Source organism: Dioscorea cayenensis, chromosome 19, assembly GCF_009730915.1.
Source record: "Dioscorea cayenensis subsp. rotundata cultivar TDr96_F1 chromosome 19, TDr96_F1_v2_PseudoChromosome.rev07_lg8_w22 25.fasta, whole genome shotgun sequence".
NCBI classification, from domain to species: Eukaryota; Viridiplantae; Streptophyta; class Magnoliopsida; order Dioscoreales; family Dioscoreaceae; genus Dioscorea; species Dioscorea cayenensis.
In genome coordinates this window covers 25,122,641-25,244,083 of record NC_052489.1, presented here as the reverse complement: position 1 = coordinate 25,244,083, position 121,443 = coordinate 25,122,641, and the positions used below count along the sequence as shown (strand labels likewise).

Here is a 121,443-nt window from a genome sequence, read left to right as displayed (position 1 = left end):
CGAGCCTCTTAAATTATAATTCATTTTCTCTGAATCATTTGTGGAAGTTTTGTTTGAGAAATACCTCTCATTTTTTTTTTAGAGATATGAAAATTAGTACAATTCTATACCAATTTATCTTTTATTATAGTAAAATAAATAGTCATCCCATACATAAAGGAAATGAGTGTCACGTGGAAATCTCATTTTTTTTTAATGAGAAGGGTTTAATTAAATATGGTTAAATATATTTTTTATATTATTTTAAAAAAATAACCAACTTTTCCACTACAAAATACCCTCAAAGTGAACACCCCTTTACCGTGAAATTAATGGACCTTAAGTGTATTTTTAATTTTAATATATGGTTTTTATTTTTGTTTTTTCATGATGAATTCTACACTTGTTTCTTTTTCTTCTCTGAATTTTTAAAATGTTTAGTATGATGTTGATTTTATGATGTAAAATTTATGTTTTTTTTTTCATAATTCAATATATATGTATATATACATATATAGGGCCCGTTTGGTGGACAAGATAGGATATGGACGGACATAATATGAGGATTGGATAGGAGTAGGAAAGGATATGGGCATGTTTGATGCGTGCCAGATAAACCATTAGATAACATTTTGTTATCCTATTTTATGTTTGAAGTGGACCGGATAACGACATGATATGAATGGTATGGAAATAGACAAAATTACCTCTTATAATATAGTTATATATATATATATTTTTTAAAATAGACTTTTCTGAATTTTTCTTTAATGATTTACTTATCAGTATATTTTAAATTTTTAAAAAATAAATAACTTATAAATAATGTCCACAAATATATAGATTACAATATCACCAACTTGCAAAAATTATAGTTAATACCTATTTCATTGGAGAAAATCATACATAAAGTTATCAATATGATATAAAGCTTGAGTAACGAACTCATTAATGGAAAATAAATAAATCACATAAAAATTAATTTGAAAAAAATATATCAAAGAAACTAAAAAAAATATGATTAAAAAATATATATTTAGATGAAAAATTATCTACTCAAGCACGAAGATTTACGGAGAAACCTATTAACGTAAAATTTTACTTGAAATAGTGAAATTAGTGTTCTATTTAATTGTTGACAAGCTTCTTATCCCAAGCATCGTGTTTGTTAAAAAATAATACAATGAAACCCGTAGATAAGGGAGACAAACAAAATAATAGGGCAAAAAAGTAAATTTATTTATTTTTTATCATATCATACTTGTTTCTATCCTAACTCTCCCATAAGATTCATTATCATGTCTCCGGCATGATAAAGTAGTCAAATAAGACAAGACTATCATATCCTATTGGCAACAACATCAGGTAGGGATGGCAACGGGTCTGGTCGGGTGTGGGTTTTACCATACTCGTACCAGTACGCGCCACTCGGCTAGTATACCCGAACCCGAACCCGACGGGTTTTAAAAACCCCAACACATACCCGCACCCGACGGCCGACGGGTAATCGGGTACCCGCGGCCGCGGGTATACCCGCCCCCGCCGCCATATTAAAAAATTAATAAAATTATATTTTTTTATAAAAAATAACTTAAAAGTAATTATAATTTTTTTATAAAATAAAATAAAATTATTATAAAATTACAATACTAAACAAAGAGGAAAAATAAAAACCCTAAATTGTTAAGTTGTAGAACATATTGGTATATATATAAAATGAACATTGAAGCAAAATTTAAGAATCAAAACCACATGCAAATCAAATATGAAAGAACAATAGATAAAATCAATATTTTTAACTACATGCTTTTCAAATTTTTTTTTTTAAATATGAATAGGTCTTCATCAAAGTTTAGGAAAAAGCAAGAATACATAAAACAGGAGAATAATAGAAGTAAAACTGTTTGATAATACCAACTATTTCATTTCAAGCAATATTTGGAGGATTAATTTCTTGAATAATCACTGAACTTTACTTTATTTTCAAAATGATCATTCAAGTTCAATTTGAATCAAAACGGTCATTGATTTTCAATTTGTTTTCACCGGTGGGTCATTTGGTTGTCTCTCGCCCTTCTTTTTTGATGTGGCAGCCAGAGAAATTGACTCAGCAGTCAACATCCTTCGATTGTTCCACGTTGACGCTCTACGCTGGCCATGATGCCACATCAGCACCGAACATCACCATTTTAGAGGAGCACAGACATTGCCCTAATAGTTGGTGACCATCGTCTTGTCCGCCCACTTATCTGAAGATTACCTGGACTTCCTTTCCTCTCTCAGAGTTGAGGAAAGAGACGACTGAGTTTTGCAACCTCCAACGCGATCAAGCAGACGAGTTTACTTTTAGTGGTGATGTCAGTGAACTATTTTCTGTAAACCCTAATAGTTGGTGACCATCGTCTTGTCCGCCCACGCATCAGGAGATCAAGCAGACGAAGCACCACAGTACTATTTTCTTCACAATCCATTATTCCGTTAAGGAAAGTTATTAAAAAGCTGTCCAAACTCCAAAGGATGAGATGAGAAAAAGACAAGAGTGTGAAGGGCTTGATCATTGTCACAAAAACGTGAGGAATTAAAGTACATCAATAATACTTCTAATGTAGTCTGAATGGTTGGGAGGAGTAGGAGGAAATAAAATTATATATATTGACCATTTTTCCCATTTTAATTATAAAAATAATAATTAAAATGAAGTAAATCGAAAAAGGTAAGGAAGCAAGTGTGGGGCCGTGGGCTAGTCCATTAATAACTACATGTGGTTGTGATTAAAAAGTCTTAAATTCGAGCCTCTTAAATTATAATTCATTTTTTTCTGAATCCTTTATGGGAATTTTGTGTAAAAAATACTTCTCATTTTTTCTTCTAGGGGATATGAAAATTAGTACACTTCTATACCAGTTTATCCTTTGTTACAGTAAAATAAACAGTCATCCCATACATAAAGGAAATGAGTGTCAGGTGGAAATGTCTTTTTTTTTTTAATGAGAAGGGTTTAATTAAATATGGTTAAATATATTTTTTATATTGTTTTCAAAAAATAACCAACTTTTCCACTACAAAATACCCTCAAAGTGAACACCCCTTTACCGTGAAATTAATGGACCTTAAGTGTATTTTTAATTTTAATATATGGTTTTTATTTTTGTTTTTTCATGATGAATTCTACACTTGTTTCTTTTTCTTCTCTGAATTTTTAAAATGTTTAGTATGATGTTGATTTTATGATGTAAAATTTATGTTTTTTTTCATAATTCAATATACATGTATTTATACATATATAGGGCCCGCTTGGTGGATAAGATAGGATATGGACGGACATAATATGAGGATTGGATATGAGTAGGAAAGGATATGGGCATGTTTGATGCGCACCAGATAAACCATTAGATATCATTTTGTTATCCTATTTTATGTTTGAAGTAGACCGGATAATGACATGATATGAATGGTATGGAAATAGACAAAATTATCTCTTATAATATAGTTATATGAGTGATGCTATTTTTACCGAATAAATTTACCGAATAGGTTTCCCGAATGACGTGGATGCCCAACTTGTCATCCACATCCTCTTCCACGTCATTATTTTTTTTATATAAACTTCAAATTTGAACCTTACAAATTCTTAAATACTTGAAATTAAAAAAAATTTTATAAAACTATATCTAAAATCATAAACCCAAATACTACAAAATCTATGCCCTAAAAATCTAAAAATTTAAACCCTAAATAATAAATACTAAACCCTAAACTCTAAGCCCTAAACCCTAAACCCTAAATCCTATACCCTATACCCTAAACATGAAATCACAAACCCCCTGCGGGGGTTTGCCATTTCCAGTTTAGGGTTTAGGGAGGGGCTTTCGGTTTATTATTTACATGTTTATCTTTTACGATTAAATGTTTAAATTTAGGATTTAGATAATAAAGTGAAATTAAATTTTTCTTTAAAAAAAAATATAGAAAGAATGACGTGGATGCTGACATGGATGCCAACTTGACATCCACGTCATTCGGGAAACCTATTCGGGAAATCTATTCGGTAAAAATATCATTACTCTAGTTATATGTATATTTTTTTTAAAATAGACTTTTCTGAATTTTTCTCAGCAAAATTTAAGAATCAAAACCACACGCAAATCAAATATGAAAGAACAACAGATAAAATCAATATTTTTAACTACATGTTTTTCAAATTTTTTTTAAAAAATATGAATAGGTCTTCATCAAAGTTTAGGAAAAAGCAAGAATACATAAAACAGGAGAATAATAGAAGTAAAACTGTTTGATAATACCAACTGTTTCATTTCAAGCAATATTTGGAGGATTAATTTCTTGAATAATCACTGAACTTTAATTTATTTTCAAAATGATCATTCAAGTTCAATTTGAATCAAAACGGTCATTGATTTTCAATTTGTTTTCACCGGTGGGTCATTTGGTTGTCTCTCGCCCTTCTTTTCTGATGTGGCAGCTAGATAAATTGACTCAGCAGTCAACATCCTTCGATTGTTCCACGTTGACGCTCCACGCTGGCCATGATGCCACATCAGCACCGAACATCACCATCTTCGAGGAGCACAGACATTTCCCTAATAGTTGGTGACCATCGTCTTGTCCGCCCACTTATCTGAAGATTGCCTGGACTTTCTTTCCTCTCTCAGAGTTGAGGAAAGAGATGACTGAGTTTTGTAACCTCTAACGCGATCAAGCAGACGAGTTTACTTTTAGTGGTGATGTCAGTGAACTATTTTCTGTAAACCCTAATAGTTGGTGACCATCGTCTTGTCCGCCCACGCATCAGGAGACGAAGCACCACAATACTGTAAGAATTATTTTCTGTAAACCCTAACACTAGGGTTATGGATTTTGTTATAGCTTACATTGTAATGATGATTTTGGACTTGGTGGGCTCTATAAGACAATTGTTTTGTTTTTATATCTAAGGAGTGTTGGTCTTGTTTAGTGTGTCGTACTGCTTGGTGATAATTTTTGTGATTAAATCCCTAAATGTCTTGAACAACATGTCATACTGAGGAATTGTCCCCTTTAATGTGGTCCCCAACTTAAAAAAATACATAATGTGATGAATTCCTTTGATAAGTTGAACTTCACTGACTAAAGGTGTACATAAAGTAATAAAGCATCTAAAGTCTTATACATAATGGGTTTAGCTTTGTCAGGTTTGAGGATTTTGGAGAAATTTGTGCCAAAAAAATGCAGATGATGATGAACTTATTATATTATGAAGTTCCAATCCAGTAAAATTATTTTGCTCAGCTGTATGAATGTCATGGAATTTTTTTTTTTAAGTGATGCTGGGTCTTTTGTTGCAATCCAATTAAATGATTCTCCTTTATTTGAAATTAGTATAGCCCTGGATGCACTTGTTTTGTTATTTTGGCTATATGGTACCTCATTTAAAATTTGATTGTTGAAGGTATAATGCCATTTTGGTGTTTTATAACTTTTATTCATGTGTTAAATGAAATTTGGTTTATGTTGTATTCTTTATGATGTTTATAGATGGTGTTATTCTTAAAAGATAGCTTGGTGAATTGGCTTTTGTTTTGCATGGGTTATTTTTGTTTTTTTCAAATTGTCACTGTGATAATGAAATTGTTTCAAGTTGTCATTGCAATTTGGTTATCCATCTTTAGATTTAATGTGGTTTTTTGGAGCAATGGTAGATGTCATTAATTATTGTTTTTATCCTTTGACTGAGTTTATTACTGAGTTACTATATTTTTTTATTATCCATCTTTTGTTCTACTGTGCTACTGAATATATACTTTAAATTCATGTTCTGTTGTCATATTTTTTTTAATCATCTAATTTGTACTCTACTTAGCTTGTGTTGCCATTAATCATCTAATTTAGGTTCATGTTCCGTTTTCATATTTTTTGTAATCATCTTCCCACTTCCTGCATAGCAAATTATTTATTTCACAAAGTCTTGTACTTCCATTTCAGTGCCAGATGCCGAATTATTTAGTATAAGAATGAATTATACCATTGATGGGATAGAAGGACTGGCAGGTTATGTGGATTTTTGTAGCACTGACCAGATGTCCAGGATTGAGTTGCTTAGTATGGCTAAGGAGTTCAATTTAAATGGTGACCTCTGCAGTATATGGTGGCTGGATTCTTTCACTGAGTTCAAAGCTATGAGGGAGATAAAAAATGACATGGATGCACTTATGATGGCCCAGAGTGTGAACTCAACTAGGGAGGTGCTTTTGTGTGTTAAAATTAGTGGTGGTGCCAATGCTGCCATTTTTGATGAGCATGTAGATGGAGACAATGACTTAGAGGCCAGGTTCCAGAACAAGGTAAAAGATAATAAGCATAGACATGATGAAGAGGGTAGTGAAATACATGACTCTGAGTGGAGTTTTACTGATGACTCAAATGGCCAAGGTGGAGACATTGGGGAAACACAGAGGAAAATTGTTCTGAAGAATTACATTCATGCTCATCTACTGATGAAGATGAATTAGAATCCAAAAAGCCAAGCTACTCTGAATTCAATGAGGAATGTGACATGAAGGATCCCCACTTTAAAATTGGGATGAAGTTCAGGAGCTTCAAGCAGTTCAAAGAAGCAGTGAAGAATTATGGGATTAAGCATAGGTTTGTAATGAACTTCAGGCCAAACGATAAGGACAGATGCAGGGCATTCTGTAAGCAAGGTTGCCCATTATATTTGTGGGCATCGCCAATGTTGAAAGACAAGGCCACAATGCAAATAAAATCAAGCTATTTAAACCATGAATGCACAAGGGACCATAGCAACAAACATGTCAGTGCTGATTGGATTGCGAAGGCATATTTGGAACAATTCAGAGCAGACCCATCTTGGAAGATAGCAGGTATCATCCAAGCAGTAAAAACAAATCAAGAAGTTCAAATTAGTAGGTTAACAACATATAGGGCCAAATGCATTGCCTTAAGGTAAGACTTATGGTTGTAAGTAAAGTTTATAACTATTATTCTGATGGACTACATTATTAATTGAACCATTTCTTGTTCTATTTTGTGATATGCACTAGGCTTATAGATGGAGATGATGAGAATCAGATGACATGATTATATAACTATAGGTTGGAGCTATTGAGAAGCCACGCAGGTTCAACAGTAAAATTCAAATGTGATGCAGGGGTATTTCAAGCAATGTATGTTTGGTTGGCACCCCTCAAAGAAGGTTTTTTAGCAGGTTGTAGGAATGTCATTAGTGTGGATGGATGTTTTTTAAAGGGACTTTATGGAGGGCAACTACTGATAGCAGTAGGAGTGGATGCAAATGACTCCATGTACCCAATTGCATGGGCCACTGTGAGTAGAGAAACCAAGGAAACCTGGAAATGGTTCTTGGAGTTACTGGCAGAGGACCTGCAAATGACAAACAACTATCACTGGGCCTTCATGAGTGATAGGAAGAAGGTCAATTATGTTTCATTGATTTTCTTAATTCAATATGATTAGATTAGATACAGGACTGTGATCTTAATTCATCATGTCATTATATTAGCTATAGATTTTCTTAATTCAATATGATTAGATTAGATACAGGACTGTGATCTTAATTCATCATGTCATTATATTAGCTATAGATTTTCTTAATTCAATATGATTAGATTAGCTATAGGACTGTGATATTAATGCATCATGATTAGATTATTTTGTTTCAACTATTTGACACATGAAGTGATTATTGTGAATTAATTTCTTGAAGAATCACGAAAACTTTACTGTATTTTCATATTCTTCACAACATTTGTCCTGTACATGTATAATGTGCATTATATTGAAATTTGATGACCAATCTGAAATATAGTAAAGTTTAGTGATCATTAAACTTGTTAATTCAGTTAAATTTGTATGATTACTTATGTTTATTTATCAACATTCCTGATTGAAAAAAAAAAAGATACTGAACATTTATGGTGGTCTCTTTAGCTTGTTGATTACACTGTCTAATACTTTAATTGTCTTTATTTTGATGGGATTCTTGTTGTGTCTGTGGGTGTTGACCAAAATTAGGGATTAATACCTGCAATAGAAGAACTTTTCCCTCATAGTGAACACAGGTTCTGTGTTAGGCACATCCATACTAATTTTAGGAAAACATATCGAGGTAAAACCCTTAAAGACCTGCTTTGGAGACGTGCCACATCAACAAATCTAGCTTCATTTGAGAGAGCCATGGACAACTTGAAAGATTTATCTGAAGGTGCCTTTCAATACATGAAAAACATCTCCCCCAAACACTGGAGCAGGTCTAATTTTCAAACAAGATTCAAGTGTGATATACTGCTGAATAATATGTGTGAATGTTTCAATGGGCATATTTTGGAGGCTAGGATTAAGGGAATTGTGACGATGAATGAAATGATAAGAACCCAACTCATGATAAGAATATAGAGAAGAAGAGATGCAATGAAAAAAATTACAACCACACACTGCCCTAGGATAATTAAGAAATTGGAAAAGTTAAAAGAATTAAGTTTCCTTTACACAACAACATGGTCAGGGGGGTGCCCAGTATCAAGTTCTAGGACCTGATGGGCAATATATTGTTGATAAAGATGCTGGCACATGCTCGTGTAGAAGATGGCAACTAATTGGCATCCCTTGTAGCCATGGAATTTCAGTTATATATTACAACAGTGAAAGACCTAAAACCTATATTCATAGTTGTTATAAGGTCAGCACATACATGGACACCTACAAACACACTTTGAACCCAACTCATGACAGGGATTCTTGGCCAAAATGTACTCAAGGATCTATGATTCCTCTAGAACCAGTTAACAGGAAAAAAAGGCAGGAAGACTGTACTGAGGAGAAGAGAATTAGGTGAAGAAAGAAGAGGGTACACAAATGGGAGAGTTAGCAAGCAAGGGGGCACAATCAAATGCAGCATTTGTGGAGCTAGAGGGCATAATAAAAGATTCCATGGAAAGCCACAAGTAAATGTTATTGTCCACTTGTCTGAATTTTATTTTCATGCATTTGTTGTATGGTATTGATTCAAAATTGACACTTTGTAAATTCCAGGTGAGTAGTGAAGCTGGTGTGTCACAAAATGCAGGACAAACTGAAGAAAGGCACACTGATCCATTGGACAATATTGATTCACAAGTCCTAGATGAACATTTCACTATGGTATGTTACTTAACTTATTTTATTTTAGTTTTTATTCAGTTATTTTAAATGATTAACATAATAAAGAATGTTTAATGGAGGTGACTTGTGATTTACAGGTTGCTAGTTTGATTAGAGGTGATCAACATCACTTAACTACAAACCAGGCCCTATCCTCTCAAGAACCCATGTCACAGGTGAGGGAATATTAATTTTGATCTGTATAATATCAATACAATGCAATTCAGTGAGTCTTATTTTATTTAGTGATACACTGTAGGTGTTAAATGCAGCCAACCAGGGACAATCCATCAGGGGCTTTAGTGCAGGGAGTAGGCTACCAAGACAGAAAATGCATACTAGAAGAGGCAAGCCCAATACTTTACAGATGACACAGACCATGGATATAGCTGATGCTAGAAAGAAAAGTAAAGCTTGGGTCCTGTGAAGAAATGTTTGTGTACTTGTTTTTTCTTAGTAACAAACTTGCAATTCTTCTGTGTGTGGAGAATTAATTTTTTACAATCCTAACTTATTTTGTAAGTGGGGTTATTTTGTATGTAGCCACTTTTTTGTATGATAACACATCAGTGTGCTACATATATACTGAGTATTTTTAATGCAAACTTGAAATTCTCCACTGTGTGTGCAACAAAACTTGTCTGCCTTTATCAGTTATTACCTTACTTCAGATAAGTTCTCAATTAATATGTTATGGGGATGTATATCTGTAGAACTACATATATGTGACTTCCTGCAAATGGATTAAGAACATCTTCATTTGTGTAAATTAAAATTTACAGGTTGCTAGTTTGATTAAACTGCAGGTTATGTGCATATTTCTGCAGGTTATGTGAATATTAAAGTTGCAGGTACTGTGCTGATTTCTCCAGGTTCCAAATCTCCAGCTTTTGTGCAGATTAAAAGCTCCAGTTATGTGCTGATTTCTCCAGGTTATGTGCATATTAAAGCTGCAGGTTATGTGCTGATTTCTCCAGGTTCCAAATCTCCAGGTTTTGTGCAGATTAAAATCTCCATTTATGTGCAGATTTCTCCAGGTTATGTGTATATTAAAGCTGTAGGTTATGTGCTGATTTCTCCAGTTTCCAAATCTCCAGGTTTTGTGCATATTAAAATCTCCAGTTATGTGCAGATTTCTCCAGGTTAAAAATGACATTCAAGAATTTCTTCCACTCTATCATAATGCATTCCATTATTGTAATTACAAACTCTAAAACAATCAATTTGAAAATAAGGAGGGGAGGAGTATGGAGGGTTTGAAAAAATTTTAGATTTGGTTCAATGGAGGGGTGTGGAGGGATAATTTATTTTTTTTGTTTGGTTAGAAGAAAGGGTGAGAAGGAGTGAGGAGAGATCTAATGTGTATTTTACTAATTTGCCCTTTTATATAAAATTGATGATAATACTTTTTTATACATATCTAAAAGATTATTTTGTACAAACTTTGTTAATATTAAGATTAAGATTAATATTAGTAATAATATTATTTGTATAACTCAATTTTTTTATATTTGTTTATCATTCTTATATTATTATTATTATTTTAAAAAATATTATTATTAATCTTCAATTTACACATTAAAAAATAAGACAAATAATAATAATAATAATAATAATTATTATTACTATTATGAAATTAGATTTAAAAAGGATATTATCATAATTTCTCACATTGATAAAGAGTACTTTGGTTTTTTCATAAAAATTTAAACATTAAAATTTGTTTTAATAATCCCATCCCTCCAAAAGACCCGGATTTGGAGGGGTGAGATATGAGGGGTTTGGAGGGGTGAAACACTCCTACAAACTCCTCCTCCTCCTCCTCACTCCCCCAACCAAACAACCTTCACCCCTCCTAACTCCCCCTCACCCCTCCAAAAACCTCCAACCAAACAAGGAAGTGTTTCATGATAATCAAAATATTTCTAGATCATGGTTTATAATAAGGAGAATGTACATTCCATTCAGTATCATATCATAACTTAGATTACAATGTACATTGAATTCAATTCTGATAACTTAGTTTACAATCAACGCATTCGATAGCAAGTGGAAAAACTAAAAAAAAAAAAACAAACAAACAAACAAGGTGTCTGAAATCATGCACTTTACCCCTAATACCTCCATATTACATCCCCTCTCCCACTTTCTCACTCAAACTACAGTCTCTCCCTTAAGGCCTTTTATTCATATGCAGTCGACCATTGAATCAAGTGCGCGATGGAATTAGGTCTTCCAACAATGATTTCCCACACTTCATTCCCGCATTAACCACCGGTGAGACATGTAAATGCCTTCCTCCATGTGTGATTTGGCCTGTTGTAGATACGGGTGCACCGAGATCTTTTTCTCCATGGCATCCATTACAGTCCTATGCCATTGTTGCCACTTACTTGGAAGAAGACGAAGACTGGCCAACCTAGAATCCTTCCACTGATTTGGCAGATTTTAAATGACTTAGATGGCCACATCAGCTCTTGGTGTGTGGCTAGACTGCTGAGTCAATTTCTCCGGCTGCCACGTCAGAAAAGAAGGGCGAGAGACAACCAAATGACCCACCAGTAAAAATAAATTGAAAATCAATAACAATTTTGATTCAAATTGAACTTGAATGATCATTTTGAAAATAAAGTAAAGTTCAGTGATTATTCAAGAAATTAATCAAATAGTTGGATTTAAAAATAAAATAAAATTAAAATCAAGTAAAAAAAATAAAAATGATATATAGGAAAATTGACATCCTTTAAAAGGACTTTGGGCCAATTGGTATCGGGTCACTTGCGTGAGGCGTTCGTTTCAGAGAGGACCCGGGATCGAACCTCATGTCCTACGCAAGGTGAGGGCACGTGGGTCAGTGTTGAGCCTTACTCCCACACGTGCACGTCCCTGGGGTTCTGGTACTTATCGCATTTTTTTTTAAAAAAAATTGATTTATAGGAAAATTGGCCTCCTTTAAAAGGACTTTCAACTAGCTACTCTTGTTTAAATTTTATTAAACAAAATTCAGTTTCATAAAAAAACTAAAAAAGGAAATTAAAAAATAATTCTAAATTATTATAAACAATTCGATTCCTATTAAGAAGATATTTTAATATATCTTTATTTTAATAATTAAAAGGAATATACATGGATAAAGAACTATCTCCATTCTCTCCTCCTGTCCTGAATCTTGAAATATGAACCTTATGCTAGTGATCACTTCTTGTATGCATGCTAATATGATTAAGGATCTATCTAATACTTTCCAAAATTACCTTTGCTTATTTACCCTTGGTCTTGAGGTCTTCTGTCTTAGTCTTTTAATATTCTCCTCATCTTGGACCAATGCTTAGTTTATTGGCTCTGTTTTTATGGGATTGATTAAACTAAGTAAAAGAGTGCATTGGAGTTGGTATGATTGTTCAACAACGTGAAGACATGCTACATTTAATATTGATCAACCCTGTTTCATGTATTGTTTTCAATTTTTTTTTTAGTAACTATCTTATGATGGTAATTTTTTTTTTATCTTATCAAATAAGAAGTTAAGTGATCAATTTCTTCTCATTGATAAGCTGAGTTATTTGTCCATTTTATATAAAAAGTGCGTTTTGAATTAATTTGTACAAATTAACAACTCAATATAAAAAATCGCAACGTATATTATATATATATAATATGATTTATGTCGTTTCTGAACTTGAATAGTGGTATTTTATTTATTTTTCTAATCAAAAGTTAAGGTTTGAATACTGTAATTATCCACAATTATAATGTATATATGTACATATATATAAATATATATATATATATATAAAGATTCTCCGAAATTGCCTTCTTTCATGTCAAAGTTCACATTCAACTTTACTTAGACATGCTAGTACAACTTTGTTTGGATCCAAGTTGTGTGGTGAAGCATGCAAGTGAAATACTTTGCATAAATTTTTTTTTTTTTTAAAACTCACTGGAATTAGAAATTATCATTCCAATCACCAATACAATAGGAGAATTGATGTACTATTTTTTTTACTTCCAACTAAAAAGTTGAGAGTTTGATCTCCTAGATTATCCACATTTATTTATTTATTTTTAAAATTATCATTCCAACTCATCCACCACTCTATTCTCAGTTTAGCTCAAAATTATGGCAGGGTAATATATCTTGTGTACATAAATTTCAAGAGTAAAAAACCAAAAAACATTTAATATGGTGTTGAATCATTTATAAATAGGCATTAGACTATTAGGTACCAAAATGAAAAACTAAAAAAATTGTTGACTACAAACAACATTTTTGCCAACCAATTACTTGGCCTATCGCAGATCGGATCCCTCACGTAGAGTGTTCGCCTGAAGTGTCAAGCATGGCTCCCCAAGTTCGATCCCCATCTCGCCCAGGTGAGGCAGCTGTTCGGTGCATGGCCAGGCTCCCCGCTCGAGTGTCGAACGTGGCTCCCTGAGTTCGATCCTCATCTCGTGCAAGGTGAGAGTACGGTTCGGTGGTGAGCGCGACTCCCCCACGTATTTATCCCTGGATTTCTGCGCTTGTCGTCTTTTTTTTTTTAAAAAAAATAACATTTTTGTACAAGTCAATCATATAATGTTATAAACATGTAGACTCAACTGTTAAAATTACATGATTCATAAAAAAAAATTCCTATAACGGTATTTTCAGATAAGTGAAAAAAATAAAATATATAAATATATAATTTTATTTTATTTATTATATATATTATAATCATAGTTAGTTTTAACCCTGATATTTTCTTAGATTTTTAGTAATAAAAAAAATTATTGTAATTCAAACAAAGAGCTAAAAGCAAAATCAAAGTTGTCTGCAGATCAAAATGCATAACTTGTCGTTTGATTTGATTGCCAAACTTCACCTCACAACTTTTGTTTTTCAGACAAGCCCCCACCAAAAGAATCAGAACACACTATCAATAAATTTTTTCTTTTAAATATATATGTATATATTATACACCAACTCATACTCATGACTCATGAGAACCAAGAATCTCGAGATCAACATTAAAAGAAATCACAAATCTTAAAGTAATTTTGACGGTTGTGATTATCAAAACAAACCCAGTCAGAAATAAAGTGAAAAATGAGAAATTAGAAAAGGTCCACAACACATATAAACGGCACAAACCAAACGACGAACCCCAAAACTCCAAAAATCAAACATTTTTATTAAGAAAAAAAAGAAGAAAAAAAGAAAGAAAAAAAATAAATAAATGAGAATTTGGTTTTCGAGGTCCCTCCTCTTTGGCACTTCCACCACTTAACGATGTGGAGTTTTGTTCATGTAGATGCGACGGAGATGTTTGCTGTGGTCCTCTTTGGTCGTAGATCTATGCGGCAGAGGCTGTCAGGTAATTAGATTTTGATTTATTTTGATTCTTTTTTTTCTGTTTTTTTTTTCCGGATGATGTATGAATGATCTGATTTTTATGCTTTGATTCTTGATTTTCTGATTTTGTTCTTTGATTCTTTTTTGTAGTTGTTGTTTTTCTTTCTTTTTTTTTTCCTGTTTGGGTTTGCTTTTATTCCTCCGAAAAAAGAGCTCCTTTTTTTGCTTGGATTGAGGTCTTGAGATTTGAAGTTTGGATGGGCTTTCAGGGGTTGTTCACATGGCCTTTGTTTTTGTTGGGAGTGTTGGAACTTGGAATTGATGAAAACTTTCATCCCTTTTCCGTATTTCGCGTGTTGGAATTGATGGGGGCGCTTTCAGTTTGAGCATGCTTCTGAAAGGGATCGAGTATGTTTTTATTTCTATGCTTTTTCTCAGTGTTATGCCCATTTTGTCTTTTCTTGCAGGTAGATAGCCTGGATTTGTGCTTTCATTTGATTAGAAATTGATCAGGGAAAAAAAGAAGATATCTTTCATTTTAGGGTTTTCAAGAATCATTGCATGTTGCGTTAAATTGGTTGGATTTGAGGTGGGTGAAGTTTGGTGAATGGGGATTCAGACAATGGCGTCTGATGGTGGAGGCGGTAGTGGGGCACAGCAATCTCAGATTCAGAACATGGTCAGGCAAGGATCTCAGCAATCTCAAATTCAGAACTTGGCCAGGCAAGGCTCTCTGTACAACCTCACTCTCAATGAGGTTCAGAGTCACTTGGGTGAACCTTTAAGTAGTATGAATCTTGATGAGCTCCTCAAGAGCGTGTTTCCAGGTGAGATTAACCCAGTGTTGCCCATGGAGATAGAGGGAACTGGAGGCAATTATGCTTCTGGTTCTGGTCTACAGAGTCAGGGGAGCATTACCATGTCACGGGCTTTGAGCAAAAAGACTGTGGATGAAGTGTGGAAGGAAATCCAGGACGGAAGGAGCAAGAATAATGAGGAACATGGGGTAGCAGGTCAGGAGAGACAGCCAACGTTTGGCGAGATCACCCTTGAGGATTTTCTGGAGAAGGCTGGGATAATTGCAGAAGGATCTACAAAGAAAAGAAATGATCCTGTTGGCAACGTCGATCCTATGTCAGGGGTACATGATTTCACGCAGGGTGCTCATTGGTTACCGCAGTATCATCAGATGCCTGCTGTGCCGCAGCCACAGACTCATCAGAATTTGATGGGTGCTTATGCCATGTATGCTGATGCACAAATGAATCTTGCTTCGCCAACAATAGGAGCTCTGTCTGATTCACAAACGCCAGGGCGGAAGCGGGGAGCTCAGGATGAGTTGACAGATAAGATTGTGGAGAGAAGGCAGAAGAGGATGATCAAGAACAGGGAATCTGCTGCTCGTTCACGAGCTAGGAAACAGGTGTTGTTCTCAGCTGCACCCTTCACCTAATAACTACACATATATTCCTTTATTCAGTATGTTGTGATGTGGTTGTTGCTTCAGTTTCTAGGCTTCATTTACTTTTACATTTTTTCAATCTGTTAAATGGCTATTATTTTTCATATTTATTTCAGGCTTACACAAATGAGCTAGAGAATAAGGTTTCCCGCTTGGAAGAGGAAAATGAGAGGCTTAAGAAACAGAAGGTAGATTTTTCTTTATTTATTATACCTCATATGCTCTACCTTTTAAATGCTTGATTATTTATTTATTTGTTTTTTTTTGCATTTTAGATCAATTTAGTTGCCTATCCTGCTGCTCGCCATTATACTATTTGAAGCCATCAATAGCCCATGAGAACTTAGGTTTGACTTCAAAGCATGTTCGGAGTAACTTTATGTTGTATACTTGTATTTGGAGCCATACTTGTTTATTTTTGCTGCTTTTTTTTAACAGTATTTATTCTTTTTACAGTTAAACGTAAATAACATTTTTTTTTTTATGACTGAGTTTGTAAAATTGATTTCCCATCTTTTTTTTTTCACTTGTTGCTTAGTGCGATTTTCCGTTATACACCAGACCAACATCCTTTTCTTTTTCATCCTGAACTAAGCTAATTTGAACAAAACCCTTGATTATGGGCTAGTTTCAAACATGTCCTCCTGTTATCACTTGCATATCCTCGAAAACCTTTGTGAACTCACTTGCATGTAAGTACCTGTGATTTGAAACTTGTATCAGCAGGAAGTAATGGATCTTGATGTGATAAGTTTGCACCTTTATATTGATTATGTTAGCTTATTATAACTATCAAATCACATATGCTTTATTCTCCAAACACCATGAATTGAGGAGTTACATGGTAATTATTAGATGGTACTTGTGGATGCTGAAAGTTTTCTACATTAATAAAGAAATACCCTTTTTTCTTTGGATTGATTGAGCTTCTTCCATCATATCATGGCTCTTCTATTGGAGTAAATGTGCTTGTTTTTGGCATGTCTTACTCTTCACCATGTAGCAGATAGAAACAAAGATGTTTTTGCTAATCAAGATATAACTTGTGTAAGTGCTTGTTTGTACATAAAGGATGAGACATGACAAATTGGTGGAAAAGGGTAGATTTTTCTATGGATCTCCTTTAGAAAAGAGAAACCAAGAAAGAAAACAACAGAATTAGAATGAGATTCTGCTATTTCTTTTAAAACTTAAGCAGACCATCATATTATGTTCCTTTATTTTCAGAAGAACCATAAAGTAACCCTATAAGCATAACAAGTTAGATAACAAATTCCTGGGCATAGTGGAAGTAAAATTTTCAACTATAATTAAACTGACCCCAGATGTAAATGGAGTTGGAAAGCCATCAATATGGTGGGATTTGGGTTGGTAATACCCAAAAGCAATAGGTTTCTCAAGAAATTAGTTTCTCGAGTTAAGACCCACCTGTTCTGCATTGCATGAAACCCCTATGTAGCAATGACAAATCCTCATGTTATGTTCATGTCAATTATTAAGCAACCATCTTCTTTTGATGTGAATCAAGATTTCACATATTTGCATGATTTGACTGCCTGATTCAGAAAGAACTGCTTTGATGATATCTCTGATATAAGGAGAAACTCTAGCTTGTTTTTCAAAGTTGCGATTTTTAGTTTCAGCCCTTTATTGATGATGCTTCCAAGGTGGATGCCCAATGCTTATAATATTTTACATCATTTATTCTATTTGGTTTGTAGAAAAAAACTTTTATGCCTTTTTGTCTCCTTGGCTTCTAGGGTTCTTAATATGTTGCATTATGAGGACTGGTTAAGGATGCGTTCTGTCTGTAATCACCCTCTTCTTTCCTCCTCCACTGCCTTTGTATACATCTCATATCATCCCGCCAGCTATCTATCATTTATCACAATGCTTGTCGAATATTTTTTCTATCCAATGCTCTTTGAGCATGTTTTGCCATTTTTCTTCTGATCTTGTTCCTGTTCCACGCAAGAGGATTTCTTAATATTATCCACATGGAAATGAAATTTTAATTGGTTTTCTGATTTAAAATTTTGCTCTAACATGTTATGACTGTGGCCTCATCAGATCATTGAAGCACCTCAGTACTGCTTTTAAATATATGTTTTCGCTGTAATCTTCAACAATGTGCTTATTTTGATGCCTATCACTCCACGAATCACAGATTATGTCGAAGTTGCTGTGTATTCTTAGGCAAATTTTCATGATATTCCTAAGTTCCCTCAATTTATTATTTTTTCTTTGAAGTTTTGCAACCATCCCATTTTTTTTAGATTCTTATTCCTTGGTTTGAGTTTCATCATGCCATTTATTGATGGATTTATGAGAGAATTAAGAAGTAAATAGGATGCGATCCTACTCACATTTTGACGATTGCAATTTTTTTTCTTTTAATAAGAAAAACAATAATTGACAAAGAGTAAGAGGATGAATGCAAATTGATTGATTTATAGCACTTGCAATTTGAGAACTTATGTGATTTGAACAATTGATGTGATTGGATCCATTAAAGGTGTGCTTGTTAAGTGGGAGTTGGGGAAGGCGCTGATGTGGCTCTGGGAAATGGATGGAAATACAAAATTTTTTTACGAAAATCTTGATTGCAATTATTTTTAAAAGCTTTAATTTCCTCACCTCACATCTGATAACTTTGCCGCAACCCATGCCCAAGTCATTTGTTAAAGTGGGAGGGTTTGGTATTTGGAAGTAAGTTCTACACTATTTTTGCCTAACCTGGAAATGCAGGAAATTTCAATCACTTCCCACTTTCCCTTTTCAGTTACTCCTAGGCAAACATGGCCTATGTGAAAACCATGATAATTGATCAAGTTAAACTCCCTCCCCTGATTTGTTGTGTTGATCGTTTTTCTCCTTTTAAAACTAACATGGCCAACTCCTGATCTTGCTTCGGGTTGAGTTTTAGCGTATTTTGTGAAGTCTCAATTTATTATGAAAGCCCTTTGAATGTTCATTTATGTAGACCATGTTGGTCTGCCCATGTCTCAATTATGCACACTATTTGCATACTCTCTGCTTTGTTTCTGTTCTTGTAGGTCGTATTAAGTACAATGCTGCTTAAGCTTTTTTCCTGAGAGCTTTCCATCTTTTCGGTTTCTACAAGTGTATCAAGTAAACTAATTTGGAAAATCTGCTTAGTGATCTTTAATGAAAAGAATAGATCATGTTAGCTTTCTCTCACCCAAGCCACCCTCGTGTATGTCACTATGCACATAGGCATGCATTAAACAAATACTAATCTATATTGCTGAATAAACCTGTGTTCTATAACTGATGCTTTCTGTTTAAAAATAGTTCACGGATCATGATGCTCTTTTTGTTTTCGGTTTATGCAGCTTTGTTCAGCAAAACCTTTATAACTGTTTTTGAAGTTGGTTGTAGGATATCATTTTGTCCGGTTCCCATAACTAGGCCAAAATTGGCCATTATAAATCTTTGAAATTTTATTTTTCTGTTTCAGAATGTCTATACTGAAACGAATCTTCTATTTTCATTACTTGCCTTGCAGGAATTGAACAAGTTATTATCTGTACCGCCACCAGAACCAAGGTATCAGCTTAGACGAACAAGTTCAGCCTCTTTCTGACCATGTTGATATTTAAGTTTTGTAGATTTGTGTGGAGGTTCACCTTTGAATTCTGCATCGATATATTTGGTCACCTGGGTTTCTGTTTCTTCTCGGGGGTTCCCTATAAAAGAAGCCAAGAAAAGAAAAAGAGGTTCAGAAGAAACCCCAAGATTCACCGACGAGGTATTTTCCAGTGTAAATCCACCTATGCTGAACTTCTGGAGCAGAATAAACATTGTCAAGGATAACATTAAGGACACCATTTCTGACTGTGCTCTATGATTGCTTTGCTCATGAATAGAGTGTCATTTTTCCTGTAGTTTATGGATGAGGATGATGACACCATTTCTGACTGTGCTCTATGATTGCTTTGCTCATGAATAGAGTGTCATTTTTCCTGTAGTTTATGGATGATGATGATGATGATGATGATGTTCGGAAGCTGAGAGTTTGCATGTAGTCCTTATAAAATATGTTACCTGTAACCAGCTGCTCTTGTTTGCTCTTGTAATTCTGATCATGAAGGTTTCTACAGTGAATCAGTTTGTTTTGCCCTGATTTAGCTCATGTTGTTCACAAGATCGACATTACCGACTATGTCGTTCGTCTTTCGTTACATGGATGTAATATTACACTGCAATATTGGCAGGATCTTTGAAGGTATCATAACATTGTGGCAAATCATATGAAGAAAATAAACAGTGTAATGTTGCTCTTTGTAATCTAATAATTTACATTTTAGAGTTTTTTCATTAATCATTTTTTTATTCTTTGATTTGTAAGTAAAGTAAATTTGGTAGAGTATTTATTTCCATATATAAATAAATAGTTAGTTTTGTGATGCATGTAATTGATAAAAAAGTTTAATCATTTGCATACCTAGAAAAAATAGGCTATTAAAAGATTTAATTTTTTCTGTACGTCCCTCAAGAAGAGTTTTTTTCTTCATATATATATATATATATGGCTACACATTCTTTGATAAAATAAAGAAGAAAATAATGTGCACCTCACCCTCATTTGTACATTTTTGTTCCTTTCATCTTTAAAGTGAATAAAAGGGAATATGAGCAAAAATTCTTGGGCATGAATTGCGTAATTTTTCATGATCTAAATGCCACTTGTGTCTATTGTCAATTTTGTAAAAAAAAAAAATGTCACTTGTGTAACATCTAATAGTTAAAAGCCATTTTTATTATTTTATATAATTTTATTATAAAAGATAAACAAATAAAATTACAAATAGTTTATTCTTTTAGTGTGAGTAGCTCATGGGTTCATAGGAATTGACTTTTTTGGGGATTAAAAGAACGAAGGCTTCTTTTAACGGGATATATATTATGAAAATACATCATAACATAAAAACACTCAACACTTTTTTTCTCACTTTTAAAAAATTATGCATAACTCTCGGCAGAGCAAATAAAAGTAAGGTTCATGCACACATGGGTGCTAAGAACATCTATACACTATCACTGTTTATATTTTCAGAAATGTGCCCTCATTTATAATTCTAACTCACATCACTTGTAAAAAATTTTAATAAAGACATGGTTACCAATAGACTATTTTTTTTTTTTTGAATAATAGACGACAATCGCCCTTTTTTTATGAATATAAACAGTACCAAACAGCACTGGAACCCGGATGTACAGTATATGTACAGTATGAGAATAGTATAGGAATCCCGGGTGAACAGTGTATGAACAGTATGGAGAACATTACTGTTGGGGAGAGATTTGAACTCATGACCTCCCCCTTACACTTTGGTGTCATACCATTGAGCCATTCAATGGTTACCAATAGACTATTTTATTGTTGGTAACCAATATTTATTAATAAAAATCTAAACATATTAGAAACACCTAGAAAAGAAAGAAAAAAAAAAAAAGGGGGGAAGGAAATACATGGGATCACCTTATCCACCATGTATCTCTAACATCAGAAGGAGAAGTCTCAAAGGGATTCAAAACAATAGTTTCTCCAAAACAACATCCAAAAAGGTCATCCCTACACAAGGGACAAGTCCTACCTTTGCTCTTTAACCATCTGTCCATGCATGACTTGTGGAAAATATGGTCACATCTTAGAGCATAAGCTTGTTCTTTTTTGCTGATACTGCTGAGGCAAATCACACATTCTAATCCTTCTCCTTCTTTGAACCTTGTTGGAATAGTTGTTTCTCCTCCAAAGAAAATGGTCATGATTTTTTGGTAAATAGACTTGATGAGGATGAAGAAGATAGAGAAATAATTGAGCATGAAGTTTGATGAACAGACTTTAGAAATGTCCATGGAGTTTGTGTTGTGTTTTTTTAGGGAGTTGATGTTTGAGATGTTTATAGGAGTTGTGGTACATGTCTCAAAGTTTATGTTTGCAGGTGCATTCATGTGTTAAATGCTTGTGCAAACAAAACAGGAACCTCTTTCTTTGAAAGAGGTTTGTGTCATGAGTTTCCTTGTTCTTAATTGAGACAAGAATTTTGTTGTTTTTAGGTTCAATTTTTTCTTTTTTAAGATTAAAAAAAAAAGAAAAAAAAGAAAGAGTTGTGGCTACCGCTGGCTTTGGGCCCTCTCACTCAAACTCTTCCCTTGAGGATCACCATTGACTTTAGATCAATAAAATAATTATGCATATGACCCAAAACATAAAAATATCTGAAATTGGATTTATATTGAATTAATCAAGTTGCATATATTTAAAATAAAAAAAACTGTAGAATTTACAAGTCATTGAAGTAGCTTATATAATTAATTAATCAGCTAAAATTTACAAAGTCTAAAGGAAAATAATAGTCATAGTTATAGAATGAAAAGAAGATTGGTTAATAGATAAGAGTTCCAAATAACATTAAAAAAAAGTTTGATCATTTAATTATTTGTCTTCTTTTGCCAATATATTTTATAGAAAAATTTATGTAGAACGTACAGAGTACTATTTTAACTATTGTTTGTTTTATTAGGCACATAACATCCAGGAAGAGGTTGGAATGAGATTCTGCCCTTTTTGAACTTGTGGTTGTGGAACACACTCTAAAACTTGGGTTGGAAATTTCCTTTTTGGCATGGCGTGTTTGATTTATTTTGTATTTCTTTAGTGTTAAAATCCATAGACGCTCTTATGTTTGGACAAGAAAATTTGTTTTCTTTTTTCAACCCTTGTTGCAGGGAATGTTGAATTTTTGAGCAAAATTTTAACTTTCTTTTGGTTTTTTGGTTCGAGTTGAAATCTTTTTTATGTGAGTTTATTGAACTTCAATTTTAATTATAATAATTAAAATAAAATATATTTATTAAAATTTAAAAAAAAATAAAAGGAGTTTAATTAGAAATTTATGTAATTTCTTAATAAATATAATATTATATTCTATTTACTATCTTGGGTTTGGACTTTGGGGAGTTTGCAAATAGCATTAGTTCAAGCAACGGCTAGTTTTTGTAGTGGTAAAAGCTTGATTACCATATGTCTATTTGACAAAAGTGACAAAATAAAAAAAGTTATCAAAGGGACAAACAAATATGATGATATATTAATTATGATAAGCTAATAATTCTTTTAAAAATTTATCATGCAGGAGGAATAAATTAACACACAGAATAATGATAGTCTATTATGTATGCCTGAGATGATATATCACAGGCTATTATATCATAATAGTAAATATCTTAACTCTAGAAGAATCAATACTGTGAGTTATTTCTATATTATTCAAAAAGTTATTAATCAAACGTTTTAAGATAAAATTATATAAAATAAATTGATAATATTTAGTTAAATATAATTAAAATTATAGTGGATTTTTAATTATATAGTGTATTTGTAAATCATTGATTTGAAAGTGCAGAGAGTTAAAAAAAAATGAAAAAAAAAAAAAATCATTTGAGTAAAATGAACCAAGAATGGACCCCCGAGCATACGGACGACCCTTGCTTAGGTTATGTTCTCATATACACGTGATCCACTTTCTGGTTTTGGAATTTGGCGGCATATCTGGAATCCTGGATTTGAAAATTTTTATATTTTTATTTTTTATAACATGTTTTTTAAAACCACTTATTGTGTAATAATTAATAAATATCTCACATATACATTAATAATACATATATACATATATATGTGTGTGTGGTCCGTTTGAATACTTTTTTATTAAAAAATACTGATCTCACTAAATAAGTACTTTTGAATTTAGATTACGTGTTTGAATTCGTCTCCAAAAAAAATAAAAAATAAAGTCTTACCACTTGTGTGAAAAGTTAGTAAATTGTTGTTGATGAAGAAAAAAACGCATTTATTTTAATGAAAAAAACTTATGCTAAATTATTTTCATCAAAAACATCCCAAAAACAATCATATAATTTATTTTATTAATGAGATAGAGAAAATACATCACAATAAAGGGCTAGAAAAAACACCACAAGTTATAATTTATGTTATTAAATTTATAAGTTTGGGGCTTTAATGATCTTATTATTATTTTAACAATATAAATAAATTATTATCATATCTTAGCCATGCATTGGGAGGAACATACATTCAAGAGTAATGCTATATAGAGCGAAAAAACCACACAAACCAGTCACACGACTAATGTGGATGGTGATGTGGAAAATATATATTTTTTTATTTAATTATTTTTTTTTGGTAAAGTAAACATGTGAGTCTGTCTCTCTCTCGTGTGGCTCTCTCTCTCTCTCTCGTGCCGCTTCCCTCCCCCACTCCCGGCCCCCGCTCCCGGCCTTTACTTCCCTCCCCCGCTCCCGGCCCCCGTTCCGGCCGTCACTTCTCGTATCACGTATCTCAATGAAAGCTTCTCGTACACCACCGATCTCGTGCCCTAGCTTCTCGTGCACCACCGTGCATCACCGATCCAGCCGCCACTCTCTCTCTTGTCCACCATCGACATATGCCCTAGTTTCTCTTGCAAGCCAAACAAGAGAGAGACAACGGCCGGTCACGGGGGAGAGAAGTGACGACCACACGAGAGAGAAACAAAGCGGCGGCCACACGAGAGAGAGAGCCTCACACGAGAGAAACACAAACTAGGGCCGACTTGTGCCCTAGTTTTACTTTATCAAATTTTTTTTAATTAAATAAAAAAAAATTTCTATGTCACCAACCACATCAGTCATGTGGCTGATTCGTGTGGTTTCTTCATTCTATATAGCATTACTTTACATTGCTAAACAATTGCCCAGGGGACAAAAATGAAATGTAACTCGAACTCTATTTTTATTTCTTATTACTAGTTCTTGGATACACTTTATAATTGAATCTTTGGAGGGTGAGAACTCAAGGCATATATAGAGCAATTCAATAATATTTATTAAGAAGGAAAAATAATACTAACGGTGTATCTAGTGAAATTGATGGAGATTATGCCACAACTCATTAATGTTTATATATATAAATATATAAGGCTTGTCAACTAGGACCGTTTATAAATTCTCATCATGACCGTTGAATTTGAATGTAACGCTTTTGATAATTACGGCTATGGTGACCGACAATTTTCATTCATTATCACTGTATTTAAAAACTATAACACAATAAAAATAGAATGTATAATATTTTGATTTGAATAATTTAATCATAATTAATACAATAGCTCAATTAATCCTAACTGTTAAATCTGATTTTAATCAGCACTAAAACTCCAACAAAGAACTAACATACCCATCCGTTGGCTGTCCGTGCAACGGAACCATTTCTACCATTCATTCAACTGTTTATGTCTCAATTTGTTCAATTTGTTCCTACATCTCTCATTCTCTGTCTCTCCCCCTTTTATTAATTTGATGTCCCCAGATTATATATTCTCTCTCTTCATATATATTTATATAACTTTTGCAGTTCGTGAATTTTTAAAGCGATTCATTTACAATATAATAATAATTTATTTATTTAAAATAGTTTTATCCATAAACTTTGATGGCCCTTTACTTGTTCACCTAACAAACAAAGTGGTCTCATCTCATGAGTTTTTTAATATATATATATATATATATATATGCCTTCAATCTTGATATAATTCAAAAGAATTATTGAAAGAAGGTTTGATTTTTCAAATAACTTGTACTAAAAAAAAAAAGAAATCATTTCATAAACAATTCGGAAAACAACAAAATTTAAGATGATTTTATAGAATAAAAAAACTCAAAAAAAAACCAAATTTTCTCTATTAAAAAATTACACAATAACATGCCCCAAATCCATTGATCCCATTTCATTTACAAAGCCTAAAAAAAAAACCCCTTGTTTTATTTTTTTAAATATAAAACAGAGATCCTTGCCCACTCTCCCCTCCGAAATTTGCCTCATTTCCATTGCTCTCATTTTCAAGCTCAAAGAAAGAAAACAAGAAGAAAGTTACTTACTTGGATTCAGAGCCATCAATTCTTCTCTCCAGCTCCCCATCAGTATTGTCTACAACCGCACACAAGCTCTCCTTCAGCTCCTCCCGCTTCTCGCCCACTTTCTGCGAGCCTGTGAGCCTAGCAAGCATCACAAACGATGCCCCGCCGAGCACATTGTTCAAGCACCTCAAGCCCACCACCGAAACCTTGAAACCCGCCGGCGGCAACACTTTCGCCATTAAGAACTCAATCCCGTTGAGAGTCTGGTACCTGAGGTTGCTACTCAGCCCCATGTGCAACGCCCAAGTAAACGCATTCAGCACTGTTGGAGGGGGCTTGTTCGGAGTCTCGAACTCAGGATCCATTCTCTTACGAAAAGCGATCAAGCCGTTGGAGATGGCGGTGCCGGCGAGACCGGCGATGAAGCCTACGGCCGCAAAGGTGAGGCCTTTGTACACGAAGGTGCCGAAGCGGGAGGGGAAAGAGAAGGAGCCAGACTCGAACATGTGAGAAGGAGGGCAAGACGAGAAAAGGCCGGGGAGGGTAGTGGTGGAGAGGGAGGTTGGGGCGAGGAGGTACATGAGAACGAAGTTGAGAATCGAACCAACAACAACGGTGGAGAACACGAAGTCAAGCTCATTGAGGCCGAAGTTGGGGCGAGTAGCCATGTCGCCGAGGACGCAAGCACTCACGCCGACAAGCTCTTCCATCAGGACCTTGAAGGGAAACTGAGGGTCCGCGGAAACCCTAGATCGCCATCCTTCGAGAAGAATCCCGATAAGGCCGGAGGAATTCGATGGTTCTGGTTTGTCAGGAAGGTGACCGTCGCCATTGCCATTTCCACCGCCGCGTCCTCCGTCCCGAGGGCCGATGGGTGGGTTATCGGAGCCGGCGAAGGAAGTGAAGAGGGAAAGGGAGGTGGGGGAGGATGGGCGGGAGCAGAAGGGAAGGGAAGTGGAGGGGAGATGGGAGAGGAAGCGAGGGGTAATGGACGGGTTGGAGAGTGGGGAGAAGCGGAGATGGGCAGCCATGGCGTAAGGTGCGAGCTCGAGGTCGAGGGAATGGGATTCGTTATTAGGGTTTTGATACAAGACGAGGAGAAGTCGTGCCAGGCTGTCTTTGGGCCGCCTTAGAATTTCGGTGTCAATCCTGATGCAGGGCTCGGGCCCAAACTCAACTGGACTTTTTTGTTTCAGTGGCCCAGTCCAAAAGGAAAGGACTATGGGCTTAGCCAACATGGGCCACACCATGGAAATCATGGTAAACAGCACAAAGGATATTGAGGTTTTAATTTAAGTGACTTTAATAGTGAATTATTTATTTATTTATTTATTTAATTTTTACATTAAACTGTTTTTTTTTTTCCAAAAATATTGCTATTAAATAAAATTTTGCTTTTCACTTACAATATATAAAGTCACTTCTTAAATTTATCAAATGGATTATAATCTAATTGGAAAAATATATTTTGGAAAAATGTACTATTTTTATTTAACTGATAATTGAACTTACTTGAAAAGCTCGATTATTATTTTTTTCATGTGCCACTTATAATGGATGATCTATTATTTTCTAGACACCACTATCACTATCTGCTTGTTTGTTTTTAGTTTTAATTATTAAGTCTTATGTTCACTATTGTCATTTTAGTTTCGATGTTCTTTTTGGTCTTATAATCTTCTTTTTGATTGTAATTGCCTTTTCTAATTAGACATCACACCACACAATAATTATTGTTGTTGAATTGAATATTTTAAAACTTAATTAAATAAATTTTATATAATAATAATGAAATGAGTAACTTTTAGATATTCTTTTGCAAATATTTTAGATTTAAAAGTCGAGATTTTTTTAATTACCCAACAAAATCAAGGAATTATTGAGATGCGACACAGTGAAGTTGTTGAGACTACCTAACATTAAAGAAGAAAATAAAGAAATACCATTTATTGTGCTCAGGTTAGTTCTATTAAGCATATCCTCACTCACAACTCAAGCATCATTATGAGCCTCATTGCATCTTCCACTCAAACTAGTTATGGTCCTTTCTTACAAGCAAGCCATGAACCAATAAAATTAACAAACATTTCAAGGCTAATTCTATTTATAACTTCATTTTAAATCTTGATTATTACTATATATATATATATACATATATATATGTAGAAGATGTATACGGATTGACGGTTTCTAAAGAATAGCTATTCAAGAGAAATAACATTTTTTAGTGTGTGCCAATTTGATGTTTCACATCCTATCAAAGTTTATTCACATTTTTAGAATACATATAAATTCTATTCTATACATGACTTTTAGCATATTTTCTAGTCACTTACATGGATTTGCTATATATGTACAATATAGCAGCATATAAAATTGTGTTATTGGATCAAGACATGTAGTTTATGTTAGATACATGTATATATGTGTATGTATATCCTGAGTATAGACTATGTACACTATATGTATTTGTACACTTCATCATCTATTTATACATGAGCTTGTCCATTGAGATCAATGGTTCAAGCATTTCTCTCTTCCTCTCACTCTCTAACATGGCATCAGATTAGCCTAGGTTGCAGTGGTGTCGAACCCCGCCACTCCTTCTCCGGCGATCCTTCTCCGGCGACCGCCGCCGTTCGTTCCGGCCGTGCTCTTCTCCGACCACGCTTGCCCCTGCCGCACTCGCGACCGCGCCCCTGCCGCGCTTGCGCCCACGCGCGTGCTCACCGCCTGCCGCGCTTGCGCGCTGCGCCGCGACCGCAGCTGCGCCCGCGCTTGCCGCGCTCGCCTCCAGCTCGCCCCCTGCCACGCTCCGCCCGCGCTCGCCCCCAGCCTCGCCGGACCTCTGCGCGCTTGCGGATCTGGGCCCTGACCCGGGATCCTCATTTTCGACCTTGCTTTATGTTTTTTTAATTGGTTGCTTTTTGGTTTTATTCTCTTGTTTAAGAATTGTTTTTGTAATTTAATTTCAGCATCCAAAAAAAAAAGTATGGACCTGTACGGACTTAGTGGAGTTCTTCCTGATGTCCGTCACCGCAATATCTCCCACTCTGATGTGGTGCTTGATGGCACCAATTATATTCCATGGTGGCTTACTCTCAAGCCCATTCTTGATGGCATTCGTGTTCTTTCCCATGTTGACGGTACTTCTCATCGCTCCGGTGATTCCGAGCGATCGTCGATCATCGCCATTCTCAAAGCTTATGAGCAACAGCTTGAGAAGTGGATTGTAGATGATTCTACGACACGGATGATTATTTGTCAGACTGTTACCATTGATATTCGCACCCATATTGCGGATCTACCCACTGCTCGAGCGATGTGGAGCTACTTGGAGCGCCGTTACTGCGGTTCCAGTTAGGCACAGATCTATACCTTATATCAGGCCCTTGATACTCTGCATCAAGGGAGGATACTGATTGATCATTACTATAGTCGATTACGTGAGTTATGGCGCGGTTGATGCCCTTACACCCTCTCACCGCCCTACCCATGCTGCTTTCGGCTCCTCAGCTTGCTCACGATGAGGCATGTACCCGATCGTCGTCGCCATGAGGAGTCACGACGTATGTACGCGTTCATTATGCGTCTACGTCCTGAGTTTGAGTCGACCCGGGCCCAGCTCTTACATGCTCCTACCACACACTCCTTAGATGAGGCATTCACTATTGTTCGTGCTGAGGAGACTCGTCTTCGAGCTTCCTTCCCGAGGCGGTGCACTTGCTGCTACTCGTACTCCTGCTCCCTTCACCCAGCTACCCGTCCTCTTCTACTACATTGCTTCTCGGTCTTCTCAGCGGCCGAAGAAGACTGTGACTTGCCACTATTGTGGCATTGTGGGACACATTGAGCGTGACTGCCGGAAGAAGCAGCGAGGCCTTTCCCGCATGACTTCATCACCGACTCTGCCGCTCCTTCCCACACCCCCTTCTCAGATGCACTCTGCATCGACTTCCACTGTCTCTCTCTCCTACCGATTAGCAGCAGCTATTGGTGATGCTTCGTCAGTTTCAACAGTCACATCTGAGCGACATCTCTACTGGTCAGGCACGTTCAGCTCAGGTTACTCCACCCACTCCAGGTAGTTCCTGTCCTCTTTGGCTTCTTGACTCTGGTGCTAGCTTTCACATGACACATGATGCCACTCATTTTCACCATTCTCATCCTCCTTATCTTCATACTCGTGTTCGCATTGCTGATGGCACACTTTTACCTGTCTCTTCCACTGGTCATCTCTCCACTAGTGCTTTCTCTGTCCCCTCTGTCTCTCATGTCCCTCACCTATCCATGAACCTTATGTCCGTTAGTCAACTCACTGATTATGACTGTCAGGTTATTTTTGACCGGACCTCTTGTCATGTGCAGGATCACAGTGGAGCGGTGATTGGAGCTGGCCGCCGCCGCCATAGTGTAGTATATGCGCTGGATTCCCTTCGTCTTCCCTCTTCAGACAGGTCTATTTCTCACTGTTATGCTACTACTATATCTCATCATCTGTGGCATCATCGTCTTGGTCATTTGTGTCAGTCTCGTATGTCTTCTCTTGTCAGTCAGGGCGTCCTAGGAGGTGTCTCTCCTCCTTCTGATATTGTCTGTTTTGGCTGTAAACTTGGTAAACAGTTACAGCGTCCCTATCCGTTGAGTCAGTCTCAAACTAGTGCCCCTTTTGAACTCATTCACTCTGATGTTTGGGGCCCTGCTCCTTTTGTATCTAAAGGTGGCAATCGATATTATGTTATTTTTATTGATGATCACACACGTTTTACCTGGGTTTATCTTATGCATCATCGTAGTCAGCTTTTATTTATATATCGCTCTTTTACTGCTATGGTGCACACTCAGTTTTCTGCCTCTATCAAGACCTTTAGGTCTGATTCTGGCGGAGAATACACCTCTCATGCTTTTCGTACCTATTTATCTTCTGAGGGCACCTTGCCTCAACTATCCTGTCCTGGGGCTCATCCTCAGAATGGGGTCGCTGAGCGCAAGCATCGTCACATTTTAGAGACGGCCCGAGCTCTTCTGCTTGGCGCCTCTCTTCCTCCTCACTTCTGGGCTGATGCTGTTCACACTGCCGTCTACCTTATTAATCTGTAACCATCATCTCATCTTTAGGGTTGTAGTCCTGGTGAGTTCCTACATGGAACTCCCCCTCACTATGATCACCTTCGTGCTTTTGGTTGTCGTTGTTTTGTCTTACTCTCACCTCGGGAGCGGACAAAACTCACCACCCAGTCGGTTCTTTGTGTTTTTCTGGGGTACAGTCTTGAACACAAAGGTTATCGTTGTTATGACCCAGTCACTCGTCGTTTTCGCATCTCTCGAGATGTCATGTTTGATGAGACCACTCCTTTTTATGCTTCCCCCCTTCTACTACATCTACTTCTCCCGCTGTCCCTCTTTCCTTCCTTTTTCCTTTTTCATCCACTAAGGATACTCCCCCAGCGTCCACTACTTCTCTACCACGTCCTTCCTCTCCAGAGCTTCTCTCTCATTTATCTCCTATTCCTTCTCCCTCCTTATCTGTCGATTCTTCCTCACTTCCTTCCGCACATCCTCCTCTTCGTTACACTTATCATCGTCGGGAACCTGCAGCATCTTCACCTCGGCCGGTCCTCTCTGACACCCCCTCTACCGCTGATCCTGATCCTAAGGTACCCTCTCACACTTACATTCTACGTGATCGATCCACTTTACATCCTCCTGACCGTTATGCTACTGCTAGCACTAGTGTCTCGCATGTCCTTGAGCCAGGTACCTACAGAGAGGCGGTGCAGTCACCTGCGTGGCGTACTGCCATGGCTGAGGAACTTGATGCATTGTCTCAGACTCATACTTGGGATTTAGTTCCCCTCCCTTCTCATGCTACTCCGATTACATGCCGCTGGATTTACAGGGTGAAGACTCGTTCTGATGGGTCTCTCGAGCGCTATAAGGCGCGCTTGGTTGCTCGTGGTTTCCAGCGGGGAGCATGGTCGTGACTATGAGGGAGACCTTTGCCCAGTAGCCCACATACATCTCATGCACGTACATTGATTGCCGTTGCGATCGCTCGAGAGTGGACCCTACATCGACTGATGTGAAGAATGCGTTTCTTCACGGTGACTTAAAGGAGGAAGTTTATATGACTCCTCCTCCTGGTCTTCGGGTGCCTCGAGGGTCGCATTTGTCGACTTCAGTCGTGCTCTTTATGGTCTTAAGCAGGCTCCACGGGCCCTGGTTTGAGCTGATCAAGATCTTAGTTATTGAGGCGGCTGGTTTCACTTCGAGCATCCATGATTCGGCAGTCTTTGTTTATTCTTCACATCGCGGCCGCATTATTCTTCTCCTCTATGTGGATGACATGATTCTTCATCGGAGATGATCCCCGCTCACATTGCCTTTGTGAGGCGAAACTGCGTGAGACATTCTTGATAACCGATTTGGGTCCGCTTCGTTACTTCTTGGGTATTGAGATCACTTCTCAGTCTGATGGCTACCGTCTTACTCAGCAGCGATATACTCTTGACCTTCTTGCTCGCTCTGGCTTGATTGATACTCGCATTGCTGCTACACCCATGGAGCTTCACTTGCAGCTTCGAGCTTCTGATGGGACTCCTTTACCTGATCCCTCTCGATATCGACATCTTGTTGGCAGCTTGGTTTACTTGGCTGTCACTCATCCTGACATTTCTCATGCAGTCCATATTTTGAGTCAGTTTGTTGCAGCTCCTACTTCTGTTCATTATGCACATCTTCTCCGAGTACTGCGCTATCTTCGTGTATCTGCATCTCGTGGTCTGCTCTATTCACGCTCATTCCACTCTTCACTCATGAGGCCTATTCCGATGCTACTTGGGCTAGTTCCCCGATGATCGTTTCTACATCATCGATTCTTGTATCTTTCTTGGATCTTCGCTCATTGTTTGGAAGACTAAGAAAGCAAATGATACTGATGAGCCAAGTCCAGATCTTGAGGTCGAGGTTCGTGCTTTAGCTTCTCTGTTCAGGGAGGTACTTTGGCTTCGCTCGATCCTACAAGACTTTGGGATACTGCAGACCTCCCCTATTCCTCTTCACTGTGATAGCACTGGGGCCCTTCAGATCGCTGCTGACCCGGTCAAGCATGAGCTGACCAAACACATTGAGTGGATGCCCATTTCACTCGATGTCATGTTCGTTCTCGAGACGGTGTCTCTTCATTACCTTCCCACGAGAGGTTCGAGTTGTCGACTTTTTTTCACCAAAGCGCTGAGACTCGCGATCGACATCTTTTCATGTTATCCAAACTCCAGACGTATGATCCGTCTTGAGTTTGAGTAGGGGTGTTAGATACATGTATATATGTGTATGTATATCCTAAGTATAGACTATGTACACTATATGTACTTGTACACTTCATCATCTATTTATACATGAGCTTGTCCATTGAGATCAATGGTTCAAGCATTTCTCTCTTCCTCTCACTCTCTAACAGTTTACTTCATATAAGTGCCTTTTTTTTCCTCCAAGTATTATTTATTTATTCATGTTTGAGGTCAAGTTGTAATTGCATCTTCACCCCAAACTATTTATGGTCCTTTCTTATAAGCAAGCCATATATAGGCAATATAATTAACAAACATTTCAAGGCTAATTCTATTTTCAACTTCATTGTTAATCTTGATTATCCATATATATATATATATATATAGCAGTTGTATATGGATCAGAGGTTTCTAAAGAATAGGTATTCAAGTGAAATAATATTTTCTAACGTGTGCCAGTATGATGTTTTCCATCTTATCAAAATTTATTCACATTTTCTAAAATACATATAAATTCTATTTTGTATATGTCTTTTAGTATATTGTCCAATTTTTTACATGGATTTCTTATGCACAATATATCATCATGTGAAATTGTGTCATTGGATCAAGACATGAATTTTACTTCATATATGCGTGCCTTTTTTGTCCTCCAAGTATTATTATTATTTTTTATTTATTCATGCTTGTGGTGAAGTTGTAAAGAAAGTGAAATATACCCATATATTTATTCTACTAATGATTTTGAATAGTTTTGGTTTCCTTTGTTTGGGACAAGATTATTAAAGTTGCATGTTTGGGTAGGATATTATTTATTACACAAATCAAGTCCCATAAAGGGAGAAGAAGAAAAGAGGTTGATTTTGTTAAAAATGATATGTGAACTCATCTAAGATTCTAAGGGATAAAAATGCATGTTTGTATATATATATATACACACACGGGACCATTCATCTATGAACTCGATCCAATGGCTGATAATAAACATCCATAAATAAAAAAAAAATCTATGGACGTCCATTATCAGCCGTTGGATCTCGATCCAATGACAAATATTGATGAACAGTATTTACTATAGCAATAAGTACAATAATCACTGTTTGGAACAATACATTGCACAGTAATACTATTTATCAATGTCAACTGTTGAATCGATATCCAACGGCTGATAAATGGACGCCTATAGATTTCTTATTTATGGGTATCCAAATATGATGTTTTGCCTATATATATATGATAAATATGAATAAGCTATAAAGTTAGAAAAGAGTCAAATGCTCAATCTTTCACTTAGGAGAAAATGTCCTACTATTTTTTTTAATATAAATATCAAAGTGATCCCTCTCTTTTTGGTCCTCATATTTGCATATTTCCATTTTTTAGCTAACGGATTCTCCCTGTTGGTCCTCGTATTTATATATTTCAGTCCTTTTTGGACCCTCCAACTTATGGACGTTCATCAACTAGAGGGACCAAAAAGGTAAATCCTTCAGCTAAAGGATGAAAATGTACAAATATAAATACTTAAAGGGTGGATTTTATATCTCGGTGTCATTATGTTAATAAAAAATAGCTTGGTGGTATGTTAACGAATTGGTCCACTACGGAAACAAGACTTCATAAGTTCAGGGACTTAGAGCAGAACAAAACATGGGGAAACTGAACCGTCTCCCCAAAAGAGATGCAGCAATGTTGAAGAGAAAATTATAGAGGAACTAAAAAGGTGAAAAACGCAAAATAGAAGAACCATTTTAATATTTTCAACTTTTTTTAATGAAAGCGACAAATGCTATATATACATTAACAGGGTGTGTAGGGGTCAAAAATTGATTATTTAGCCCGCATGGCCTCACTTGGAGACACAAAGTGGCCTCACTTAGAGACACCGAGTATGAACAGTAAACCCATACTCACAACTGAGGACCTGTTACCACCACTGCATCCAGCAAGATTTAAACTCAAACTCAAGATTTTTTAAATATTTCACACTCTTTTTTTACAATGGGTTAATATCGTTGGGCTATAAGCTCTTTTGGTAGCTATCACTCTCTTGTTACGGGGTTTGTTATATATATATATATCTATGTTATTTTTAATTAATTATCCACTGGTGCTTGAGAGATGCACTAGAATGGAGTTGGTGAGACCACCTAACACTGAGAGAAAGAAAACAAAGAAATATCTTCGTATTGTTGTTAGATGAATTCTATCAAGTCTATCTTAGCTTCCAACTTAAACTGATGAATGCCTATTCCTCAAACTCAGCATTATGACAAGGTGCATTTCAATTTCCAATCAAACCACTATTTATGGTCCTTTCTTCTAAGCAAACAATAAATAATGTAATGTAATGCAAGTTTTTTAACTTCATTTTAAATATTGATTTTCAATCTTTTGCTGCACCCAAGGTTGTATTTAAATTGAGCCAATTATAAGTTAAAAACATCTGGCTGGTGTTCAGTTTAAAAAGAAAAAAAAAATCATAAAAAGTAAAGTTTTCAAGGGAGCATTTGATCAAACACATCCAAGTCCAAAAAAGGTATTTTTCCTATATTTTACTTTATTTCTGATATTAAAATCAAAACTGTGATTCTTTGCATCCTTAGCTTTGATGAGAGCACTTATTTTAAAAATATACTGTAAATAAATTTCAATCTATTTATTTTAATACAAATTATATATTTAGTTCGTATAAATCCTTTTATTTTTATTTTTATAATTATAATTATTTTAAATTAAAAATATAAAAGCAGATTAAACTCATTCCAATTGCTAGTAGTATATGATAAAACACGGGAGTTCTATATGGAAGATTGGAAGTTTTAAAATATACTATAAATAAAATTCAATCTATTTATTTTAATATAAATTATATATTTAGTTTATATAAGTCTTTTTATTTTCGTTTTTATAATAATCTTTTTTTAAACTGAAAACATCAAAGCAGAGTAAACCCATTCTTTAAATAAAACCTCCAACCCTATAAGTTTTAGATCCGAACCCGATAGTGAAAGACTCCGATTACTCTACCGCGCGGTGGGCTGTCTGAATTTCTCTAATATATTGCCTCGTTTTTTTTCAGAAAATTCAGAGAAAAAAAATGAGAAAATAAAAAAGGAAAGATTTTGGAAATTTGCTATCTTTCTTCTCTGGAATTATGGATTTTTTCCCTGAAATCTGAAAATACCGCAATTCAGGTAAAATGGTCTATTCAAGGAACAGCTCAACGGTAACTTTTCTCTCACTTTCTTTGATTGTAATATATATATATATATATATATGGTTTAATTGTGTATTGATGACGATTTAGTTACCAATTACATCCAATCTTGGCTGAAAATGGTGGTAACTTGAAGTAGGGAAGACGGCAATTGATGCTTCTTGTTTGAGTTTTTGGTGAGTTCAATGCTCCTCTTGGTTTTTGATACTCAATTCTTGGAGTTCTTGAGAATTTTGATTCTTTAGGGTTTCTTTTTGTTGTGTTTGAATATTTTATAGTTGGGAAACTTTAAATGCTTAAATGTTGGGCTTAAAGATTTGATTTTTGAAGTGTTTTGATTCATTTTGATATAAAGATCGCTTTTTTATTGTTCTTTTTTTTTTTTTGCCATGAAACAGGAGTTGCATGTGGATTGGCAGTTTCTAAAGAGTAGGTATTTGAGTGGAATGACATTTTCTAGTGAGATGCATTTGCGTTGAGATTTAACTTCTTGTTATCCTGTCATTTCGATTTGGTAATCATTCATCGAAGGTTTATCCAGTCACATGTTGTGCCAGTGTGATGATTCATCTTAGGTTTAGCCTGTCACATTTTGTGCCACTGTGATGATTTCCATATTCTTACTTTTGTAGTCATTCATCTGTTATCTTTCTTGCAATTATAGACAACCCTTCTTTTTTATTTTCTATCATCTTTGGATGTATGTATGTGATGTGATTTGCATTCTTTGTATGACTCTGGGCTTCTATTTGCTTCTCAAACTTGCCCATGTTCTTTCTTGAATCATGATAATGATTCTCTGACAGTCCTTTTTTGCAAATTTAGAGCATTCTGAATACTTTAGCTGACATAGATCAGGGTGAGATAAACAATCCCATTGTAGTCATCCTTTGCATTTGGTTTTCTTGTTTTTCAGTTTGAGAGTATGAGGAATATGACATGGTTTTCTGTTCAACTTTTTTTGTTAACTGCTGAAGGTTGCTGCATTTGTCTCCTCAGATCAATTAACATTAAGTTTTAGAGATGAGGAGATTTTTCTCCTTTAAATCATTGGCATCGAGCAGTGGAAATAGCAGCGATGATGTCAAGGTTTCGAATTCTAAACATGGAAAGGTTAGGGGCAGCTCTCAGAGTCCCCAAGATAATGCTTATGATCTAAGGGGGCAGCACCAAGAAACCGAGGATTCTTCCAGTAAGCATCTCAGCAGGAGCATTTCATTTTCATATCCTGCCATATATTGTGCTTCTGGAGGAGGAAACATGAATTCTGTCAATGAGCAAAGTGTGTTTATATCCAGCTGTGGAAATTCACCTCATCAGAAAGCCGAATGTTCTAACAAGTAAGTGGACTACTCAAAAGTTTTGTAAATTTTTATTTTGATTGGAATTGCCCAATGTTAGGCTCAAACTTTGTAAAAGAGTATGCTTATGCATGACTAGAATAGCATGACCTCATAAATTCAGCAATCTCAGTGTGGTAACATTGTACTGTATGTTTTTTTTTTTTAATTTAAGAAATTCACTCTCTATAGGCTCATTAATACATTTCATCTTAGATATCTAGAATTCTTTTACCCAACCTTGTTTTGTTTTTGTTCCTTTCCACTTCCCTTCTGCTTGCTTTTCTATCCACTATAGACCTTAAATTCATGGGAATATTCAATTTGATATGTCATGCCAAGGGAATCTCTTGGTGATTATACATAACAAAAGTAACCATTAAAAGGACTTACTAAACATTTGGCAATAGTATTATCTGGCTTTTCATGTCTCATCATGCTATATTATGTACTTAGAAATTCTATTAACCCTTATAATAATTAAGTTCATTTTCTTTCCATTCTGCAAACAAGAAACATCTTCGCAATATTTCAAGTCCCATTTTAGCCGTGCATATATCAGTGTTGATGCTTGAAATGTTTTTTATTTCATTAATGATGCATTCAGTTTCATATGCTTTGCTTTCAATTTCTTATTTGACTTTTGATATTTGTAATAACCTTTTGGCCACCGCAGGTTGTAAGATAATTAATTGAACTTGTAGACTGTGTACTTTTTGGACAAACTAAAATTTATGCTGATGTGCAGTGAAAAATAGGATTATGCCCCTTTACAATCTCCTTTCACCGTGACTAACTTCTAAAGTAGTTTGTGGAAGTATTACATCTGATTTGATCTGGTGTTATATACCTTTTGGTACTTTAATTATACATATTCTTAGAAATAATTAAGTTTGAAAGGATATTTAACACTTATTTTAAAACTAAGATTCTTCAGGTTTTCTTCTTATGGTTCTTCTTTTCTAGCAACTCTGTCAATCCCGTTTTGACTTCTGAAATGTGTGTTTTTCTTGTTGCACAAATACAAAATTTGTTGATAAGAGGTACTCATTCATCTAAAAATCACTAGTTTCTAAACTTGTTCATTTCTTTTCTCTTTAGCTACAATTCACTGACACCAGAAAGATATACAAGATTGAAGAGAGGTGAACGAGCTTCATTTAGAAAGACACATAGAATTGAGAAGCTGGATACTTCTGCTGATTCCAAGGGTTATCAATGTTCATTTGGAAATTCATTGTATGACTCTCCAAATCCGTTGAGATGCAGAGCTACCCACTTAGCAGAGACAGCAAGTGAAAACAACTTCCTGGACCTCTATATCGATGGAGAACATCAAGAAATGAAGTCCAAGAAAGATTATCTACAGCATCGTTCTGATACTGGACATGATGATTTTGTTATTGAGAATGGAACACTTCCTTGTTTAGGAAGGCCCCCTCAGGCTCAGTCAACTGCACCAGCTTCTCCAGCCTATGGTAAAGAGAACCGCAGGTGTTACTCATTTAGGGAGGTGAAAGATATTGGTCGTGAACGTCCCATGCAGGACTGGGCAAGAGATGACGATAGGCTGATATACCGACATAAGTACAGAAAGGAGAATCTAGATAGGCTGATTTCTCCTCAGAAATACATGAAAAACAGTATAGATAGTTTATCTCTTGAAGTTCCTGGGATATCCGTGAAGTCGCAAGATTATGATTCTGAAACAACTGTCACAATGGAGGATATTTATGAGGATTCCTCGGATCCACGTCCCAATTCGAACTCCATTCGTTTCCTGGAAAAGCATTCTTCTGATCTTACATCATATTTGGAGGACTTGAATGGATCTAGTTCTATGAAGGAACTATCGAGCTTCCGAAGGCAAAACTACCTTCCTGGAATTGGACGAATAGGCATAAATAGTGCTAAGACGATAAATTCTGGACTAGAGAAACTGGACATAGATAAAGAATTGCTCAAGAAAGCTAAAGAAGTGGAAGAGAAGTTGGAGGGTTTGTCTGCGGAAGAGGTTGATCTGGATGAACTTGAGAGTGGGAATTTGAAATCATCAGCTATGCTTTTGAAAATTCAGAATGTTGTGGAAGACAGAATAAGCTTGGCATTGGATCTCTCTTCACAAATAAAGTGTCGACTTGCTGAGAGGTTTTCTGCAAGAGAGCATATTAAAAATTCCAAGGTAGAGCTGGATACCAGAACAAGGAGACTTGAGAAAGAGAAGAATGAACTACAAGTGAGTTTGGAAAAAGAATTGGACAGGAGGTCCAAGGAATGGTCCTTGAAACTTGAGAGGTTCCAATCTGAAGAGCAAAGGCTTCAAGAGAGGGTAAGGGAGCTGGCAGAGCAAAATGTGTTTCTTCAAAGAGAAATTTCTTTTATTAAAGGGAATGAGGCTGATGCTAGAAGTAAATTTATGAACTCCCATGTTCAGGTGAATTCTCTGACAGAAAATTTGGAAGAAGTGAAGACAGAAAACAATAATCTCCACCAGAAGTTATCAGAACTGCAGGAGCGCTTCAATGGAGTAGTGGAGGATCTGGAATGTGTAAGACTAAACTATAAGGAGAAGGAGAAAGAGAATGGAGATTTACATAAATTGGTTGTCAGATTTCAAAGAACATGCAGTGAACAAGACAAGACCATTGATGTGTTGAGACAGGAATACAATGATGAGATTAGGAAGCAACTAATACACAGAAATGATGGTTCTAACAGACTGCAAATGGAGCATCTAAGGCTGACAGGTGTGGAACAGATGCTGAGGAGGGAGCTCGAATCCTGTAGGCAAGAATTGGAGTCACTCAGGCATGAGAATGTTTCCCTCTTGGAACGTTTTCAAGGTTCTCGAAACAACAAGAGCTTCTCCTTGTTTAAGCTTGATCAGGAACTTCATGCTCAAGTAGAGTGCTTGAAAACTCAGGGCTTGTCATTGCTCAATGATAATGCTCAATTCTGTGCAGAATTGCTTAGCTTCATAAAGCGCAAGCACTGTGATCAATGCCAAGAAGCTAATAGTGAATTTAGTGGATATGCGGTTGCTGATTATACTGTTAAACACCAGAGTTTGAGGAGAGGAACTGAAAATTTAAGAAAAACTTTACAAACAATATCGGAAACACTAGAAGAAAAGTCTAATCTAGAAGTATTGGGGAGCCAATTGCGAACCAATGCATCAAGGCATTTAATGGATCAGGTACTAGTTACAAATGTAGCTTTATTTTCTCATGCAAAACAGGTTTATAATCTTTTATACAAATATGTAGCCAGTTTTGTTGCTTGAATGGATAGAATACAAACTAACTGTAAATTTTCTTTGTAACTCAGTAAGGATCCAGTTTAACTTGATTGTGTTAAGTATGATACATAGGGCGATAGATATAATACTGCAAAATAGTGCTGCACTTGATTTGTTGTATATGAAAGATTGTCATAAAGCTGCTTCAATGATTAATTTCATTCAGTATTCCTCCAATTAATTAATGTTGTTATTTGCATATGAAGGACAAACTGGAACTTGAGTTGAAGGCAGAAACCAACCTTACTAGATTGCTGCGAGAGAAGCTTTTGTCTAGAGAACTGGAACTTGAGCGACTAGAGGCTGACTTTGCTTCTTTAGTAAGGAGTCATGATGTCATGCGAACTGAGATCCAAAGGCTGCAAGATGAACTTTCATGTCTTAACCACAAGACAAAGGACATGGAGCTTCAGGTATTCCACAACTTAAGCAACAGTACTTGTTTGTTGACTGTGATATTTTGTTGAATGAGTGCAGCATGTATATTATTTTATAACATAATATTAGCAGGAATCACTTGTACATTTAATAAAAGGATGGATTCCTACTAGGATGTCTTCGAGGAAACCATTTTGGTGACAATTGCATTTTGGTATCTGCTAAAATTTATTAATGTTATCAGAAATAAAAATATGTTATCATGTGTACCCAATTGTATATATTGCAGTATAATCAAATTTTGCATATATCCTGTCCATGCTATTATTTGTTTTTTAGTTTTCTGTGTTTGTCACCTGCAACAATCTTTTGATTTATCACTCATGCCTGCTTCCACCATTATTTGTTCTCTGTGCTTCTGTGCTTCTCTTAAATTATCAAGCAAAATTCAGTTTGCCTTTCCAATTCTTTGTTTCTCCTTCAGGCCCCACTTCTTTTTGTCATTTTATTTTTCATTATCCTTCTGTGTCATATAATTGGTGTTTCTTTTTGTGAAAAAAAAAAACTATAAACAGATGCTGAGGGCAGATGAGACCAACAACCAGCACCAGCAAGATCTTCAAGATTGCATGAAGGAACTGACTTCAACTAGAGGTGCACTTATAAAAGTCTCTGAGGAGAGGGACCGTTTGTGGGGTGAAGTGAAGCATTCAAGCGAAACAATTATGCTTCTGGAACATGAGGTTAATTCTCTCAAGAAGAAGATTGAAGTCCTTGATGAAGATGTTCTCCTCAAGGAGGGGCAGATTACCATTTTAAAGGACAGCCTGGATGATAAACCATTTAATGTAATTTACAATCCACTAGCAATGAAAGATCTTACCTTGGAATGATCAAGCTTTTCAGATGGAGCTTCCTGTGGTTAGTAGTTCTGCTCATAACCCATCCTCATTCTCAATATTCCTCCTCTTTTCATATGTGTTTATTTTATTTTATTTTTCTATGATTCGTGTGTGAAGGCCATTGCTTCCAAGTCATTGTCCTCTTTCTAAATATGTTTTTGTTCTAGTTTCTCTCCTTGAACAGCAGAGATGCTTCTCTAAAATTGGTAGGATATGAGGTCATCTCACAAAGCTGGTTCTTCGTGTAGGTTCACATACAATTCAGTTGAGCTATGGACAACTTCAGATATGTAGATGTAAATGTCTGATCCAGAGTAAGTGTTGGATGATTACAAGGGCCCATTTAAAAGAATGCTCGGTATGGTTTCAAATTCTATTATTGCACTAGAAAATGTATTGTAAAGCAGTATTGATCTGAGGCTAGGCAAAAGGAGTATGGCAAAATCTTCATCATATAATGAATGAAATGTTAACATGAACCCTGATAAATATTTTGGCAGCAGTGGGAAGTGGAGGATTATACCTTCCATAATCTCCAAACTTCCCTAGATTTAATTGCATGCTGTGCCATATCTGCTTTGCTTTTGATGTTGTGAAGAATCAGACATTGTCATGAATCATAGTAAATTGTCTCTTCGTAGATATTTTGAAGTTGGAAAAATCTTTATCGTATTAGTTAGGTGTGCAAAAGATCATTACCGTTGGTTTTTTTTTTTTTCTCTATTTTCTTTTTTTGTGAATCAAGTGTGAATCAAGTGTGCACTGTTTGGTTATTTGCCCAGATGTGTGGCATATTTAGCAAAGTTTGCAGTTGTGATTTCGGGTATTCACAGTATTATATAGTTACCAGAATCCTTAATTTCAAATTCCAATTTGTACATGTCACATAGCATGCAGATACAGTCACTTTCTTGCATAAATACATATTACTGAATATATGCTATATACTGGCATGTTTATGCATTAGTTAATATATTTAGTATCTATTAGTATCATATTATGATCTTTTGAGATATTGTAGTTACTCATTGAAGAAATCTTCACATAAAAACCGAGCAATTTATAGACTAATTAGAGCATGAAAACAAGAAAGAAACTTCTAAGCCTGGGATAAAGCATGCGCCAGCATTACCTTTAGACCATTTTGCCCCTTTCTTGTGGTCTCTCCACTTTATACATATATAAAGAGTTCAATGCAAATAAAAAACATGAATTTCCAACGACTGAAACACCACAATCCTTGGCCTTTCCTTTTTTTCCCTAGCCTGTCATTCTGGAACTTAATTTGTAAGCTGATAAGATAAAATTAAACTTCTTTAGTTTTAGGCATGTTTGTGCACTGATGGAAGTACAATGAAATTAGTCTTGACCTTGTGTTGATTTGCATTATTTCTGACAATCTATTGGTTGATCACATTGATTCCTCCTTTATTGTTTGTCTAAGACACAAGCCAATGTGATTTCCACAGGTTAAATGTACATTCACATGGTTATTATGATTCAATTTATGTGTTTTTCTGATCATATTTCTAGGAGTGAATAGTAGTTATGTGTGAGTGGTTCCAACGCCCATGTGTGCATGGGCCCACCCCCACTTGTTCTACCAATGCATCTTTTTTAATGGCCTAGCCGCTCATCTTGGCCAAATATAAAAAAAAAACGTGTTTTTTCTGATGCTCGATGTAAAACAGCTCAAGCTTAGCTTGTTAGGTTCAATGCTTATCAATCGTTCCTTCATGATCTCACCAATCATGATCTATTGTCCTTTTGATTGTTTGCTATTTTTTTTTTCTCTTTGATTGTATTGATCCTGCTGGTGCATGTCTGCAATGTTTCTGCATTTTGTGGGATGTAGATGAACCAAAACAGAAAAGACTGATGTTGTTTGTTAATTCCTTGTTGTCCACAAGTGATGTTATTGTCTGGATGTGTACAATGAATTCTGGTTGCTCTCACAGTTAGCAATTTTACTATCTAATTGTCAGGTTCTGGGTTGTCTTGTCTCTGTGGAATTGGGGGGCGGAAGTGACGGAAGTATAGTTACTTTGCCACTTTGGTAATTGGTAACTTAATATTTATGAAATTAATGTTGAGTTTTTAGAAAGTAAATTGAGGTAGTTGGTAAATCCAATTACCAAATTGGCAACAAAAGCAACTCCAGGAGGAGCAAGAGAACCACACCTGTTTCATGAACCCAAGTTTGATCTCGTTGTCGGATTCGGCCCCCACACGACCGTTTTCACTGGGACGCTGACACGTGTGTGTACGGGCTCAGTGAGTACATTGACCGCACGTGGGCTGGTCCCGGTGCAGTAAAAAGTGGGGGCTTAGCCATCTCTCTAGGGCGTGTGAATCCGCACCCAAACATGAATGTGGCTAGCCAGAGCTGGACTCAATTGGGCGGGACCCACTTCTTTAATTTCGGTCGGGCTTTAATTTTGAGAATACATTTATAAATATGAATTCATTAATAGTCTCAATTATTAAAAAAATTATACATTAAATATTGAAGTAAATAGTTATTTAATAGGCTTTTTTTTTTTCTAATTCAAAATTTATAAAAATAGCTTCAAAAATTGGTCTATTATGTAGGCTAGATTTCTAAGCATTAAATACCAGAATATTAGAAAAAAAAAATTATTGAATTATTATATCAGATGGAAACTATATTTCCAAACCTCTATTGGGGTCATGTTGTAGACAGCACGGTATATATTCCAAAAAAAACGAGCATGGTTAATACAAATGTCATAAGAAATAGCAAAGCACTTGTCATATGTACCATTCCAGAGAAATGCTTTCATTGGATTCGCAGGGCCGGGGTCAGAGACATGAAGCTGTAATTACAGAGGTGGTGCTCGTCAGAGTCTATGGGAGCAAGAGGGGGAGGAGTAGAGAGAGAAGCAATCGGTTAGTTATTGATGGTCTGAGTGGTGACGTGTCATTATGGTTGTGTCTGTACATATGACATGGCAGTGTAAAGGGTTACCAATTTTGTAGAGGTTGGTCCAAAAAACATAAACATAGGAGAGTGAAGTGGGAGAACTCACAATCTCTCATCATATTAACTTTGAACAAGATTAGAAAAGGTCAGACATAAAAGTAGAATAAAATATATCAATATTTCATACTCAATAATTTTGATTGGCATGAAAAAATAATTTGTCAATCCTAATTCCTAAGATACCTTGAAAACTAAGTATCTAATTTTATCACACTTTGCCAAAGTAGAATAAATTTTTTCTAGTTGTTAGAATAATGTTTTTTTTTTCATATAATGATTGATAATGTAAACCCTATTCTCAACACAAACATATAAATATAAAATTTCTTGACAAACAATAGCATATGAAATAATTAATCAACAATAACTCACTCAAAAAGCAATATATATATATATATAATATATATAAAAAATTCCAAAACAATATTTACAAAAACCACAACTACAAGAAACAAGATAATCTATGGAAATAAAAATTAACATAATCAATAGAAACACATTAGGCCGCCACTATACCACCCACTAGTTAGATTTATATCTCAACTAAAAGCAATGACATACTTTTAATTTTATAAATTTTAGATTTATATATAAATTAAATTTTTTAAAAGTTAATATCTTAAAACCCAGGGGGTCATCTGCAAGTTGGAGGAGCCATTATCTATGTGAAGGATAGAAGGTAGTTATACTTTTTTTTTTTATATTTTGCAACTAACTCCCTGTAAACTTTAAATTTACATATAAATTGAAATTTTTTAAAATTTAAAAATCTCAAATAATGAGCCCGGTGCATCTTTTTCCATCCGCCATTGTGTTTCGGAATGGTCCAAAAGTGAGTGTGAGTCACCGTCCTTTGGTGGTTGTACTGAATGCTTATCCATGCTTGGTAAAACATATATCTTTGTTCCCCCCTCTACATTGGCCATTGTGTTTCGCAATGGTCTAAAAGTGAGTGTGAGTCACTATCTTTTGCCGCTTACGCTGAATGCTTATCCATGCTTGGTATAACATCTATCTTTGTTCCCCCCTCTGCATTGGCCATTGTGTTTCGCAATGGTCTAAAAGTGAGTGTGAGTCACTATCTTTTGCCGCTTGCGCTGAATGCTTATCCATGCATGGTATGAGTGACTAAATATGGAATTTGATTGTATTTTGTTGATTATTAATATTCCCCCCTTTGCATTGGCCATTGTGTTTCGCAATGGTCTAAAAGTGAGTGTGAGTCACTATCTTTTGCCGCTTGCGCTGAATGCTTATCCATGCATGGTATGAGTCACTAAATATGGAATTTGATTGTATTTTGTTGATTATTAATATATTAATTATGTTACTAACATCATATATATATATATATATATATATATGTAAATTTTTTTTACCGCATGGCTATTAAAGTTGTAGATTGGTTATTCTTTCACTGTCTTTCTGCGTAGATCTTAATGTTCATAGCAATTCTCTGGGATATTTAGAGTAAAATGAGCATATTTTCATCTTTACTTCTTGTTCGATTTTATTGGTAAAACGAATCATCAATTTTGAAGAATCAACTAACAAAATTAAGCGCAACCTTGAGTTCCTTATATCCCTTGTCTAGGAAACAAGGGATCCTAGGGAGACAGTGTTTGATCATGGTTCTAATTGATGGATTTGCATGCTCCGAGCTGTAACAATTGCTTCTTCCTAAGATCCTCTCTTCCATGTTGTTACCTGTTGCATCCACACTTAATCATATTTGTGCTTTAGCACTTTGCAACAACTAGTGGTTTATATGCTTTTAGTTTCTTCCACTGCTCTATCCCTATACCTCTTTTGTTTTAATAATAATGGTTTTCCTTTTTTTTTTAATAAAAAAAAAGAAACTAAGATTAGGTAATTTAACTATTAATCTATTATATGAGAGTTAAGGAAAGTTTAATTCCTCAACTTATCACCTGTTTGTTTAAAAGAAATTATGATTTTATTAGAAAATAAGCTGACTTTTACAAAACAATAAAATAAGAAAAAATACAATAAGCTGCTGATGCAAGAGTGTGTTACTTATATTGATGACAAGACCTCGAGAAAGCCTTGCTGGCAACCTGAGCTTTGGCCATTTGGAGAGCCGGATGTCAGCTTAGTTTTAAAGGGACCAAACCTCTCCTCAGTTTCATAAAATTGCTCTTCCGGTGATAAATGATCACAAGAATTGGTGCAAGAAGGCCACTACATATATATATATATATATACAATGAAGTAATTCATCACTCTCAGCCAATGTTTAATATCTCAATTTTATGTGATGCTTCTTGGGATAGTGAAGACACTTTAACAGGATTGGGTTTTGCTATAATAGCTGATGGAATTTGTATTATTCTAGCAGGTTGCTGTACTGCTTTCGCTAGCTACTTCAAGTCCTTCATGTAGAGGCTTTAGCACTCCTCAAAAGTCTTTGAAATTTGCCAGCATAAATACATTCGACCCAATGATATCTTTGGGAAAGAGGAGCGGGGCGAACCCACTAAAGACTCAGGGACGTGCACAAGCCTCGGTGGAATAAATGGGGATGGGGCCGCGCTCACGTGGGCGCTGGAACCACCCATACACAACCACTATTCACAACTCCCAGAAATGTGCCCTCAGCCGAGAATCGAACTCTCACCACTCGGTGAGAACTCTATCGGTGACCCGTGTACCAATAAACCCAAAGATCGTTGGCGACCCAATGATATCTTTAACTGACTGCCAAGATATGCTGGACACACCATTCAAAAGGGGGTCTTTCAAGTGATTTGGAGGTTGAGTGATACCATCAGAGACATCAAAACTCTTTTGAACAGAGCTCCAGGTGTTGAACTTCATCATATTCCCAGAGAGCTTAGTAATGAGTTCACTGACTTATTAGCTAGACATGCCAGCCAAAATCCAGGCCTATCTCTATTCCATAAGCTACTGCTTCTGATCTCTAACAGCTACTTAATCCAAAAATTAAAAAAAAAAAATCTCGTAAGATGTATTTAAATAACTCTGATACTATAGGGTCTATTTAAAAAAGTTCGGGAAGGTTAGGATAAAACACGAAGGATTGATTAATGAACATAAATGATTCATAATATTTAAGATTTTTTTAATCTATCAAATACAAATTTCTCAAAAACATCAACCAAAACTTCAGAGTGTTCATCCACACGGATTCTCCTTTGTCGATTTTTTGTTTATATATATATCCACAATAGACGGGCTAATCATCTTCGACAGAGAAAGTATATAACACTATAAAAACGATTTCTAGATATACACAGCCATGATGAAATAAGTTTGTCAATGTAGCTAAAACACAAGTGAACAAAAGAAGATGGCTTGCATCAGCTAAAAGGAAAATTTTAACTCCGAAATCAGTAATCACAATGGATTGCAATCCGAAAGCCAATTGTAGATGATTAAACATGTAGACATCATTCCTCTTTGTCCTACAATCACATAGATGACACGATGCTACTCTTCAAGTGTTTAAGAGTCATGAGACAATGAGCTTTCTGTGCAAATGTTCCCCGACCGCATGCTCATGGCCATGATCATGGAAAACATAGGTCAATATTCCAACCATACACAGCACTGAGCCCACAAGAAGCTTATCGTAGCGTTCAACCCAGTGAAACTTGAGCTGGCTCGCCCCGTAGAATGACAGAGCAACCAGCGATGTCATAACAGTTATTGTGCTGCACAGCAAATTTTCAGAAGTTAGGATGTAAACAATCAAATCCAGGCAATAATCTGATGGACTCAGTTCAAGAAACAAAGTCCAACTTGAATCTTAAATTGCTTTGTACCAACAAAGGCAGGTTCCTATTTTCAACTTGCTCCTAAATATTGCTTCATACCACTGAAGGCCTCATTTGATCTTGTACCAACCAAAACTATAACCTAAGGTTGCATGAGAAACTAGAGGCACAGTTGGGATGTGTGACAAACTTTTAGACGATAATTGTGTCAGCGGAAACAAATTCACATCCCACATTCACATAACAAGAGGGTTAACAAACGATTTCAAACTTGAGTAATAGCCGTGGTACAAAGTTCATATAATAAGGAGAATATAGCGTCCATGGCAATATGCAATTACTATTCGTGCTAATATAATTGAGGTAACTAGTGTGTCAGTTTATGCAATGCAAAGCAGCAATCTCCTGATGCCTGATCAAACTTGCACTGTCATTCTCAAAGTTCCATTTAAAAATAACACGTGTGATAAAAGGCAAACCTGAACAAGAGCACAATAATAGCAAGCACCAGCATAGTGGATGAATTGCCGACAGCAAGGAATACAGGAAGTGTTGTTGCACAAGGAGACAATGCTGGAACAAGAACAAGTCCGGCCACAGCCATCTTTTCCATTGGATGGTTGTGGGAATGGCTATGACCCCCCTTGCCAAGGGCGAACAGCAGTATGTAACTTCCTCCGAGAAGTAATAGCAGTAGAGAAGCAAGTCTGTGCACTGATTCCTCACCAGCAATAGTGTTGGCCATGGTGATTGCAGTTATGCCAAGAAGTGAAGTTGAAAATACATGCAAAACCGCTCCAAAAGCAGCTGTGGATTAAAACCATTGTGGTAAGCGGGGATTAGAAAAATGGTTGAGAAACTTCCAATCTGAAATATCTGCAGTTTTTAGGGAAAATAAAATTACTGGAGAGTACGACTCAATGAAATAAATGAACCAAAGAAGGTATCATTAGTGCTGGTACAATCCAAAACATAAATTTTGCCCAACAAAAGGAAGCTGATATTGTCAAGATTATATGCACTTCAAAATAAATATAGTGGGGGAGTACAAAGACATGAATGAAAATATTCTATAAAATAAGTAAAATTTCATGTTTTGCTAAACGTTCCATGTAATTTAAAGTAACCCTCATTTACTATTTTATTCTTCAATACAAACAGAAACCCTTCAGCTCATGGAACATTCCTCTTGAATGTCAACACCATTTAAAAAACACATCTCACACCTCTCCAAACTGCTTGTTTGCACAAAGGGTTTGCCTGACTGGATTCCTCGTGAGCAACAAGGAATTATTCACTTAACCCTGTTAAAACATGGTTTTGAATTATTTTAGGTTACATGGTCCAACCAGCGACCTGTTCATTCTTAACCTAATATTCTATGGTTACCGAGGAAGGATGTCACAAGAAGACTTATGGTGCACCAAATGCTGAAAAAAACAACCTCATCCCCATTGCCAGGGAATGGACCAGGCAATTTCACAATAAAAAAAAAAATTAAAAAAAAAAAGAAGAAGAAGAAGAAGAAAAGATTTTTTAAGGTCCAGGATCAACTCTTGTTGGCCGGTGTAGGCATTTGTATTTATGCTCAATGGTATGTGCTATTGAATGCCCTATAAGAAGCAATTCTGCACTACATACGGGAAATAGAGCACTAGCCGCATGAATGGATACCTGCGGAAAATGTGAAATTCAAGAGGCCAAAAGTATTCTCTATCAGGCTACAGCAGAGATCTATAACAGGAAGACAACTTTTACTGAATATAACATAATTAACTAAACACCTTGTTTTGGAAAAGTCACATAAAGATCATAGAATCTAAAAGATGCTAGGCAAGCCAAGTTTTAAGATGGACTGTTGAAGGATGCTAACTGGAAGATAGGAGACAATTCTAGTATCATCTAGTATGATATATCTCCTTGCATAATACTACTTTAAGAATAAATTATAGATTATGTGAATATTCATTGATATTTGAAAGGCAAGGAAGGAAGAAGGAAAATGCAAATATAAAGTTTCCCCATGTTTTTGCTCCACATGATATCCAAACAAGGCATCCCCTGTTTGAGACTTTACCAAAAACATTTCATGCATCACACATGGGAGCACGGTCAATTAGTGATCCTCATACTAAGCAGTAGTGTTTTCAGTAGTTATCATACCCTTAAATCACCATCCATATCATGCAATTTGAATTGTTATTTCCAACCTAGAATCACAATTAAGCATGCAACCACATTGGCCAACAAAATCAACTGATATAGAACATAAATCGTTTTTGGTCTAACATTCGAGATTCCACATACACCATAATGAAAACATTAAAACTACTCAGGACGCACACAACCATAGTGACTCCTCAGCATTTAAATTCCTGACACCTTCTGGGATGAGACCAGAAGTGTTCATTTCATCACCAAACTCATCTACCTAATTTTTCACTGAATTCTATTTTCCAAATTCCCTTGCTGCTTCCTCCTTCCAGTGTCTATATAACGAACAATGATTTCTCATAGGATACCAATTCAAGATTCTCTATTTTTCGTTTTTTTTTTAAATAAATTCGTAGTTTATGTCTTTTATCAAAAAAAAAAAAAAGGATTCCAGTTCAAAATCCTAGCTTGATTAGGACACTTAACGTATGATATCTAATAAGGAGCATTTGATCATCAAATTCTCATCAACCCAAACTTCAAAGACAAAAATTACACTTAATATGATCCAAAACTACACACACACACACACACAAAACAAAAACAAAAACAAAAATTTAACATCAGAGACGCCCAAACAACATGCATTCTTCCTAACTCCTCCATCACTCATGCCCAATTTCACATTATCCCCAGAAACATGATAACATTGACAAACATTAGCAATCAAAAGACTTATTTGAGAAGATGGAAAGAGAATCGAGAGAGGATACTCACTAACGAGGAGAGTGCGGGAGAGGGTCCATTTCTGGGCCCGGCCGACGATGGAGAAGGGCAACCAATGGGTGGGAATGAAGGAGTGAAGCAACGAGACGGTAGCAATCCCTCCCATGGTGGAGACATCGGAAGCGCTAAATCCCTCCATTTGGGAATAACTACGAACACTGGAGCTTCGATCTTTGAGGTATTTAGGGTTGTTTGTTTAGAAATTAATAGTTAGATGCTAAAACCAAGGAATCGAGAAAGAAGAAGAAGCATTAGATATAGCGCAGACATGAGATCTAACCTCTCGATCTCGCTGATTTCAAATCTATTCAAAATTCTCCGATGAACCAGATCTGAATATGTTCGTGCATTTCCAGAGGGAAAAACAAAAGGGAACCTAGAAAATGATACCTAACAATTGACAATGATGACTAATAATCTCTCTCTCTCTCTCTCTCTCTTTCTCGCGTTTTTAAGTTATGTTTTTTTTTTCCTTCAGTGTTTTTAAGGTTTTTTTAATACACAGTAGAAAAAATATGCATATTTTCTTAATTTCAAGTATTAACTCATGTCATGTAGTGTAGAAATAATGGTGCTCTGTCACCTCTGTCTTCTGAGTCATTTTTTTCATGGTTTTCAAAAAATAATAATAATAATAATAATAATTCATGATATTTTCAAGAATGAACTAAATAAAAAAAAGAAAAACAAATATATCTTTATGGGTTTTTTTTTATTTTTATTTTTATTTTTGGTGGTTTTGTAAAATAAATAATACTATTAGAATTCATGATATCATGATATTTTAAAGAAGTAACTAAATATTGGGTTTTAAAGATATATATTTTTTGGGCAATATGGTTCGCGCTTGATTAAAGATTGGGTAAACTTTCTCTATTAAATCTGTATTTTTATATGTGTTATAATGTACAATCAATTCAATTTTTTGTCACATGCACAAAGTAGGGAGAATTTGTTAAAATAAATTTATAAGAATACCAAGTTACAACTAAGATTCTTTATTTAACAAAATCATGTAAAAATTTTCACTGTTTTTTATCATTTTTCCGGTTTAGATTTAATTGATAAAATGGGATGAATTAAAGAAAAATCACCTAGTTTTAAAAACAAATTATTATTATATATTGATAAATGTAGATAAATCATTGGATTCAACCACCAACCTTTGAAGTGGGGATTCAAATGAAATACTATATTGCAAAGGTAATTAAAAATAACTTAAAAATAAAAAAGCTTTTACAGGTAAATTAGCAAAAAAGTTTTAATCCTGCAAGATGAAGGTTTTTTTTTTTTAATTCTTTTTAGCTATTTATTTTATAACCATTTAACCTGAGGGTTATCCTCACATCTTTCCCTGGATTACAATTCGAATGACAACCTATTCTTGTTGTATAATACCGAATAATTTCGTTCAAGGAGTGATAAAACTGGACAAGGAATATAAACCTGCACAACTTTTTCTTTTAAAATAAATAGATTAATCACATTTATTAAGAAAACGTATGAATAACCTGCACAACTTTTCAATTATCAAATTATTCACATCAAGCATTTTTTAAAAAAGAGAGAGAAGAAAAAGGCAAAAAAAAAGTATTGTTATCAATACTTGTGCTCACAGGCCTTGAGGTGTTCTTCTGTGGCATAAAGCATTGGAACCTTGACCCTCACCGCTTCATTAGTAGCATTTTGGTTATCATGAGAGAAGAGTATATATGGAACACCATTTGAGTTGATATCTAAGCTGTACAAATGCTGGCCTGCAGCGAAGCTACCAAGCAGCTGGTATGATCTTTCAGACCCATCCATTGCCACACAGAGATCATCACCACCTGCAATAAATAAAGAAATGTCGAATGGTGAGTACATAAACTTCTTTGTTGGGTATGGTCATGATGTAAGAGCAACTAAATTGAGACCAAGAAGTAGAACCTTCATTTCCATCCGTGTTTCAGTTTTACTACAGATTTGAAATGAAAACATCCATGATATGCTTTAATATATAAATTATATTAGCAATCAACGTACTGCACATATTTCATATAAGTCTAGCAATTAGTCTGATCTTCTAAGCTAGAATACAAATATATTCTCAAGTATTGGAACGAAATTTAAGATAAGCCACAGCATCAGAGAATTATTGTACAATGAATGATTTTCAAGAAATCATGAGCAGTTTTTGTTCAGGAAAACACATCAAAAGGTCTAAACAATAAGAGGACGCACCCCTTCATGCCTAAAGACTTCGAAGGCTTTGCGCCGAATTGTAAGAGGAACATTAATGAGAACATACATATATATATATCCTTTATAAATTTGTGTTAACCTAACTTTGTTATCAAACCATTCTGCAACAGAAACTTGACACAAAAAGAAGGATAATAAGACACATGGGATGTTTGGATTAAGGGAAATATAACAAAAGAAAACAGACCAGGGATGAATGCTATTTTCTTGTGTCTCAGAACAATAAAGAAAATAGGATGGGAAAAAAAAAAAGAATCGATAAAAACTTTCCTCCACCTCTTCATGATTTCCATCCATTCTTATGTTTTCCTGATCTCCCAATCCAAGACATGCAAAAAGATGATTCATGAAGAAACAATTACAAACATGAAAAGAGCAGCAAATGTGGAAAAAAAAACCCCCCGCGTAACCTAATCGTCAAAGTAGATGCATGGTGGTATAGAAAATGTTATCTTAATAATCTTATGCTTTTTAGGCTGCACCATCATATTCTATCTTTACAATGAATATTAATCTTGCTTGTTGAAACTCAGTAAATATATTGCACTTCCTGTGACTAGTTACTCCAAATAAATGAGCATATCAAGAATAATAAGAAAAAAACACATTAAGAATAATAAGGAAACAACAGAAAACACATTCATCTTTCTATTCCTAACACTTGTCTGTTGCATGCATAGAATTTCAGTAATAACAACCACTACTTCAGCAAAACTTTTCTTATGCTATTTAATCTTTCAAACTAAGCCCACACCTGGTCAGCAAAGTATAATTTTATCTCTGATAAAGTGAATTCTTAGTTAATCCCAGGTTTCATGTTTCCACAAACAATCATGCACAAGAAAATAAATATAGTTAATTGAATGTCTGAAAAGTAAACAATCAATCAACAAAAACATAATCATCACTTAGAAATAGAATAATAGACCATTGTTCTCAAACATCAATTAAATCAAACAATCAGACTGCAACCAAATAAATGAGCAAAACTTAGAAGATCGTGGATAAACCATTCTTTTATATTACCAGAACACTTATATAAAGCGTAGAAGACTAATGTGAACTTGCCATATGATTTCATTGATTAAAAAAAAAAAAAACTTTTGTTGAGCATTGGGAAACAGAAAACAACTCACATGCAGCAAGCTCCTTCTGTGTTCGATAAACAAATTCCAGCACCTGCGAGACCTCCTTTTCAAATTCTTGAAATGGACCAGCTTGGAAATTCATCTTCCTTAGCTTACAAAGACCCTCTCCCAATTCTAGCATTGCCCCACGATGATTCTAAACAACCAAGCATTCGCAAAGATTTAGGTTTCCAAACAACAAGAACATCAAGTTAGGGTTTCAAATCAGGACTCATAAATCACCTGATTGAATAGGTGGTGAAGCCCCACGGCGCACTGGAGAATCCCATGAAGCAGAGTCCGGCCAGGTTCCTCGGCGCTGTACCAGAGCTCCTCGATGTAGTCATGGCACTGGTAGTAGTCACCGCCGTTGAAAAGGGAGACAGCAAGGTCGAAGCTTGGTGATTCGCCCTCATCGGAAGGGGGATCATCGACAGGGCCAGATCCCAGGGGGCGGTATTGAATCCGGAGGGGAGGCGAGTTTGGCCGAAGGTCCGGACGAGAAACGCCGGAGATCGAGGATTGGATCCATGGGAAGCGAGGGGAGGATCGAGAGAAGGGGAGCCATGGTAGCAGGATTGTCAAAGTGCAGGTCATCGGATTGGTTTTCTTCCCGCCAGTCCTTCCCCTCCATGCTTTTGTGGCTGCCTGCGAGATAGATGAGATTAGATGGTTGAGTCTTTTTTTTTTTCTCTAATATATATATATATATATATATAATATTTTTATTATTTTCACATAAACACTGTTGTGAGGGCAAGCATCATAAACATATATATATAATATTTTAAAAGAAGTATATTATTGTTATTCAATATTTTAGAATTTTTTTTTACATAATTTTACCATCAAGAATTGTAGCATGTTTTTTTTTATATAAAAACGGACATACTATTCACTTCAACCAGTGAGTTAAATTATTATATATACAATTGGGACAGTCTTGCTCGCTTTTTTTTCTTCCCCTGTATTCCCTCATCCTGCTCTGACCTTTGGGGTGATTGGTACTGTGAGCTTAGCCCTCGGCTCACTTTGTCATGTTCTTTGATTGCTATAGTGTTTTTGTGGCAAATGTGGCTTGCTAGAAATAACTGTATTTTCAACTCAGTTTTTATTTCTTTGCACGCTCTGTTTATGAAAATTTGTCATATGTACATTTCTTGGTCTCCAGTGGTCCCTACTAGGGAAATGCACAGGTTTGAGGAGTCTATTGCTGCGGTCCGGCGCTGCATCCAGTTCTCAGGCCCCCCTCGCGAGGAAATGAAGCCCGATAGACACGAGGAGCTCTCTGGCTAGTGATCCACCGTGTGTCCTGAGTCTTGGAGGAGTCCCTCCTTCCTCCTTTCTGTGTCTCAGGGTGTCTTTTCTATCCTTGTTGGACTATTTTTGTCTTGTCTGTTTATGTCTTTTTGTTTCCACTCCTAGTGGATGGTCTGTTTGTCTATTATGTTTTGTACTTGATTTCTTTGTTTAATGTATTTGTGATTTATCCACTTTATAAAAAAAATATTTATTATATATAATCAGTGCAGTGATAACTAAGTGGTTAAGGTACTTATTTTCATAAAAAAATTAGTTAGATATGTTAATAAAAAAATATTTATTTGGAATGATTTGTACATATTATATAAAAAATATTATATGTGCATATGTTATAAAAAAATAAATTAATAAAAAAATTAAAACACAAAAAGTTTGATAATACTCTGCTTCTATCTGGTGCTCTCTGATCTATAATGATGGATTTGCTTCATGTTTGTTGTCCTTTAATTTTCTTTTATATGTAATGGATGTTTAGTATTGAAAGACTTGAATTTTTTAATCTCAGGCCAGCATTGGATAGTATTCCGAGGAAATAGGTAATTTGTGCTAAACAATTTTATTCAATGTTTTTTTTTTTTAACTATTTTAAAATAAGGTGTAGATTTTTATATGATTAATTAAAATGACATGAATTTGAACTAAGTAGATACCTTATTGTAGAAAATCATAGCGAATTAATCAAAAGATTTTGAGTTCAAACTTTGTTGAAAACAATAATGGTAATGAGTCACTGGTTAGAGGTTCAGGCTCATAGTTAAATCTCTTATTTTCAATTCAGGGTGTGTAGATTATATGATTAATTCTTAACCTACGCGTATGTCCTGATGTATACAAAGCTTGTAATTTTTGTTTATATAAAAAAAAAAATCTAAGTTGAGTTATCTATTTCATTAGAAGTTTAGAGGATTTATTCAGTGCATGTGAGTTAAGAGATGAGGGATGAGATGATGGAAGATGAGTTCAAGTTGCAAGTATTTTTAATGTTTTTTTTATAAAATAGATAAATGACAAAATATTTTTATGTTTTTTTTTATTTTATATATTCTTTTGGGTCATCCGGTAAGTTTTGTAATTTTTTTTTAATAAAATATGTACAGATGGTAAAGTCAATCTCTTAACATACCATTGCACTCATCACAATTTTTTTATTTAAAGTTTAATTGGTTTTTGAAAAAAACTATTAAGGATCGGAAATAAATATTAATTTTCTGATGGTATTTTTGCAAAACAATTGCCAAAGCACAACAATTTTTCCGGAAGGCCCTCAACTTATTTTAAAATTATCATGAGGGTAAGCTGTAAAATTCCAAAAGTACATGTTGGTCGAATAATTAGGTAAAGGCCGCAAAAGAACTAACGAAAACTGAGAGAAGAGAAGAGAAGAGAAGAGAGGGCTAGCAAGGATGGATCCGGCGCTGACGGAGGTGACGCAGCTCTTCGGCCGCTTCAAAGCCGCCTTCCTTCGTAACGACTTCGGGACCTGCTCCAGTCTCCTCGCTCAGCTGAAGGTTGATCGATCTTGTTTCTCTCTGAAATTTGGTTTCTTGACTTCTGTGTTGTTTTTAGGGTTTGGAATTGCTATCTATATATATTTTTTTAATCCTTCTCTGATTGGGGTTTTCTCTGCTTCTGTATTGGATTTTAGATCCTTCAAATTGAAGTTTTGAGAAGCGGTGCTCTGTCTTCTTACGGCGACATGGGATTCTTAAACCTAGTTTTTTGGTATTCTAGTTTAGATGTTGGTTGAGCGTTTTGTTTTGCATAAGTTTTTGGGATTCTGTTGTTTATTTGGTTTGCGTGTTAGGGGAGATGAGTACGATTCTTGCATTTTTTCGTGGTGTGTTAAGACGGGGGGAGTGCACTTGATTCAGATCTTTCCATAGGTCATGACTGATTTTTTTCCTGAACTACAGAACCTGCAAATTTATGAGTTTTTGTGTTTAGAAGAAGTTGAATATTTGGTGTATTCTGTTCATTGTGATAGTGTAACTTGCTGAAGTGGTTTTGTCTCATTGTCAAAGTTGATGTTTTTATGCACTTCTTTTGTAATTAGTAGCCCAGCATTTGTCTCCTTTTTAAAGATCCAAACTAAAATATAGCATTGCTTATTGCTTATGAGCTCCATCATGCAATCTACACCTTTGTGCTATTTGGGAACTTGAGTAGGCTTGGATTCACTATCTATGGCTAGAACTTATGATAAATTATCATTTCCATTTATCTTAGTTCAGTACATGTCATTTTATGTAGCTTTTAGCTAATCATGGGAAGAGGATAAGTTAACAACCTCATGGCCATGATTAAAGCAATGATGAAAGGGGCAGCACATATCGCAGTATATAGCATGGGCCAACTTATGTTGCGTCATGGAAGTATACATGGGACCTTCGGATAATTATTTGTTAAACATCTAAATAATAGGTTTTGCTTAGTTTAAATGCGCTGTAGAGTGTCCATGTCAACAATGCTTTGTAGTGATATATCTGGTTTGCAAAGCATTATTCATTGTAAATGTCGTGAAGTATGAGATCTATGGTTTCTCCTGTCACATGCTTAACTAATGAATCAAGCTAAAATTGACAACTAGCCTCACTTATCGACTTTGACTGGAGCTTATTTTCTAGTTACATTCTTAACATGCGTTTGATTTTGTTGCTTGCCATTGTCAAATGAATGATTGGTTTGAATTTATAAAATTTGAGAAAATTTTATATCGAAAAGTTAGGTGTTGCTAAAATCTTGGTACTCTGATTTTTTTTCTTGAGTATAAGACGTATGATGGAAGAGAGCAGCATAAATCTGATCTTATTGGTTATGTACATTTAATCAAACTTTAGTTGCATGATGTGCATGCCTAATACTACTGCTACATGGGAAAGCGTATTCTCTTAAAGCTTTACTATATGATCATTTTTTCCTTTTAGCATGACATGGTTTTTGGAATCATGCTGCATTCTTGTCACTTTCCGTTTCGCACCTTTAGATCTATTTGAAAATTCTTGATTTTTACTGTGTGATAATGTTTCTTTTCTCACAGGTCCTATTGACCAAATTTCCAAGCCTTCCGCCATCATTTCAAAAAACTCCTAACTCTGTTCAAGAGTTGTCAATAGCAAGTAACACACTTGACTCATACATATAGTTGCCTGAATTTTGTATATCTTACGATGGATTTTTTATTGAATGTGATGTTCTATGATAAAATACGAAGTAGTTTGTTTGTCTTGAATTTTTGATAAACTGTTTAGTTTTATGGTTTATAAGGTTTTTGCCCAAGTTGTCTGATTAATGCCCATTTTATCTCAAATTTACTAGATTTCAAATATAGTTCTGGCACTGAAATGGTTTAGTTTTAAAAGGTTGCCCATGCTATAGAAAGGTTCAAGGGCGCTAAGTAGAAAATGGAGGTTTCTGATACATGTGCTATCAGAAGTGTAAGATTGGAATGGTAGTATTTTTTGGATGCTTGAGACAGCAAGAATAGAGGCTAAGAATGATCTATGGCATTTCAAGAAATTACTCATGGATGTGGATGTATCAAACACCAAGGACTCTGGCAGATGGTACTAGATGTCATCTAGGAAGTAAAAGTACTATATAAATTGGTTGAATTAGCATAAATAGAGATAATGTATGGAGCTATTTATTGAGATGGATGGGCATGTTAATATTCAAAAAGGGTTCTTGTCAAAACAGAAGCTTTAATTTATTTTGGGGGGACAGTTTATTGAGATGGACCAGCATATTAATGCCTTAACATATAATTTAGAGTATTTATTACTTGTTAAGTGATAACTCTATCTGTCTTCTCTCCTTGGTGCCTTCTTGACCTTGGCATTAGATCAAAAGCTTGCCCTTCTGTGAGGGTGCAAAAGTATGTTTCTTTACCAAATTGTGTGGGTTACATTGAACAGTTGATGAAGAAGCTTGTGTCATATCATTGCATTGTGGAATGGAACCAGAACTTATTCATTGTCTTTTATCTATTTAAATAAATGTCTTCTGTGGAAAGATAAACAGGAAAATGTTTATGCTATAATATAATGCCTTTACTACTATATTCAACAGATTATTAGATACTTGTGAGTTGTGACATGTATAGCAAGATTCAGTAAGAGTTGTGTATGTGACAAGAGCAGTTTTATTGGAATAGATGTCTAAGTATTGGTATTACTCTTTATATTTTATACCATCTGCAATTATTTGTGGAAGTTTTGATATGAAAATTTCTTAAAATGCCTATATGCACATGCTACTTTAGCTATTATTTTGAAATTACATGAAGGGTTTCAGAAAACTTACTGAGGGAATCTAATTGGGAAGGGTTTGCAGTCTGAGTGATAAAACTGTTTTACCATCATCCCTAATAGAATGTTATGATTATAGTTCTCCTAAATGACTTGTTTCAGAGTAGACAAGCATCTAATGGATGAGTTGCTACCACTTTGCGTAACCTTGGTGTGAATTTTCTCTATCCTTTCCAGTATCTATGTCTTTTCCTCTTTGCAAGCCAGATTAGGGTTTTATCATCAGTCTGCTGGTTGGCATGCAATTATAATTTAAAGTATATTACACTGGCCAACATCCAATGATCTGTGTTTAATGAGATCAACCATGCTATTTGTTTTGAAAACTGTATATCATTTTAGGTGTTGTCAAAGGCGATATACAGTGATGTCCTTTGGTAGTTTAGAGCTCTATATCTGGTTTTCATGGCTTATAGCCAAATATAGAATTGAATTATGTCATGCCTTTTAACTTGTCTTTAATGAATGAGATTTTAATTGAAAAGTCTATTTGGAAGTTTGATGGGATCATTTTGATAGTTTGGCTTTTTACTGTATTCATTTGATAAAATTGGATTTCTGTTTCTTCCCTATAGCACTTGAGAAGCTTCAAATTATGTTCTCTATCTTAAATTTCTTTCTTTTATTTAATTCTTGACCATTCTTATTGATTCTTTTTTTCTTCTAGCAACTAATTACAGGCCTTGTTTCTACATTTAAGTTGTCTAACTATTCTTCTGCTTTGTGGTATATAATTTCTATAAATTATGTAAATTATGGCTAGGATTTAGAGCTTGTTCATTGGTTTATTATTAATATTCAGCAAGGCTTGCATAACCTTTCAAAGCTGCTAAGTTTTAATTTTTGCCACTTGTTCAGGAGAAATATATGAGCATGCTGTAGTTCTTAGTGTGAAGACAGAGGATCAAGATGCCTTTGAGAGAGATTTCTTTCAATTGAAGCCATATTATACTGATACATGGTACCATTTTCTAACTTTGAATGACATTGTTCCTGTGAATAATTGCTAGATTAGGACACGGTAGCTGTTGGTAATTTGCCTCATATGTGATTGCAGTTGTCCTGTAATTTGATGGTATTTGACTATTTCTGTCCAAGTCACTTTTCCAAAAATTACCATATGATTCTGTTGAGGGCGGTCTTTCTTCATATGCTTGTCTAGTTACTTTGCATTTGGCTTCTCCACTTATGGTCATATATCCAAGTTGAAATTACTTGGTACATGGTTTGTTACTCACACAAACACAAACACACACACACCCCCCATCAACTTGATATGTTATTACTTGCATCGTTTTAGAGGTTGCTTTTATTCTTAGTTTCATGTCTTCCAAAACCAATTTAGAATTGATCATGTCACCTGTCTACTTTTGCCATATTTAATTCTTTTAAAAATAATTAAGTTGCTATATATAATTTAATTATTTTAGAACTTTTTGTTTCACCCATTTTAAATAAGCGTAAGAGACTAAATAGAATGAAGTGTAGGTTTATTAAACATTGAAATGCTGTTGGGCTTTTGTAAATAGTTCCTATAAGAGGTGGTTTGTGATATCTTGGACCAAGTATTCAAAAATATTTGTTGTTAAAGGAACTTGAAAAATTTAGGCTGGATGGATGAAATGGCGAAATGCAACCCAATATATATTTGGTCATGAATCTCCTTTTAAGGTAAATCTAGAAGGCCATTATTGTGCACACCATGTTTTATGGTTTAGAGCTTTGTGTTATGAAGAAACAATATTTTCATAATATGAGTAAATGTGTAGTGAAGATATCAACAATTAGATGGATATTTAGTATTATGGTATGCATGGTACATTAGAAGTGATTTCAATAGGAAGACATGACAGCTATTGAAAATGGCTTTCTTATGTTCATCATGTACCTGCTAATACGATTATATTGGAGGTCAGTGATTCAAGTGGTGTGGCCAAAATGGCAGAGGAAAAAAGGCCTAACATCACATGGATGGATGTGATCAGATATTATTACTGTAAATAATGTCAAACAGGTGATGCTGTTTTTTGGGGATGGATGAAGAAAAGTACTTGGGATTGACCATAATGAGGGTTTCTTTTAAGGATCTGTAGATTTGCATATGTTTGAGTTAATACTGATTTTTTTTTTTTATTAGTATTTTTATCATGATCATTCGCATCAGGATTCTTTTTGAACTACTTTGAGCTTCTTCCTCTTGCTCTTTCTCTTGCTTGATGTGTTTTTCTTCTTTTTATGAACCAGTGGTGTGATACCTCCATCTCCTCAAGAGTATCCTATCTTGGGCCTTAATCTTTTGAGGCTTCTTGTGCAAAATAGAATTGCTGAGTTCCATACTGAACTAGAGCTGCTTTCAGCTACTGTATTGGAGAATCCATGCATCAAACATGCTGTAGAATTGGAACAATCATTCATGGAAGGGGCTTACAATCGAGTGCTTAGTGCCAGGCAGACTGTGCCTCATGATACCTATGTTTATTTCATGGATCTTCTTGCAAAAACCGTCAGGTCATGTCATCTGTTTTCTTATTAACACTGTTACTTGTAGTGCTCAAATTATGGATTTTACTCACACTTCATGTTACGATTTCAGAGATGAGATTGCTGGTTGCAGTGAGAAGGCATACAATTATTTATCTATTGCTGATGCGAAGAAAATTCTGATGTTCTCCTCAGATCAAGAACTTAATGAATACATTACAGAGGTAATCTAAGTCATCCATAGTCAGTCTCTCAGAACCAACAAAATTTTTACTTAGATCTTTTGTGATATACTTTTCTTTTTGTGCTAGCCCATGGATTAACAATCAACTAGATTTTTTGACACTATTGTTCATGTGAGTCACTGCTAATATTTTGGTATTATGTGAGATTTGCATGTTTATTTAATTCTTCTAAAACAGACATGGAACTATTGTCAGTCACCTACTTTGACATAGATCTAGTCCTTATTACTTCTGATTATTTGAAATCCTTTTTATCCTCCTCTGTCTGTTCTGTTTACTATCTTAATTCCTTTTCTTTTACAATGATTCTGTCAATCATTGGTGATGAAAACATGCCAAAGTGTTAGCAGAGTAATTAAAAAAAACATGTACTTCTTATCCAAAACTAAGACGAGAAATTTCCTTCTGTCAGCAGCACTAACCTCAACTGAGCTGTGAAGTCCTCTGTAAACTTGTTAATAATAGATTATAGAGGATAACATTCTATGTGTTTCACCATTTGATTTGATGACCTTTATTTATGTGTCTTTGATTCTGTCCCCTGCAGGAGCATCCGGAGTGGGAGATCAAGGACGGGTCCGTGTTCTTTCAGAAGGCGAAAGAATCGCAACCTTGCAAAGAGATTCCATCCCTTCAGCTGATCAACCAAACACTGAGTTATGCAAGAGAGTTGGAAAGGATCGTCTGAATTTCTGTTGGTTTAATCATCAGAGACATCCTTGAGAACATGAGTGTTCTGTGGTAATTTTCATTTCACTTATGCCATTAGACCGAGGACTCACATGGTTTAGGGCCTTAATTTTCAAACTCAATTAGTTTGATGACATTTGTTGAACGCTTTTCACAAGGTTTCACAGGTTGTCTTTGTGTTTTTTTTTTCTTCCCCTAAAAACCAGGAACGTGTTGTTTAATTTCATTTGTAGCTTAATCAAACATTAAACATTAAATTATATTTTTTTGTGAGTTAAACAAAATCCGTTGTTAAAAATCTCTGATTATCACAGCAGAATAATGTTCCAGCAATGTCTTTTGTATTTAAATATCAACTTTAATTATTAAATTTTATGATAAAACATATGTCTTAAGATGCGCTGCATGCGCATGTATTATGCCAATCAAAATTTATAATTGACTTTAGATATAATCCAAATATTAAGAGGCAAATCGAGACCAAATCACAAGACTCAAATGAATAAATAAAAATAAAAATAAGGCAGTAAAAGTGCCTTAATTGTTGTCTCTTCTAACAAAATCACAGGAAATAAGGGAATCCTTTTCAAAGCTCTATTTGTGGAAAATTTTCACCAGCTAAAACCACAAAACAACCTTCAAATATCTTGGACTACGATTCTGGCCTTTGCAGCTGCGCGAGCCTATTCTCTTGAGCATCACTAGTTATCAAAAAAATCAAAGAAATCATCTGACACAAGTAATTCACAACATTAGAAAATCACTCTACAGAACATTAATACAAAAAAACTCACTAGAAGGTTATAATAACTCAAAATCATTAATCATCAACAAAAATTATGCCATTTGCTTTTATTGAATCAATTACAATCCCAAGCTTGCCCTCTATTTTCTCATTCTTCCTGGGTTCATAGGCCATTGCAAAAACATCAGCTTCCTTGGATCTTTCAGCAATTAGTTCTCCAATGGTCATGCATGCATTATTGTCAATGAGGGATGGAAGTGTGTTCCTCAGGTCCTTGGCATTGGTAGTTGCCACGGCAATCACTTTGCTAGTTCCTCGGTGCATCACCTTCGCATGTATGAATCTCTTGGAGAAGAAAACATTTAGCAGAAAAGGCCGCATGTACATGTCGGTTCTCTGTTTCCATGACTTCCGATTCGGCTTCTTTGCAGCTTCACCTCTGGATCTACGAGTCCAAGCAGCTTGAACCACAAAAGACTACAAACCAGAATAAACATGTTTTTAATTGAACTACAAGAATTTCTCCCTTCACTATTTCTTTCAAGGGCAAAAAGCAAAAAAAATACCAACTCCAACTAAAATAGATAAAACATAAAGTGCAAGTTTACTACACACTATATATGTTTTGAATGGTTTGAAGTTAATGGAGATAGTTACAAACATCAGAATGGAGGTACAAGTCAAACGTTATAGAATAAACTGGTTGGTCAACTGTACAATACATGAGGATACTGTCACATTACACAAAGCCTTCACTGAGGTGAATATTTGGTAGAAATTATTCATTGGCATATTCAAAGGTCTTCTATATATTGGGTTACATAATTATACAAATGAAGGCTGGTGAACAAGGCATTCCTTCTACAAGAACCATTATTTGGATCTTGAGCTATGCCCAATTTACTCACTCAGCTGAAGTTGGGTCTCTTCAGTTTATGGTCATATCTACATGTGCATAAATAATTCTAAATCTTTAGAGAAATGGCCGAAAGTTTTCAAACTCTTCTAATGACCAAGTAGACTTGCGCATAACTCACAAGAATTAATGTCAAAATTTTTGTATTGCAAGTTTGCAACAGCTCTAGTTCATAAGACTTTTCCCTTGAAGCATATATCGCAAAAAGACATATCAAACCTCTCTGTTGAAACAATATACATGAATCCAAATTTCCACAGGAACAGTCATTAAATTAAATTACATTAACTTCAAAGCTTGTTTCTTCCCTAACCATAGCATAAGTACTGTCAATCTTTTCCAAAAACCAACCTCATGGTCATGGCATACTTCTCGGACACCTATAATCATACTCACACACCCTTTCTCTTCCCAGAAGCACTAAGAGTGTTTGAATTGATGGGAAAGAGAGTGAATAGAAATTTTATCAATAAATGTTTTTTCATCTGCTCATCCATCTTTGTTTATCCATCTAACAAAAGACAACATGTTTTCCTTCTTCCTTTCCTTTTTCATTCATTCTCTTTCAGTCAGAACAAGCTTTATGTGAATGGTAATGAAAACATTTACACTGTCATAAATAGTGAAAAACAAAGTTAATTCATCTACTGAGAAATTTCCTTCACTTATAAGATATGAAATCTTTCTAAGAATCCAATCTATCCAACTAAAAGCCATCATTTTTCTAACCAAATCCTGCTCAATGTTGTAAGATAAACACTTGAAAATTCAGTAGCATCCCAGCAATCACTACATGAAAGGAAACCTACCGCAATTAAGAACATCCATACAAATCAAGCCCTCATTGCGGAAAAAGGATTAAAATCATGTACTAAATCCAAGCTAAATGCAGTTATAAACCAAAATAAATCCGTCAAAAAAGTTTGTTTCATCACAAGATGCCAAATTTCATCAATGAAACAACAAAGGGTGTATAGAAAAAACCTGACGATCAGGAGCGATGGGTTGCCGATTCTCGAAAAGATAGTGGGCGGAGATGGTGAAGGATGGGAAAGAAGAGGACCAGGACAACGAAGAGGGCTTTCCTGCAGCCTTTACTCCAGGAGAAGAGGAACCATGAGAGCAGGAAATAGGAGAAGACAAGGAACAAGCCGCCATCTTCGCCGGCCTCCGAGAAGAACTTCGACGAAGCAAGGAGCTCTTTGAGGGGATTAGATGGCAGCCTTTTCACATTTATAACCCTGTAAAATCTCATAATGCATAAACACCCTCATAAAATTTATAATTATCCATTATTGTGTATGTATATATACACACACACCTCTGAGTCCATTCCGTTGTCTATATTTCTAACATTTTTATTTTTTACATAATTTTTTAAATTTATAATTTACTAAATATAACCAATTATAAATATACTTAATTAACATTTCAAAAAATTAATAGGGATGTTTCCAGAGAAATACTGATATTTTATTATTTATTATAAAGACATAATTTTGTACAAATATTATTACACTATTAGCTTATTACAAATAGCCAAACTCAACTAAAATTGCAAGTTAAGTCCAAAAGTAAATTTTGATGTTTTACTGCTACTAGCCATTAGTCTAATTAGTTTTCATGAGTTTTTCTTCTTTTTTTTTTTTGTATGAGCAAATAAATACATAATTCGACTTTTTTCAGAAAAAGCCCATCTCTGGGGACTGGGTCTGAATGAGGGCCTTTTAAGGCCCATTTTTATTTTAAATGGAATTTTATGAACTCTTGTAACAAGAAACTCTGCAAATTTAGATAACTAAATAAATACCAGAAAATTTTGTTTTAATCTCTGAATATTTTTATTTTTAAAAATCTACTTCAAACAAACAAAAAAAATTTTGATTCTGCAGACCGTTTGTACCTAATTAATGATCAATCCAAGATCTTTCAAAATAAATAAATAAATAAATAAACAAACAAATAAATGCAGTCATGTTCTTCTATTCCTTTTATATACTATTTTTATTATATAATAATCAAATCATAATCATGTATCAATCCACAGCACCACCACCTCCACCAACAATAACAAAAATAACAAAACAAAAACCAAAAATTCCTTTTTATCTGTCCCACCACAGTCATTATTTACCAAATTACCCCCCAAAAAGTAAGTAAAACTCATCCAAATGTCACAACCTCAGCCTGACTCGGCAAGCGTTTGAAACCATCTTCATCGGTTTCGCCGTCAACCCATCGCCATCCACCGTTAAATCACACCGAGTCTTAACAGTGAAAGCCCAGGAACTAACACTACCAAGCTTGAACTTAACGGGTGCCGTCACGTCAACGGCGAGCGCCACCGTCCCGTGCTTCGTGACCATCTCCCCCGGCAACCGAACTCCGGCGCCGTTAATCGTGACGTTAAATGACGTTACGTTTCGCGTTGACTGCTTAAAAGCCGGCCAGACACCGGTGGCGAGATCGACGCCAGAGTAGGAGAGAGAAAGAGAGCCGCCGGAGAGGTAGCGGAATGAGATCTTGGTGTTTCGGTTCTCAGAGAGGAAGGAGGCGAGGAATGAAGAGGAGGAGGAGGTGAGGGAGGAGTTGAGGTAGAGGTGGGAGAGTTGGGAGGAGGGGAGACGGGGGCGGAGAGTGAAGTAGAGGATGGTGAGAGTGGCGGCGAGGAGGATGAAGAGGATAAGGAGGGAGACAAGGGAGTAGAGGAGACACCTGCGGCACGATCGGCGGCGACGGGAGGAGCGGCGAGAGTAGGATTCGAAGAGCGCGGCGTTCTCCGGTGGTGGGATGCGGTAAATCTGGTCTTTGGGGAGCTGGATGATGTAGGTGGGTGGATTGATCTTTGGGGGGAGGAGGGCTTCGGTTGAGGGCTCTGAATCCTCTGACGGATGGATTTTGTCCGCCATTGATGACCTCGAGAGAGAAATGGAAGGGGATTTGAGTGGGGGGGGATTGGGGGAATAAAGGCCAGGGATTTAAAAGAACGAAAAACGAGGAGGCCTGGATTTTGGTACCGCGTGGGATGTATATATATTAATATATATATATATTCATGTTAATTATTTACTCCCTCCTTATGTTTGTGGTTAAATGAACGACCAAACTTAATTATTTCACAAAATTTTATATAAAATTAGTTATTTTTATAAAATTATCTTTAATTTATATTTTTATATTTTTTTTATATTTAATTTTAAAATAATAATTAAATAAAATATTAAAAATAATTTTAAAAAAAATAATAATAAATGCTTCTTAATATTAGAAAATGACTAATAAAAAAAAACATGGATTTGTGACAGATAAAAAAAACAAAAAGAGTATATTTTCCCATTTTAATTAATTAATTTATTTATTTATAGAATCCGTCAACCTATAAATATCCACAGTTGAGTACAATGAAAATAAAAAAAAGGTGATTTGTTGAATTACTGTTGAAATTAATTGGAGTGAAAATACTGCGCATACTACTTTTTTTATTTTTACTAGACCTAGAGCAATCTTTTGAAAACCAAAAAATTACTCTAAATCTATTAGAGAAATAAGATTGAACGTTTAAGATTTGTTGAAATATTGTGCTCAAATTAATTGGACACAATCAGCCAAAAGCTGTTGAGCGGGATGGACTGCTTCTAAGCTATCATCCTATTTAACCAACCGTCCATCATGTTACCACTTTTATTGTGACACTATTTATAAATACAGTGATACTGTTTATTACATAGTACACAACTGTTCATATGTAGATTTTGAATTGGTGAAAGTTCGTAGATGATGGATGCTATATACACACACTCTCTAAAAATGTTCCTAGATAAAATTAGGAATTTCCTATAGTACTATTTAATTTACATCTAACAACTACTATTATTTTATGCATATTACTAAATAAGTTTTAATAGTACTAAGCATTAATCATTCACAATAAACAATAGTAATTCTGTAATGACTATTATTAAACATACTTAGAGAATAATAACTCTGAGAATATACACAAATAATGTTTATCATGTATATATATATTGACAAAATAAATACAAAATAGATGAGCCACACTATTCATCAGAAAAGAGAAGGGACTCACACCCCTAATCTCTTTGCATAGGACTCTCGTGACTTACATTTAGGTATTCATATATATTACCAAATTATCATGCTCAAAATTTAAGTTTATTTATATATAACCTTTCTTTCTAGCTATTAACTTCGTTACATATATATATATATATATGAGGGCAAATTTGAATGTTCGTAGATTTCATATCTACGAACTATAATTTTTCATCATTGGATCAAAATTTAATGGTGGGATGCACAATATTTTAATTATAACCGTTGAATAATTTTTAGCACAATACTTCAACAAATCAGAATTTTTGAATTTTATTTCTGCTAGACCTCGGAAAAAACTAGCAATATATATTAATTTCAAAATTATAAAAAAATTATAAATGTTAAAAAATTTGCTAAAACTTTAAAAAGCTAAACAACGTCACAACCATTTCATTATCTAAGGAAGCCTCTTTGGGCCATCCATTAATACAGTGTGGGAAGAATAGAGACATTATGCATTGACTTGGTTTTATATTTATTGTGTTTCACTGTTTCTTGACTTGTTAAATTAAGTAATGAAATAATGCAGGCATAAAATTGATTATGAAATATACATAAATATCATTATTACTTTAATTCTTTTTATTTATTAGTTTTTTTTTTTTTGAAAAAGACTTATTTGTTATTCAACTAATTGTATTTACCCCTAAAGAATATAATAGTTCAATTCAAAACACAGTGGTTAGAGAAGTGATGGACTAATAAATGTTTGAAATTTTGCTACCAAATCAAGGACAGGAAAACGTCTTATTTTTTTTTATTATTTGTTATTTAAGCAATAGTTTACTTATGTATATATATGCTATCTTTTAATTCAATGACGTCACATAAATAAACAGTAAAAAAAGCTGTTGATGATTTTATTAATTTTCAACATAGTTGGAAGAGATCAAATCTAAAGTAATTTATAAGTGGTAGTTTGGATTAAAAATTATAAATAAGATGAAAAAAAAAGAAAGGGATAATCTATTAAATTAAATGGGTTATATTATTATTAGGTGGGTATTGAGACTTGAAAATTTTAATATGTTCATAATAGGGTGGCAATTGGCACATGATCATGCAATGGCTTACTTTTTCTTATTATGTGGTTTAGTGGTTGCTTAGTCTAAAGTGTAATCCCAAGCCATAATCACATATTAACTGATATTCTAATGATTTGGTAAGACTCTTTCCATGTTAATTTAATTGTGTCACATCTTCTTTTATGAAGAAAGTTCCATTGATTGAGTAATAAACATGACTTAAGATAGTTTTTTTTCTTATTTATCTTAAATACTTTATGATTAAAAGTCGTAGGTTCAAATCCAACTCATGAAGAATATTATTTAAAAGTTTATTAATATAGTTAATGGCATTCAATAAAAAGTTATAACACCCTTTATCCAAAAAAAAATTTTAACATCCACTTTCAATTTTTACAATTCACAAAAAATCAACAAAATAATACCCAAAAAAATAGAATTAAAGTAAATTATAATTTTTTATCAAACACATTATATTATTATAATCAAGAAGAGTTTTTTTCCCAACTAGCATAAACAAGTTATTCTCATTTTTTTCACTATTTTTTATATTGTATATTTAAAAAAATTGAAAAAACCAAAAAATATATATATACTTTATGGGATTTTAAATTTAAAAATATTCTTGATTTCTTTTACTTGTTTGTATTGTCTATTCAATTTTATTTTATTTTCTAATAAATTTATAATTAATCCACTATATATTTAAAAAAAAAAAAAAAAATCTATTACTTCACCCAACCACATTGCCGCTTAGTTTTACATGGAGACTATGAAGCAGCACACACACGTTGAATTGGTTTGATATACCTCAATAAATTATTATAATAATAATAATTATTATTATTATTTAAATTAGAAATGTTGATAATCGTGTGACAGCGTGTGAAATTTCGGTGTACTTAATATGCGTGCGCATGCACTCGTTGGGTGTCCAGCTCCGTATCAATGCGTGAATTTGTGAATTTTTTTTTCCTTCTGTCATTTATTTATTATTTATTTATTTATTTATTTATTTATTTTGCTTGTATAATCAATCTCTATCCAATCAAATGATTAAACATTAAAACCACTATTTTTTTTTCCAATTGGTTTTCCACTAATGAAATCTTACTTTACATTGCCCCCCAAACAAATAAATAAATAATAATAAATCTAGCTTAGCTGTCTTGCATTAGAACAACAAACAATTTTGTATTGTTTCACTTTCGTGGTTTCTACAATAATCATATTAACAAAATAAAATTTACAAAACTTTATCTAGAAAGCGGAACCCTTCTATTTTCGGAAAGAACCTTTTCAATGGGCTAGCTCAAGCATGGCTGCATGGGTTATAAATATAGTGTTTTTTTCCTAGTGATTAGTTATTTTGAAAAGTTTGAAGTCTACTTATTTTTTTTTTTTTCTTAAGAAAAAAAAATTATAAAGATGAAGTAGAATAATTTTGTTATTTATCATATTTTTTTTTTTTTACAAAAAGGGAAAACAATATCATTAAATAAAATAGGTATTCGTATCTATTGACAACGGATCTTTTGTATAAAATATTCGTGTCACACTGAAAAAATGAGTTCGAACTTTAAGTCACATATGTGTGGGCATAGATGCGTCAAGAAAGTGGCTTAGCATCTGTGCAAATCCGGACGTAATTTATCTATTTTATAAAAAAAACTATTAAATAAGTTTAAAAAAATTACTAGAGTTCGGTTTACTATAATCTGCATGGAATATCAGTAAACTAAATTTAAGTGCAAAATTATATAAAAAAAATTATTTTAACTTATTTTATTGATTTATGTTGAAAACTTAGCCCGCACGATTAATACACACAAGAAGTTTTTATTGGAAGATTGTAATAATATTTACTTACTCTTTATATATACCTCTTTGCATAAACTTTTGACTTAATCTTTGCCATGAGAAAGGTGATATACCAACTCTCTTTGATGGCATCAAAACATTCAACAGTTAAAAATTAACTTTTCAAAGACAACATGCTCTGCTTCAATGGCTGCTATTCTTTGCCAGCAGATTTATAGATTTTTCCATATTTTTAATAGTATATATATAAATTATAATAAAGTTATACATTAAGCAAGGAAAACTCAATCCTTGTAACTTTCTTCAAAAGATGACAAACAAGTCAAATCCCTACCGTAATCACTGTCAATATGAAAAAGCTAGCTGTCACCAAATTAGAATTATCAAATAGAAAATGAAAATACAAACAAAGGAAGCAATATTTGTCTATATTTCATTTTTTTATATTTATAAAAAATTGATATTAAACAACAAAATAAATATTGATTTTATTTTTATCCATTTGTTTTTTTTTTATTTGATGACCAAATATATATTTTTACTCTATAAAACAATGTAGGAAATAAAAAAAGAAAATTTATTTATATGTGAAAAGAAATAATGACTTATGGAGGAGATCAAACTTAGTGGCATATATGTTTTGAATAATGACTAAGTTTGATCATGAATGTAATGGCATTGAACTGTCTATGATTAGATATACATACATGTCCACACATTGCATGAAAATGACATTAAATATAGAGATGAAGGAGTAAGTGTTTCATTTAGTTTTAAAAATAAGGATTTTAGTACACAATACTCCATGTAAGACCGATTCCCAATGCTAAAATGATAAACTTTTAAAAGAAAAAAAAAAACCAAGAAAATGGATCACCAACTCTTTCAAGACTACGGTATTTAGAGAAAATTACTTGTATACCCTTGTACAAGGGGTAAAAGTTAGTAAATAGATATAATACCCTAATTCGTTTCTCTATTTTTCTCTCTCTTCTTTTTTGTTTTCTCTAGTCAGAAATGCTCCCAACTAGTCCTTTTACTTTTAAAAATGTGCTCACTTAGTGAGAAATGCTCACAACTAGTCATTTTACTTTTAAAAATGACCAAACTAGAGGGACTAAGTGAGTTCAATTTTAAAAATAGAGGAACTAGTTGGGAGCATTTTTAACTAAGTGGGCTCATTTTCAAAAGTAAAGAGATTAGTCGGGAGCATTTCTAAGTAGAGGAACCAAAAGAGAAGAGAGAGAAAAGTACATGGACTATTTTGGTGATTATACCTATATTTTTTTTATAAAAGTTATATTTACTATTTTAATATATTTGTATGGTTTGAAGTCAAATTGAAAATATGTGAATAGACAAGATGAAGAGGCATGTTTTTTTTTATTATTGCATCACTATTTTCTTATTGAATTTTTATCTAATTTAAGATCAAAATATATAAAAATAATAATGATGTTTTTGCATATGAAAAGAGTAATTTCATTACTCTATTTTTTTGCTGTATACGAGTGATTTATTATTATTATCAAGAATTATGGACAAATTATAAGTATGATTTAAAATTTTGAACGCTTGGCTTGACTTCTAAGCAAAAAGGAAAATGAAAAACCAACTACTCTATTGAAGGCTGGTACTTCATGATATTTATTAGCTTCAGTGGGAACTTTCTCGAATATTTTCATTAAAAAAATTAAATACTAATTAGGTTGAGCATGGCCTTGCCCAACTTTGGATTACAATATTTAGGTCTATAATTATATTTCCCAAAGCTTTGATATCTTTCGGCCCATTTCATAGTTTTGTTGGGCTAAAAAAATAAATAAATAATTCTATGCATGCCTAGTTTAGAAAGTGTGATAATATTTGTTATTATGTTGCCTTAATTAATCATGTTAATTAAAATATAGTAACATAATTAATTTTATCTAAATTTGAACTTAAATGTATGATTGAACGCAATTATATATTGGATGAAAAATTACTCACAGTTGTGATCTAAAATACCATTCGGTTTGCCATTTTCATTTTCTTTTTTGGGAAAAATATCCATATTATATGATTTATAATATGATAGTAGTAATTAGATGATTATAACAAACATAATGATTTATAGTATGCTTTTAATCATGTTGAGGTTTTAAAGAGGAGGATTTGGACAAAATGTTAATGAATAAAAAATTGAAAATTTGGATTTACGCTAACGAATCACACCTACCAAGCTTAAATTGTTGCTTTTTGTTCTTTTATTTAAAGATAGAATAGATTATCCTTTTCATGCTTAATTATATTTGGATTTTATTAAATAAAAATATATTGTCAGTTGATGGTAGGATTCTTTTAACAAAGAAGTGGTTTATCCATTTTATTAAAAAAAAAAATTTTGATGGTAAGGAACATGGATATGCCAAGGAGTTATATACAATTATGAAAATGTGAGTACATTAAATGCAAAGAAGAGAACCAAATTGGTGTAAATTAATTGTGAGGAGACATGAAGAATTGATTAAGAAAATTCAATTCTGATGAAGAATTGATTAAGAAAAGTCAACCATTGGATAGCCCAATGGTATGACATCAAAGTGTAAAGGAGAGATTATGGGTTCAAATCTCTCCCCCAACAGTACTGTTCCTCGTACTGTTCACACGAGATTTTATACTATTATCATACTGTACATATACTATACATTCGGGTTCCAGTGCTGTTTAGTACTGTTTATATTCATAAAAAAAGGCGTTTGTCGTATATTATTAAAAAAAAAAAATTGATTAAGAAAACTATAACGCTATATATATATATATATATTTGGAAAAAATAGGCAAAGCACCATAATCTGATACTATATCTATATTTGTTTGCATTCAAAATTTTTTTTTTTTGCCGAAATAAATACTTCATTTGATTTTTGGGAAAGCAAACATGTTAAGTATATCAATGGAATAATGAAAAATGAAGGGTTATATATATATATATATATATTAATAAAATGTGAACAAATCTGGTCGGGGACATAGTATATATCCCACAAAAAATCATATTTATATATAAACTATTGTATAATCATAGTTGCACTTAGTTAATTTTTTTATATTGGTGTTAAATAAGAAACTACAAAAAAAAAAGGAAAAACATATTATGAGTATATATCCCTATTCCCTAAAATTTTAATTTAATTATTTTGTAAAAAGTGTATGATATTTGCTGCACTTTAACAAATCTCAACGTTTGATAACAACAAGAAGAGGTATACACATAAATATTAATGTTTCTTAGGATTATAAGTATGAAATACAAATTTTATGTGGATACACTCAATTATGAGGCTTTTTAAGGGATATATATATATATATATGCAATTTTTTTAATAATAATTAGAATAGAGAAATGTGTGTTGAAGCTTAGGATAAGGGAGAACTGTGGAGATGGAGAGGGAGATCCATGTCATGGATAAAGGGGAAATTATTTATTACTTTTTATGCTATTTTTATTTTGATAATAGATCTTTTTATTAATTTTTAGTGTTTTGGTTTTAATGGTATGTAATCAATATGGACGTGATCTACTGGTAAAGCACTAGAATCCACGAGAGAGATCAGATATTTAAATTCTATTTTATGCATGATGAATAATAAAACTAAAGTAATTTTTACACTATTTTTTCAAAAAAAAAAAATTAATAACAAGTATGTTTTGAAAAGAAACTCAAAGTAGCTCAAGGGGCAAACCACAACCGGTTAGAAATGAAATTGGAATGCTGGAATATTAGTTCTGTAAAATACCAGTAAAATCTTTTTTCATGGTGTAAATGATACATCTCTACTCGCAGTCTCGCAGACTATTCTTGCTTGACTTGGTGAAAACTTGAACTCAGCTCAGTTGCGATTGAGCTGAGCTCGAGTGGTCAAGCGAGCCAAATTTGAGTATTATGATACTTGGTTCGAGTGCTTGTAAGCCTAATCAAACATATACATATATATATATATATATATAACATTAGATTTATATGATAAAAATCAAAGAGAAAAACTTTCGAGCTCGAGCATAATGTTATTGATCATGTTTAGCTTTTTTAAGCTTAGTCGAGTGAGCTCGAGTAGCTCGATTTGTGTACCGAGTCGAGCTCAAGTTATAAAATAAACACTCAATCGAGCTTGAGCCGAGTATCGATCAATTGAGCTCAAGCTCGCTACTATTCGGCTCGAACTTGATCGATTACACCTCTAAGTATACGTCCATCATGTACTTCAAAAAAATTAATATTCTTTTTATTATATATCAGGAAGCGGGGATCAAAACGCATAGTAGGACCCGCAACCCGCTAGCGACCATCTCCTTGCCAGCCAGCCGTACAAATCACGTGACTTAACGCCGTTAACTCAAACAACGTTTTCCAAGACTGTGGTATAAGATCCCCGTTAGACCACGCGACTCTCCCAGTTGCGCCCCCCCCCCTCGCCCTAATGTCCGAATGGAGCTCTCTTCTTCCCTATTTCGATCCCTAATTCTCCTTTTCATTTCCTTGAAATCCATGTTTTTCCTATAATTTCACCTGATTTCTCCACCCTCGTCATCTTTGATCGAGAGATCTAGATGCTGAAGTCCTAATTTCATCGAAATCCCTACTTTTGTTTTTTCTAGGCTGGTGTTTGATTGAGTCTTTTCAAGTTGGAGCTCCGAGCGGTCCGATCTGATGGAGATATGAGAGGAGTGGCTGAGTTTCGATTTCGAATTGGTAGCAGTTGCTGTGTACCACTCGCGAGAGGCTAGGGTTTTTCTGGAAGGTACTGGTGATGTCTAAGCAATTAAATATATATAAAATTTCTTTTTTTTTTTTCTTTTAAAAAAGTAATCTTTTTCTGTCATTTGTTTGGTTTATTTGTGGGTTTAATTGGTGCTATTGTTTGTCCGATTTACAGATATTTTAGTTTTTTTTTCTTGTTCTCTCTCTAAGATTTTCAATGAATGCATAAAAAAAGCTTTTGGTTTCTTTAGGTTAGTAGTTTGTCATCCATCCGCCAATTAATGCAATTCTGCTTTTGTTTTTTTCTCTTTCATGTGGCATGTCGAATTTATGATGTTTTTCTTAAATTTTTTTTGTGTTTTGTTTCGATTCTTGGTTTTGTTATGAGCTCTAATTATTGGTAGTTCATGGTTGCTCTTCCTTCAGATCGATTGGCTTGGAGTTTGACCCTTTCAGAGTGCAGATAGATTCTCTAATGATTCATTGTATGTGTTCTAACCTCCTCATGTTCACTGTTCAGTTCTCAGAACTTTCAAACTGAAATGGAAATTTGAGTATTAGTCTGAAACCTTTATAGATTCAGTTTGAGAGCTTAAAACTGAATCATAGAAGTAGGAATCAACAACAAGTTTGCCTTTCTAAGCCAACTTGTAGATATTCAAAATGCAACCCAGAGTGCGAATTCATGCTGACCCTTCCCCAGACCTTGACGAGTTTGATCGATTACCCGACTCCTTGGTTCTTCTAATTTTGAACAAGGTAGCTGATGTTCGCTCTCTTGGCCGATGTGCCGCTGTCTCAAGGCGTTTTAACATGCTTGTGCCTCTTGTCCATGACATTTATGTTAAAATCGACCGGGTTGTTACTGTTGATGGTGATTCGGATGAGGGGCTGAATCCATCTTCTCCAAAACCCCGGAACCTCTTTTCCCACTTCCTAAAACTTATGCTCTTCACTCTTCTTAAACCCTTCAATCACCTTCGTAACACCAACGGTGGGAACAAGCCTCTCTTTCCACAGCTCTCCCATCACTCTCCTGCACAAGTGCTTAAGAATTTCACCCATGTCCGCAATCTTAGAATAGAGCTTCCTGCTGGTGATGTTGGAACAGAAGACGGAGTACTTTTAAAATGGAGAGCAGAGTTTGGGAGCACTCTTCAGAACTGTGTGATCTTGGGTGGTACCCGGATTGACTGCAACCCTACAAGTGATCTGGAGCCTTCTGTAGAAGATAATGGGAGCATACCGGAATCATTTTACACTAACGGAGGGCTGAAGCTGCGAGTAGTCTGGACTATTAGTTCAATGATTGCTGCCTCAACGAGGCATTATCTTTTGCACCCTGTAATTAAGGACCACCCTACTCTTAGGAGCCTGGTATTGATTGATGCAGATGGACAAGGGACTCTGAGCATGGGTGTGGATCAGCTGAAGGATTTCAGGGAGAAGCCATTATCAGCCTCAGCATCATCGAACAGGACTCAAATTCCAGCATCAAGTATGAAGTTAAGGTATGCTCCATACTTGGAACTTCCCGGTGGCATGGGCGTGCAAGGTGCTACGCTTGTGGTGATCAAGCCCTCAAGCGAGGGCAGCAATGGAAATAACATTAGTCGGAAGGATACCGATGCTTTTGTTTTTGGAGCATTTGATGGGCCTTTCAATTCTGCAGTTAAGGCACTCATGAAGCGTCGGACTTATCTCTTGGAAATGAATGGTTTCTAGCCGTATGGATTTGGTGCTATTCCTGCAGCTTGCACTGGTTCATTTTGCCGTCTTTCGAGCCATATACATGCCAAGCTCTGGTTTGGTGCCATTATCTTGGAATCTACTTCATACATATGAAGTTGTGGACTTCTCTTTCTTCTATGTTGAGGTGTGTAATATTTAACTGTTTTGTGTTGTTCTTCTATATGTACAAAAATAATGACCTGTTAGATTTTCTCCTTGCATATATGAATGGGTACTAGTGATGGTTTCACTAATATTGTAATTGTTATTAGGAAATTGTTTGGCATGTCTATTAAATGCTTAAATCACTACCTCACTAGATTTATAAATGACAGTAAAAGGGTCGTGCATTTAGAACTATGCACTCGTCTGATGTTCAACAATAGGACAGCTTGAAATTTAACAAAACAGTGATAATTTGGTTGTATGAGAGATTAGCGGATAGAGGTTTTAATCTGAAATTTTCATTGGATTAGTTAACTAAGCTGGTTGTAGTCAAAATCAAGCATTGATTCATTTATTAAACCTTAAGGGGCTGTTTGGTTAGCGGTAATGTGAAAACATTACCGTCTGTTACGTGGTAATCTTTTCACATTACCATGTTTGGATTATTGGTGGTGGTAATATTGATGATAATTTGTAATTACTAACATTGGAAGATTACCAAGAAACTTGGTAATCCCATTACCACCAAAATAGGTGGCTATGTTGGATTACCAAGTGGGTGGTAATCTGAAATATTTTTTGGACAAATATACCCTTTGTTTAAATATAATAATTTTCATACTTTATTTGTTGGATAAAAAAATTAAATTTAAATAACATTATTTTTGGAATATGTTTAGCTTCGAAAAGTTAATTTTTATCAAAAATTTTATTTTATTTTAAATTTAAACTTGCATAAAATAGTAGACACAAGGGTATTTTGGAAAATTTAGAATATTACCAAGTTTATTACTATGTAACATGAGTTTCCAACCAAACATGGTTATCATGAATTACCACAACATTCTTGGGCATATAACATTCCCAATCTTATTACCACGGTAATCTCGTTACGTGGTAATATATCATTACCGTGAACCAAACGGCCCCTAAATAGTTACTAAAGTGGGGCAAAGTAGCAAGCGAACACCCAAGCTGCTCTAACGATGATAGTGACTAGTAGGATGTCGGCAGTGTTAGTTCTCTTGCCATAAGTTAAAAGTATACTCTAGTATGTGCACATCTTCTTCTGGATCTTTCGTACTCCAAACAAACACTGGCAACCATTATATATATATATATATATATTTAATTTATTATTTTTTCTAAAGAGTTATTAAACTGAGAACATATATACACAAAATAAAAAAAAAAACTTAAAAGTTATTAACAACGATACAAAGAAATTCAAGAGAGCCATTAAAACAGGACATTGAAAACAATTCCTACTGCACTTGGTACATTTACCTGTAGAATTGGCTATAGCAGTAAGTCCTTGCCCTTCCTCTTTTATTTTATTTTTTAATACAACTCATTTATCTTGATAATTACGTAAAAAACCTCATTTTTTATAGCTATGTAATATATATTATTGTAAACGAAAAAACTTAATTGATATCAATTCTCGATGACCCTCAGAATAGAAGAGTTTGTATGAAGTCAAAACCTGTAAGTTTGAATCTATGATGTGTCTATATTATTTTTTTTAAAAATATAATCACTTTTTAAAAATAAAATAAATATCAATACTACCATCAAGGTGTTTGGAAGATCTATTTTAACATAAAAGAGAAGCGAAGATAAAAATTAAATTTTTTTAAAAAGTAATAATAATAATAAAGAAGAGGAGAAGCATCATACCCCCAACGTGAAGGTTTTGTGTAAAGCCGGAAGATTTGCACTTTTTCCCCTAAATATTACTAATAGGCTGTCTAAGGCTTGGGGTAATTTTGTCATTGGGCAAATTGCATTAGATTAACTTAGATATGTTAAATAAATCCGCATCCTCTTCTGCTCTTCAACCAATTTCTTTTTTTTTTCCTGCAACAATGCTTTTATCTAACGCACAGGAAAGGCAGACACATCACTAGCTTACTATCTAATTAAATTCCGGCAATAGCGCAACTTCCAGTGTAATCATGCATAAGTAAATATATAATGATCTTTTATATGCATTTAATTTAAAATTAATGTTTAGCAATATTAGATATACTTAAAAACACCATTTCTGCAATAGCATAATTATATTTTATTTCTCTCCTAAATCAAAGATCAAGAACTCAAAATCATGACTTGTCCACATTTTAAAAATAAAATAATAAAAAAAAACATAAACACAAACTTCATTGCCAAGGCATGAGAAGTTTTTGGTTTTTTTTTAAATAAATTGAAGGAAAAGAAAAGAGTAATCACTATAGTTTTCAGTTATGTTTCTCAATAATATATATTTTTCCCATGCCTTATTTCTGTCAAAATGATAGTATGATACAAAACATTTCACATTCCAATTAGTACAAAGCATTTGACTATGTATTGACAAGTACTTGATCTCCCTAATTGGCTTAAGCTCTCTTCCAAATTCATATTCAACTTCTACAAATGCTCCCTTCTTCAAACTGAGGGTTTGATTCATACGGGCACTAAGAATGTCGAAGGTGATCTGATTACCTGTACTTGCCGAGATCGACCTTTTTCTTAATCGCACGGTGACCATGATAAACAAAAGCATCAATGATTCCAGATACTGTAAAAACACCTGACAAGTTCAGAATCACAAATTTTAGCTAAAAAAACATCCTCAAAAGAAAGAGCAGAGCAAATAAATTCTATGCGAAAAAATTTTGGTGTATCAAGAGTGCCTATTGGTCATTTATAAACAATGGGAAAACCGCAAATAATATTTGAGGTTGCTTCTCAATGTCCGCGTGTTGATTCTGGTATGGTCATGGTGTTCATAAGAAGGATAACCGAAAATTTCATTTACAATGATAAGTCCATTAAGTAAAAATTGAAAAGAAGGGTTGTAATGGAACCTCCAATTATAGCACAGATATTTGTCAGGAAGTGCAGAATTGATTTATTTTCTTCAGTGAAGATCACCTGCAACAGAAATGTGAACCTGTAAAACTTGGTAGAAAATTTAATAATTAAACTTGAGTCAATTCCCTATGTTGCAAAAGTTGTGGTTATCAGGAATTTAATAAAAGTTGGAAACAAATGAAGTTCTAATGTCAGCGCACTTTCTTGAGTATTTCTGTCATAAATTTGTTTGGTATTCATTCATGTATCATCTACATTTTGATGGAGAGTTAAGACTTACTTTTCAAGAAAGACAATAATTTTTCTTTCTGATCAAGAGATTGGGAAAGGTTGTAGCAATTGTTTTATGAGTAGCTCCTAGTGTTAATAGGACACAGATATGAATGTTGAGTATCTAAGTATTGGAAAGTATCTAACAATTGAATTCAATGAAAATGGGATATGTGGGCAATACTAGATGTATATATATATGTACATGTGTGTGTACATATATAGCATGCGATTCATATTGGTTTTAGATAAACGAAAAACATTTTAGTAAAACAATTTTTTTAGGTGTAGGCATATAAACAGTGAACCACATTGTTTCTAGAAAAGTAAAAGTATAAGTGAAGCCAAAACTCTCCTTTTCAAATAAATAAACTAAAATAGCATCACTTAGGGAACACAGCAGGAATGACATTTATTTTTCAAGTGATTTATATCGTCAAGCGTATCCATTCCAAATTTCACTCAGATCAAATGATCCATAGCAGCTAATACATCTTGTGATCCAATGTGTCCCCAATGTTCATATCGTAACTAAAGAAAAGATACATATTCCTATGGGGATGTGTAAATTTTCCCAGATACTCTGTATCTAGGTAGGAGTATCTAAGTAACTCTGGTATTTCTCCTCTCAGGAGTATCAGGCCAGATCTGAAACCCAGATTGCAGATCAATATAAATCCAATGACATGGAATCAAATTAAACAAAAGAGTATTAAGGTTTTGATCTCTCTGATTACAACATGAAGAACATGTTAATAAAAGATTTCAAAGATAATGAGCCAAGCTCATATAGTGGCATAAAAATGAGAGTCAGACACATTCAGTGTGCAGACCTTAAAAGGTAATAGCACAATCAATATCAGACAAAAGAAAAGGGAAGGAATACCTTAATTGGTGAGAAGTCATAATAGAAGAACACCCCCTGAAGGGACTTAGAATTATCTTTTTCATCGCTGAAGTGCTCCGTCACTGAAAACTGCAAGTAAAGCATTCAGATAGTCATTTTGTTATTGGTGTTTATAGCCATGCAAGAGCTGCTATTATCAGTCTGTCTAACCTGGTTGGAATGAATTTTGTGTCCTCTTATGTCAATATAAATTGTGGGAACAACCTGAAAACAAATGAGAAAAATGTCCTTGCTGAAATGCCATATGTCTGTAAGAAACCTTAAGAATGAAATATAAACAGAGATCAGGAAGGTGGAAAATAGTTTCTGTAATTAATAGATTATTGACCGATTTGAACTCATACAAATACAACTACAGAATAAAATGTAAATAATAGTCTAGCAGCAGAGAAACAGCTCAATCATAATATGTACACTGAAATCAAGTCGGGCTTACTTTGACAAAATATTGATAAATCCCACTCGACATCTGTTGAGTCCATTGAGCACTGAAATTATAATAATCATGTATTAAAAAATGTAATCTTAATCAGTTCCATTAGTATAATCATTAATGGCAAATATTTTTCCAGTTAACTCTGCCAAACTTCAATCTTACCCATCAAGGGGATTTACAACACCTGGAAACTCTTTTCCAAACGACAGTTTGTTTATTTTGTGACTTATCTGTTGAAAAAAAAGAAATAATGATTAGATATTACGTTTTGCTTTGGGACCTTGACAGAAATCTAAAGTATCTAACGTAAACTTTGGCATGAAAAAAATAACTGATGATCGTACAACAGCTAGCTTATTAGGCTCACATTGTAATTTCCTATTGGAACAGCTAATAACTCCTGCGCACGGATATTAGAGTGGTGGAAGCTTTTTCCGGGAGAAAAGTGGAAATTTCCCGCCACTTTGCTTACTTCCAAGAACCCATTGATGTTGCATCCTTCACCTTCTTCCTCTTTGACCTTTTCAATGAAACCTTCTCTCGTGCACTGGCATAACAACTACATCAGTAAGCCAGGAAGTGCATTGCCAAAACCTCAAGTGAAAATAGATTGCATCACATTAGCTAAAGTGACTTGCAAACAGAGTCCATATCAATTATATAATGACAAACTGAACAAAGATTTTAAGTAAAATTTGCATATTTATGATATGATTGGCATAGGGATTTTATTATGAATCCATACAAGAAAAACACAGATTTAGAGAAATGCTTCAGGTTCAGTTTTAAGCTGGTTGCAAGATCGAAAATGAATCTTCAACTGACCTGATCAATGAGTTCTTGGTTATTAAGACCCCATCCTTTTTTTCGATAAGCCTCACGTACCTCTTCACACGAGTTACAACAGTCATTATCGGACTGCCATTTAGTGTGCAAGCATCAGATACCACACTTTGTCAGCATAGCAAAACTCAAAGATCTACTTATTTTCACATGCATATCAATTGTATGAGAAACTCATAATATTAAATATAAGTTAATTATTGCAAATAATCATGTGTTCTCTAAAATATGTGGGAGAAAACATACAACTTCAGCACCATAGCATGAACCACAGTAGACCTCATCGTGTTCAAGCCGGCCTCCATGCCGCTGCAGAGGCCTTTCAATCTGAAAACAAAACATTGAGATAAATGTAATAGGCAGCTTTATAACAGATAGGGGAAATGAAGGTGCTCCAAAAGAAATACACAAGCGAAACACAAATAACATGACATATCGCAGAAACAGGCCACAAGAGAAATACAATCTTGAGATGGAAAAGATGAGGTTTGTAGCTAAACCAATGTTCGATAAATAAGCTAGGAATATATATTCCAGCAATAAACTTCCCTATTTTAATGCATACTTTATGAATAAATGTGTACTCCGAAAGTCAGACTACATACTAGCAATAGACCTCATCATTCATAGCAAAGAGTGATCATATCAATACCAATATATGGCAAGGTTCAGTCTACTATATATATGCTTAACAATTGCAAATTGCTCGAATTCCCAAATGAACTATATGCTTCCTTGCAAAGTGTTGTAGTAGCCCATCATTGAAGCTAGGTTAAAGACAATAAACCAAGATTCTCATTTTATAGTTTAGCTTACCTTAAAAATATTAATAAAGAAAAAACCATACAGCGAGATAGGAAAAAAGTTTATATGTACTTAAAATCATACAAAACATAAATTGCTGACCTTTGGTGCACCAATACCACCTTGCCTTGACCCAATAACATTGCCAAGATGATCTATTCTCTTCTTAAGTATGTCATGTCTCTGCAAGAGAAAGGGCATTCCAAGAAAAGATAAGAGTGCATACCAAGCACCAAAAGCAGATATGCAAGAAAAGAATAACTAATGCAAAAGATAAAGCAAGGAACATACAATATCATAATGTTGTTCACCACTGATATCCGTTGTATCCACACTAAGAAGTGAACAAGCAACAGATGGAAAGGTAATATCAAACTGCAAAAGACAAGCACTTAGCATTAGTCCTGTTATTAACAAAATAAGTCAAGAATACCAGCTTCCAAAATAAAAGCATGTCTTTGATTCATGCCCAAGAACATAAAGCTCATATAGTCAACAGAACCACAGATGGACTTCCAGATCAAACCATATAGTTTCTTCAGACATAGACTACAAATGCTTCTTGGATGCAAATTCTCATCAAGCATTATATAGTTTCTACTGAAGTAACAATCACTTGGCTTCTTAACAGACTAGAAAGCCTGTCTACGGTACACATCATGGCATAAATCTTGGAACCACAAGCAATTTTAAGAATGAGAAAATGGGGCAATAGAAATCTTGGAGTGAGTTGAATGCTAACATTGACATGTAATCTTTCTCCTCTTGAAGTATCTACAGTCAACTTTGTCTCAGTCTCTGAAAACAGAAACAGTCCTGCAATTATGGAGACAAGATAAGAAATCAACATGCTGAAACACAAAAACATAGAAGTCCATTATTATTAGCTGTGATTAATGCAAAATGGTTTGTAAAATTTGAACATGCAAGGAATCAGTAACTGAAGATTTTTCATGTTAAAAATGGGGTAAATTAAAATATCTTCATAGCGGTTATTCCTGGCTACCAAGCTACATCAGAACTTAGCTCAAACACTAAAAAAGTTGAGATTCTATAAATATTTTCTTAAATCAGCCAAAAAAATATTTATTTGAATGAAAAAGTAGGACATATAGATAACTTTCATCTTCAAAATTTGTTTGATAAAGTCAAATGAGAAGACTCCGGAAAAATCAAAGGTGTCAGCATGTTATTCAAGGCTCTTTGACTGAATCCACAATGCCAAATGGGCTCTTGAACTCCTTATTCATTGGGTTATTTTACATACGCCACAGAATTAGATAAATTAAAAGCTTCCAAAAAAAAGGAAACAAGTTTACTATTTAGCAAGAAAAAGAACCTGTCAGGATTTCCGGGGCGATCATGAAGAATTGTATAAGCACTCTCAAATTTGAGAGACTAATAAGTGAAGACAATGTCACGCATGATCAAGTGACCGAACAGTCTTTATTACTTCCACTTAAGATGCATTGAGTCCTTTAAGGAAGCTTATACTACTAGTAGGCTAATTTCCTTATGACCATAGCTAGCTTCAAATCATGATTCAAAGAAAAAATTCAAGATCCATGTTTCTCCACTTCTACGAGGAAACTTGTACAAGAAAATCAAGAAGTGTCCATTGGATAGATGCATGGAAACTATCTTTCTTATGGAGATTTTCCTAATTTATCTGAGTTATATTTTAATGTAAAAGTGCATTGTATGTTCAAAGCTTTTATGATAAAAAACTTTAAAACAGGCTGACCATAGTTAATGTCATTAAAGTAGACAGCACCTCTCAAAATTAAAATAGAAGTTTCCATATTCTGGGGAGTATTAGAAAATAAGGCAATAACTCAAAATGTCCTCAGGTTTTCCCTTCTGCTTTTAGCAAAGCAAATGCCAAAGCTTACCCCCTTTAAAAAGTTCCAAAGCATCAACCATTCTTCACTTCTCCAATTTCCTTCCACTTTCTTTGCTTTTTAACAAATTAAAAATCAAAGAGTCTCATACTATCAACCGATCTCAATCCATGAGATCTCATCCACATTTAACTTCCTTTAACCGATCTCAACCCATTTGTGGAATGGAAAAAAATCAATTAAATACTATCCTATTTCACTATAAAATTCATCATTTGGAGATGTCTGCCACTCCAATTTACTAGAAACCAGATGCTCATAAATAAAAAATCCCAACAACTTCAAGTTCATCTATTTATGATTCTGGAAGTAAACTTGCATACAAAATAAGGCTGCTTCTCTAAGGCCCATCAACTTCCGATGTCCCACGATACTCCTTAAATCGGAAAGCCATTCTTTAGGAAAATCCTCATCAAAACAATGCCCATAACCAATTCCAACATCTTCGTCATTCTCAAAACACTTTTAAAAATTCCCAATCTCCAACAAAACAATAATCGACCAAACAGAAAAGTGGACACAATCTTCCCAAAATCAAATTTTTAGACAACAAACCATCAGAAAAGAAAACTCACTCGCTTCAGAGAGGAAAAGGAAGAGGATGAGAGCGAACGAGACTAGGGTGATGATGCCGCCGGAGAGAGTTCGGCTGTAGAAATCCTCCTTGATCTTTGGATAAGCATCAAGATTTTTGAGCTTGTTCAGGATCTCCATCTCACTGAAAACCCTAGAAAATGAAGAGAAGAGCTTCGATTGCTGTGTTTTGATCGGAGAAAACAAAGAAACGAGCTTCGTTTTTTTTTTTTTTTCTTCTTTTCTTCGAAATTTCGGCGGATGTCTCGATTTAATAAACCCGGGAATAATTATTAGAGGCAAAATTTACGAAGAAACCCACTAACATAACTAAATTATGCAAAAGTCCCTGAAGTGTTTCCATTTTAGATAATGATCAAGATAATGGTTTTCTTTTTGCATTTATTCGCTTCAAAATTATTCTGATTCAAGATCTATCTCATCCATATTCTAAAATCTGACATATAAAAAATGATTAAAAAAATAAGTAAATAATAAAGAAAAACATGAGGCTGATTTAAATATTTTGAGAAGATTATATGGATATTTCTGGAAAATTATTGAGGCCGTCCTTTGAGTAGATAATGGAGGAAATTTTCCCTTATAGTTTGAATTTTACATATATATCCCCACAAAACCTTATTATCTCATAAGAATTGTTTATCAATCAAATTTACTTTTGGAAACATCACAATGCTGCCAATAAATTATAATTAAGACAATATTAAATTATTTTGGTGACAATGAAAGGTACAACATTCACATTTATACATAAATATATAAACATATATATAATTTTATAAATCATTAAAAAAAAAGACCCGTCAAATCCAAAAATAACAAGGAGTGTAAGTTGACGAGTTCAATCTAGTTACTCTTTTGAATTTCTGACCAGATATAGTCATCAATTTCACAGTGATAACAAGAGGTGGTTGATCTGTGTCTCTGCTTAAACCTACACAGAGCTTGTCAAAGAACCTCACCAAACAAAGTTGACTTCTAGATTGTCAACCAAAGGATATACATCTTTCCAATCTTTGACCAAACTGTTGATTATTCATTCTTCATAACTTCCTCTTATATAAACATGTTGTTAGCTAGTTCTTTGACCCAGTCTAATGGAACCCACTCTGATATAGACAACGAACTACTTGGTCATGAATATTGATTAACTCTGATCTGTAAGACCCATTTGGATTTACATTCTTGTATGTTAATTGTTAAACCAAAAAACTCAAGTTGTCACCAACGACGATCAAGTGATCTATTAGTAACTAAGTCCCCAATAAAACTCTTCACAAGTGGTGAGAGTTCGAATCTTAAATAAAAGTGCATTTCTAAGAGTGTGAGTAGTGGTTGTGTGCGGATGATCCCAGCGCCCATATGTGCGCGGACTCCGCTCCCACTTGCTCCACCGAAGCTTGTGCACGCCCTTACCTTTCTTAGCGGCTAACCGCTCATCTTCGCAAAACTCAAATTGTCTACTGAGTTACATCCAACCTAACACTTGAATTCAATTCCAGTCAATTGAGAGACAACCGATCAAATACTGGCACAGGGAATTAATGTTCAATACCATGCATCTGCACTTACTACTTATCTCAAAATACTGACAACAAAACACATAAGTAAACTGCTGCATATCCTGCTATAACATGATGTTAGTCACATTTACAACTTTACTTTGGTACTGATATATACTACAGACTTACGGTTGATTATGATCAAAATGATTTCGAGGTACTAGCGATGGACATGCACATCCATAAGATAACTATGTTCTTCTGGATCGGAGAGTTCTCCTCACATCAGCTGAGGGAAAAGAAGGCTGAGAGGGCCCAGCTTCAGCATTCAACACAGCTTCAGGCTGGTGTTTCTTCCTTAGTACAGGAACAGACGGTTCTTGGCTTTGAACTTGAGTAGGTTCAACGGCTTCAGCTTTGCAGCTTCTTAGCCTCTTCCTTGGCACAGGATCAACAGGTTCTTCATTTCTCGCTTGAGCTGCTTCTCTCTTACAGCTTCTAAGCCTTTTTCCAGAGGAAGGATTACTGGAAGGTACTTGTGTTTGCTCCATCACAACTGCTTCTTCAGGATCCACATCACAACCAGAAAAGTTCCATTCAGTGCCACAACCAGGGCAAACTCTAGCAGCCTGTACTTCCATATTAGAACAAGTTGCAGAAGCATAAATGAGTCTTTGATTCCTTTACTAAATGACAATAAAAAAGACAACAGAGAAGATCGGAGATAGAGCACCTTTTGCTGTGAAAACTTCTTCTTTAAGCAGTAATCATGAATTCGGACAGTGCAATCTTCATTGGAGCATGTAGTGGCCTGGTGTCACAACGGTAAGGAGATGATTAGATGAATGAATATTGCCATCATGCACAAAGAGCGGGCGAAGGCCAAGGTGCTAACATTTATATAAAAATTATGTAATTCACAAAGCTTGCCTATTAGTAAAAATGCACACTGGAAGAAGATTTTGCAGATGGAGAAAAACATTTGAAAGTTTGTGAAGTATAAATCACCTAATGCATTGCGCATATGACACATTTGGATTAGGAACAAACACAAATGTGGACTACCGGAAACCGAATGGCCAACTGATGAAGCATTGGCACGGCAAAACAATGCATAAAAAGACAGATAAATGCATTAAGTTTATCCGCATTTGGGTGAATAGCATAGAGTAGAAATTCCAGCCTAAAGTCTCTATCAACACACTCAGCAATATAATACTCATCTGCAGCAACTTAACTACTGACCATGCTTGTCAAAGCATAGGTTATTCATATGTAAGCACTAACTTTTTGGAACCTTGCAATCTTATAATCCCACCTCTAGAACAATTCATATCATATCAAGAGACGTCTCCAGCAAAAACTCAAGTTTTATTAGGGATGCTCAAACTTTAGTGAAAGTTCTACTGGGCCAATGCACACCTCAATATCTAGTAATGCTTGTGTATTATGGGAAGTATATGAGGGGTTTTAATGGACTTGGAACCAAAGAGGCTGGCTAGGAAGAATGATTTTCATCATTCTAATACTCTTAGACCAACAATTAAATCCTATGATCCTCAGTTAGACACTATAATTGATCATAGACAGTTCCTATTGATCCTAAACTTTTGGAGATACATCAATACAAGCAGCCAAAGGCATCAATTTTCATGTAAACAGGTATATGGTCCTTACAGCTAAACCCTATCAACTTGTTTGGTTAAGGAATAGGAACTATGCCCCTAATTAAACATGGGATGAGTACTTTTTAATTATTTTATAAAAAAAATTAATTAAAATAAATATATTTAATAATTAATTTTTAAAAGTTATTTAAATCAATTAAAAAATATTACTATTTGGAAAACTAATTTTCAATCTTAAAATATTTAATTCTTATTAAAATTAATTTAGTCAAACTTTGGTAGCTCAAATAATTTTAATTTCCTCTAACCCAATATCTGAAAAAGATTAAGTTAAAACCCACCCTCTTATCCCTCAACCAAACACTACTATAGTTGAGAAATCTCTTGTGAGTGAAAAGTAAAAAGTGTTAACCAAGGGTTCCATGCCAATAAGCAAGAAGATACCATAGTTGAGAAATCCAGCATAGAAGATAGCAAAGCTAGAGTCTACATCCTGCATGTTCTACTGATTTGTGAAACAGCAAGCATTGAATTCTAAATATCAACCTTAACTAAGAATTATTATTTTCTGCAGAAAGTGAACAATAAGACAGTAGTTTGAGTGTCTACTCTTAGTCATGAGAAAAAGAGTACCTTCACCCCAGCTTCATTACACACATCACATGCAGGAACACTATTACTTCGAAACCAGCCCCGAAGATCAAGAAAAGATCTAACACCAAGACCAATTTTGCCATCTGAGGTACAGCAAAGCCATTGATCTTGTATAAGATCATCGAGTGTCTTCTCTTTTTGAGAAATTGAGAAATTTTTAAGTGCTGGAGGAATACGAGATTGACTATTCTCTGAACCCTGCACAGCCTGAATATAGAAGCAGAATAACATAAGAATCCGATGACCTCGAGCCAAAAAACCAACAACCCTAAACAGTATTTATAAGTAGAAAACAAAAATTTCCTGATACACATCAAGATTAGAGAAAGATTGAGAAGAACATGGACTGCACTTATGCCAAGAGGCATTTATACTCTCTTCTGCTGAAAACATCCATAGAGTGGATAAACTACACACTCTAACCTGATTATCAAGACGTATATTGAGAGCCTCGATGTTGGTTATGCGACCCTGGGAAGATATATCTTGTACAATAGCTTCAATCTGAAATGAATAAGACCATAATACATTGTCAAAGGTCTTAACAAACACTGCATCACATCCAATCCAACTGAAAGACAATACAACAATGATGTTTATGTCCATAGTCCAAGAATTTCCATAATGACCTAATTCCAAATGACAAGTGTATATATACATATGTATTTGTCTAGCTAACATTCTTGGGTTGGAAGATAAGACCAAATGATGATCTAAAAAGATACAATAATTTGATGGCCAGATCCTCCACACTCGAAGCAAGACTTTTTTCATCATATGCCCATGTATACATGTTATGATGACTGACTGATTTAATAAGATTTAGATTCTAACCTAACTAGCACAACATTGTATGTTTCACATAAACCTCAAAACGTATGGAATTATTCCGTTCATCATATATACATATTCTTCCTGCTTAAGTCTTAAGGGTAACAACATCAAACTGAAAAAACATGAATTGAACATAACAAAGCAATATGGTGCAGCATAAGAGCAATTTGGTTCTTTTTTACAAGGGCCATTGTACATGATGAACAGATAAACCCTTGTCAAAGAAACACCTTCCAGATACAAACAATTCAACTTGCTTTCTTTTCACCTTTTTTAAAAAAGCTTTCTTTACTAATTAGGAGGGAGAGGAATCTTACCACAGCCTTACAGAAAGCAATCTGAGGAACTGAATACCTCGTTCCAAGCTTCGATTGCTCATCGGCGACATTGTTCACCACACCATAATACACCCTCCCATCATATTGATTCCTGCAACCTCTCAGCTCAAATTGCACATAAGCAAGCTCTTTATTGATCTTGAGAAGGAAATCATTGAACAAATCCCGATGAGTAGCTGCAAAATCATCAACCGAACAAAAATAAACAAATAATTCAACCAATCAAACCCTAAAAAGGATTGAAGAGAAGGAATCAGGACACTTGCAGGGATTCTTCCCAGTGACGCCGGAGAAGATGGAATAGAACTCAGACTCCGGTAAGGGGGGCCTGGAGAGCAGGGACTGGATAAGCGTATGGTGCCTCCAGGTTAGGGCCATTGAAGAAGTTCTTCACCAAACCCTAATCACCATGGCCTGTGGGTGAGAAAAAGAGGAAACTTGGAACTTGGGAATTAGGGCTGGACGTGATGGCGGGATATGGGAAATCGGAAAACTAACGTTTGGGTGGGAAATGAAAAGGTGGATTAAATGCTTTAATTTTGGATTAACAGCTATCTTGTGTGTGTGATTTTAAACATATTTATATTAATATTTTGTAAAAATGAGGCAGTCTTTTTATATTGGGAGTATTCTTTGTGTTTTATTATGTTTTAATATTTTTTATAATTTATAAAATAACTTCAGAATACGTTTTCTTTTTAAGTGTTCTCATTTTCCTTCTGTTATTAAAAATATATAATTAATTAATGCACAGTACTAAACCTATCTAATAAATATATAATACAATATAAAAAAACAACAAGCACTATTAATAAACTGGTATCACACAATTGGGGATTTAATACTGTTATTGCATTCTCAACTAGATTTAAATTCAGAATCTCTTAAATATTTCATATTTTTTTTTAATAATGGGTCAATATAATTAGGCTATGGGCACTTTAGTAGTATAATATATTTATAAAAAAATAGAAAATTAAAATGTTTTTATAAAAACAATTACGTGCAGCGTTGATTTCCTCAAATTGAGGGTCCTATTTTTTAAAAAATAAATTTTCCTATGGCTCATATAAATCAAAACGAAACCATAAATTAATTTTTTCCAAGATAGTTCTAATAATCTGATCAGGGACCTTGTTGTTCACTCATTGTTGAGGTTTTATGATGATTTATTACTTTTCTCAAAATAAATCAATAAATAAGGGGATTGTTTGTATACGCAATTCAGTCCACAATGATATTTTTCCCATATTAACAAAACAAGGACTATACTTGCCGGATGTAAGATGCCCCAGTATCATATATGATATTAGTGTTGTATCATCTTTGACATGCATTCATTTCCTTCAGATCTTTCCACTTTCACAGCAAATAAAAGACACTTGAAAAAAATAATAAAAAGAAAACACAAAAGAACAGACTTTAATCAATGATTTGTGACCATAGGTTTTCCTGCTCTAAGTTAGAAGGAGCCCTCTTCTTCCATCAGAGCTTGATCATTAGACAACATGATTAAAGCTCCAGAACAACAAATGTGGAATGAAATTAAGTACTCAAAAGTCAAGGGAAAAGTTCTTGTTCATTTCTCTACAATAAATGAACCTATGAGGGAGGTGCCGGCAATGCTTTAGGCTTTGGCTTAACTTCGACTTCGTTTATGTTGCGGACAAAGATGGCATCAGGTTCATGGCTGCAATGACAAGGGTAATCAATGGAAACCAATAATCAGATCAGGTGGTATGTTATGAAAGAAGGGAACAATTTTAAATAAATCTCCATTAATTTTTTGTCCGCATACTATTCTATTTTAAATTCAGACTTACGGTATCTCCCCCTCCTCAAATGTATAGCTGGACGCAACAGCGAGCAAACGACCATCTCTGCTGAAGGACAACGCTGCAATGCTAGACGGGTACTTGGAATACTGCAACAGAAAAGCCACAGTCAATAACACTGTAACTTCATCATGTTTCAAACATGGTCGATATACATTTTACCTGATATAATCTTTTCTTGTTGCTTCCATCCCACACATTTACATACCCATCGCAGCCTCCAGTGGCAAATGTTCCATAACTGCCATAACCACCATAACCAAAGTTCACTGCTAAAATTGATGCAGAAACATATAGAGCATGATGAATTGAGACTTCCAAAGAACAGAGATCAGAAAAATCTTACATGGGATGAAATGCAATAGCATTCACAGGATAAACAGTGTCTCTGCCAGCTTCTGATTTTCGGTGGCACTTGAATGCATACCTGAATAAAACATTGAGTTATACACACATCAAGTTTGTGATTCTGCATGAGAAATAGACACACAAAGAATACAAGATGCTCATGTGGGAAGTGATGCCTACAGACACCCATGATGTTCTGCTTAGCTGTTTGAAGAATTAGATAGCAATAGCACGTAATTGATAAAAATGAGATGGGATTGTACATCATCAATTTTGCTTCTGAAGTTGTTCTAAGAGCCTGACCAAATGTACCCAAATGCAATCAGAGGCCTAAATACCAGATATTGGAAGATTACAATAGAGAAAGAATCATCTAATGTAAGACCTCATCAAAGAAAATTAAAAAAAAAAAAAAGGATGAAAATGTATATCCTAGACCAGTGGCAATACTGACACTGTAATTTAAAACATAATTTTACCACTGTCTTCCATTTTGATATGCTGGCATGCTCCACAGTTACAGAGGTTAAGCAAAAAAGAGAACATACTTTTTAGCTTGGCTGGCCTCAGATAAATCAAAGAACTCCATAGCAACACGGCCTTCGACAGAACTAAGAGCATAACCTACAGTAAGTAACATATTGAGTATCAAAATGATTGTCTTGGAGCAGGATATTCTTGTCAAGACACTATATCTTTATAGAAGAAAGAGAACTAAATGCATAACCCGCCACAAATGTTTTTTTTTTCTTCTCATACTAATATGAATAAAGAACTCTACCACCTCGTCAAAAAAAACAAGTCATCAAAAAGAAAATATATGCATATATCAGAATAAGTCATCTATAAAATAAACCATTAAAAACTAAACACAGATGAGATCAAGAAACTCAATAATCCTATGAATGTTTACCTGTTCCATTGGGATAACAACGCACACATCTAGTTTGATATTTTAAGGAAGACTCCCTCCGTTGTTCTGGTTGAGACATATTGCGCAAATCATACACATTCACATGCCTTCCTGCAGTTGCAACTACCAATCTGTGGCCAACTAGAGAAAGAGAGTACACACGTTCCGGTTGTGGATATGTCCCAACAAGGGCACGCTCTTTCCCACCAGCACCTCTAGGATCCCAACACTTCAATGTCTTGTCCCAACTTCCTGTGATCACTTGACCTAAAATGACACAGAGAAAGCAAACATCATAAATTTATAAAAAATCCAGCTGTTTAATCATCTTGCCTTCCTATCTAAGCAAACTCTTATCAGATGTGCAAATGATGGAACAAATGAAAGTTTGAACACATGCCTTGCCTTTCCATATTATGTCCATTCCCCGAAGCACTTTGCATGATTTATCCACAGAATGACTAACAATTTTGTCCCTTGCTACAATGCCATTTAATTATTGAATTTTTGAACTAAACATAACATTCTGAATGGATGCTGTAACCACTATGGATACGAATATCGTGCAAGCCATGCCAACAAAACAAAAAATTTATTTTGCCTTTCTCATCGTATTCACTATAGTACCTTCCATGGTGGGGTGGTACAGTGTCTAATTTCATACTTCCATATCATACAAGTTTGAAAATAATCCAATCAACATAATCACATTCCACACATACCATAAAATCATATTTCTGAGAAAAAGAAAAAAGAAAAGAATTGCATCATTTTGTCGCATTCATATTTTTATCATTCTCCATAATAATTACTGTAAGCAAGGAAGGAAGAACAGCACAATGATTAAAAGCTAAGAGAAACTCAGAAATAATAAATTCAAGAAAACAGACATCAATGTAACCAACACATAAGCAAGTAAAACCAAATATGAGAACAATAACAAACCTGCTGCATATGAGTACTCAATGCAACGAACAGGAGCATCATGTCGACCCAAAATATCCTCCTTCCCAGAACTAAAAACATACCTGAAGTAAAACGATTAAAAAAGTAGCATCCTTCAGTACCTCTTGAGGTAGAGAAAATTAGGATATCAAAGAAAGATTTATTATTTCGTTTACTTACAATATCAAGCAAATGTTACATAGATGAATAACAAAGAGGTACCATGTTACATACTTATCATGAATTTTTGGTGGAAGAAGTCCATGCAAAGAGAGATGCCAATAGTAGTTGAAAACCCAGAATACAGGTCCGGGATTGTCATATTTCTTGCTTAAGGAAATCATAGCATAAAATAATCAATTACTGCTTTAACTATTAGAAAGGCAAGAAGAGAAACTTACCGTAGTATTTTTTTCCCCCATAAACTCAAAAACTTTTAATTATGCTCGATAGATGTATTCAATGACCATTTGCTGTTAGTATTATCTCCATAGTTCATTTTGTGAACCATTTTTTTTCCATCCATTCAAGTTCTTACAAAATTCATTTTGCACTTTATGCTTCCACTATGATCAGTATTGTCAACTTCATATTAGGCCATAACAAACCATGGCTTTTGCTATTTCACATCCATCTCTAGCCACCATGATTGCTTTAACAATGGCAAGAAGTAATAAACATTTTGCCAGAAGAGATACTAGCATAATTAACAGAGAAATATGAAGTTTGATTCTTGCTTATGTAGGTTCCCTAGTTGAATGCCCCAACATGTTGTTTAGGTTTGTGTATGGTATAACATCACCAATGCTGCATATACAGGTTTTGTTTTGGATCTAGAGCAATTAATCTAGTAAGTCTTACAACACCCTCAGGTATTCATCAAACCACCTCAAATCAAACAATATTGATGCTTTGAAGCTTCGAAGCAGCAGAAAGAACTATAGAATGAACTAAAATATTCACTTACGGAAAGAACTCCTACCTCCTGACTGTGTGATCAGCGCTGGCACTGAACCCCGATGAATCATCGTGGAAGCAACAATCAAGAACGGGGCCACCATGCATGAACTCTCCCTTCAGAACATTCGCGCTCGCATCATACAGCCGCACACTCTGATCAAACGAATCACACAACCCCATTCGAATCGGAATTAGGGTTTGTAGATAGACCAAGAAAGAGGCCGGTGTGAGCGTGAGAAAGAAGAGAAATACCTTATCCCAGGAAGAGACGAGAAGATGATCGCTGTGATTAGAGAACCGGAGGTTGGAGATCCCATCGGATGGAGGCTTTGAGAGCTCCCTCCCGCCCCCCGGCGGCGGAGCAGCGCTCATGGCGGCCAGAAATTGGAACTAGACACTGGAGATGAAATCAAAACTAGGTTTTCTCTGGAGAGAATGAGATCGACCTTAGGGTTTCAATGGCGACGGAGATTTGAGAGCGGGGACGGAGAGAATTTCAAATTGGATTCAAAGCTCTACAGCAAAATGTTAGCTTTTTAATAAAGGAAAGGCACTAAAACCTAAATTAAAAAAGCTCAGGGGCTTATATGCGAAAATTTTAACTTTCTAGATTTCAAAAACTTTGGACTCAATCATGAAATAAAAAAAATATTGTGAGCAAGAAAAGGACTGTAAAGTAATTTTGGTGAACCGGAGCATAAGAAGCCGATGAAAGCGAAGGCGTTCAGCGCGAACGGAAAAAACGGAGGGAAAAAAAGGACAAAATAATCAGAAAATCCGTGAAAAATCCCTCAAAATCCTCGCTATAACTTGAAGATCATTGAATCGAATTGGAGAGGAGGTGAGGGAGGGAGGGAGGAGAAGGAAGGAGAAAGGAAGAAACCCTAAAATTTGAGGTATTTTTTCTTTTGTTGTCTTCGTGCTTCTTATTTGTTTAATTGATGTATTCTTAATTGATTTTTATTGTGAATTTATGATGTTTAAATTAGTGATCCTTGCCCTAAAGAAAATTTTTTGCTTATGAGAAACTCTTGAAGAGAATCTGTTGAGAATTTCCATTAGTTTGAATGCTGGTAGTGTGGGGAGTGGAGTTTTTCATGATGAATTATAAGCTGTGTTGCTAAATCAATGATTGTTTTCTTATTTCTAATGCTGATAAACTTATTATGTTCTTTAGATAGGTCTTTGCCTTATAATTTCAAACAAAACTCTAGAATTTTATTTAAAAATTTGATGTTTTGGGTTCTTTCTCTTGAACTAATGTATAGAGTTTTTTTTTTTAAAATGTTGGAAGGACATCTAAAGCAGGAACATATGGCAGTGACGATGTTTTCATTGTCTTCGAGTTGCTTAAAATGGTAATATGTCAAGCTCATCATGTTCAGTGCACTGTTAAGTGTGCTTCTGGGCACCTCTTGCTGTAAAATAGCCTCTAGTATTTTAAAGAATCAATTAGAGCATGAGGAACAATTTTAGGGTTCTATGCCCTGATCTCATGTATCGAGTTGCCTTTCAATGTTGGAAGGACATCTTAGGCATGAGCATAAGGTGTTGATGATATATTTTGTTGAAACAATTTGCTGTAAGATGGTGATCTGTAAAGCTCTATGTTCCATGCACTGTTAATTGTTTCTACATACCTCTTCTGCAAAATAGCTTATAAGGATTGGAAGGACATTTAGAGAATGAGCTTGATGTGTTAAAGCTCTGATTAACCATAAGGATGATGATATTTGAAAGTTCATTGTAGTTAAGAGTCAAGACATTGTTGGTTGCCTGCAAATTTAGAATATGTTGACAATAAACACTATGAATTGGAGACTCAAATGATCAACCATGCATTTGAGAGTCTGCTTGTGATGTTCAAATGACTTGATTATGAATCTGGTTTCTTCCTCATTATTGTCAGTGTAAATTCAAAATTGCAGTTCTCCTGACAAAAGGTATTTCAGGTTTCCACTTCAAGGACGGAGATCTAGAGATGGATCCGAGGAACTCAGCTGAGATGTTCAAGTAAGACTTCTGATCTTTTCAATACCAGAACTTCAGTTTCAACTAATGCTAAAATCGTTTAATACCATTTGAGCAGACATCTAGAAAAGCAAAATGAAGCCCTTATGGAAACATACCGGGTGATGTCCCATGAATTGCATAAGCTTCAGGTTATCTTTTTCATTGAATTATATCAGATTTTATATAAGTTAAATTTTTTAATTTATGGTTGGTACTTATATTGCTAGTGACTTTACACCCTGTGATTTGAAGGTTGAAGAAGAAATGCTTATGCGCAAACTGTATGAGCTCATGTCTGCTGAAGGCCTAATTAGAAAGGTAATAAGTCATCCATGCGCCAAACATATTACTGTTAAATAAATGTTAACAGTCATGACAGTCCCTTTCAGTATTAGAAGCACTATATAGATTATATAGAGAATGGTTCATGATCCATTTCTATCACATAAACTATCACTATCATCACCTACATTTTCCAACAAAACAGGGTTGGCTTACAAGAAATCTGAGAAAAGAAAAGTCTGATTTGGTTTGTAAACATTGTGTATAACAATGTAATCCTATGAAACTTCAAATAATTTTGCTTTTTCTGGATTTCTGTTGGAGTTCTGTTTACCAGCAATGACTTCCATCTCATGTCGAGAGGTGTCATGTTTGAGTTGCAACACATCCATCTTGTATACACTATAGACAAATTTTAGTATTACTGTATCATCTCATTGCAACATCCTTTGTGCTTGAGCTTACTACAACTTCTGAGTCTTCCTGTAGAGTGTAGAGAAGCAATCACGTCCTCACTTTTGACAGACAATGCTTCTACAACTAATGCTTCTTTTCTTAAACTATAAATATAAATCTCATTCTATGCACCCATAAATCACTGCTTGCTCACAATGATGTTTAATATAAGAATTGGCTACAAGTATTAGCAAGCAACGATTGTTTGTGGGATTATGAACTTCACTTTGTATCCGATCCATGGTAAACTATTTGTTCTAAATTTTGCCATATCTTTTTGGTTGGTCATTATTCTTCCCTTTGTATTGCAGAAGAAAGAGGACAACAAGTCAAACAAGGTACTATCCATAACATCCCAGGAAGATTAAATGTTGCTGTGAAACTCACCAGTGCCGTCACGGCTCAAGGGCGCCTCTCTCGTATGAGGTTCAATCATAGAAGATGGTTCCTACCATCAGCTGAATGCTGCTCAATCATCTTATTAGTCCGACGAATTTATGGGACTTGCCTGAATTTACTGTTGACTCAACTCCAATGTGTTTCTGGTCACTCTTTGACATTATGAAGAGCATAATACTGATTTTGTATACAAACCTTAGTGCTGCCATGTGGATTGTTAAGAATGACTGAATATGGATAGAGCAAAAGCACCAGGTTTTGGAAAAATGCTTTTAATTGTTGCTCTGGGGTTATGTTATGTGCCTGCCTTTGATATATTATTTGTGAGAACCATGATGAAATAATAATAATAATAATAATAATAATAATAATAAAGTCAAGTTTACAGGCCACTTATTTTTAAGTATATTATAAGCATACGCCCTTTTTAACAATCAAACAACTCTGGAAGTTTTAAATGAATCATATCCTTGGGATGTCAACCTAGCATGCTCTGGCCAATGCAAAATTGCTTGATTTACGTTATTGGGGAAGTCAGTGTTAAATTGTAATTTTTTTTATTAGTTGGTTTGCAATTTAAAAAAAAATAAAATAAATAAAATGACAGCAACTTAAATTTTTTTTTTCTCATGTACCTCCAACGATTTTCTCATTTACAAAATTACCACCAATTTTTATAACCATAATCTTAAAAAAAAAAGCCAAAAATCCTTTAAAAATCTTTTATGCATGTCTAATTGTAGTTAAAACTTAAAATAAATAAATATATATATACACATAATCTCAAAAATTTTATATGAAAACTTTAACTTTCTTTAAATTATAAGATATACTTACTTTTGCAATTGACATAAATGCGTGTTATATAAATTAACATTCAAAAAATCACTAATAGTCCAGTGGTAACTCACATACATAAAAAATGTTTATTTTCAAGAATTTCGTCATCTTTGTCCCAAAAAAGAAAAAAGAAAAAAAACCATTTGAAATTAAAAAATCATTTTCATCTCACAATCATCTTTTCACACATCCTTATATATATATATATATATATCTAATCTATATGTACACAAATAATCCATATGAAAGATTGAACAAAGCCTGGTTAAGGTTGATGAAAGCCTTGCCAACTCGTCTTCCCTCTCACAAACAAGTGCAACTGCTCCGATCTCCTGCCCTTCTTCATCCCGAACACCTCTCCGACGCGTTGCTGCTCCAAACCCTAGACCAATGCCACCACCCATCTACCCTTCCAACACTCCAAACCCTCCACTCTCACCTCATCGATCGCCATCTCCACAACAACCCATCCATCGCCATCAAAATCATGCGCGCCTACGCCTCCTGCGGCCACACCAGCCCTGCACGCAAGGTGTTCGACGGAATGCCCCACAAAAACATCGTCTTTTACAACGTCATGATCCGCAGCTACGTCAACAACGGCCTTTATAGCAATGCTCTGTGCCTTTTCTCTGAGATGGGCCCTCGGCATGGCGTTCAGCCTGACAACTATACCTTTCCTTGTGCTCTCAAAGCCTGCTCGGCTTCTGGGAATTTGTGCGGTGGTCTCCAGATTCATGCTTCTGTTTCCAAGTTTGGTCTTGATACCAATCTTTTTGTCGGGAATGCTCTTATAACCATGTATGCTCGATGTGGGCGATCGGGTCATGCTTGTCAGGTGTTTGATTTAATGACTGACAGGGATGTGGTTTCATGGAATGCTTTGATTGCTGGATATGCGCAAAATGGGCAGTTTGAGCAAGCATTGAAGGCTTTGAAGGAAATGATGGTGGAGCTCAATGAGCCTCGGCCGGATTCTGGCACCATGGCCAGCATCTTGCCTGCTGTTTTGAGTACAGATTCAAGCAATGTTGTGTTTGTTAGGAATGTGTTTGATCAGATGGTTGCGAAAGGTTTGGTTTCGTGGAATGCGATGATAGCAATTTATGCCAATAATTCAATGTCGGCTGAAGCAGTGGAGCTTTTCCGTCGAATGGAGATGGAAGAAGGCATAGAGCCAGATGCCATCACATTTGCCAGTGTTCTTCCTGCTTGTGGAGAATTGTCGGCTTTGGCTTTGGGGAGAAAGATTCATGAATGTATCAAGAGGAAAAGATTGTTACCGAATATGGTTCTGGAAAATGCTTTGATGGATATGTATGCAAATTGTGGATGCCTGCCGGCTGCTAGAGAAGTCTTCGATAATATGCAAGGGGGAAGAGATGTTGTGTCTTGGACTTGTATCATCACAGCTTATGGAGTACATGGTTATGGCCAGACTGCTATAAATTTGTTTCAACAAATGCTTGATTCTGGATTGAAACCCGATCATATTGCATTTGTTTCACTTCTTTCTGCGTGCAGCTATGCAGGCCTTCTCAATGAAGGAAAGCACTACTTTGGCACTATGACCGATACTTACAATTTGGTTCCAAGAATTGAGCACTTTGCTTGCATGGTAGACCTTCTGGGTCGTGGTGGCCAGCTTGAAGAAGCTTATGAGTTCATCATGCAAATGCCACTAGAGCCAAATGAGAGGGTTTGGGGAGCTTTGCTTGGAGCATGCAGAGTTCACTCGGATATGTCTATTGGCTTAATAGCAGCTGATCATTTGTTCAGATTGGTTCCAGAGCAATCTGGTTACTATGTTTTGCTGTCTAACATTTATGCAAGAGCTGGCAGATGGGAGGATGTCAGCTCAGTTAGAAAAGCCATGACTAGTAAAGGAATCAAGAAATTGCCGGGCTGTAGTAATGTTGAACTAGGGAACAAGGTTTACACCTTCCACATTGGCGATACTTCTCATCCACAGTCTGAAGAGATTTATAAGAAACTAAATCTTCTGCTTGGAAAGATGAAGGAAATGGGCTATGCTGCAGAAACTGATTCTGCTCTCCATGATGTGGAGGAGGAAGATAAGGAGGGACACTTGTCTGTGCACAGTGAGAAGCTAGCGATTGCTTTCATGCTGATTAATACTGGTCCAGAGGTACTGATCAGAATAAGAATGAATCTTCGTACGTGCGGGGATTGCCATTCTGCTGCCAAGCTCATTTCGAGCATAACTAAACGGGAGATTATCCTCAAAGATAGTAATAGGTTTCATCATTTTAAGTTTGGTGTTTGCTCGTGTGGGGATTACTGGTGAATCTTGTGACCTATATACTCAAATGTGACCATTGTTCTACTGAGAAAGATTGGTTAGTATGTATATTATGTGATATTCAAGGCAATATCCAAGTGCATTGCTGCTGATGCTTTCGGTACCACAGTATTTTAATAAATATGAAGATTTGCAATGTTTAACTGTTAATGTGTAGTACACTATTGTAGATAAACAAAGCCAATCAATTTGATTTTTAGTAGTAGTGAAACACTTCATCAGTGTCCTCATGAATATATGATCTGATGAAGCATTTGGGAGGGCTTGTGATGAACCGTTTGTTGCTACTGTGACATGCTATTCTCAAAATTGATCTGCTATCAAGTATGCTAGCTATTTACCATTTTATAATTTAATTTAACAGGACAAGATTCTGGATGAAGTCAGCATGGAGGTGGAAACCAGCTCAAACTGGCTCAACTTTGTTGGGTTGTGTTTCTGTTGCTTTCTAGCAGTAAACACCAACTAAATGAAAACCAAAACCAATGGATTCTGTTTCAGTTTTATTTTCAATAGTCATGCCATCTGTTTGCCACTCAAGTCTCTAAAATCAGAGGCCATCTTTTTAATGTTGAAACAAACACAGTGATGGATCATGGATGAGTTTTCACTTATGCCCAATAGAATGGGTACCGTTGTGAAGAAAGCTGGTGCGAAGGGACATTGCATGTTGCTGATATTCTTCTTGATACTTCTAATGTTTACTGTCATTTTTTTCTACACACATTTAATAGATTTTCTTTTGATTTCCAAATTAATACAATTTAGAATCACTTTTCCTGTTCAAGAATTTTGTGATGGAGAGTTTTCAGCAATTGTCATAGAGAATGTGATTGATATCTCAAAATAATGTAGAATTTAATCTTGCGAATAATTTTCAAATTTGAATATCAATAGTTTCTCTTTAATGATATTGGACTAAATTGATAAATTTATTGAGTTATTTACTCCTAAAATTTTTTATATTTATATCTTCACAAAAAGCTTGAAATCGCACGTATACCATTGTAAATTCTCTTGCATGGCATATCTTATGCATACATTAACTTTGAATTTGAATTGCAATATATTTTTTCAATAAATAAATAAGAAAAATTTTATATGATTTCTCTTTCATATATCCCGTGAAGAAGGTGAATAGAGAGACAATAAATAACCCATTTATATCCGCTTGACTTTTCTCATATGAAAGATATAAATTGTCTGAAGCCTCCTTTTGCTGACCAATGCAACATTGTCCGAGTCCCACATGCCAAGTCAAAAGCTCCAAAGTCAACGTTTAAACTCTTCTCCACTATCTTCCTCTCATCTTCCCTTGCTCTCCCAACGTTCATCTATATATACACACCCTCAACCCTATCATTCTCTCAACACCACCAGCACCTTGCACCTCCATCACCTTAAGGTACTCCAAAACTCCCTCTTTATTCTTGTTTACAAGAAATGGCATCCCAAACCATTGAGAGTCACCGGGAAGGTGCAGAGATCGTAAAAGGTGATGCTGCTTGCAAGAAGAAGGCCGCCGAAGTGCTCGGAGAGCTCGGTCTTCCGAATGGTTTGTTTCCATTGGATGGCATTCAAGAGTTCGGTTACAATCGTGCAGGCGGATTCATTTGGCTTGTCCAGAAGAAGAAGAAGGAACACACATTCAAGAAGATCAAACAAGTTGTGTCTTATGCCACTGAGGTGACTGCCTTTGTTGAGAAGGGAAAGATGATGAAGATCAGCGGAGTGAAGACTAGAGAGCTTCTTCTTTGGCTGTCTGTTGTGGAGATGTACATTGAGGATCCTTCTTCCGGGAAGATCACCTTCAAGACTGGCACTGGTCTCTCTGATAGCTTCCCTGTGTCTGCCTTTGAGCTTGAGTAGAGTGATACATTAATTGGAGCTCTAGAGCCGGTGTTATTTTTCTTCTTCATGTGTAGTTGTTTCACTGTTTTAATTTATGGTTGTTCTGTAGCGAATATGCATCACTGTTATTTCTTAACATAAAGAATAAAAATTTGCAAGCTTCTTCATTAATTTAATTATATGTCCTTTTGATGAATAACTGTAATCTTACTCTTCTGATGAATCTATCTGGTTATGAATTATTTTATTTTTATAAATTTAAATAAAATTACAACAGCTAACAATCTTTTAGTCTATTGATACCATAACTTTTGTGTAAGGTGTTCGATCATACCTCCTGTACGTAGTGGAGTGAAAGTCTCGGAGTCTACCTACTATAAGCAACCAAAGCATCAGCTAACTTCGCCATTCTTATTTATCAGGATGTCCTCCTACATCACAAATGTCGTTTGATCTTTCAGAAAATCCTCCTCCAAAATTTAGAAATAGCAATAATAACAAATAATGTAATCACTATTATGACAGATCACGAAAGTTCTCTGATGAGTATTTCTTAAGTATCCCATAGTGGATTGTAATATTTGCTAGATATAAAAATAACGTATTAAGGATTGGATTTTAAATAATTAATTTTTAAAAGAAATTTTGGTTTTCAATTTATGATTAAAAAATACACCAGTTTTAATCATTTTCTGAACAACAGAGAGTTGGTTGTTTATTCCATTCTTCGTCTCCTCATTAAAGTGATATAATAATAATAATAATAATAATAATAATAATAATAATAATAATTTACTTTATATTATTGAGTAGAACTTATACAAGATGATCTCCAATGTGTCTAACCTCTATATATTTATATTTTAAAAGTAAAACCATGTGATTTTTTTTTTAATTAGATAAATCACCCAAACAGATACAAATATAAATAGAGGGAGTGTAGCATTGAGGAGAGAGGAGAAGGGTATTAGAAAGAAACAGTAGAAGTAGAAGGGAATAAGAGAAATAAAAAATGTTATAGATTAAATGAGTTACACTAGGGTGGTTAAGTGGCTTGTAAGAGGATTAAAAGGAGACGAAAAGGGAGAAAAAATCTTCAATTCACCTATTGGATTATCTATTCGTAGTCACTCTGTAAGTTGTTGGAATGTTAAAAATCTTTAGACACCTCCTTAATTAAAGGCTAGGGGTTCCCTCAATCTTCATGAAAGAACCCAAAAAGTAGAGATCTTATTTGAGTCTCTCAAGTTCAACTGCTTTGAATTTGGGGCTACAAATGACTAAAATAGAAAAATAGGATCACTCTTAATAGAAAGATAACTTGCAAGAAATATTATTTGAATATATGCAGTTTTTTTTTTCTAACCAAATATTTTAAAATATAACTTGGATGAGGAAATTCCAAATGTTAGTAGACAGGTTCAAAGTTGGCTCTCCAAAAGGACCATATATGTGTCTGCTATAAATTTCATACTTATGGTAAGAATCTTCTCACATTTCACCGACATAAATTTCACATCGTTAAGGAGAAAAACAAAGCTAGAGATTCTATATACTTGGTGAAAAAAATCATTTTATCTCGTTTGCTAGAACAAATATAGGTACTAATAATGGCTCGTGACCTCCATAGAACACTAATCTCTTGTATTAACAACAACGCTTGGGATTGCCAATGACCAAATGGCCTATTGGTATATGGGTGACCGATAGAGCTCTTCACCAAGTGGTGAGAGTTTGATTCTCGGCTGAGGGCACATTTCTGGGAGATATGAGTGGTGGTTGTGTGTGGGTGATCCCAACGCCCATGTGTGCTCGGGCCCCGCCCCCACTTGCTCCACCAAGGCTTGTGCATGACTCTGATAGTTTAGCAGGGCCTTCGGGCTGTCTGTTCCTCTTGTCAAAAAAAAAAATAACAACGCTTGGGATTATGAACACCATCAATTATTGAACAAAATTATAATTTTCTATTGTTAATGGTTTTTTTTATTGAACAAAATTCTAGTTTTCTATTGTTAATGATTTTTTTGTATGGCTGTATGATGAGAATAATAAACCTAGCTAGATTTACTATAATGATTAATTTTTGCTATTTCACTAAAATCAACATGTGCAAAAGCTAGCCGCCCATGTACTGGATGTCAGTATTCAAACTTCCTGCTTGGGTTATTCATGAGATTGATAAAATCAGAAGAGACTTCCTTTGGAAGGGCCCGGATCTTGGATCTAAGGGAATTAGATTAATTGCTTGGAAAAGAATCTGTCGACCTCGTAACATGGGTGGTTGGGGTATTTTGGATTTACAGGTCTTCAACAACGCTTTGCTGGGTAAGTGGTGGTGGAAAATTACAACAAAGCCAGTTTCCTGTTGGACCAAGATAATAAATGCCAACTACGCGATTAGAGAAACGCCTAGCATTTTATACCATCAACCACCTAGAAATAAGTCTTTCTTCTGGTCGGGAATTAATGCCATTCTACCCTCATTTCGATCATGTATTATCAAATCAATTGGGAGTGGTAACGATACACTTTTCTGGTTTGATAGATGGTTAGAGGGTATATCTCCAAAAGATCGTTGGCCTTTACTCTTTTTGGACTGTTCTTTACCTTGGATTACAGTCAGACAATTTTTTCATATTCTTAATTCCCGTGGTAATACTTTCACAACAACCTCCACAGACGATTTTGACATAATTCAAAATTATATTCCGAATTGTTCCAATGATCAAGAGGATTCCTTTCTCTGGTCATTGAATAGTAATGGAGCCTTCTCTGTCAAATCATACAACTTTCTTATTGATGGAGGAATCCGCAGTCAACTTCACTCCAAATTCTGGAAGATAAAATCACCTAGTAAAATAACCCTATTCTGTTGGCTTGCATGGGACAATAAAATTCTGACTCTTGAGAATCTTTTTAAAAAAGGTTGTAATCCAAATGCCACTGACACATGTATACTATGTCATAACAACTCAGAATCAGTGGACCACCTTTTTATAAATTGTATTTTCTCAGAAAGAATCTGGTCTTACATTAAATGTTTATTAGATATTGATACTCTTCCTTCCTCTGTCTCTAATATCTGGACCACCTGGATCCCTTCTTTGAATCCTACTTCTAGGATTATCTGGGATCTCTGCTCTAGAGCCATCTTCTGGAATATCTGGCTGGAACGCAACAACCGTTTTTTTAATCAAATTCAGTCTCCCATTTTTTCTACTCTTTACAAAACAACTAATTTGCTTCTTTCTTGGATTTCTGCAGACGCGGAGGCCCATCAGCAGGAACCCTCAGATGCTGTTCAGAGGATTAAAAGATCCCTTAATTTCCTAAGCTCTAGATCAACCGATCCCGCTGGGGATTCCGTGCATACCTCTAGTCAGGAGTAATCCGATCTCGTTGTTGCTGGACAGGCCTGTGTCTCCTGATGGTTGACTTCGCCGGCCCGGCTTATTATCGTTTCTCTCCTTGTCTTTTCTGTTTTTTTTTCTTTTTTTTCAGTTCTGATTTGTTTTCCTCATTTCTGGTGAGGAAAACAGTCTTTTATTTTATCTTTTGTCTGGTACTTTAATTTTTTTTTGTACTTATTGTTCACTGTTACCTTCTATCTTTTCTAATAAATCTGTGGTTTATCCACTTTATTCAAAAAGCTAGCCGCCCATATTTATATACATACATATATATATATATATTTGTTTGATAAATGTGGTTGAATCGTTATTTATGTTGACCAAATATATCATATAAATTTTAAAAATAATTTGTTTCCAAATATTGCCAAAAATAAGAGCAATGACATGACAAAGAGGATTAATAAATTGATGGTCAAATAAGAGAGCTAAATGTCCAGTAACATTTCTTCTAACAATGTAGGTTCTCTCACTATGCACATTGCACATGTGCCATTCTTTGGATTAGCGGCATTGGCCATTTTTTTCTTAACCAAAAAAATCTAAATTTGAATCGAACATCAACTAACAAAGATTATTTCCCTCCCAAATTGCATTACAGAGAATTAATTAACTTAATTTGGTTCCAAAAATATCTTCTAAGCATGCACATTAAATGATTTTAATCGCATCACATGACGTCTGACCGAGTTAATAAATAATTAAAAGATTGTTAAACCACCATAACTAGTGTACTATCGTACTCATCTATATTTTGATACTTTTCGCAGAACGCATTTGTCGCATTTGTTAAAAAAATTAATCAGGAAAAAAAGTTTTTTTTTTAAATATGGTCCTTCATTTGTTTAAAATAAAATGACTCACATGCTCGCCCATGCACCTATATCTATGGACGGATGATACAAATCATGGCTTAATAGAAAGAAAGAAAAACCAATTCATATCCACCCAACTTTCTCATTGAAAGAAATAAATAGAAACCTTTTGTTGACCAAGAAACTTTGTCTGGGTCTGCAAATACAAAGTCAAAGTTTAAACTCTTCTCCACTCTCTCCTTTCTTGTGCCCTGTTCTTCCAATCTTCATCTATATATACACAAACCTCAACACCACCATTACCACCACCACCATCACCCTAAACTACTTCAAACCTCCAAAACTCACCCATTCTTCCTCAAGAAATGGAATCCCAAGCCATTGAGAGTCACCGGAAAGGTGCAGAGATAGTAAAAGGTGATGCCTCTTGCAAGAAGAAGGCCGCCGAAGTGCTCGGAGAGCTCGGTCTTCCGAATGGTTTGTTTCCATTGGATGACATTCAAGAGTTTGGTTACAACCGTGCAGGTGGATTCATTTGGCTTGTCCAGAAGAAGAAGAAGGAACACACATTCAAGAAGATCAAACAAGTTGTGTCTTATGCCACTGAGGTGACTGCCTTTGTTGAGAAGGGAAAGATGATGAAGATCAGCGGAGTGAAGACTAGAGAGCTTCTTCTTTGGCTATCTGTTGTGGAGATGTACATTGAGGATCCTTCTTCCGGGAAGATCACCTTCAAGACCGGCACTGGTCTCTCTGATAGCTTCCCTGTGTCTGCCTTTGAGCTTGAGTAGAGTGATACATTAATTGGAGCTCTAGAGCCACTGTTATTTATCTTCTTCGTGTGTAGTTGTTTCACTGTTTTAATTTATGGTTGTTCTGTAGCGAATATGCATCACTGTTATTTCTTAACATAAAGAATAAGAATTTGCAAGCTTCTTCATTAATTTATATGTCCTTTTGATGAATAACTGTAATCTTCTTCTTCTCATGAATCTATGTGTTTATAATTTATTTTATTTTTATTTTTTATGTTTTATAAACTTTAAAGAATTTTAAATAAAATTATGACAGCCTACAATCTTTTGGTATATTGATATTAGAACTTTTGTGTAAGGTGTTCGATCATATCTACTGTAGTGGAGTGAAAGTCCCGGAGTTTGCCAATTATAAGCAACCAAAGCATCAGGTAACCCCATTCTCATCTCTCATGATGTCCTCCTACATCACAAATGTCGTTTGATTTTTCAGAAAATCCTCCTCCAAGATTTAGAGTTAGCAATACTACCAAATAATATAACCACTGTTTGAACGGATCAATAAAGTTCTTTGATGAATATTCTTTGAGTATCCCATAGTAGATTGTAATACTTGCTAGATAAAAAAAAACGTATTAAGGATTGAGTTTTAAATAATTAATTTTTAAAAGAACATTTGGTTTTTAATTTATGATTAAAATATACACTGGTTTTGATCATTTTTGAACAACAGAGTTGGTAGTTTACTCCATTCTCCTTCTTTTTGTTAAAATGATATAATAATAATAATAATAATAATAATAATAATAATAATAATAATTTACTTAATATTATTGAGTAGAACTTATACCGGGTGATCTCCAATGTTTTTGAAAAAGTGGATAAACCACATTCATTAACGGTGATCGCCAATGTGTCTAATCTCTATATATTTATATTTTAAAATCAAAACCATGTGATTTTTTTTATTTTTTTAATTAGATAAATCATCCTAAATGTATTAGAAATATAGATGATACAAATATAGATAGAGGGAGTGTAGCATGGAGAAGAGAGGAGGAGAAGGTTATTCGAAAGATACAGTAGAAATAGAAGGGAATGAGAGAAATAAAAATAGTTATAGAAATGAGTTATACTAGGGTGGTTAAGTGGCTTGCAAGGGGTTTAAAAGAAGAGAAAAAGCGAGATAAAATCTTCAATTCACTCATTGGATCTATTCATAGTCACTCGATTTGTACGTTATTGGAATGTTAAAAATCTTTAAACACCTCCTTAATTCAAGGGTTTCCCTCAATCTTCGTGAAGAACACAAAAAGTAGAGGTCATATTTGAGTCTCTCAACTTCAACTACTTTGAATCTTGGGCTGCTAGCTACAAATCACTAAGATAAAAGAATATGATGATCATTCTTAATAGAAAAGACAACTATTGGCAAGAAATATTATTTGAATATTCACCCATTGGATCTATTCATAGTCACTCTGTCAGTTATTGGAATGCTAAAAATCTTTGGACACCTCCTTAATTCTAGAGTTTCCCTCAATCTTCGTGGAAGAATACAAAAAGTAGAGGTCATATATGAGTCTCTCAACTTCAGCTACTTTGAATCTTGAGCTACAAATGACTAAAATAAAGAAAAATATGATCACTGATCTTAATAGAAAAGACAACTATTGGCAAGAAATATTATTTGAATATGTAGCTTTTTTTCTTGACCAAATAATTTAAAATATAGCTTGGATAGGAAATTCCAAATGTTGGTAGATAGGTTCAAAGTTGGCCCTCCAAAAGGACCATATATGTGTCTGCCATAAATTTCATAGTTATGGTAAGAATCTTCTCACATTTTACCAACATAAATTTCACATTGTTAAGGAGAAAAACAAAGCTAAAGGTTCTACTTGGTGAAAGAATCATTTCATCTCGTTTGCTAGAACAAATAGGTACTAATAATGGCTTGTGACCTCCATAGTGCACTGAACTCTTACCTTAACAATAACGCTTAGGATTATGGACACCATCAATTATTGAACAAAATTATAGTGTTTCGTTATTAATGATGTTTTTTATATAGCTATATGATGAGAATAATAAGACTAGCTAGATTTAATATAATGATTTTTGCTATTTTACTAAAATTGACATTGTACAAAAGCCGGATAAAATAAGGGTGGATAGGTGGGATTTAGTTTTTTTTACTGTTGCGATCAAGTTTAAATGGTTGAGATGAAAATATTGCATATTCCACTTTTTTTTTTATGTGCCACTGTTCATAAAAGCATTATTCATCTCACTTAGTACTATTGACAGCAATATTATAGATTATAACTATTCATTCGAATGGATGATATCAAATCTGAGAGTTGATAGAAGGACGTTCGTTCATAGATAACTTATTTACGAACGCCCCTAAAATACTCGATCGTACTCTATATATATTTATATATTTGTTTGAAAATGTGGTCGAATCATTATTTATGCCGGCCAAATATATCATATAAATTTTAAAAATAATTTGTTTCTTCCAAATATTGCCAAAAATAACATCAATAAGATGACAAAGAGGATTAATAGACAGATGGTCAAACAAGAGAGCTAAATATCTGACATTTCTCCTAACAATGTAGATTCTCTCACTATGCACACTACACATGCGCCATTTCCGGGTTCACCATTTTCCTTAACCCAAAAACCTAAATTTGAACCGTACACCAACTAACAAAGATTATTTCTCTTACTGATTGCATGGCAAGGATTTATTAACTTCGTTTAGTTCCTAAAATATTTTTTGGGCATGCACATAAAAAGACTTTAATCTCTTTATATGATGTTCGTTTAACTAAGTAAAAAAATATAAACTACCGTAATTGGTGCACTACCATAGTTGTTTATATATCCTTTGATACTCTTTATAAGGCGGTGCTTATCATTTTTGTTAAAAAAATAATACTAATAAACTAGACAAAACATTTTTTTTTTTTGGGCCATTTAATAAAATGGCCCTCCTTTTTTTTAATTAAACCAAATGGCCCTAGGACCATCACATCATGTGATATGCTGACTGGGCTGCTGATGTGGCATTTTTAAATAAAAAATCCTGATTTTTTTCATTTTAACCCTTGAATTGTTTACTAATCAATAAGTTGGCTTATTCTTGGGTTTTTTTGACCAATTTTTGTTTTAAAAAATTCATTAAACTTTTAAAATTTATTAATAAATGGTTCCACCTGTTGGTCGACGTACTGCTGACCGACCAAAGATCAGACGTAAAAGAATGCTTATGGATAGAAACCCTGATCCTACTAGACATAATTTATGCTCTATATGTAAACAATCCGGTCATTATAGAACTACTTGCCCTAGACAAGGGAGAAATATATGATGTAACTTTACTTTATATTTAAATGCAATTATGCTTTTTAATTTTAAATAATTTTAAAATTTATTATTGATTTAACGATTTAATTTAAAAATAAATTTGTGTTTTCATATTCAAATATATTATTTAAATTAATTTTTTAATATATTAAAAAAATTACATTATTTTTTTAAGCAAAATTTGGGTTAAGTAATCAAAGAGTTTTTGTTAATTATAATACAAATAAAAAGCCACACTTATATATTGCTTAAAAAGTTGTTTCATTAAAGGTTTAATATTTTCAAAAGTTAAAATTTTAAAATTTGTGTTTTCATATTCAAATATATTTTTTTAATTTAATTTTTTTAATAAATTAAAAAAGTACATATTTTTTTAAATAAAATTTGGGTTAAATAATCAAAGTGAAAAGATAATTTGTTAATTATAAAAGAAATAAGGGATTTAAATTAAAAAAACACACTTATATATTTTTAAAAAATTATTTAAAAATTTAATAAATTTTTTTAAAAAAATTTGGTCAAAAAAACTCAAGAATAAGCCAACTTATTGATTAGAAAACAATTCAAGGGTTAAAATGAAAAAAAAAAATCAGGATTTTTTATTTAAAAATGGCACGTCATCAGCCCAGTCAGCGCCCAGTCAACATGTCACATCATGTGGGTGATGTGATGATGATCCTAGTGCCATTTTGACAATTAAAAACTACCCTAAAGGCTATTTTGGTTTAATTAAAAAGGAGAGTCATTTTATTAAATGTCCCTTTTTATAAATATGGTCATTCATTTGTTTAAAATAAAATAACCCACATGCTCGCCCATGCACCTGTATCTATGGACGGATGATACAAATCATGGCTTAATAGAAAGAAAGAAAAACCAATTCATATCCACCCAACTTTCTCATTGAAAGAAATAAATAGAAACCTTTTGTTGACCAAGAAACTTTGTCTGGGTCTACGAATTCAAAGTCAAAGTTTAAACTCTTCTCCACTCTCTCCTTTCTTGTGCCCTGTTCTTCCAATCTTCATCTATATATACACAAACCTCAACACCACCATTACCACCACCACCATCACCCTAAACTACTTCAAACCTCCAAAACTCACCCATTCTTCCTCAAGAAATGGTATCCCAAGCCATTGAGAGTCACCGGAAAGGTGCAGAGATAGTAAAAGGTGATGCCTCTTGCAAGAAGAAGGCCGCCGAAGTGCTCGGAGAGCTCGGTCTTCCGAATGGTTTGTTTCCATTGGATGACATTCAAGAGTTTGGTTACAACCGTGCAGGTGGATTCATTTGGCTTGTCCAGAAGAAGAGGAAGGAACACACATTCAAGAAGATCAAACAAGTTGTGTCTTATGCCACTGAGGTGACTGCCTTTGTTGAGAAGGGAAAGATGTTGAAGATCAGCGGAGTGAAGACTAGAGAGCTTCTTCTTTGGCTGTCTGTTGTGGAGATGTACATTGAGGATCCTTCTTCCGGGAAGATCACCTTCAAGACTGGCACTGGTCTCTCTGATAGCTTCCCTGTGTCTGCCTTTGAGCTTGAGTAGAGAGATACATTAATTGGAGATCTATATAGCTAGAGCCGGTGTTATTTATCTTCTTCGTGTGCAGTTTTTTCACTGTTTTAATTTATGGTTGTTCTGTAGCGAATATGCATCACTGTTATTTCTTAACATAAAGAATAAGAATTTGCAAGCTTCTTCATTAATTTATATGTCCTTTTGATGAATAAACATAATCTTCTTCTTCTGATGAATCTATGTGTTTATGAATTATTTTATTTTTATTTTTTTATGTTTTACAAACTTGAAAAAAAAACCTTAAATAAAATTACAACCCCCTACAATATTTTGGTTATTGACACCATAACTTTTATGTAAGGTGTTCGATCATACCTCCTGTAGTGGAGTGAAAGTCCCGGAGTCTGCCTACCCATAAGTAACCAAAGCATCAGCTAACCCCCATTCTGTTCTCTTAGGATGTCCTCCTACATCACATTTCAGAAAATCCTCCTCAAACTAGGTTTTAGAATTAGCAATAATAACAAATAATGTAACCAATGTTAGAGCGGATCATGAGTGTTCTTTGATGAGTATTAATTCCTTGAGTATCCATAGTAGATTGTAATGCTTGCTAGATATAAAAATAACTTATTATGGATTGAATTTTCAATAATTAATTTTTTAAAACAATTTTGGTTTTTAATTTATGATTAAAAAATACATTGGTTTTGACCATTTGCTGAACAAGAGAGTTGGTAGTCTACTCCATTCTCCATCTTCTACTTAAAGTGATAATAATAACATGTAATTATCTATAAATCCCTCTATAGTTTGCAGATGCCTTAAAAATCCCTTGAAGTTTGCTTATTCTTCAGAGGTCCCTCCTTTTGAAATTAATTTTTATCAAATCCAAAAGGCACTAACTGATTTTAAGGTGTAGTTAATTGGCCATGGAAATTTCATCTTTGTCCTTGTTCAAGTTCTAAAACCTAAAAGCGGGGAAATGACTGAACTGGCGTTGGAAACCGCCCAACAGTTGGAAACCCACCTCCTGTAACTGCTTAGGCGGCTCTTGGTCTTTTACTTATATGCGTCGTCGCAGTGGAACCCATTCTTCTTCTTCTTCTTCTTCTTCTTCTTCTTCTTCTTCTTCTTCTTCTTCTGCCTATGACTTTCTTCTTCTTGTTCGTTTGCCGACGACCTTGTTCTTCTCTTCACACTCTCGTCTTTCGACCGAAGTTCCCACAAACTTGTGAGCCTTCTTGCAAACCAAAACACAAGTAAAAAGGTAAGGAGAAGTCGGCCGACTTGCTGCAGATTAGTATTGTGTGCTTTTCGTGTGTATTTTTTTGGGTTTCCTGTGTAGAATCCAACTTTCGGCTGTGTGGGTTTCAGGCATTCGTGTGTATTATTTTGGATTTGTGAGTTTTTCTGTATAATATACATTTTTTCCTGTGTAAAATATCCTCATGCTATGTAAAATATAATGATTTTGTGTAATTTCAATTGAATACAGAAATGGCTTCCACTCTAGCTAATGCTAAGTATTACCTGACCCCTGTCGTAGAGACAACAAAGACCGTGAATTATAGTAACCATCCTTCGCCTTTGAAATGAGTCACAGCACAAGATTTCTCCATAATGACTAATACTTGCGTAAACATTGGAGAAACCCATAGGTTAAAAAAAAACATAAAGAGAAAGTAACCAAAACTGAACTACATCTCCCACAAAACTGAACAATAGGAATGGAGATGTTGATTACTTGAATGACAGAAAGAAGGAGGCAAAGAAGAAGAACAACGACAAGAAGAAGAAAAAGAGACAGAAGATAAAGATGAAGATGAAGTACAGTAAAAGAGGATGAAGATGATGGCTTCTGCCATTACTTACAAAAAGGTTAATGTGATTGGGCGGGAGGCGAAAGAGAGGGGCATTTATGTTATTAGAGAAAAAAGCCTCCAAAGCGTTAAGCGTGCCACAACAAGGAGTAAAAAAGAAGCTATGTAAAAAGGAGGGACTATATGGGAAGTGCAAATGTCAAAGGGACTGCAGAGGAAAAATGAAACTTCATAAAGATTTTTAAATAATTTTCCCTAATAATAATAATAATAATATACTTTATATTATTGAGTAGACCTTATACAAGGTGATCTCCAGTGTGTCTAACCTCTCTATATTTATAATTTATTATCAAAGCCATGCGATTTCTTTTGTATTTTTCTAATTTAATAAATCATCCTAAATGTAATAGAAATATAACTGATACAAATATAAATAAAGGGAGTGTAGCATATAAATAAAGGAAGTGTAGCACAGAGAAAAAAAAAGGAGAAGTGTATTAGAAAGAGAGAAATAAAAAAGGTTATATAAAATGAGTTATACTAGGGTGGTTAAGTGGCTTGCAAGAGGTTTAAAAGAAGAGAAAACGCGAGATAAAATCTTCAATGCACCTATTGGATTATCTATTCATAGTCACTGTGAAAGTTCTGAAATGTTAAAAATCTTTGGACACCTCCTTAATTCTAGGGTTCCCTCAATCTTCGGAACACAAAAAGTAGAGGTCTTATTTGAGTCTCTCAATCTCAACTGCTTCGAATCTTGGGACAAAAAGCAGAGGTCTTATTTGAGTCTCTCAACCTCAATTGCTTCGAATCTTGGGCTACAAATGACTAAACTAGAAGAATATGATCACTCTTAATAGGGATACAACTGGTGGCAAGAAATATTATTTGAATATGCAGTTTTTTTTCTAACCAAATATTTAAAAATATAGCTTATGTGACAAATTCCAAATATTAGTAGACAAGTTCAAGGTTGGTCCTCCAAAAGGACCATATATGCATTTGCCATAAATTTCATACTTACAGTAAGAATCTAATCACATTTCACCAACATAAATTTCACATTGTTAAGGAGAAAAAACAAAGCTAAAGATTCTACTTGGTGAAAGAATCATTTCATCTATTTTGCTAGAACAAATAGATACTAATAATGGCCTGTGAGAGAGCGTTGATCTCTCGTCTTAACAACAACGCTTGGGATTATGGACACCATCAATTATTGAACAAAATTCTAGTTTTTTTTATTATTAATGATTTTTTTATATGGCTATATGATGTGAATAATAATGATTTTTTGCTATTTTACCAAAATCGACATTGTACAAAAGCCAACCAAATATATATATATATATATATATATATATACATATATGTGGCGATTCCTTATTTGCGGACATCCGCAAAGCGTTCGCAGATGTCAAATATAAAAGAGAGGGTGCAAATAAGGGTGGATTGGTGGGATTTAATTTTTTGCTATTGCGATCAAGTTCAGATGGTTGAGATGAAAAACTACCTATCCCATATTTTTTATTATGCTATTGTTCATAAAAACACTCTTAGTCTAAGTTAGTATTGTTGGCAATACTGTTATAGAGTACTTTTCATTGGAATGGGTGATATCAAATCCAACATTTGACGTTCATTTGTAGATAATTTATTTACGAAAGTCTCTAAAATACTAGTCCTCTTGATATATATTTATATATTTGTTTGATAAATGTGGTTGAATCATTATTTTTGCCCGCCAAATATATCATATAAATTTTAAAAATAATTTGTTTCCAAATATTGCCAAAAATAAAAGCAATCAGATGGCAAAAAGGATTAATAAATAGATGCATGGTCAAACATGAGGACTAAATACATTTCTCCTAATTATATAGGTTCTCTCACCTTGCACATGAAAGAAATCTAATCATTCCGTATAACGTTTGTCCGAGTTAATAAATCTCTAAAAAGTTATTAAACCATCGTGATTAGTGCACACCCGTATTTGCCTATTCTTTGATACTTTTTGTGGGGCCGCGTTTGTTACTTTTGTTAATAAATACATAAATAAATCAGACAAAAAGGAAAAAGATTTTAAATATGGTCCTTCATTTGTTTTAAATTAAATGACTCACATGCTCGCACATGCAGCTATATCTATCATGGCCTAATCTAAGTCTTGTTAGAAATAAAAAGAAAAACCAATTCATATCCACCCAACTTTCTCATTGAAAGAAATAAATAGAAACCTTTTGTTGACCAAGAAACTTTGTCTGGGTCTGCAAATACAAAGTCAAAGTTTAAACTCTTCTCCACTCTCTCCTTTCTTGTGCCCTGTTCTTCCAATCTTCATCTATATATACACAAACCTCAACACCACCATTAGCACCACCACCATCACCCTAAACTACTTTAAACCTCCAAAACTTACCCATTCTTCCTCAAGAAATGGCATCCCAAACCATTGAGAGTCACCGGGAAGGTGCAGAGATAGTAAAAGGTGACGCTGCTTGCAAGAAGAAGGCAGCCGAAGTGCTCGGAGAGCTCGGTCTTCCGAATGGTTTGTTTCCATTGGATGACATTCAAGAGTTTGGTTACAACCGTGCAGGTGGATTCATTTGGCTTGTCCAGAAGAAGAAGAAGGAACACACATTCAAGAAGATCAAACAAGTTGTGTCTTATGCCACTGAGGTGACTGCCTTTGTTGAGAAGGGAAAGATGATGAAGATCAGCGGAGTGAAGACTAGAGAGCTTCTTCTTTGGCTGTCTGTTGTGGAGATGTACATTGAGGATCCTTCTTCCGGGAAGATCACCTTCAAGACCGGCACTGGTCTCTCTGATAGCTTCCCTGTGTCTGCCTTTGAGCTTGAGTAGAGTGATACATTAATTGGAGCTCTAGAGCGGGTGTTATTTATCTTCTTCGTGTGTAGTTGTTTCACTGTTTTAATTTATGGTTGTTCTGAAGCGAATATGCATCACTGTTATTTCTTAACATAAAGGATAAGAATTTGTAAGCTTCTTCATTAATTTAATTATATGTCCTTTTGATGAATAATTGTAATCTTACTCTTCTGATGAATCTATGTGGTTATGAATTATTTTATTTTTATAAATTTAAATAAAATTACAACCGCTAACAATCTTTTAGTCTATTGATACCATAACTTTTGTGTAAGGTGTTCGATCATACCTCCTGTACGTAGTGGAGTGAAAGTCTCGGAGTCTACCTACTATAAGCAACCAAAGCATCAGCTAACTCCGCCATTCTTATTTATCAGGATGACCTCCTACATCACAGATGTCGTTTGATCTTTT

The 121,443-nt window shown here is 34.6% G+C and overlaps 18 protein-coding genes across 26 annotated transcripts in view; 10 read left to right on the top strand and 8 right to left on the bottom strand.

The window, feature by feature from the left end:
- The first annotated feature begins 14,276 nt into the window (after positions 1-14,276).
- On the top strand, positions 14,277-20,280 carry LOC120249474 (ABSCISIC ACID-INSENSITIVE 5-like protein 2). Of its 3 annotated transcripts, XM_039257992.1 has the most exons (5): positions 14,281-14,510; positions 14,758-14,896; positions 15,002-15,911; positions 16,067-16,138; positions 19,480-20,280. In XM_039257992.1, exons 3-5 carry the CDS (start codon positions 15,096-15,098, stop codon positions 19,555-19,557), a joined length of 966 nt encoding a protein of 321 aa, XP_039113926.1. In that variant the 5' UTR covers positions 14,281-14,510; positions 14,758-14,896; positions 15,002-15,095; the 3' UTR covers positions 19,558-20,280. The 3 variants fall into 3 exon arrangements, with proteins under 3 accessions (XP_039113927.1, XP_039113926.1, XP_039113925.1); XM_039257993.1 differs by lacking the exons at positions 14,758-14,896; positions 19,480-20,280 and adding an exon at positions 16,226-16,343 and having other exon boundaries at positions 14,277-14,510; positions 14,956-15,911; XM_039257991.1 differs by lacking the exon at positions 14,758-14,896 and having other exon boundaries at positions 14,956-15,911.
- Positions 20,281-25,692: 5,412 nt separating this feature from the next.
- On the bottom strand, positions 25,693-26,972 carry LOC120283583 (protein RETICULATA-RELATED 3, chloroplastic-like). Its single transcript, XM_039290291.1, has one exon. It carries the CDS (start codon positions 26,921-26,923, stop codon positions 25,910-25,912), a length of 1,014 nt encoding a protein of 337 aa, XP_039146225.1. The 5' UTR covers positions 26,924-26,972; the 3' UTR covers positions 25,693-25,909.
- Positions 26,973-36,278: 9,306 nt separating this feature from the next.
- LOC120250526 (CAP-Gly domain-containing linker protein 1-like) lies at positions 36,279-43,016 on the top strand. 6 transcript variants are annotated; one of them, XM_039259346.1, is made up of 8 exons: positions 36,279-36,410; positions 36,492-36,577; positions 36,800-36,830; positions 37,401-37,741; positions 38,843-40,937; positions 41,246-41,452; positions 41,993-42,338; positions 42,568-43,016. In XM_039259346.1, the coding sequence occupies exons 4-7, from the start codon at positions 37,425-37,427 to the stop codon at positions 42,308-42,310; spliced, it is 2,937 nt and encodes a 978-aa protein (XP_039115280.1). In that variant the 5' UTR covers positions 36,279-36,410; positions 36,492-36,577; positions 36,800-36,830; positions 37,401-37,424; the 3' UTR covers positions 42,311-42,338; positions 42,568-43,016. The 6 variants fall into 6 exon arrangements, with proteins under 6 accessions (XP_039115280.1, XP_039115282.1, XP_039115281.1 ...); XM_039259347.1 differs by having other exon boundaries at positions 36,282-36,378; XM_039259348.1 differs by lacking the exon at positions 36,800-36,830.
- Positions 43,017-48,567: 5,551 nt separating this feature from the next.
- LOC120283327 lies at positions 48,568-52,458 on the bottom strand. The gene is made up of 4 exons (XM_039289979.1): positions 52,302-52,458; positions 52,013-52,192; positions 49,561-49,888; positions 48,568-49,018 (listed from the first exon to the last, which is right to left on the bottom strand). Exons 2-4 carry the CDS (start codon positions 52,158-52,160, stop codon positions 48,817-48,819), a joined length of 678 nt encoding a protein of 225 aa, XP_039145913.1. The 5' UTR covers positions 52,161-52,192; positions 52,302-52,458; the 3' UTR covers positions 48,568-48,816.
- A 1,066-nt stretch (positions 52,459-53,524) lies between these two features.
- On the bottom strand, positions 53,525-56,058 carry LOC120283705. The gene is made up of 3 exons (XM_039290421.1): positions 55,636-56,058; positions 55,402-55,549; positions 53,525-53,850 (listed from the first exon to the last, which is right to left on the bottom strand). The coding sequence occupies exons 1-3, from the start codon at positions 55,987-55,989 to the stop codon at positions 53,621-53,623; spliced, it is 732 nt and encodes a 243-aa protein (XP_039146355.1). The 5' UTR covers positions 55,990-56,058; the 3' UTR covers positions 53,525-53,620.
- A 2,006-nt stretch (positions 56,059-58,064) lies between these two features.
- LOC120249967 (26S proteasome non-ATPase regulatory subunit 8 homolog A) lies at positions 58,065-64,698 on the top strand. The gene is made up of 6 exons (XM_039258686.1): positions 58,065-58,223; positions 59,753-59,831; positions 61,881-61,983; positions 63,267-63,530; positions 63,616-63,727; positions 64,296-64,698. Exons 1-6 carry the CDS (start codon positions 58,119-58,121, stop codon positions 64,434-64,436), a joined length of 804 nt encoding a protein of 267 aa, XP_039114620.1. The 5' UTR covers positions 58,065-58,118; the 3' UTR covers positions 64,437-64,698.
- Positions 64,699-65,181: 483 nt separating this feature from the next.
- LOC120283754 (50S ribosomal protein L18) lies at positions 65,182-67,303 on the bottom strand. Its single transcript, XM_039290484.1, has 2 exons — positions 67,084-67,303; positions 65,182-65,660 (listed from the first exon to the last, which is right to left on the bottom strand). The coding sequence occupies exons 1-2, from the start codon at positions 67,255-67,257 to the stop codon at positions 65,259-65,261; spliced, it is 576 nt and encodes a 191-aa protein (XP_039146418.1). The 5' UTR covers positions 67,258-67,303; the 3' UTR covers positions 65,182-65,258.
- Positions 67,304-68,145: 842 nt separating this feature from the next.
- Positions 68,146-69,076, bottom strand: LOC120250090 (NDR1/HIN1-like protein 13). The gene has a single exon (XM_039258864.1). The coding sequence runs from the start codon at positions 69,006-69,008 to the stop codon at positions 68,274-68,276; it is 735 nt and encodes a 244-aa protein (XP_039114798.1). The 5' UTR covers positions 69,009-69,076; the 3' UTR covers positions 68,146-68,273.
- An 8,424-nt stretch (positions 69,077-77,500) lies between these two features.
- LOC120250021 (F-box protein At4g18380-like) lies at positions 77,501-79,788 on the top strand. Its single transcript, XM_039258756.1, has 2 exons — positions 77,501-77,843; positions 78,230-79,788. The coding sequence occupies exon 2, from the start codon at positions 78,467-78,469 to the stop codon at positions 79,526-79,528; it is 1,062 nt and encodes a 353-aa protein (XP_039114690.1). The 5' UTR covers positions 77,501-77,843; positions 78,230-78,466; the 3' UTR covers positions 79,529-79,788.
- A 2,158-nt stretch (positions 79,789-81,946) lies between these two features.
- Positions 81,947-88,556, bottom strand: LOC120250572 (endoplasmic reticulum-Golgi intermediate compartment protein 3-like). Its single transcript, XM_039259400.1, has 13 exons — positions 88,295-88,556; positions 86,561-86,634; positions 86,110-86,193; positions 85,921-86,001; positions 85,261-85,341; positions 84,997-85,089; positions 84,539-84,718; positions 84,334-84,401; positions 84,172-84,223; positions 83,886-83,939; positions 83,715-83,804; positions 82,552-82,618; positions 81,947-82,274 (listed from the first exon to the last, which is right to left on the bottom strand). The coding sequence occupies exons 1-13, from the start codon at positions 88,431-88,433 to the stop codon at positions 82,183-82,185; spliced, it is 1,155 nt and encodes a 384-aa protein (XP_039115334.1). The 5' UTR covers positions 88,434-88,556; the 3' UTR covers positions 81,947-82,182.
- Positions 88,557-89,842: 1,286 nt separating this feature from the next.
- On the bottom strand, positions 89,843-93,781 carry LOC120283330. The gene is made up of 6 exons (XM_039289982.1): positions 93,536-93,781; positions 93,249-93,445; positions 92,521-92,601; positions 92,077-92,304; positions 90,549-90,626; positions 89,843-90,444 (listed from the first exon to the last, which is right to left on the bottom strand). Exons 1-6 carry the CDS (start codon positions 93,645-93,647, stop codon positions 90,067-90,069), a joined length of 1,074 nt encoding a protein of 357 aa, XP_039145916.1. The 5' UTR covers positions 93,648-93,781; the 3' UTR covers positions 89,843-90,066.
- Positions 93,782-94,661: 880 nt separating this feature from the next.
- LOC120283440 (mitotic checkpoint protein BUB3.1) lies at positions 94,662-98,795 on the bottom strand. The gene is made up of 9 exons (XM_039290127.1): positions 98,523-98,795; positions 98,293-98,423; positions 97,311-97,393; positions 96,366-96,632; positions 96,001-96,076; positions 95,451-95,531; positions 95,267-95,345; positions 95,093-95,193; positions 94,662-94,959 (listed from the first exon to the last, which is right to left on the bottom strand). The coding sequence occupies exons 1-9, from the start codon at positions 98,640-98,642 to the stop codon at positions 94,872-94,874; spliced, it is 1,026 nt and encodes a 341-aa protein (XP_039146061.1). The 5' UTR covers positions 98,643-98,795; the 3' UTR covers positions 94,662-94,871.
- A 147-nt stretch (positions 98,796-98,942) lies between these two features.
- Positions 98,943-101,703, top strand: LOC120250069. The gene is made up of 5 exons (XM_039258831.1): positions 98,943-99,166; positions 100,223-100,283; positions 100,360-100,432; positions 100,536-100,601; positions 101,333-101,703. The coding sequence occupies exons 2-5, from the start codon at positions 100,252-100,254 to the stop codon at positions 101,387-101,389; spliced, it is 228 nt and encodes a 75-aa protein (XP_039114765.1). The 5' UTR covers positions 98,943-99,166; positions 100,223-100,251; the 3' UTR covers positions 101,390-101,703.
- Positions 101,704-102,474: 771 nt separating this feature from the next.
- On the top strand, positions 102,475-104,836 carry LOC120283514 (putative pentatricopeptide repeat-containing protein At3g49142). Its single transcript, XM_039290211.1, has one exon. It carries the CDS (start codon positions 102,484-102,486, stop codon positions 104,566-104,568), a length of 2,085 nt encoding a protein of 694 aa, XP_039146145.1. The 5' UTR covers positions 102,475-102,483; the 3' UTR covers positions 104,569-104,836.
- A 1,132-nt stretch (positions 104,837-105,968) lies between these two features.
- Positions 105,969-121,443, top strand: part of LOC120283312 — a 23,658-nt gene continuing 8,183 nt past the window's right edge. Inside the window, exon 1 of one of the 2 annotated variants that reach the window (XM_039289960.1) lies at positions 105,969-106,186. In XM_039289960.1, the coding sequence (XP_039145894.1) occupies positions 106,027-106,186 (160 nt within the window). In that variant the 5' untranslated portion in view covers positions 105,969-106,026. Of the gene's footprint in view, positions 106,606-121,443 lie in introns of those variants that run through there. The other variant, XM_039289959.1, reaches the window with a different exon arrangement.
- On the top strand, positions 110,865-111,596 carry LOC120283314. Its single transcript, XM_039289962.1, has one exon. It carries the CDS (start codon positions 111,025-111,027, stop codon positions 111,448-111,450), a length of 426 nt encoding a protein of 141 aa, XP_039145896.1. The 5' UTR covers positions 110,865-111,024; the 3' UTR covers positions 111,451-111,596.
- LOC120283317 (uncharacterized protein At5g01610-like) lies at positions 115,762-116,484 on the top strand. The gene has a single exon (XM_039289963.1). The coding sequence runs from the start codon at positions 115,916-115,918 to the stop codon at positions 116,339-116,341; it is 426 nt and encodes a 141-aa protein (XP_039145897.1). The 5' UTR covers positions 115,762-115,915; the 3' UTR covers positions 116,342-116,484.
- LOC120283313 lies at positions 120,431-121,183 on the top strand. Its single transcript, XM_039289961.1, has one exon. The coding sequence runs from the start codon at positions 120,577-120,579 to the stop codon at positions 121,000-121,002; it is 426 nt and encodes a 141-aa protein (XP_039145895.1). The 5' UTR covers positions 120,431-120,576; the 3' UTR covers positions 121,003-121,183.

What these genes read in the sequence shown, in the direction of transcription:
- LOC120249474 (XM_039257991.1), top strand. Translation starts at nt 15,096, where the DNA reads ATGGGGATTCAGACAATGGCGTCTGATGGTGGAGGCGGTAGTGGGGCA. An exon ending in GTTCACGAGCTAGGAAACAG is followed by an intron (nt 15,912 to 16,066) that starts GTGTTGTTCTCA and finishes TATTTATTTCAG; the next exon opens with GCTTACACAAATGAGCTAGA. An exon ending in AGAGGCTTAAGAAACAGAAG is followed by an intron (nt 16,139 to 19,479) that starts GTAGATTTTTCT and finishes CTTGCCTTGCAG; the next exon opens with GAATTGAACAAGTTATTATC.
- LOC120283583 (XM_039290291.1), bottom strand. Translation starts at nt 26,923, where the DNA reads ATGGCTGCCCATCTCCGCTTCTCCCCACTCTCCAACCCGTCCATTACC.
- LOC120250526 (XM_039259348.1), top strand. Translation starts at nt 37,425, where the DNA reads ATGAGGAGATTTTTCTCCTTTAAATCATTGGCATCGAGCAGTGGAAAT. An exon ending in AAAGCCGAATGTTCTAACAA is followed by an intron (nt 37,742 to 38,842) that starts GTAAGTGGACTA and finishes TTTTCTCTTTAG; the next exon opens with CTACAATTCACTGACACCAG. An exon ending in CAAGGCATTTAATGGATCAG is followed by an intron (nt 40,938 to 41,245) that starts GTACTAGTTACA and finishes TTGCATATGAAG; the next exon opens with GACAAACTGGAACTTGAGTT.
- LOC120283327 (XM_039289979.1), bottom strand. Translation starts at nt 52,160, where the DNA reads ATGGAGGGATTTAGCGCTTCCGATGTCTCCACCATGGGAGGGATTGCT. An exon ending in CTCCCGCACTCTCCTCGTTA is followed by an intron (nt 49,889 to 52,012) that starts GTGAGTATCCTC and finishes TTTAATCCACAG; the next exon opens with CTGCTTTTGGAGCGGTTTTG. An exon ending in ATTATTGTGCTCTTGTTCAG is followed by an intron (nt 49,019 to 49,560) that starts GTTTGCCTTTTA and finishes TTTGCTGTGCAG; the next exon opens with CACAATAACTGTTATGACAT.
- LOC120283705 (XM_039290421.1), bottom strand. Translation starts at nt 55,989, where the DNA reads ATGACCTGCACTTTGACAATCCTGCTACCATGGCTCCCCTTCTCTCGA. An exon ending in TTCACCACCTATTCAATCAG is followed by an intron (nt 55,550 to 55,635) that starts GTGATTTATGAG and finishes TTGGTTGTTTAG; the next exon opens with AATCATCGTGGGGCAATGCT. An exon ending in ACAGAAGGAGCTTGCTGCAT is followed by an intron (nt 53,851 to 55,401) that starts GTGAGTTGTTTT and finishes TATTTATTGCAG; the next exon opens with GTGGTGATGATCTCTGTGTG.
- LOC120249967 (XM_039258686.1), top strand. Translation starts at nt 58,119, where the DNA reads ATGGATCCGGCGCTGACGGAGGTGACGCAGCTCTTCGGCCGCTTCAAA. An exon ending in GTCTCCTCGCTCAGCTGAAG is followed by an intron (nt 58,224 to 59,752) that starts GTTGATCGATCT and finishes CTTTTCTCACAG; the next exon opens with GTCCTATTGACCAAATTTCC. An exon ending in CCATATTATACTGATACATG is followed by an intron (nt 61,984 to 63,266) that starts GTACCATTTTCT and finishes TTTATGAACCAG; the next exon opens with TGGTGTGATACCTCCATCTC.
- LOC120283754 (XM_039290484.1), bottom strand. Translation starts at nt 67,257, where the DNA reads ATGGCGGCTTGTTCCTTGTCTTCTCCTATTTCCTGCTCTCATGGTTCC. An exon ending in CCATCGCTCCTGATCGTCAG is followed by an intron (nt 65,661 to 67,083) that starts GTTTTTTCTATA and finishes TCTGGTTTGTAG; the next exon opens with TCTTTTGTGGTTCAAGCTGC.
- LOC120250090 (XM_039258864.1), bottom strand. Translation starts at nt 69,008, where the DNA reads ATGGCGGACAAAATCCATCCGTCAGAGGATTCAGAGCCCTCAACCGAA.
- LOC120250021 (XM_039258756.1), top strand. Translation starts at nt 78,467, where the DNA reads ATGCAACCCAGAGTGCGAATTCATGCTGACCCTTCCCCAGACCTTGAC.
- LOC120250572 (XM_039259400.1), bottom strand. Translation starts at nt 88,433, where the DNA reads ATGGAGATCCTGAACAAGCTCAAAAATCTTGATGCTTATCCAAAGATC. An exon ending in ACCAAGAACTCATTGATCAG is followed by an intron (nt 84,719 to 84,996) that starts GTCAGTTGAAGA and finishes TTGTTATGCCAG; the next exon opens with TGCACGAGAGAAGGTTTCAT. An exon ending in TTCCAATAGGAAATTACAAT is followed by an intron (nt 84,402 to 84,538) that starts GTGAGCCTAATA and finishes TTTTTTCAACAG; the next exon opens with ATAAGTCACAAAATAAACAA.
- LOC120283330 (XM_039289982.1), bottom strand. Translation starts at nt 93,647, where the DNA reads ATGGCCCTAACCTGGAGGCACCATACGCTTATCCAGTCCCTGCTCTCC. An exon ending in TTGCTTTCTGTAAGGCTGTG is followed by an intron (nt 92,602 to 93,248) that starts GTAAGATTCCTC and finishes TATTCATTTCAG; the next exon opens with ATTGAAGCTATTGTACAAGA. An exon ending in ATATACGTCTTGATAATCAG is followed by an intron (nt 92,305 to 92,520) that starts GTTAGAGTGTGT and finishes TTCTATATTCAG; the next exon opens with GCTGTGCAGGGTTCAGAGAA.
- LOC120283440 (XM_039290127.1), bottom strand. Translation starts at nt 98,642, where the DNA reads ATGAGCGCTGCTCCGCCGCCGGGGGGCGGGAGGGAGCTCTCAAAGCCT. An exon ending in TCGTCTCTTCCTGGGATAAG is followed by an intron (nt 98,424 to 98,522) that starts GTATTTCTCTTC and finishes TCGTTTGATCAG; the next exon opens with AGTGTGCGGCTGTATGATGC. An exon ending in TTTGAGGAGGGGGAGATACC is followed by an intron (nt 94,960 to 95,092) that starts GTAAGTCTGAAT and finishes TTGTCATTGCAG; the next exon opens with CCATGAACCTGATGCCATCT.
- LOC120250069 (XM_039258831.1), top strand. Translation starts at nt 100,252, where the DNA reads ATGGATCCGAGGAACTCAGCTGAGATGTTCAA. An exon ending in AACTCAGCTGAGATGTTCAA is followed by an intron (nt 100,284 to 100,359) that starts GTAAGACTTCTG and finishes CCATTTGAGCAG; the next exon opens with ACATCTAGAAAAGCAAAATG. An exon ending in CTGAAGGCCTAATTAGAAAG is followed by an intron (nt 100,602 to 101,332) that starts GTAATAAGTCAT and finishes TTTGTATTGCAG; the next exon opens with AAGAAAGAGGACAACAAGTC.
- LOC120283514 (XM_039290211.1), top strand. Translation starts at nt 102,484, where the DNA reads ATGTACACAAATAATCCATATGAAAGATTGAACAAAGCCTGGTTAAGG.
- LOC120283314 (XM_039289962.1), top strand. Translation starts at nt 111,025, where the DNA reads ATGGAATCCCAAGCCATTGAGAGTCACCGGAAAGGTGCAGAGATAGTA.
- LOC120283317 (XM_039289963.1), top strand. Translation starts at nt 115,916, where the DNA reads ATGGTATCCCAAGCCATTGAGAGTCACCGGAAAGGTGCAGAGATAGTA.
- LOC120283313 (XM_039289961.1), top strand. Translation starts at nt 120,577, where the DNA reads ATGGCATCCCAAACCATTGAGAGTCACCGGGAAGGTGCAGAGATAGTA.